Genomic DNA, 144,179 nt, shown 5'->3' on the forward strand with positions numbered 1-144,179 from the left:
TTACCAACCAGGTTACAACCCCTTGCACAATCACCCTTCTTTCATTTTATAGAAAAAACAAAACAAAACAAAGAACAACAACAAAAAACAACTCTCGCATCTACAACTTGATTTATGGTGATTAACTCCAGGTGTACCATCTCCAAGGAATATTAGAATGTGGATCAACTTTAAAAAACATTTAGTTTAGTTAAGGAAATCTGACAGAAATTACTACCCACTGTCTGATTATATTTGCATGAAATCTCCAGAAAGTGTAAATCTATTTATCCAGAAAACATAATGCTGTTTAGCTGAACCTATAGCTAGGAACACCGATTGGTGAAAAGCAGATAGGAGTAGAAATTTTGAGATTGACAAAAATGTTCTAAAAATAAATGATTAGGGCAAGTACTCTGACACCTGTGACGTTCCGGTGGGTACCAGCTCAAGTACTACCATCTTCACTTCTATTCCTACTCTGTACTAATTGCCTAAGACTACAGCAGAAGATGGTTCAAGTTCATATGCCCATAAAAACATGTGGGAGACCGACAAGAAATGCCAGTCTCTTGGCTTCACCATGGCCCAGCTATGGTTGTTGCTGCCATTTGGAGAGTGATTCAGCACACAGAAGATCTCTGCATCTTTGTATCTCTCCTTCTCTCTCCATAACTGTGCCTTTCAAAGAAACAGATAAAGTTTTCTTTTAAAACATGACATCAAGATCTTGTCGTTAGCTCTTTTTTTAAAAAAAGTAAACTGCCAAGATGTTTCACAACTTTAAAAACATACTGAATATTGTGATGTCCTACTCTGACAATGGGCAGAATTCTGATGTGTGGCTTAATCCTCTGTAAAGTTATTTGGAAAAAAACAACATGAAAGAGCAAAAACACAAAATGGACAATGTGTAGGGACAAATACAGTCGTGATCCAAGAGATTTTTATTGTTTTGCTTTCAACAAAATTTACTTGAATGATGATAGGTCAATAAAATATCATTCTTAATGATAGGTAGCTATTTAATTTGGAACAAAAATACTGAAGATAGAAAAAATTCAGTGATTTTATTATAAATAAAACCATTTGCAGACTCATCTATTGAGTGAATTTGCACTTTAGTTGGGTTTATGAAACAAGCGGTGTTTGATGATGAACTGCCTGACACCAATACATAATGTTATTATTAAAATGCACACAATAGTAATGTTTATGTTAATTTTAGCAACATACATAAGTATGCGAGCATAAAATGCTTTACATTTAATGCATTTTGAATTGCACATTTAGATTTACTATTTGATTAAATATTATGCTAATTAAATTTCTTATCTAGGAGTTCCTGATCAATGTTACATGAAGAATAATGATAACTGGACAATTTTTAACTTAGAGTTTTATAAGAATAGTTGCAGAAAATATTGATTATTTTTGCTGCACAAAAGTGCGATAGAATGGTCAACAAAAGCTTTTACACTGTACCGTACTTGTGTTTCACAAAAGTTCTGTGAGCAAAATGTTGTAGAAGTACAAAGTCTTAGGAAGAAAGACAATGAAATGAGCCTTTGTATTCACTTTGATGGATAGTAATAAGCTCCATCCCTGTATTTAGTTTGGATTTATGTATATGTAATGTGATAACTATTATCACATTAATATCACTTATTTTTGACATTTATTCACACTCTGTTTTACATGGATTTCATAAAATGACAGGAGCAATCCATTGTGCTAAAGACCAAAATGTGGTCATCTCTGGGATGTTTTCTGCATCAGAGGCATGACAGCCTTCTAGAGTATGGACATATTCTTCACAGGTGGGAACCTCAGAACTACATAAAGGTATGCATATGAAAACATTTCTTCAACTTTTCCCTTTTTAAATATTTATTTATTTATTATTTGAAAGACTTATAGAGAGGACAAAGATCTTCCATCCACTGTTTCACTTCCAAAATTGCTGCAACAACTGGAGTAGAGCGTTGCCAATGCTTGCAGGTAGAGGATTAAAATGTTGAGCCACAGCACTGGCCCCACAACTCTACATTTAACATCTCTGGACTTCATTGTGATTATTAATACCTCAACACTGCGTTTTGTACACTAACAGAAAGCTCATTAAAAAGGAATCAAATTTATGATTAAAAGGATCATCTCCAGAATCTGTCAGTGGGTGTGCAGTTTTCTGCAATTTTTTAGGAAATATGTGAGTAAAAAGTATGAGGACCATTGGTTTAGCCTTGCTGAAACTGAATTTTGTAAGCACTTACCCCACTAGGAAGGTACAGCTCCTATATTCAAAAAAAAAAAAAAATTTCCCAATTTGGTCTCTGTACCAGTTTTCACCCCTAAGCTGAGCTTGCCTAGCAGTCCCTAGGTCACTGTTGAATTTCATTCCAGAACTACATTTCCCAGTAATGCAACTTGGCTCTTGGTGGAAGTTTACATTTCTCACATTGCATTCTGGACTGTGAAGTCATAAATTCAATAGCAGGAAGGAGCAGAAAAAGAATAAGATTTAGGAGCTTTGTACTCTGGGAGTTGTAGTTTGGCTGAACAGTCATTCCTGGCAAGGAAAAAAAAAAAAAAACTATATACAGCTACATATCCGCAGGAGAAAGTAAAAGAAAAAGGGGACAAATGAACCTCTCCTTGAAGAGCGAATCAGGTAGCCGTTACTGTCATATTATGTAAATCTCAGTAAAACTAAAAATTTGCCCAAGAACTATACACGGCAACTTTCACCACAAGAAAACAGAAAAATATGTCAGTAACTATAGTGGCTTTTCTGATCATAAAGGAAATACTTAGTGGAAATACTTCCAAAACCAATCTATGAAAATAAAAATAATAAGAAATAATAGCATCTAAAGAGATACATTTGAATCATCATAGGAAGAGTATGTTTTGTCAAATTAGAACAGGTGCAATTAAACTGCATGACTATTTAAATGGAGAAGTATCTTTACTGAAAATGAGACAAAGTTGTTTGCAGATTATTTTCTTGTATATTTAGACAATGAAAGAGTATTAGCTCAGAAACAATCATATCTAACAAGTGAATTTAGTAATATGTCTACATACAAAATGCAAAAAAATAAGATAAAATAAAATAAAATAAAATAAAATAAAATAAAATAAAATAAAATAAAATAGGGCCCGGCACGGTGGCCTAGCAGCTGAAGTCCTCGTCTTGAATGAGCTGGGATCCCATATGGACACCTGTTATAATCCCGGCAGCTCTACTTCCCATCCAGCTCCTTGCTTGTGGACTGCAAAGGCAGTCTGGGAAGGCAGTCAAGAATGGCCAAAAGCCTTGGGACCCTGCACCTGTGAGGAAGACATGGAGGAGGCTCCTGGCTCCTGGCTTCGGGTCGGCACAGCACGGCCGTTGTGGTCGCTTGGGGAGTGAATCATTGGATAGAAGATCTTCTTCACTGTCTCTCCTCCTCTCTGTATATCTGACTTTGTAATAAAATAAAATAAAATGCACAAAATAAGCAAACAAATCTAGCTCTCCTTTGTGCTCTTATAGAAACTGCATAAGAAGATTCCACTTGTAAAAATCTAGAACTTAAACAACAAATATGGATGTTTTATAAGAACAACCATAGTAATTAATTGGTAGTAATTGATAGGGGTAAATTCCTGGGAATTTTGAAATGTAGGAAATGTCAGCTATTCCCAGACTATGTTTGCTTAAATATCTCTGCTATGTTTTGTCAAATTTTAGCATCAATTTAACTATCACAGCTTTTGGTGTTTGGTCCTCAATAAACATTAGTTAGTAACTTAAAAATAATATTTCTGGCAGCTAAAGTCCTTGCCTTGCATGTGCCACATCCCATATGGGTGCTGGTTCTAATCCTGGTGGGCCCACTTCCCATCCAGCTCTCTGACTGTGGCCCGGGAGAGCAGTCAAGGACTGCCCAAAGTCTTGGGACTTTGCACCCGTGTGGGAGAACCGAAAGAAACTCCTGGCTCCAGATCAGCTCAGCTATAGCCGTTGTGACCACTTGGGGAGTGAATCAATGAACGGACGATATTCTTCTCTGTCTCACCTTCTCTCTGTATATCTGACTTTCTGATAAAAATAAAATGAATCTTAAAAAAATATTATTCCTCTGTATTTCCTCATTTCTTAAGCTTTCAACCAAATATTTATTTTGCATCTACTATATGTTAGCACTATCTTAAAAAATGTATGCACTTTGCTTACTCTAATTCTGAGACCAACCCTACCGAACATAGATTCTGTTGTATAAATGAGAAATTAAGGCATTGAGACATTAAATAAAACTCATCCAAAGATTTATCACTCATAAATAGCCAAGAGCCATTTAATCCCTAGTAATAGAGGAAACTCATTTGTTCTACTCAGCCTTAATTTTTCCCAATGATACCTTTATAATACTGGATAAGTCAATTACCTTCTGTATCTAAGTTTCCTCACCATTAAAATAAAAATATTTCATTTATGCTAAAGATGAAAATACAAAATAGAAAATAAGGAAGCTAGAAATAATTTATAAATACCTATATTTGTTATACAACAATAAGTTATTTAAACACTACATAAAATTTCACCCTGTTAACATAACCCCTTTGCTAAATAGAACGAGAGCTAGAAATTCATAATTCTCTTTTATTTGTAATATAAATGTTTTTAATAATATGTATAGCTATATATAGTTGTATAACACATAAAACAAATGATAAATATTTATCACACAAAATAGGATTTTTAAAATTTTATTTTTGATGATATTTATATTGGTGATCAAGGTAAGAAGGATTGAGAATTTGGAAAATGGATGAGACCTTGTTTCCAAATATTCTTTTCTTTTTACTGTATCCTGGGGAATTGGGCAGATCAGCAGAGAAGCCATACCCAACTTCTCAACCATCTCAGTACCCAGGGATGGGGAACAGCCACAAAAAGTCATCCCAGGGCTCCCAATTGCAGCACATGCTCCTAGGGTTCTGCAAAAGTTGTTTGGGTACTTTTGAAATGCCATCAATCGTGCCAATCCAAGGATGAGGAAATCCTTCCACTGTCCATTGGCTGATATAGTCTACCTTAGAGTCTGCAATTGCCCAGATATTTGATGCCCACACTTGCCTTGGGTAGTTGTCCAATTCATTCTGCCTTCATTTCTCTACTATGGTAACTGAGGTCCTCTGAAGACCCCAATGGACTGCCATATCCTCTATGTGCATCTGGGTATGCCGTCCACTGTTCCATGTTAGTCACAATTTATTTTTTAGCCTTTAATCATGTACCACATTTATTTAAAAGTAGTGACCTTCTTTAAAAGACAGAGCAATTCAAGCAGAAGGAGAAAAACATGTAAAAGTTCTGGTTATCAATTTTCACTTGAAAGTCATGAAACTCCATTTCTTAAAGCCTAATACACTAGTAGTCACAATTTTGACATATGCAGTCCATGGTCAGACCACAGATCCCTTAATGTTCCCCATGGTTGGAGCTCTGAGTTCAGCGGTTCAGCTGGAAGAATTCCCAAAGAAATCTCATCTGAGGTGATGCCAGACCTGACTCTTAATGTGTCCTTGCCAGTACAGAGTCTGGCTCAGTCTGTCACCTACATCCCTGGTAGTTGCAACTGCTGGGTTGCTTCTGTCTCCAGTACCATCTCTTATATAAACCAATGGATGTTGCATCCCAGTCTAATTCTGCACACCACACACTTTGCATTCATGTTCACCAGCGGGGGCTGTAGCCTTGTCGGACCTAATAAGCCCCACTAAGTCTGCCTCAGCCCTGTTTCCTGTGCTTGCAAGTATGTGCAGCAGACGAGTCCAGTCTGTTGTACATCCCATTGAGCTCTCTTACACATCCATAAGCATTGAAGCTTAGCTCAACTCAAGTGACCCCACTGTCTAGTCCACACACATGCTGGCAGATGCCACTACCTGTCTAGTCAGGCCCACTCATGCTCAGCAGTGAGAGTTGCAAACCATCAGAGAAGTGCCAACAGTTTCCCTACTGGATCTAATTCCAGCCGGGATCTTACACTCTCCAGGTAGTTCTGGAGTCTAGCTTGATGAGATTCGCCCCCATTCCCAGCACGTGCTAGTTGAATCTGTGGCAAAGCCAAGCATCTTGTTCTTACTCTGTCTCATGCATGCACCAGTGGGTATATTTGATTAGCCCAGTCTGGTTTTCCGCCTAGCCTGGTTCACTTGCAGGCCAACAGGTGTTGTAGCCCTGCTTGTCTCCGTTGGTCCCCATCCCAGTTCTCATGCTCACCAATTGGGCAGCGGAGCCCCTACTGCTCCCTACCAGGCTTGTACTCACCACCCACCGTGGGTTTTACATCTACTAGTGTGTGTTGCTGCATAGTTGGGCATGGCCTACTTCACATTGGTCTTTTCCAGTGACTGCTGTAGCCTGGCCCAGTAGAGGCTGCCTCCAGTTCCAGTTCATACTGGCAGGTGCTACAGCTGAGTCCAGCCCAGCCAGTCCCATGTCCTGCGCTAATATGAACTGGCCGATATTGTTGCCTGACCCTGCCTGATCTGCACAGCATCTTGCTTCTTGAATCTGTCAGTGAGTGTTATGACCCACTCGCAAACCTGACCCACACATATGTCAGCATGTACCATAAAATGTCCTGGTCTGGGCTGCTCCCAGCTTTGGTTCTTGCACTCAAGTGCAAGGATTGTGTTCTGACAAAGTAGTTCCCCAAACTCCTCCGTCAGGTTTCCTCCCAGTGGCAGTTTTCACATACTGGTGGGCTATTAGCCCAGACTGATTTAGTTCACCTCCTGTACTGACAGAAACAGTGACCTTGGCTACAGGTCCACACACTTTCAGATTTTTACTGTTGGGTGTTACAACACAGCCACACCTGGTCCACACCTAGTCACTGCTGATGCAATTTTTTTTTTTAATATTGTTTCATTTTGTGACAGTTTCATAGGTTCTGGGATTCCCCCAAGCCCTCCACAAGTCCTCGCCCCCCTCAATATTGAATTCCTCCATGTTGTTAGAGTATTACAGCTCATATCCACTCATGATTCCTTCACTGAAGGAATGGACCATGCAGAGAGTACAGAATCATATTGTCCAGATAAATTCAACAGTTTCATTGGGAGACCACCCTTGGTCTGAAAGTAGAATATCACTCCCTCCAATGAAAGCCACTATACAACTTAAACAACAGGAATGAACATGGAAATTTACAACATCATGGAGTTAATTGACATGGTATTGAGTGACCAATATGATAGAAAATGTAAATTTTTAACTACATCCTGTAACGACTTCATTGACAATTCAATTTAAGTTTATACACAACTGGCTGCTATAAACCTTAAAATGATTATGGGGTGCTATTCAGCTGTCTCATGTCTATTTTAATTTTTTTATTTAGCAGTTTATAACATTCAAGAATGATTTTAATGAACTTTGCACATTTTAGGATAGTCCAAACAGGCTTAAAACTCTAACAAGCCATATATTAACAATTGAGGAGCAGAACAATTTTAGGAGGGGTGTGCAGAGAAATCTTCAATACCTTACTGAGGAGTAACTGATGTTTCTGTCCTACCTAGTAAGGTATATGGGAGTCAAAGCTGACTGTTTCCTGTCTGTTCTAAGCTTTTCTTATTACTCTCTGTCTGCTTATCTGATCTAATTTCCGGTTAGCTCAAAAGTGACCCTGATGTTCATTGCAAGAGAGGGTGGGGAGACAAAGTTGAAACTAAGTAAGGACCAGAGAAAGCTCCTATCCTGAGTCCCTAAGGAACTTTACTGTTCTGTTTCTGAGGACTGTTCAGTGCTCCTGGCTATTGTTCCGATGACATTAGATCCTGTGAGGAAGGATCTGGGCTTCTTTCATCCAATGTGGGAGATCTGATAGGGAATGAATGACCTCAGAGTTCTTGGCCTATGAGGGCACTCCAATTCCCTGTGGTCTCCTTTGCAGTTGAGATATAGTCCTTGGTGCCCATACTGATAGTCCTTGGTAAGGAACCGGGAGTCTCCGGGATTAGAATACAAGCCTCCTCCTGTCCTCCTGTTCCACTCTGGGGTCCCTTCCTGCTCTGTGCATATGACCTCCTGTTAAGAGGCTGTCAGGATCTCTCTTGGATCCCACTGTATGTCTTTATAGTTATTGCTAATGTCTAATGCAGGCTCGAGTCTGCTGTCTGTTAGTTACCTGATAGATATACTTAACATCTTCAGCACACACTCTAAGAAGATGGAAGATTTCTCTGCTCTCCTGACCCATTGTGGAATAACATAGGGTATTAAAAGCATATCAGGCTTTCAGTTCTTTGATATAGATCCTAAGCAGTCTGTCTCTCATTATCAGTTCATTGGTTACATCACAGTATCTTACTGCATGTGATACACTGTGTGAGGGTGTAATAATATTACAATTTACAGTTACTGTTTTTCGGTTTGACATCATTTCATCTTAAATTAAAGGCAAACATATGATATCTAACCTTTTGGGATTGGCTCATTTCCCTTAGCCTAATGGTTTCCAATTGGGACCATTTTGACTTAAGTGAAAGACAAAGTGTGGATTTTAGTGCTGAATTCCCAATTGCAGAGATTTAGCTACCCAGGTATAAGCCAGTCCTGTCATACTGATCTCACTGAAACAAACAAACAAACAAACAAACAAACATATATAATCAGATCCCAAAGAGGGTGCTTGAGGTAATTTCTAAGCCACACACATACTCAATTTCTTCCCTCAAACTGATTGACTATTCATGTAGATCACTAATACAGACTTCTTTACTTTGAAGAAAACGAAAGTTAGAAAATAAACTATCTTTAACAGTAAATTCTGCCTTTAACCTTGAGCTAAAAGGTACATAAAGCATGTGTAGTACACATTGATCACTGTTAGCCCTGCTACATTTTTTTCTACTATGAATTAGTCAACAATTCATTAATCATGACCAATTTAAATGAAATCACACAAAATGCTAGCAAAAAAATACACCCATATAATATCCTGTGTGATCTACATAAATTCATAATTCAGAGACAAAATTTATTAATAAAATCTTTCACACTTAACAACTTTTGGGATTGGCATCAATAGTAGCAGGTTAAAGTACTACCTGCAATGCCAGCATCCCATGTGGGTGCTTGATCCAACTCCAGAGCCTCCCCATCCCAATCATTACCCCTGCTAATGTCCCTGGGAAAGCACCAGAAGACGACTTAAGGACTTGGGTCCCTGTACTCATGTGCAGGAGACCTGAAGCTCTGGTCTTGAGGACTCTGCCCAGCATAGCACTGAGTGTGGAGGCCATTTGGGCAGTGATGAAACAGATGGAAGGGCTATCTCTCTTATTTTTCCTCTCTCTCCCATTCTCTCTCTTTTTCTGTACCCCTTCCCTCTATTTTTGTACACAACTCCACCATTAAAATAAATCTAAGAAAAACTTTTTAAAAGTATTGTGTTTCAAAGAATCTTAAGTATCCCTACATAATATTACAAATTTTAACAAATGGCTGAATTGAAAATAAACATTCATCCTAATAATAGCAACAATGTAAGTAAGCAATTGATAAATTAGAATCTTAAAGTGGGGAAAAGGAAAATGTAAAGTAACATGATATTTGTGTATTTTTTAGATAAAGTTGATATAGCTCTTCATTGCCATATATTGGACATAACGTTGTTTGGGGCTATCTCTCAGAATACTAGCCAATCAGCTTGCCTTTTATGATTTTTACCCTTTTCCCATCATAGGCTACATGTATACTCTTAATCCTTGATCCTTAGTTTAAAAAAATAAAGATTTATTTCTATTTATTGGAAACTCAGATTTACAGAGAGAATTAGAGACAAAGAAAGATCTTCCTTCCACTGGTTCACTCCTCAAATGGCCTCAATAACAGGGTTGAGCTGATCTGACACTGGGTGCCAGGAATTTTGTCCAGGTCTCCAACGTGGCTGCAGAGCCCAAGGCTTTGAGCCATCCTTGATTGCTTTCCAGGTCACAAACAGGGAGCTAGAAGGGAAGTGGAGCAGCCGGGATATAAGCCGGCACCCATATAGGAGCCCAGTGCATTCAAGTTCAGAGTTTTAGCAACTAGGCTGCTGTGTTGGGCCCTATTTCCTAATCCTTAGTCTTTACTTCTTACATAAATGCAGCTATCCCTTTTGAACGCACACTCATCTGTGTTACCAGCTTCAACCAGTGAAAATAGTTCCTCTGCCTAACTGTCCAACCTAGAAATCTGGATGGCATTGTATGATTGTTAATTTGGAATGCCAGCTTAATTGGACTGAAGATGCCTTAGAAATTAGTAAATATTCACTTCTGGGTATGCCTGTGGGGGCGTTTCAAGGGGGTATTGGCAGGTTGTGTTGTGAACTCAGTGGAGAAGAATCACTGTGAATATGGACAGGCACAAATCAGAACAAATGACAGCAGAGAATTCACTGGTTTCTGTGCTCAAGTTGTGTCATTTCGTCACCCTAGGACATCAGACATCAGGTTTTCTGGCTTTCGGACTGTGGGGCTTGCACCAGTATCCCTCCTAGAGTGCTCAGCACTTTGGACTTGGATAGGGGGTTGGGAAGGGAGAGTGGGGACTTGGTTGCAACATCAGCCTGTCTAGTTATGAAATCTCTATTTTCTTGGACTGAGTCATACTATTAACTTCATTGAGCTCCAGTTTTCAGATCACCACTGTGGAACGTTTCAATCTCTGTAGTCACATAAACCAATCTAATCAACATACATCATAACACACACACACACACACACACACGTCCATATATCCTACTAAATTATTTTCCTGGTGAATGTGCAATAATATATCTTGTAAATTCTATCACTTTTATTCCATGCATATTAACAACCCTCAGATTATTTCAATGCTACCTAGTTAAAATGTTTCATGGTATCTATCTTATAATCTCTGTCCTACAACTAAACTTTTTATTCCCCAAATTGTATTGTCCTATTTGATTTTCTTTGACTCAGATATCCATCTCCATTTACTATGTTGCTATAGTTCTTTTTTATTTTTCTATTCTTATTTTTAACTAGCTCATAAAGATTGTACATTTGCATAAGGAACAATGTAATGTTTCAGTATACAAGGGCAAGTCATTTGATAGAACAGTTAAGTTGGCTCTTGAGATGCCTGCATCCATGTCAGAGTTCCTGGTTGGAATATTGGCTAATCTGCTTCTAATCCAAATTTCTACTAAAGCACAACATGAGAAATAACAGGTGCTGCATCAAATACTTGAACCTCTGACATTCATGTGATAGATGCAAATCGGGTTCTAGGCTCCTGGCTTTGGTCTAGCCCAGCATTAATTGTTAAAAGGTGTTTGAGCAGTGAATCAGAACATGGAAGGTATCTGTTCAACTCTGTCTCTGAAGCTCTGCCCCTGCCTATCAATTTTTTTTAAATACATGTGTGAGTTATATAATAATCAGATCAGAGTAAGTGTATGTTTCCTTAAACCTATTGCTTTCTTCTGGATTTTAAAACATACAGTGCTTTATCAGTGTTTATAGTCGCTTTCAAACCATGTTGTGTAAGAACTTGATTCTGGGCCACTATTGTCTGTAAGACCATATAAGCAATAGGGGGCATGGATAGATGTAACTATTTGTGGATATGTTTATTGGTAGATACATCTGCTTGTGGGTGGATGTAGACATACGTACATGGCTGCATGTGGATGCGTGGTGTTATGTGCCCATGTATGGATGTTTGAAGATGTGTGAATGTGCATGTGTGTGTGTCTCCACTGTCTGCCAAAGACAGAGGTGGATATTTTCTGTGTCATCACTGCCATCAGGAGCTAGTGGCACTTCTCCCTGCCTTTCTCATATCCACTACATATAAAGGAGATACAAACGCACAAGCTGCTCTAAGTTGCTCTTTCATCTTTCAGAAGCAGAATCTGCTTGACCTGGGCCTTAAACCACAAGAATACACTAGGTTTGGTTTTTGGTTTAGAGACTTACTAACAGTTACACGGGTTAAAAGAAATGAGCTGTGTCATTTAACTAAGAGTGCATGGTAAGTATTCTAAAATTGCAAGCCACTGTTGTCAGACACTGGGCTTCAAGGTTTTCTGAGACTTTAAAGAGTTAATTGCTTTCTAAAATCGCAATATGGATTGCTTCTCTTCCCTGACCCTTAAATGCCTTTCTGAAGGAAACTAGAACAAGAAATTGTGCTGATCCTGATCCTGCATGCATGGCAGATTTCGCTTGAAAAAGAACCACAGCATGGTCTCATTAGGAATTCAAGACCATATTCGCCTACAGCCTCACACTGAGAATTCATCATTTCGAGCAATCACTTCACAAGACAACTTGAAAGGCACAAGCCCAGATATAGTTACTTGCTGTGCACTAATGGGGAAAGGGAGTGGCTATGGTTTTTGTTTGTCTATTTGTCTTCTGGGGAGAGGTGAGGAAAGAACCAAACTGCTTTTAAGAGTGCTTAGAGAAAGCATAATGCAACAATATTAAATCAAGATGTGGAGGTGGTATAGAATATATGGGAAATACACACATGCGCGCGCTCGCACACACACACACACACACACACACACAATTTCCTTTCTTCTAACGCATGCTATGTCCACACAGCAGGATTCTGTAATTCAACATCATGATTGCCTGTACAATAAACAAGCAATGGTAGCCTATGTCTCTTCTGCCAGTGTTAGTAGCCCTAAAACCCAGCTCCATCCTCTGCCTACCATTTACTGAGGAGGAAGCAGATGGAATAATTCAGGCATTTAATTGTTTTACTTGTTATATCTATTAAAATACACATTAGGGTTTCCCTCCAACTGAATTGCTGAACTCAGAACACCAATCATGGAGAGAATTGCAGGTTCCATGGTCTCACCGTGGAATGTATGTGTCTGCACTGGGCCTCATCAGTGTCTTAAACAGAGCAATAGACAGCATTTCCAGGTGCACATTGAGAATATGGCAGTACATTGGAGTTTGCAGAGGACATCTGGTACCATAACAGAGGAAAAAAACAAATTGATTAACTTCCCCCAGTGAAGTGTTGGCAGAGAATATTTGGGCAAATGGAGGCTCTAAGTTGGACTATGTCAACCAGTGGATTCTGGAGAGATTTCATCACACTTGAAGTGGCTAGATTAGCAGTAAATCAGAACTATCAAAAACCTCATAAACATGGCCCTCAGAGCATGCCCCACATTGGGGGCCCTAAGTTGTGTCAGGTCCTCCATCTCAGGGTGCAGAGATGTTTGGGAGGCTGGGTGTGGCTTCTATCCTTTTCTCTCCCCATCACACAGAGAAAGGAAGGGGAAAAAAGGAGAGAATGTGGAAATAATGATCTCACCCACCTTCCTGTAGCATTTGACCCTAATCACCCTAATCAACTATGTAAAAATCATCAAAAATAAAAATAATTCCAGGTAAAAAATCAATAAATAACATGAGCCATGTATAAACTACTTTTTTTGGCCTAAGAATGAAAATATACTCTTTGCATTGATTGTCTTCTAAGCAAGTTACCATTTTCAATAAAACAGCTCATTCTTGAACATATTATACAGTTTTATTTTTTAGATTTATTTATTTTTTCAAAATCAAAAAAAAAAATTTTGTTTTGGGATACAGTTCTGTAGGCTCTGGGGTTGCCACTGCCCTACCGAAAGTTCCCTCCATACCCAACATTGATTTCCGCTCTAGTTTTACAATGGGTGTCCTTCATGAATAGTCATAAGCCCATCACGCTGGTTTTGAAGTGTTTCCCAACAATATAGGCATGGACATTGTCAGGAAGCCCATCATCATACTGTTAGGAAATTTTCAGTTCCTTCACTGGGAGTCCATCTTTGGTCTGTATGCATAGAGATATACTGCACTTTGTCTCCATATCTGAACATGCCAGTCCCTGCCACACTTCCATAATATATTCCCTAAAATACAGAACCAGTGAGCACAGTTTCCAATGGGGTGAGAATAATAAATTTTCATCAACATGCTACAAAAATACGAATATGTCACAAGAGAGATGAAAATGGGAATGGAAAACCTTCTCGTAGGAATAGATGCTAGTGTGTGATCCTTGTGGTGCTAAAGGAATTAAGGTTATAAACTAGAGCTTTCTTATTCATGAGACAAAGCAAAACAGTGTTGAAAGGGACATTTACAATCTCAGGTGTTTACAAGCAACCTATCTCTTATAGCTGATCAATTAATGAATCACAAGAACTTATTGGGAGAGATACAAATATCTAGGAAGTGTGAAAATAAAAGATTTACAACAAAAATAATTAGATTTGGTACTACAAAACTGCAAACTCAAACATGAAAGAGTTGTTTCATAGAAGATGAGCAAAACAACCCCTTGCCATATTAACCTTGAGATTTTTCATTGAAGTTATATTAGAGCAAACATGTGGCATCTGACCTTTTGGCATTGCCTCATTTCTCTTAGCGTAATGGTCTTCAGTTCAGCCCATTTAGCTGCAAATTATTGTATTTCATTCTTTTTAACAGCTGAGTAGTATTCCATAGGATAGATGAACCACAGTTCCTTTATACAGTCTTCTTTCAATGGGTGTCTAGGTTGTTTCCAAGTCTTTGAAATTGTTGATTGTGCTGCAATGAATACAGAGTTGCACTTTGCTTTTGTATGCATCAGGTTCTTTGGGTAAATTCTCAGAAATGGAGTTGTTGTGTCATACGATAGGTGAATTTTCAGTTGCCTATTTTCCATACTAACTTCCATCGTGGCTGTTCCAGCCTGCATTCCCACCAGCAGTGGAGTTGGACTCCTTTTGTTCCGCATCCTTGCCAGCAGTTTTCTCTATGGGCAAGGGGCCGGGGGAGGGTTGGGATTCTTACTGGATTTAAGTGGAAGCTCAGCGTGTCTTGATGACTACTACCCTATAATATGTCAGAAGGTGTGGGATTGTGACCCTTCTGACATATTATAGGGTAGTAGTCATCAAGACACGCTGGTACTGGAACAGAAACAGAGGAAAACCAATGGACAGGAATAAAAACATCTGAAGGGAAGCCACACATGTACAGCCATCTACTCTTTGACAAAAGAACGGAAAACAACCCAGGGAAGAAAGAACATCTCTTCAATAAATGCTGCAGAGACAATTGGATAGTAACCTGCAGAAATATGAAATAAGATCTGAAACTTTCACCATGCACAAAGATCAAATCTAAATGGAAAGAACCTAAACCTACATCTATAAACCATTAAACTTTTGAATTTCTTTTTCAGATACACAGAAAGGAAGATCTTCAGTCCACTGATTCATTCCCCAAGTGGCCACAATGGTCAGAGCGGAATTGATCCAAAGCCAGGAGCCAGCGTCCCAAGTCTTTGGGGCATCTTCAATTGCTTTCCCAGACCACAGACATGGAACTGCTTGGGAAGCAGGGCTACTGGGACAGGAAGTAGCACCCATATGGGATCCTGCTGCAAGCAAGATGACGACTTTAACCACTAGGCTACAGTACTGGGCCTGTTTTATTTATCTTGAATTATCATCCATCATTCCCTCACATCTTTTTTTCCCCTCCTGAAATAAAGTAGTCAAAACAGTTAAGTCTTACAATTCTTGTTCTCCTATGCAATACAAGATACACAGCAGACACTTAATATTCAAAGAGCAACCTGATCCTACAGAGAAGGGGCTCTGCAGCACCTCACACTTCAGGCAATGGGTTGCCAACCACTTGGTAGGTAGCTTAATCCCATGGAATCAGTGAAATCTGCTGTCTTAATGTCACATAGAGATAGATAACAACATAGATTCAACCCAATTGTCAAGTAGTTTTCATAAATGTAGTCAGCATCATCATAAGAAACATTGTCAGTTTCCTTCAACTAGAATTTCAAAAAATTATTGTAATGGTTAACTCCACTTATTTCAAAGAAAACAGAAAAATATGTTAATACACATTGCTATATCCACCAGAGTTTGACTCATTGCAGTGTTAAATCATTAGGAATTGAACTCTGCTAATTTGATAGATAAAAATGATAATCAGGGCTATGTTCACAGGGATTCACAGTTGAATAAAGAGTCAAATGGACACAAAAGTACAATACTTGCTTGTTTATTCTCCTTGGTAACCAAAAGTGGATACTTTAGTCTAAGGATATAAAGTTGCTATGATTAGAAAGTCACTACTTTTTCAAGAAAAGAAATTGAACACACTTGAACCTAAATGTAGCCAAAAAAAATATGTGCAACTGACCATTGATGAAGCCAATTTTATCATCTTTCAAATTATAGCTCTTAGAAAGCAAGTGCTACACTAAGTCTTTTCCTTTCAGATAAACAATGCATCATATTTACTAATATTTATCAATCATGAGGTTCCATGGTGGAACCATTGTCGCGGGTTAATTGCTGCATTGCGGATCCACTAGTAAGAACCTGTATTAAAAGAATGGAGTAGAATAGCATCCATGCAAAAAAGACACTCCAATTGTAAAAACTGGCGTCCCGGGCCCAGTGTGTTAGCCTAGTGCCTAAAATCCTCACCTTGCACAAGCCACATCCAATATGGGCACTTGTTCATGTCCCGGCTGACCCACTTCTCATTCAACTCCTTGCCTGTGGCCTGGGAAAGCAATCAAGGATGGTCCAAAGCCTTGGGACTATGAACTTGTGTGAGTAACCCGCAATAAGCTCCTGGTTCCTGGCTTTGGATCAGCTCAGCTGTGGCCACTGCAGCCACTTGGGGAGTGAATCATCAGTTGGAAGATCTTCCTCTCTGTCTCTTCTCTCTGTGTATCTGACTTTGCAAGAAAAATAAATAAATCTTAAAAAAAAAACTGGCTTCCCATGTAGAGGCTTAACTTACTCTACCATAGCACTGTCCTCTGACTCCCATATTTTAAAAGAGATATCCAATATATTGCAGATGTGACCTATACTTACACTGTGTTGAAATACTGTTTAAGATGGCAGCCACTTTTTTAACAATGAATAGTCCTACCTTAACCTGTCCTACTGCCTCTAATGTATACTTGAGCATCTTACATACCTGTGAAGTGTTGTAGTAATATCCTTTATTGAGTCACATACAACACAAAAAAGCAAAAGAAGACAGAATGACAACAACAAAATCAAAAAACATGTGCCAAAGATTGTGTGAACCTGGGACCAGGCACTATTAGAAGATGAGAAAAACTTTTTTCATTTTTTTAAGAACACATTTTAATAAATTAATACAAGGCCCAGCGTGACTGTGTAGTGGTTAAAGTCCTCACCTTGCATGCACTGGGGTCCCATATGGATGCTGGTTCTAATCCTGGAAGCCCAACTTCCCATCCAGCTCCCTGCTTGTGGCCTGGGAAAGCAGTCGAGGACGGCCCAAAGCCATGGGACCCTGTAACCACGTGGGAGACCTGGAAGAGCTCCTGGCTCCTGGCTTCTGGCTCCTGGCTTCAAATTGGCTCAGCTCCAGCCATTGCAGCCACTTGGCAAGTGAACCATCGGACGAAAGACCTTCCTCTCTGTCTCTCCTCTTCTCTGTCTATCCGCCTTTCCAATAAAAATAAAATAAATTTTTAAAAAATATATAAATTAATTAATATAGCATTTTAAACAATCTGCAGATTTCGTAATATTGCATTTTATCTCTTTGTTAGATATTTCACAAATTTGATAAGATGTTTGGAATAATTTGAAGATTACTTTCCTATTTACAAAACTATTTTAATGTTCTTTTATTTAATTAAATTTACTTGACTCCCTCTGCCCATTCACATTCCCTTCTTTTTTTTTTTTTAACTTCCCACTGGAATGATACGTGTTCTAAAAAATCAGAAAGAACTGATCTATTCATCATTATTATTACTTTTATTTAATTACCTGAGAAGTGGAAACAAAGAGTGCTTCCATACACTGTTCCATTTTCCATGCACTGATTCATTCTGCAAGTGCTGCACTGGGGCTAAAACCAGACTGAAAGCTGGATTTGGGTCTCTCCTGTGGCTGACAAAAGCCCAATTACATGAGGCATCAGTACTGTCTCTCCGGTCTGTGTTAGCAGAGGACTGAGTCAGGATGTGAGGCCAGAAACCAAACTCAGGTTCTCCAAGGGATATGAGCATCTTAACCAGTAAGCCTAACACTCCTTTACAAGAAAACCTTTCCTAGCTAAAATATTTCTTTCCTTTATATTCATGTGTTCCCTGGTGATATTTTACAATATGACACACGCTTTTCTTTCTAAATTAGTTTTATCTCTGTGTACATATGTAACGTCTCTTTTAATTTGTGAGCAACTAGGGAGAACATGAAAGACACAGGAATGCAAAACTGTGGTCCCTTCTTGTTTTCTTAAATCTGCATATTAGATACACAAGAAAAATTGATATCTAAAGATCTATCCTGGAGAACGGCTCTTCTCCTTTAAGCAGGACTTACCGCATAATGCTCCACTGGACCATGTAATTGTCAAAATGTACAATATTTTGCAGGTGACACAATTTAGATAAATGTGGCATTACAAAGGAAAAGCAAATGAAGCAAAGTCAGAAATCCAAACGAGTAATGGGAAAACTGAAAAAAAATAATACATTCAAAAAATTTAAAAGAGGATCACTTCAAAGCTTCGAAAAACTGAAGTGAGAAACAGAAAGGTTAAGAAGTCTAGGGCTTTATCAGTTACGATTAACAATTAGTTTAAACTAACCTTTTATAACTTATTTTTGAACATGCTTATATTAGCTACATAACAAGCTAAATGAATTTCCTTTTTAAAATGATTACGTGGTTAAGTAAATGCTTGGCATGGATCTCAACACTCCAGGTAGCTTCATTTTAAACTATCAGACATAAAAATAGGGAAATAATTGGTAAGCTAAGCAGAACACTGATAAATAACAACTGAGCTAAGAGCTTTTTTTCTTTAATTTGCGTGACATAATGAGCAAAAGAACAAATGTCTCAGTAACCAGACATACAAAATACATCCATATAATACTAGAGTCCAACAAAGGGAAGGCATGTGTGCATGCATGTAAATATTGGCAAGGGCAAGAAGGAAACAAAGCTAAGAAAGCATGTAACTTGATGGTAAAAGGAAATGGTACAACGAAAAGCATGTTGACTGGCAAGATTCTGGGAACTGAGCTTGTACTGGATAATTCGTTCAGGTCCCCTATTTTCATCAAGATGACATCTGTGGAGAGGATCACAGAGTCGAAACATCAAAATAGAGTCAAAATAGAGTCAAAATAGAGTCCTTTCTTTGTCTAGTTATAGATGCAGTCAACACATACAGAATGTTCAGTCCTGAAGCAAATCGTAACATCAAAAATCAGAGCATGTTGAAACACATGAATCCTCTTCTCAAACAAGCAAAAATAATATTTAGAGAAGACACTTGAGTCTCTTGACCTTCATTGTTGAAATTAAGCCCCAGGCTTGCATGAAATAAATAATTTGTAAAGGACAATAAGGTGGCAACCTGGAATGTCACCAGGACCTAACTCTTTTATATCACTGCCTCTTGTGAGATACAACAACATTTCTCAATGCACTACTTAGTAAATACTTAGTGCATGCATTTACATAGTCTTAATTTAAGAAAGTAGTGGGTCCAGTGTCATAACCTAGCACCTAGTGTCCTTGCCTTGAAAGTGCCTAGATCTCAAATGGGCCCCTCTTCCCATCCAGCTCCCTGCTTGTGGCCTGGGGAAGCAGTTGAGAATGGCCCTCGATGGACCCTGCACCCACATGGGAGACATGGAGGAGGATCCTGGCTCCTGGCATTGGATTGGTGCAGCTCTAATCATTGCAGCCACTTGAGCAGTGAACTATTGGACAGGAGATCTTCCTCTCTGTATGTCTGCCTTTCTAATATAAATAAATAAGTCTTTTTAAAAAAAAAATGAAAGTAATACTGGGGCCTGGAGTGATAGCTTAGTGGCTAAAGTCCTCTTCTTGCATGCACCAAGATCCCATATGGACACCGGTTCCTCTCCCGGATGCTTCACTTCCCTTCTAGCTCCCTCCTTGTGGCCTTGGAAATCAGAAGTGGTCTGCCCAAGGCCTTGGGACCCTACATGCTTGTTGGAGACCTGATGTAAACTACTGACTCATGGCTTTGGTTCGGCTCAGCTCTGGAAGTTGCGGCCACTTGGGGAGTGAACCGGCAGATGGAAGATCTTTCTGTCTCTCCTCTCTGTAAACCTGACTTTTCAATGAAAATAAATAAATCTTGAAAAGAAGAAAAGAAAGAAAGAAAAAGAAAAAGGAAGGCAGGCAGGCAGGCAGGCAAGTAATGAATTCACACAACGTGATTTAGAAATTGCAGCTGACAGTTAATCCAATGGATAAAACCAAAGCATGGAAGAAGCAGAATTCCTGGATAGAAAACTAATGTGGAAACAGAAGAAAGAGCATATTTGAACACAGTTTCATGGACCTGTATCCATTCTCCTCTTTGAAGAGTCCAGGAGTATCCTTTAGTAAAATGCTGAAGGGTGCCAGTGCTGTGGTGCAGTGGGTAAAGTCATTACCTGTGGGCAGCATCCCATGCAGACCGGGGTTTGAGTACTTTTTGCCCAACTTTGTCATTGTCAATAGCTCCCTGCTATTGTCATTGGGAAAGCAACGGAAAATAGTTCAAGTTCTTGGGCATCTTCACCCATGTGGGAAACCTAAAAGAATCTCCTGGCTCATGGCTTTGAAAAGATGCCCTCCAGCCATTGCAGCTATTTGGGGAGTGAATCAACAGATGGAAGAACTCTCAATTTCTCTCTCTCTCTCTCTCTTTTTTTCTCTCTCTTTCTCTGTGTGTGTGTGTGTGTGTTTCTCTGTCTCTGACTTTCAAACTAACAAAATATTTTGGAACTCACTGGAATGGTGGGTGCCAGGTTAGTGAGCCATGGCAATGGGAGGGTCTGGTGGGGTCTGGGTCACCTGGCCCGGGGGGGGGGGTCCTTGGGCTTGCCTACATGGTGGGAGTGGGTTCTTGAGCCCATGGGGCAGAGGGTCCAGCAAGTTCTGAGTCTAAGACTCAGGTCCTTGGGCCAACCTGTGAGAACTGATCCTCCTCAGTGAAAAAGACTGAATAGTAGAGAGCTGGCCCATATTCACATAGAGGATATGACAGCCAATTGGGGTCTTCAGAAAACATCTGTTACCATAGCAGAGGAAGTACAGAACAGATTGGACAACCAGCCCAGCCCAACGATGACAAATTTCTGAGCCAATGGAGACTCTACAGTGGACTGTGTCAGCTAAGAGACATTCAAAGTGTTCCCTCATCTTTGGATAAGCAAGATCTACAATGTTTCAGAATTATTGAAAACACCTAGGTAGAACCCTCCAAATGTATGCCACATCAGAACCATGGGATTTTATGTTGCCAGGTGCTAGGGTGTTTGGGAGACTTGATGTGCCATTTCTCCTTGTCCCCACCACACCCTCAAATACAGGAAAAGGAAATGGAAAACTTGGAAACAATGATCACACCCACGATCCTTCCTACCCTGATCAACGATATATGCATCATCAAAAATAATAGATAAATAAATAAATAGTGCTGAAGAACAATTTGAGGGAAGCTGCTGATTTTGAATCTCCTAATCTATTTCAGACATGCATAAATACACTCACTTTGCTGTGCAGCTCATGTTTGAACCTTTTAAAATCCATTCATTTGTATGCAATGAAAACTAACATTTCCACCTCAAAGAGGAACATACAACAAGTAACTAATTTATATCCTACATATATGGAGGAAATGTGCTCTATTTTGCTTTGAACAGATATAATGTATGATATCTTGTGCAACTGCTAATTATCACGTGATACTTGAAACTGATTTTTCAAATGGCTACCAATTTGTGAAATACTAAAATCATAAAGAGAAATTATTAATTTTACAGTGGTTTCATTCTATGGTTTATGCTCATTGAGTTGTTTTCTTTGGTGCTGCTCAGACATCTCCCCTGGCTACCCTGTCTACAAAAATATCCCTGCATGTTTTTCTAAGCTGTTATCCTATTTTCTTCCTTCCCTTTGTCAAATCTGATTCTGTGTACTTTGTGTAGCTCCCAAACACATTATCACTGAATCCCCAGCAAACAGATAAGTATCTAGTGTATTGCTGGTACTAAGCTTTTCTATTAAGTCAGAGATTCTGAAGTGGCCCCTATATTAGAGCAGCAACAGCCTCTGAATCTTGTTAAAACTGCAATTATCAAGGTAACACATGCTGAAGCGCAACCATCTGTATTCAATGCTCTACAGGGAGTTCTGATCCATGCAAAAGTTCTGAAAATTACTTGGGTACAAATAAAGGAATTAGTGAATTCAAAGTCTTATTGCTTTCAATGGACACGTACCTGCACAATGACTAATTATGGCCTAATTATGTCTGTAAAGGTCTTGCAAAAAAAAAATAAATAAATAAACTAGCACTGTCTCCCTTACACTTATCTACTCCACAACTAAAGTGATTAAGTTTTCAGCTTTTAAACAAAATGTCTTATATGGCATTCAATTGCTCCAATCTTTTACTTCCAAATCATCCTTTCCCCTTGACTCCACCTTCCTTGTGAGTTCCTTAAAAATCTTGTGAAAAAATAGAATTAAATTATCAGTATACTTTGTGCAATTTTTGAAATTCATGCATCTATTTTTCATCATGCACATTTGTCATTGAATTCTTGAAATCTGCTCATGTTCATGAACTTGAACATTTTTAAACCAAAATGCTTCTTTTTAATTTCACTTTTTCACAAACTTTTTGTTTACATCAATTGAAAACTTCATTTTGTATGTGTGCTGTCTTCATTTTTACCTCCCATTCTTTCCCCAACATTCTCTTTCAAATCCACACAAATAACCTTTTGGAAATGTTGAAATAAGCCTGTTTCTATAGCAGCAGTTTTGAATAATTTTGATATTGTTCTGGTTGGAGCAGACTTTTAAGTTCACTCAGAAAAATTAACCCCTCATGAAAATACTGATGTTTCAGGAGACACATTGTTCTCGTTCTGATGAACCCCTGTTAATGAGTTACCGCTACAGGACAATAGAATAAAAGCATTTACTTAGAAAATCCATTCTTTATAAAAAGATAATAACCTGAAATTCATGAACTTCACAATTTATCGAGCTTTCGGTCTTTGCTGGAAAAAGCTATCATTTCTTTGTGGCCAATAACATTCTGTTTTTGCCTTGTATATCATGTTGCCAAATGCATAAAAGGCACCCAATAAACACTTTAAAATGCTTAGCTTTAATAATGATTACCAGAGGCTAGGAAGGGTGGGAGAAGTGGTGATAGAGTGAGGATAACGGACACCAACATAAAACGAGTAAGCTCTACTATTACACAGCACAGTAGGGAAATAGAATGAACATAATTTATCACAAACTGTATGAAGGGTTATAACAGAAGAGCAAGTAGGATCTAAACATTTCGAAGACAGCAGAAATGCTAATTTTGTCATTTGATCAGTTTATGCTGTATTCATGGATGAAATTATCCCATTATATCTTGTAATATGTACAGTATTTCTTGTTAATCAAAAAATTTAAATTGAGCAAATAACAAATCAGATCTCATAGTGCTTGCCACGATGTAGCAAACCAACTATGAATTATGATGTCCACTGATGACAGTTAATACCCATAGGAAATAATAATAGGAAAATCAACTAAATACTAGAAGGTAAAGTTACTACCTATTTTTCCACTAGTTAGGTTACCTAAAATATAATGTTAAGGTCTGACATGATTGTCTAGTGGCCAAAGTCCTTATCTTGTATGCGGCCGGGATCCCAAACAAGCACCAATTTGTGTCCCAACTGCTCCATTTCCCTTCCAGCTCCCTGCCTGTGGGCTGGGAAAGCAGTCAAGGATGGTCCACTGCACCTGCATGGGAGACCTGAAAGAAGCTCCTGACTCCTGGCTTTGAATCAGCTTAGCTATGGCAGTTGTAGTCACTTGGAGAGTGAACCAGTGGACAGATCTTTCACTCTATATCTCCTTCTGTCTGTATATTTGACTTTCAAATAATAAGTAAATAATCATACACACACACAGACACACACACACAGAGTCCCCAAAGATATCCATGCACTATTCCAGAATTATAAATATGTCATTGCATGGCAAAGTGACCATGAAAACCTTATTAAATTTATAATTGGGGGACAGATACAGTGAAAAGAAAGAGAAGCCAGAGGAATTAAAACTGTAAGAGAGCATCAACCCACTTTTGCAGAAAGGGAGTATATGGAAATCATGAAAGTGTGAGCTATAATACAGGTGTCCTCCAGGAGCAAACACTGCCTTAACTACCAGGAACGGCAGTTCAACACCAACTGTACGTGCATATGAAAATATATAAATGAACACAGTGTATTTTGACCTGGCAGCAAATTACAATAATTTTCCTTACAAACATAAATGGACTATCTTAATCTGTCTAATCATGGTCACAGGGTATATTTTTTCAACTAAAAGATGGAGAAAAGCTAAAATATGTAAATCATCAGGCTTTTGAAACTAAGAGAAATAAAGGTAAAATGATGAAAATGAAATTGTAATATGCAATGTTTATTGTATCGTATTACCATATAGCAGGTAACATAAAATGAAATTTTTAAATGTTAGAAAGGATAAAAATTATATTAATTCAATTACATGTGGTTTCATTTTAGAAATCATTAACTAAAATGCATAATGTTTTGAAAAACTCTTTGCAAATATAATTAATAATATATCCAATCATCAAGTATATTTGAATGAAATCGGCAATGCAGAAATGTCACATCTTCTGAAAAAAAATGAAATCAGTAATAGTAGAAAGAGAAATTGTTTAAAATCAAAGTTGTTTCACTCCTAAACAACTTGATCAAAAGCAAAAAAACATGGGAGGGGGTGAATTTGGGGGGGAATCCCAGCCTATACAAAATTGTACCACACAATTCAAAATTCAAAATGAAAATAAATTTTAAAAAGCAAAAAACAATGATCTAAAAAAAAGTGTTTCACATATATTTTTTTTCTTTTTATTTCATTTTATGACACAGTTTCATAGGCTCTGGGGTTCCCACAACCCCTCCCCATGCCATCCCCCCCATATTGAATTCCTCCATATGGTTACAGTAGTACAGTTTATAACCAATCATGATTCCTTCATTGAGGGCATGGACCATGCAGACAGTCAGCATCTTATTGTCCAGATAAATTCAACAGTTTCATTGGGAGACCATCCTTGGTCTGAAAGTAGAACTGACAGAATATCATCCCCTCCAATGAAAAGCCACAACATAACATCAATAACAATTTACAACATTATGGAGTTAATTGTCATAGTATTGAGTGACCAATATGTTAGAAAATGTAAGTTCTTAACCACATCCTGTGACTACTTCATTCACATTTCAATTTTAGTTTATACACAACTGGCTGCTATACACATTAAAATGGCTATAGGGTACTATTCAGCTGTCTTGTGCCTATTTTCATTTTTGTATTTAGCAGTTTATAGTGTCGAAGCATAATTTTTACTGAACTTGGCGAATTTTAGGATAGTTCAAACAAGCTTATAACTCTAACAAGGCATATTGTCAACAGCTGATGCTCAGAACAGTTTTAGGAGGGGTGTGCAAAAAAAAATCTTTAATACCTTAATGAGGAGTACTAGTCATTGTGTCCTACCTAGTAAGGTATATGTGAGTTCAAGCTGACCATGTCCTGTCTGGTTCTAAGCTTTTCTTATTGGTCTCTGTCTATCTAATCTAATCTTTTTTTGCGGGGGGGGGGTCCCTCTGGAGCGACCCTGGTGGTCATTGCAAGAGAGGGTGGGTGGGGATCCAAAGTTGGAACTAAGTAAGGACCAGAGAAAGCTCCTCTCCCTAATCCCGAAGGAAGTTTACTTTACTGTTCTTCTGCTCAGGCCTCCTGGTTGTTGTTACAATGACATTAGATCCTGTGAGGAAGGATCTGGACTTCTTCCATCCCATGTGGGAGAACTGAGATGGAGTGGATGACTATGCAGTACTTGTTATATATGACATTGTTTCAAGATCTGTGCAGGTATATTCATCCTTTTATTCTTTCCATTAGCACTATGAGATTGAGGTGTAGATAGCTAATAGTACATAATAACATTTTTTAATGGAAGACAAGCAATTATACAACCAGAGGTAAGTTATTAATAGTAGAAGCTTTAAGAAAACCAAGTTAAGGCAACTAATGACTATCTAGATAGGCATCCACAATTTGACAACTACTAAATATTATGTTGATACATAAGTTCATTACGGGAATTGTGAGTTACAAGCCCCTGAGAACAACAACAAAAGCTGGAGATGTTAGCAGTAGCTTGGATATGTTATCCTGGGCACAGAAGAGACAGATCTTAGCTGGACTTCTAGTCAATATCAGAAATGATTTACTTTGCTGTGCTGTATCAGGGTATTCATACATATGCATACTAAAATAGAATTCTGAGCTCCTTCAAGGTTTATCTATCTAAAATAGATATGATCCCTCAAGTATGGAGTAAAGAATAAAACAATAGCATATCTCTGAAGACAATAAATTTGAAGATAAATAAAAATTTTAATTGGGAAGTATTGTGCTTAAAAACATAACTGATAGACCATCTCAGTTAGAATGGGAAGGTACAGAAATCTCGAGGGGCATGCCAAATTTTGAGAATTGGAAGGGACCACAGGCAGATAAAGGCCAAATTGCATGCAAGAGAGTGGAAATGGAGAGATATGAGAATGCGATTAAAAAAAAAAGAGCAATTTCTGATTTCAAGATTTCTGTGCTTGCATTCTTCCATATATTTGCAAGTTCTAGTATACGGCCACGGGATCAAGTTACAGGAGTGAGACTATTTGGTAGAGCATAACCATAGGCATCAGAACTGAAGGTTGAATTAGTAGTTCAATCATCCGCATGACTTTGAATTTTCTGAAGATAAATTTTCTCAGAATGACCAAAGGAGAAAAGGATGGGAAAACTGAATGAGGTGTCTAATTTCTTTCTGGATTTGACCAGTGACCAAGGCATTAATTTAAATTGTTCAGTCTAGGAACAGCATGAGAAAAAAAGCTGGAGCTTTAAAAAAGAAATTACACAGAAATAAGTTCAGGAAAGTTGACCAGAACTCATCAGCTTCATTCTTCTGTCAGTGTGTATCGATGTGTTCCAACCATGCTCTGTTCTCAGAATATATATATATATATATATACACACATATATATATCCCCTGAATCTCTTTCACTGAGACAGCTTCTATTTATCCTTCACATTTCTCACCAAGTTCAAAAAAGTAGCACTAAATTTCTCCTTCTGGGTTAGGTGCCCCTACTCTAGGCCTATCAAATGATCAAATTTGATTACAATTAATAATTTGCATTATCTTTAGGATCATGTTATAATGTTCATTCTATTCCTTCTAGTTGTTAGTGTCTGACAGTTACACTACAGGAATATGTGATGAATGCATGTTTCTTGTTATGTTCAATTTTATTAATATGTTACTACAATAATTGTGATGGGAAAACTTCCATGTGAAACAATATTACTACTACTTTCCATTTTATTTCACAAATGATTTCTCATTTAGAGACTTTAAATGTTGGGACAGAATTTGCTTTGTCAAGAGTAAGGAATTTAAGGCCGATAGTTTAATTTATAAAGTCCTCCATGTATTTACAAAATCTTTTGTTTCTTTTTTACTTATTTTATCTATTTCAAAGGCAGAGAGAAAATTAGATTGAGCTTCTGTTCACCAGTTCACAAAAGAAGAGTAGTTTGAAGCCAGGAAGCAGAAACTCATTCTATGTCTCCCACAAGAATGGTAAGAATGTGAGTACTTAGTCATTGCCTGCTCCCTCCCGGTGCACACACTACCAGAAGGCTGGGATTATTGATGAATCTGGGGCTCAAGAACCCACCCACTCCAGTATGGGATGCGGCATCCCAAGCAGAGGTTTAACAACTGCACCAAAATCTGCTTTTAACAAATACCTCATGTGATTATGATACAAGTAATCACATATCAAGTCCAGATGTGAAGATACAATGCAGTATGCATCTCTAATTCCAAATCAAAGATGGATTCCCAATGAAATTGTTAAAAAATATCTTGACAACAGGATGTTGGACTCTCTGCTATTGTTCATACCTGCAATATCAGGATACACTTAAATAGCGGAAAGATGGACTCATATCAGTGGTGGGAGGAGATTTGTGAAAAGATTAAGGGAAATAGCAAAGCCTATGAAATAGTTTATATATTATTTTATTGTCATAAAATAATAGTAAAAAGAAGGAAAAAAGAAAGAAAGAATTCATGAAAGAATTCATGAAAGAAAGAAAGAAAGAAAGAAAGAAAGAAAAGAGAATTATGCTCTGTATTATATTCCCTAATCAACATCCCCTACTCACTGATAATTATCATCCTTGCATAACTGTCCACTTCTATCAGAAATGTAGCTATGGGAAAAACATATAACTATTTATGTTACTTCATTGCATCCTTGTATTCAATTTAACTTTCCTTTCTTCTGTAAATGTTACAGTCTTTTATTTTAATTCAGTTTTTAATTTTCTGATTTCACTATTATTTCTTTTTTTTAAAGATTTATTATTATTATTTTTATTGAAAAGTCAGAGTAGAGGAGAGACAGAGAGGAACATCTTCCATCCATTGATTTACTCCCCAAGCAGCCTCAACTGCTGGAGCTGTGCTGATCCGAAGCCAGGAGACAGGAGCTTCTTCTGGGCCTCCCATGTGGGTGTAGGGTCCCAAGGCTTTGGGCTGTCCCCAACTGCTTCCAAAGGCCACAAGCAGGGAGCTGGTGGAAAATGGGGCCGCCAGGATTAGAACCAGTGCCCATATAAGATCCCAGCATGTGCAAGGGAAGGACTTTAGCCACTAGGCTATGGTGCCGGGCCCTCTCTAATGTTTCTAAGGCATTTTATTATGATCCTAGTTACTCCAGTTTACTTTGACAAATTTAAGATTATCAAATTATTCCCAGTCTTCATTGCTACCATCAATTTTCTTAAGTTATTGTAAAATCTAATTTTAGTAAGACTTTTTTTTTTTTCCTGCAATTAAAACAAGCATTCAAAGTAGATAAGCATTTTTTTTTTTTTCTGTACCTAAATGTTGAGATTTTTCTTAACTTTTGTTTATGGAAACTTTTGAATTCAGATGAAAGCATCTGTGTGAGTCTGAAAACATGGTGAAACCAAACGAACAAAATACACAATTGCCATCCTGCCATGGGTTCAGAAGAGCCATAAATACATATTGAATAGCATGAATTGCTAGCATTCCGAGAGAATCACATTGGGTAGCTGTAGTTAAACCACATTAGGCAGCCAAGCTGAGCACTGGTGATGTGGCAGGCAGGATTCAGGATGTTGAAAGCAAGACAGGCAGAACTTGAGGTAGAAATGGAGAAGGACAATTAGGGTACAAGGATTTAAAGTTTCCACAGGGATAAACTGATCACCAAAGAATGGATCTCTGTAATCAATATCTATGCTGCACCTGCTACACTCTCCACCTTTTGATTTCTTTCCTGAAAGACTAACTATTATGGGTTACATCATCAGTCCCCAATGCTCTGGTTTACAGTTCAGTTTAGTTTAAACAAACAAACAAACAAACAAAAAGCTCTGAAAAAAAGAGGCAGAAATGAAAGAGAGGCCAGAGTAATTATTCTTATTATTCTTATCTTATTCCTCCTGTGAAATGAGTGCAAGCTGTTTCCCTTAATCTCTTTTGTCAGTAGAGTCAGTTTCTTTGCATAAAACACTTTTGGTTGTAGCATCAATAGTGGTTGCCTTGCAAACTGGAACTGTTTCTCTTTTCTTTTTCCAGCTGCCATAGCTGCCAAACACATAACAGAGCATAAAGAGCATAGGTGGGGTGAATTGTGAATTACAAGAATTATTATTCCTGGCATAATTGTGAATTACACCAAGGCAGTTGAAGCTTAATATGCAATTAACTGAATGCATTGCCATGAATATATTCACTTAGGATTTAGTATTTTATATGTGGCCCAAAACCTTGAGAGTAACACCAATATTTTGCTATGTTAGCCAAATGAATTTTGGATTCAGCAATGACTTACAGGTAGAAGTATAATGACATTATTTTTCCTGGAACATACTAGGACAAATAGTTCTCAAAAAGTAGCTATGAATAATTAGTCTGATCTGGAAACTTGTTATAACTTTGAATTATTAGGAACTGCTATAGAACTTAATCAGACATTCTAGGCATAGGGTTTAATTATGTGTGTTTTCAGCAAATTATTCAGGTGGTACTGATGTACATTGATGTCTGAGGAGCACCAGACTAGAAGAAAGCATCCAAAAGCCTAGGGAAACAAGAATGTTGGAATGTTGGTTAAATGATTAAATTCCTGCTGCAATCTGAACATTGCAGCCCATTGTCTCTTGATGAATGAATATTTCCCAGATACCTACACAGAGATCTGTAAAGGATTACCCTGCACCTGTATATACATAGTTATCTAATGGGGATCATAAAATCTTGTCCTGTTCAATCTTAGAACTTGATTCTTGGAATAGCTGTTGCGAAGCAACAGGTTAAGGTGGGGGATATCATTTGGAGTATCCCCATTGCATGCCAGAATCCACGGTTTGAGTCTCAGCTACTCCATGCTTCCCATACAGCTTTCTCTTCATGTGTCTTGGAGAATATAGTCGATGAAAGTGTATGTACTTGGTTTTCTGTCACCCACACTGGAGATTTGGATCCAGCTGCTGGCTCCTGGCTATTGTTTGATCTAGCCCTGGCTGTTACTAGCACCTAAGAAGTGAAAAATCTGTGTGTGTGTCGCCTCCCCTCTGTCTTTCGATAAAAATAAGTAATTTTTGAAAATAAGTGATTGTTTAAAATGTATAGCATTTATTATGAAAAATCATTGATTTTATAGAAACCATTCACATAAGATTCGGGGTTACATTTAGAAATATCTGGCTGTCAGACAGCAGCAGTCATTACTTTTTTTTTTTTTTTCATATTTTGTGGGGGAGGCAGGATTGTGCTGCAACAGGTTCTGTGATAACCCATATTGGAAAGGCAAGTCTGAGTCCTTGATGCTTGACTTCCTGCTAGTAAGCCTGGGAAGGTAGCAGATCATATCTCAAGTTCCATTTGAAGAGAGAACCAGTGGAGGACGGGAGGGCATTCTCTCTCTCTCTCTCTTTCACCCTTCCCCATCTCCCTCTCTTTGTTGTTCCATATGTTACAAATTATTAATAAAACTGCTTTATCCACATTTGGTGTATACCAATGTTTCTACGTGCACCTTCTTTATGTGCTGGAGCATTACTAGGTTGTATATAAGTCACGGATTTTGAGCACCAAATGCTCTACTGTTCATTTGTGATAGTTACAATAGGGGTTTAACTCTGCTTTTTCATTTTCTTTTATGCTTTTGCACAGGTAAAAAATAATTATCTCAATAAAAAGATTATAATAAGGAAAAATAAGTTCTGTGTATTATATCCTAAGAACACAATCCAAAGAATCTTGTGAAGATTCTGATAGGAAAAAAAAAAATAGGACGCATGTTAAAACAGATTCAGGTAAACTATATGAAAAAAAAAAAAAAACATTTAGATGTGGGAAATGGTTTGAAAAGGAGAAACTGCTAGCAGATTCAAAGCGTCTGCTTCCTTGGGATATCACTGAATAATCAGCCTCAAGAGGTAGTTGATTAAAAAAAAAATGCTTAATTTACTCTGGTTAAATAAAGGAGACAGAGGACATTTTCCTAAAGAAACTGCCTCCCTGAGAGGTGGGTTATCAGGGCTTTCATAACAAGGATTAGGGGCAGTGCCAAGTATGAAGGCAAGGGCAGCAGGAGGGTCCTTCCTATTCAGGAAAACATACATCGTCACATACTGTATGTTTAAATGCTGACTCTGCTCTCTTAGTGGCCCGGATGCCTGTATGTGCAGTGTCATACACTAAGCCTTCCTGAAAAACAAACTCCGATCAATAATGCGCTGCAGAGTGTTTGCCCCTGTTTCTGTGCCCCCTACTTGGTTGACTACTTTAAATTCTTGCTTAACATACTATGACAATCATCAAACTATTTTAGAGGAAGTGTTACTAATGAACGTTTGCATTTGCTTCTTTAAAAGGAGCAGTCATCATTGTGAAGAATAAAAAAGCGAAAAGAAAGTTTTAAGCACACATGGAATTTTATCACTTACACTTAGGTGATAGTGTACTGCAGAAAAACACATGCAAATGTAAGGCAAGAGAATATTAAGAGTGGAGGCCACACAGTTGGAGTTGAGGTACAATGAGTTAAACTGCACCTGTAATGCTAACACGTCATGTAAACTGAAAGTACATACTCAAATTTTGTGAGCATCCTCAAGAAGGAGCTACATACAACAAAATTTGGGTTCATCTATAATATGTTCTGGAGATATATGATGTACTGTTTGGGTTAGAACATTCAAAAGGAGTCAAATTTGGGGTGAAGCTTAATATACGTTTTCTTGTGATTTTCGGAAATCTCAGAAGTGTCACAGCATCAGGTGCTTGCTGAGAGTAGAAGTGTCTGCCATGGTGATTTTATTTTAATTACCTTAAATGGATCAAACCATAATGGGGAGGCAACTTGCAGCCATCCTGGTTACTTTTAGCTGGTGCCAGTAACAAGCAGTGGAACTGCAGATGCTGTTTTCCAGTGCATAGAAGGGCTCAAAGAGTTAGGGCGGTACAGTTGGGCCTGCAGTTGCAGCCCAGGTTGTGAGAAGGGACAGGTTTACAGCTCTTCTTTGCTAGCCATTTCCCTGCATCTATCAGTATGGTAACACTTCTTTAAATGTGTATGTCTTACATAATTAAAAATAAATTTAAAATCTGCAGCAAAAATCTTGTCACAAGTTTTGGAAGATAATTAAATTTTTTTTTTTTAAATTTTTGCTTTGTGTAGGACTAAATTCCCTACAATAGTCTTTCAAAGAATAGAGGTAGGTTTTGGAGCACACTCTGTATTTGAATCTATTGTGTTGATGCACTAGCATATACAGGGATTTTGTAAAATACTGTCTAGAATTTTCAAAAAAAAAATAGGGTTTCTTGTCAAAGTGTTATGTGGTTGGAGTCCTTAAGTCACAAGGAATAAAAGCTTCCAAAAGCTGTTAGCAATATTGTGTAAAATTATTTTTACATAATTTCAGAGTCTAACGCTCCCGAAGGATGTGATTCAAAGGCCATAGACATTAAATGCAGAGTCTGTAGACTTGTCACACAGCAGGATCTACAAAACAGCAGGGAGTTTTCCTTTGTAAAGCTTTTACAAGGCCAGGTTTTCAAGATTTTTTGAAAAATAAGATACATGCAACTATTTCACGGCAATAAAACGATCATAAGTGATGCAAGTGGTTATTTCACTGGTTGATAGCTTGGCTTATGATGGTATCTGATAATAAATTTCCATAGGATTACATCTTCTTAAACTATCTGTATATGGTAAACTCAGTAATATTTTCACAGTATATAAAATAACTACAAACTTAATTTCAAAACTCAATTTTAAGGAAACAAAATAAAGCATTTAATGTGCCCACAATGAGCAACAAAATGTTAACAGTAACCACCAATAACTTCTAATGACAATCTTATTGATAGTGATGATAAACAGTTTCTGGGAAAATACACCAAAACAGCATATCAAATTTTTGATAAAAATGATTAAAAGCAGTGATTTATTGAAGGGAAAGTTAGAATGTTCACTCTTACCCAAGCACACAAATATATTATTTGGGTATTCCAAGCAACTTTGATGCTTTTCACAGAGTATTTTGATTTTAATCTATAGCGTTTAGATAAAATATTCCCTTAAATTTGCATAACCTATTATCCTCTACATATTTCTATAATGTTCCTCTCTACTATAGCTGTTACATTTACATCTAAAAACTAATATTCCTCTTCTTTAAGTCTGCACAAATGCTTTTTAAATATCCTTTCCAAAGGAAATGCAGGAAAATTCACAGATGCTTCTACTAGGACAAATGTGAGCAATTCTTGATCAATGTGCAGACAACAGAAAGAAGTGATAGAAGAAAAGTGAACTATTTTGTGTTAATAATGCAACCAATATTCTGGAGTTCCGTGATATTGTTCAGATTAGGTTAGGTGGTGCTACAGAAGCAAAAAAGACCCCCAAATCTCATTGGCTTAACATACAGCAGTTTATTTCTTACTGTACAAAAATGTCCACTGCGAGTCTCATCAGCTTTTTGGGGTAAGTTCCTTCCAATTAGTGACTTAGAGTCACCTTGCGTCTCTCTTCTAGGTATGACACAAATCGTTTTTAGGTAACCTGGCAGGTAAAGTGAGAGCTAGAGAGCTAGGCAGAATTTTTCACTGTTCCGGTTTGGAACTGTTATATCATTTTTCTTCACAATCCCTCTGCAAGAAGTAGTCAGATAACATTGCCTTACCTCAGGGAGCAGGCAAGTGAACAGGAGGAAATAAACGAATGACGGACTGTAAATGCTTTTGTCATATTCTACAAATAATATAAGCTTAAAAAACATATTAATGAACCATAATTTTGAAAAGTTCTATATGGATAAAAATACCCCTTAAATGTAATCGCTTTTATCAGCATATACACATAGATGCATTTTTAAAACAGTAACCATTTATTAAGTTCCAAGTTGTTCTAATACGCCATTATTGTAATGCTCCAAGAATTTTACGAGATTTGGATATTTACACTGCAAAAATGTAAGGAGATAACATGTTTTCCACTATGTGTTTCCTATACTTATAACTTTACTTGTGATTTCAAAGTATTTCAGATGAAACCAGATTGTTAAAAAACATAGCTATCAAGCTTTTCATCATGCCAAAATAGTTTGCAACTATGACATTATAATTAGTACATCTTCTGCAATAGGTGTTTTTTTGAGACATAAATTTATAATTTGTTATTCTGATATATATAAAATGTAAAGTAAAAATAATTTTTCAAACTGCTTTACATTAGTGTTAAATATGAATCAGTAACAGACACAAGGCACCAAATCTTCGTAAAATATAGACACAGGAAGAGTAGTGATGTTATTATAACCTACAATTAACCGCTATTTCAATTCTGCATCAATGCTTAAGACAACAAATTTTAAACAGCACACTTACTAAGATTTTGGCAGTAGTTTTATAGTAACAAGACACGTAGCATACGAGACATATGGCACTCAACTTGCTTACAGTAAACCAGCTTCAATATGAAGGCATTACATAGATTTTATAAACTTTCTTTTTACATGCTAAATATTTTGGCAAGTGTGCAATTAAACACAGTAATGAAATTCCTACAGTGTGATTAAGAAACTACAAACTTGACACTTGTATCTTAAGCATAAATCATATTAAAAAGGGATTACAGGTTGTAGAGAATATCGCTGAAAAATTCAAACTATATAAAACGTGCAAAAAATCTTGAATCTTTAGTAATCAAAAATACCAAGGACTGCTTAAAATAATTCCGTCTGAAAAGGTATCAAAGTTAATTCAAATCATGTGATATTCCAATGGTAAATATTTTTCAGTACTGCAGAGAGAACAGTGCTGAAATGGAGGTAAATTTCGGAAGTGTGGGGGCTTATTCATGCTTGTAAACTGCTTTCTTTTTTCACTGGAGCAGCACACCACAACAACCCACGATTTCACTGAATAAAAAAACGGATGGCTGCTGCACTAGCAAAAATAGAATATGTAAGGATTCAAGGCACACTACTCAGCTAACCAAAGCAATTAGCAAACACTCCCTACCCCCAAGCCCTTTCCCCGTGTAAACAAAGTTTATTAAGGGTTTAAACTAAAATAAGCTGAACATCTACAACAGTACGGATTTCAACACATCGATATTAAGTCCTTGCTTCAGAAATGTCAATTGTAATTGTCTGGTTATCTGTCATTTTATACTTTAAAGATTATGTAAATTACATACATTTTACCTTAGATACTTTTTTTTACCAAAATAATCAATTATTTAAAAGATTTTACTTTAATTCAAAATTTTATCCACTAATAGAACAGTTTTCAGCTCCCAGAGGAATCAACCACTAGAAAAAAAAGACAAACAAAATCCGATATTTAAGTTGCAGGCAACAATTACGGCCCTTTCTGGCACAGTGGTATTTGACTGGCATTTGAGTCCAGGAATAACTCTACTAACACAGGGAAACTCATGCATTTTGGTAACGATGCCCTAATTTTCACAGTTTAAGTTTTCTTCTTTCTTCCTTCTTTCCTTCCTTCCGCTCTCCAGCCTTTTCTTTCTCTTTCTCCGTTTCTTTCTTTTCTTGCTTCCTTTAGGAAATCTTGTCTGATTTGTGACTTGAACCAGACTTCTTTTTCTTCTTCTTACTGTGTTTCTTGTGCTGTTTCTTCTTTTTCTTCTTTACTTTTTCCATAGCTTTTTCTTGCTCTTCATGCTTCCTCTTCTTTTTTGCTTGCACTTCCTCTTCATAATCTGATTCTGATGAAGCCTCAGATGACAGAGGTTTATCCTCAGGATGAGTCTTCTTTCTTTTTTTGCTGAAGCCTCTAATATACTTTTCTTTCTCTGCTTCATCCTTTGACTTCTTTTTCTTTTTTATAGATTCTTTGCTCTCTGATTCTGATTCAAATGTAGAGCTCTCTGATGACTTGTATGAACGGTTCTTCTTTTTCTTTCTCTTCTTTCCCTGTTTCTTTTCCTCATCTTCAGATTCTGTAGAACTGCTTGAAGAATCAGAGCTTGATGAAGAAGATGAAAACCGACAAGATTTCTTCTTTTTCTTTTTCTTTCTTTCTCTTTTTTTGGATGAACTCTCGTTTCCACTTAACAATTTCTCTCTGCTTTTTTCAAGTTCTTTCTTCCAGTTTTCGTTCATTTTTTCTTCAAATTCAGCTAATGCCTTGGAACCTTTCTTTTTATTTTCTAATTGTTTCTTTACCTCTTCCCAAGTAGGCCTTGGTCGATTCAGATAATCTTGTATTGTTGGGCCTGTGGATTGAGTTGGACCCCTCCATCTGGCCATGGCTATTGGATTCATATAGGCCACTCGGTTATCCCGCTTTCCCATGGTGTTTGATGGTTCCTAGAGTAGATTCTCGGTTGCCAAGGACAACAAGGGTAGATACTCTCCTTATGCTCTTCCTCTACTGGAATACCAAGAAGGACCCATTCTGTGAAAGAAAAAATGAAAATGATTACACGACCCATTTGATATGAGCCAAAATAAACTCATATACTCAATTATTCACTGACTATAATATGCTAAAGCAGGAATTTCCAAAATCTTAAGTCTTGGCATCATTTAATATTTGTAAACATAAACACTTAAAATTCTTCCATAGTATAGATTCTCTGGTATGAAGCTAACACTAACGATGAATCTTATGTACCTCTTGCAATGTTCTGGGACATATCTGACATATCTAATAAGTATTTATTTTTCTATCATATGACATTCGTTATTATGTTTTGTTTCATTTTCGCTTAACATGGTATATAGAAAAAGGTGTAGAGGTAAAATCTGTCCCAGGGAGACGTATTCTAGCTTGGGAAAGTACAACACAATTTACTCCTTTAGAAACAAACCTGGGGGCCCGGCACAATAGCGTAATGGTTAAGGTCCTCACCTTGAACTTGCCCGGGATCCCATAAGGGCACTGGTTCTAAACCTGACAGCCCCACTTCCCATCCAGCTCCCTGCTTGTGGCCTGGGAAAGCAGTAGAGGACGGCCTAGAACATTGGGACCCTGCACCCATGTGGGAGACCCAGAATGAAGTTCCTGGCTCCTGGCTTCGGATCAGTGCAGAACTGTCTGTTGCAGTCACTTGGGGAGTAAATCATCAGATGGAAGATCTTCCTCTCTGTTTCTCCTCCTCACTCTACATCTGCCTTTCCAATAAAAATAAATAAATCTTAAAAAAAAAAAGAAAAGAAATAAACCTGGGAATGAAAATCCAAAAATATTTCCCATTCACCTCTCATATATCTAATCTATTACTATTTCTCCCACTTACACTTTCACAAATTATTATGCATCCCTGACATTTCTCCAAATATAATATCACCAAGTTAGTCCAGGCCATAATCATCTCTCATTTGAACTATTCATCTGTAGTTGCTAAAGTATTTATTATCTGTCAGGAATCATTTAGTGCTCTACAATAGATTATTCTTGATCAATTCCTAAAAAAGCACACAAGGAGTGGCATCATTCTGCAACAGATTAAGCTATTTCTGGGGGTGATGCATCCATTTTCAGACTGTTGGCTCCAGTTTACACTAGTCTGTTTCTAGTTCATGTTCCCGTTAATGTATTTTGGGAGGCAGAAAATGATGATCCAAGTAATTGTATCTATACCACTTACGTGAGAAATCCAGGGGAAGTTCCTGGCTCCTGGCTGTGGCTAGCCCAGTCCTGCTGCAGGCATTTGAGAAACAAACCAGCGGATGGACTGTCTCTGTCTCTGCTTCTACTTGCCTTCATATTTCTTTTATTTATTTATTTTTTAAATTTTAGTGGAAAGTCAGATATACAGAGAGGAGGAGAGACAGAGAAGAAGATCTTCCATTCGTTGATTCACTCCCCAAGTAACCACAATGGCCAGAGCTGCACCAATCCAAAGCTAGCAGCCCGGAGCCTCTTCCAGTTCTCCTATGTTGGTGCAGGGTCCCAAGTCTGTGGGCTATCCTTGATAGCTTTCTCAGGCCACAAGCAGGTACCTGAATGGGAATAGGGGCTGCCAGGATTAAAACCAGTGCCCATATAAGATCTCGGTGCTTGCAAGGCAACGACCTTGGCTGCTAGGCTGCTGCACCAGGCCCAATTTGCCATAATCTTTTTCTCTTTGCGTTTTAAGTAGATGAAAACGGACTTGTGGAAAAGTTACAATATTTATTCTATTGTTGTCTCAATTTCATAGACATACTATAAGGCCTAGGAATAAAATAACGAGACAAATAAACGGCTGAACCAGGATTTAAAGCAAAGCAGCTTGATTCCAAACCCTAAATATATAAGACAAAATTAATATGTTTCCTAATTATATCAAACCCTTCATTGATAATTCTTTTCTCTTCCAGAAGTTTCTTCCATTTTTAGTTCAATGCTGCTTTACATCTGAAAGAACATTAAATCAAAAACTCCCATAATCATCCCATATGATCTGCACTTTTTCTCTCTCTTCCATATATTTATTTTTATAAGACATTTATTTTTACTTTTATTGGAAACATTTACAGAGAGGAGAGACAAATATCTTCTAATTGCTGATTCACTCCCCAAGTAGCTACCGTGGCTGGAGCAGAGCCAGTCTGAAGCCAGGAGCTTCCCCCAGGATTGTCACATGGGTACAGTTTCCCAAGGTTTCACGTTGTCCTCCACTGCCCTCCCAGACCACAAACAGGGAGCTGGAAGGGAATTGGAGCAGCCAGGACATGAATCAGAGCATATGCACACGGGGATTTAGCCACTGAGCCATTGCATCAGATCCTCTCTCTTCCATTTACAGTTGTTCATCCCTTTACTCAATTCCATCTCTTTGGCTTCTCTTGATTCCTGAAATAGGCTGAGTGCTAAGCTTAGCTAACATTATTAATCCAATATCATCCTTCAGGTCTCAACTTAAACATAAGTTCTTCAGAGGGGCTAGTATTCTGTATAAACTGGTCAACTTTTTCTGAGACAATAGTCAAACGCCAATTCTACTTGGTTCAACCTGATATTAAGGCAGGTTATTTTGGGTCTATCCCTCATCCTCATCTTTTTGCATTTCAGTTCCTAATTTCATAGCACTTATCAAATATGAGTTATTTTTCTTTGTTTATAGAGGGTGTGTGTGTGGGGGGGGGGTGTTTATCCACTGCTACCTGTAAGCTCAGCAGAGATTAAAGGGCATGTTAGACAAGACTCATTCAGCATACTGTCCTCAGTACATAACACATCTGTCCCATACTAAGCACTCAAAAAATGGTTGGTCTGTGACAAACGCACAAACAAATGAGTAGATGTCTTAGGAACTATTAAAAAAAAAAAGTATTCACAGGGAACATCAGTGTTATGATGATGTCTGTTTTAAGACCTTGAAGGATAATTAGGAATGTGTTTAGAAAATAACGACATGAAGGACTTTGCAGGCACAGGAAATAGAAGGTGAAAAAAACACACAGGAATTTGAAACAGCACCAGGTATTTAATGTTGATCAAGTTTATAGACCTAGGGTATAGGGGAAGTTGGTATGGCTCCATAGACAGAAAGAAGCCTTATTATGGATGCCCTCCTGGGCCATTTAAATTTTCAGATTTTGTCCTATTTTTAATAGGGGAGGCAATAAAATCCTTTAAATATAAGAAAAAGATATTCAGACAATCATAGATTTTTCAGTGTCTGTTTCACTGTGACCCTTTAAGTCAACATACATACCACGAAAGAGCCTAATGAAACTGACATTTCAGTGCTATAGATATTGTACTCAATGCTGGTGACAGTTTCTTGCATATGTTTTCTCTTCCTCATCTTATTCCACCTCCCTGCTGAGTTCTGTCTAGCTCTTCCTTGGGCCTTTCTGTCATTTTCATTTTTACTCCTACACAAAATATCAGTCAAATATCATCAGTTCCCTGACTTGACCATCAAAAGTAATGGAGGACTTTAGTTTATATTCAACTCCCTCCTTCTTTGCGCTACTTGACACTTAGACTAGCACAATTCATTCTAATTTTAGATTTTTAAGAGTTAGTCCTGGTATATGTTAGAAATAAAGGCAGAGGCCAGATCACAAAGGTTTTGGATACTATGATAAGTTAGATGAAATATATTCTTTGGGACTTGGAGTGAAGCTAATGGGGAGATATAATTTTAAGCAGGAAAGTGACATGGTCACATCTAAGTATGTAACAGTTGATCGTTTACATAGTGAAATGTAGACTGGAGCCAGGTAAGATGGAAAGCAAATAAGCTACTTATGCAATCATATCTTTGAGAGTGAAAAAGTCTGAACCAAAATAGCAAGATTGCGAATAACAGGGAGAAATAAATGAGACAGAGTGAAATTTCTGCTGAGACTGTTAACCATGTTAACATAAAAAATGAGAGAAAAGGGGATCTAGAGCATAGACTTTGCTTGAGACATTGGATAACTGGCAGCAACAAAGACTAGATAATATATGACGTGACATGAATTTGGAGAAAAGGTGCTGGGGCATTTTTTTTTTTTTTGGACTTGCAAAAAGGTTGAAATGCCTGTGAGATAACTGAATGAGTCTGCAAAAACTCAATAATGGATAAGTAGATGTTGGAACACTATAATGTAATCTGATGTAGATATGCTGGATTGGCAGCCACTGAGTGATGGCTGAAATGAGGAGATAAAATTGCATTATCTTGCAGGAGGAATTCAAATAAAAAAAAAAAAAACTGGGGCCCGGCGCCGTGGCGCAAGTGGTTAAAGGTCCTCGCCTTGCATGCCCGGGATCCCATATGGGCGCCGGTTCTAATCCCGGCAGCCCCGCTTCCCTTCCAGCTCCCTGCCTGTGGCCCGGGAAAGCAGTCCAGGACGGCCCAAAGCTTTGGGACCCTGCACCCGCGTGGGAGACCCGGAAGAGTCTCCTGGCTTCGGATCGGCATAGTATCGGCCGTTGTGGTCACTTGGGGAGTGAATCATGGGACGGAAGATCTTCCTCTCTGTCTCTCCTCCTCTCTGTATATCCGCCTTTCCAATGAAAAAATAATAAAAATAAATCTTTAAAAAAAAAAACTGGATCTAGTTAAACACCAAAATATAAGAGGTCTACAGTAAAAGAAATCCTATAAAGAACACTAACTAAAAAGAGTTATGGAAACTAGCCCAGAAGGATAAAATGAAATGAGAGTCACAGAAACATGGGGAGAATAAAGTTTGCAATTAACAACAAAAATTGCTATGATTCTGTAATGCCTTCATTAAAAAAAAACCCTACTATTTTACTCTTAAAATACACAAAAAATAAATGATGTCATAGGTAGAAATCTTGGAATTATGCTAAAAGAAACAAAAAAATATGAAAAGATCTATAACCCTTAGATGATGAGGAGTCACTGGAAGCATTTACTAATGCAGCTTTAATAAATTTTAAAAAGAAGCCAGATTGCTGTGGCTTGAACACTTAACAGGAAGTAAAACATGAAGGTCCAGAACACATAAACTCAATTGAGAAAGAAAGTAAAGAGATAAGAAGGAAATTAGACAGATGGATAGTAAAAAAAAAAAAAAAAAAAAAAAAAAAAAAAAAAAAAAAAAAAAAAAAAAGTTGTTTCTAGCATGGCAGATACACTTCAGCATTTCTGCAGGACACCTAGAAATAGAAAGTACAAAGAGTAAAAGTTTATAAAATATAGTTAAGGAGGAATAACTGATGTGACAGGATCACAGAGTAAACACAGGAATCAAGTCAGTTGTACAGATACAAATCACCTCTTTCCAGAGAGCAGATAAATAATACAAAATAGGATGTGACGAGAGTTATTTGGTTTCTTATTTATTTTTTGGATAGGAAATGAAATTTGCTCATAGAATATACTTTATTTTCATTCAATTATGGATTCCAAATTATCCCTTACTATTAGTACAGCACAGGAACTGTAGACTAATAAGTAAAATTTAGAATGACAGCAGAAGGGAATGGATGGGGTTGCAGACACTTGATAAAGTCAGGAGACTACCAGAACTTAGAATCTGTGTGATCCTTTCCCCCAAGATGAAGCAAGCACATTGACAACAAAGAAAAAGTAATATTAACAAAATATCTCTTTTTAAATGTTATGTATTTGTTTGAAAGTCAGTGTTACAGAATTGAAGGAAGAGGAGAGAGAAAAAGAGATCTATTTGTTGGTTCTCTCCACAAAGCTGGGTCTGTGCCAGGACCACACCAGGAACCAAGAGCCTCAGAACTCATTCTGGTCTCCCACCAGTGTGGCACAGGAACAAGCATATCCTCTGCTGCATTGCCAGCCTCATTAACAGGGAGCTGGATGTAGAGAGGAGCAGATGGGTGTCAGAAGTGGTGGCCACATGGGATGCTGAAGCCACCTGTGCCAGCTACATCACAGCACCAGCCCCAATGAAATTTTTCTTACAGGCTGTGTTGCTAGTGTTGTGCCTTGCTTTTCTATTTCTATTAAACAAGGAGAAAAGTGATTCTCTATTTCTATTAAAGAACAAGGAGGAAAGTGATTCTCCATGTCTATTCATTTTATTCATTTGCATAAAATATGCTAACATTCTGTAAAGATTAGATAAACTGTGACAGCCATGTTGGCAACCTGAGTGTTGGAATTTATTTGTTGATTCTTACAAAACTTCCCTTTTGATCATCTAATATATTCTAGACACTATATTACATGATATGGAGATTATGTTTAGTTACAGTAACGGTCATTACACAAATATAAAGCAAATACAAAATGACTATATACATAATAACAGCAGTTGAAAAGATGAAGAAAAATGACAAAAAGCTATAAAAGATATGAGTAAACAAATCCAAAGTGGAAGGTCAAATCTAACATAGAGCCGTAACCTCAGACTTTATAATAAACCATAGCAAATCAAAGAAGTTAAAAATAATAAGAATAATAAAGTGTGAGCGTTTATGTAATGATTCAAGTAGAAGGAATATCAAATGTTAAGGCCTTGCAGTGAAAAGAAAAAGATAAATAAATTACAAACTATTCACAATATTATACTGTTTAAAAAAACAGTCTTTATCTCAATTTTTCCTTCACTCAATTTTAGCCAAAATGCTGAGAGGTTATTCAGTTTCTCCTTTTTCAAAGTATTTCTGTGTATACCATTTGTCAATGAACTCTTTGGGTAAATGTAAGTATGGATTTTGGCTTATTCAAAGCATCTTTTAATGTTTCACAGTATAATTTCTAGTGCAAATTTCACAAAATCTTGTTATTTCCGAGAACTCCATTTCTCAAGTCATTTTATTGAATTTTCAGTGAGGTGTGAGATTGTTGCAGATTAATTCTCAAAGATACATGTACTCAAACTGCAAATCATTTTCAAAGGAGCTAACAATTTTTCTGAGACTTAACTTGACATACCTGTCCTCTACAATGTTGTGGACATTAACATGAGGCTTGCTTCTACTTGAAAAAAAAAAAAAAAAAAGCTTTAATGCTGTTTGTCCACAGGAACTCATGTGAATTAAGTGCCATGACATTGAAATTAGTGTCTCTCAGGAAACTATTTAGCAAATTTAAGACAGCACAGTCCACTGAGTTTTAAAATGACAATAATCTGCACATATGTATTAATATGTTTAATCACCACACAATATTTTGTCATTTCACACTCAGTGATGGCATACAGAACCACCATAGCGCAATCTAATTTAGAAGGCACGCAAAATAAGGTAAATAAATTTTCTGGACAGATTTAATGATAACTTTGCAATCACCTGAAAGTACTCAGCTTTATGTTTAAACATGTGCAGCATGACATCCTGTCTATTAAATAAAATTCAGGCATAAACACATTGTGTTCTAGTTGTTAACATGATTCTTCTGCAAGAAAAATTATTGCTTGTGAATCAGATTCACACGTTAAAAAAACCACTGTGTTAAAACCATTTGCCTCATGAATACCCTTCATCATAATTAGGTCATCTGTCATTCTAATTGAAAACTGTAGAGTTGAAAATGTCATTTTCTCTTTGCACCTAGTAAATAATTGTCAAATAACAACTGATCAGGCTCTAGGCTTTTTATGACTATACCAGAAACTATACAGTAGCAACAAATTATTGCGGATTGAAGTAATAATGTAGAAAAGAATAGCTATGTGAAGCTAGATGGTCCAAGTATAAATTTCACCAAAGGATTTTGAAGAAATGCATGCTTCCACTCCTTATTTCTCACAATACAGTAACACATTTTAGATTTTATAATAATGAAAAATAATCATTTATTCTCGCATGTTGCTAATTAAGCAAGATTTTTTAAAGCCTTTAAAATATATTTTTATAATTTTAAATAGATTGATTCATAATTGATTTATTTCAGTGATAATTTTTATGGGATATAAGGTAATATCTTTTACTAATACAATTAGAATAATTAAATAAAGCTATTTAACATATGCATCATATACAATTCTATTTCAAATTAAGCTGCTACCTGCAGCACTGGCATCTGATATGAGCACTGGTTCTAGTCCTGGCTGCTCCACTGGCAATCCAGCTCTGCCAAAATGTTTGAGAAAGCAACAGAGAATGAAGAAGTCTGTAAGAAACTTCTCAATGCTGGTTTTGGTATGGCCGGAAACATTTAAGGAGTGAATCAGCGGATGGGCAACCTCTCTCTCTCTCTCTTTCTTTCTCTGTTTCTATCTTTCTTTCAAATAAATAAAACAAATATTTAAAAATAGCTTTACATTTACAGAAAACTGTCAGGTATAGTGCAGAGAGTTCATGGATTCACTGAACTTGGATTCCCTTAGGTTTAAATTGTTACATTGATACTTAACATCTGCTACAAATAATAAAACAATATTGGCATTTTATTCTTAACTTGAGTCCATTCATTATTCAAATTTCTTTGGTTTTTAGCTAAAATGGCCCGGTTTTATCTGTCTTGTTTTGTTTTGTTTTGTTTTTCCCCCCTCAGGAAGCCGTCCAAGATACCACAATACATTCAGTCATCTTGTCTCCTACATGTCTTTAGACTGTTCAGCTTCTCAGAATTTATTTTTGACAGCCTAAATTGTTTTGAGGAGTAATATTCACATGTTCATTTTTTAAATGTTCTTCAATTTGAATTTGATTTTTTTCACACAGTTAACATTTGGCTTCTAAGCTTTTGAGAGGAAATTACCATTCTCATCATGTGATACCAAGAGCACATACTACTAAAATGACTTAACAGTAATGCTATTATTCATGATCACTTAGAATGAAATCACTATGGACAGTCCACATGTAACAAATGGGGAGTTATATTCTACCCCATTGATGGGCAAATACCAACAAAAATTATTTGTAACTCATCTATATAGGAGATGTGGCTATCTATTCCTATTAATACATTCAATAATTACTTCTATTAGTATGAATTGATGAATGGATGGTGATTTTATATCTTGGGTAATATTTTGATACTACTACCCTCTCCTGCTCAAATTTTTCTAAGTTTGCACATTGGAAGTTCTTTCACTTAATTCTCATGTCCTGGTGAAATAGATCCAGCATTTCATTTCCTGTAAATTTTCTTACATTTTGGCCTTAACAAAATACTTGGCAATCATTTTGTATAACCCCCAAACTAGCCTGACAATCAGGTATATTTACAGAATACCCCAGTTAATTTTATAATAGAATATAGAAAATGAGATTTAGATCCTAGATACTTCCAGCATTATTGCTTCTGGGCCTTTTCAGCAGAAAGTATTAACTAGTGTGTGAAATGCTTTTAATTCACATATTAATTCTAAACTAAATATCCAACACCAGGATATAGATTTAAATTGCATAGAGATTGCATATAAAAGAATCTGTATATGTGTGAAATATAATAGAACATCAACAAAATCCCTGTTATGCTTACATCTCAAGTAGTATGAATGGATCTTTCCTGCATATTTTTTTTTGTAGTTGAAAAGTATACAAGTATCATCTAAAGAAAGAACAAATGACCTCAAAATAAACATAGTTCACAAATTGTGTTGCTGTCGCATTTTATCCTAGCTCAAAAGTCATAAACAAACAAAAAAAAAAGTTTAGTTTGTGTCAGTGTCAATCTGTTTGCACATGTTCTATAGAAACCCAGTATATAAATAATACAGAATCCAACTAGGCATTTGCCAAAAGGGACATATATTGCAAGTCTATTTGATGTATTTCAGATACACCTATTAGTAACTTCAGTTTTGTTTTGTTTTGTTTTGGGAACAGACTTTTTCTTGGAAAGCTTTGTCTATAAAGTCAAGAAAATGGGAGGCGTCACTTTTATTTTGATTGCTTTACATGGTGTATATGTGCTGAAATTTTATTCTACACACCACATAAATATATACATACTATATGTTAATAAAACCTTTGAAAATACAGCAATTTAGGAAAAATATTGCCTTTAGATAAAGTGCAGCTATATATGTGAAGTAGCTTGCATCCTAGAGCACTGAAAATTCCAGCTTCTCTTTTGAAAGGGTCTTTTCACATGAAGGGAAGCTAAATGACTGCTGCTTTTTCAACAGTTTGACAAGACTATTGGTGCAAAAACATACCTCAAAAATAAAGCTTACACCCTGTGTTGTGCCTACTGTTCATTTAAAATGTGACTTATAATGATAATTTTGTGGAAATTCTTTTTTTTTTAAAGATTTATTTTATTTTTATTGGAAAGGCGGATATACAGAGAGGAGAGACAGAGAGTAAGATCTTCCGTCCCATGATTCACTCCCCAAGTGAGCTCAACCGAAGACAGCAGCCTCATCCAGGTCTCACACGCGGGTGCAGGGTCTCAAAGCTTTGGGCCGCCCTTGACTGCTTTCCCAGGCCACAAGCAGGGAGCTGGATGGGAAGCGGGGCTGCTGGGATTGGAATGGGCGTCCACATGGGATCCCGGGCATGCAAGGCGAGGACGTTAACCAGTTGCGCCATTGCGCCAGGCCCGTGGAAATTCTTAACAAGATCCCTCACATAAAATTTGTTAGATCTATGGTCAGTATTGAACAATTGAAACCAATTTGATTGATGTTTGACAGGTAAGTAAATGGAACACTACATAAACTCCCAAAGTGAGATAAAATGGCACTATCCTTTCACTGCTCAAAACTGTATATACACGTTAATGCCAAATTCAGCTGGTATGTTTTATAGTAAAAGACCATGAAATGCCTCTCAAAGCAATGCACTGCACATCCAAAGTGATCTTCTGGCCAGAGGTTTGTCAGTTTTTCACTAGGATCTTTTTGTACCAAGATACACTTGTCATCTTTTCTTTTGACATCTAAAAGATAAGGCCTTAGACTTGAGAAACAAAATACTAGGAGAGCTCCTTATTATTTTGTAGAACAGCACAGTTCAAAATACATCTATTGACAATGTCAAAGACAACTTGGTTTTACATGTGTCAGTATCTTAATCACTACCTTCTAAAATCTGGCACCCCCATGATATTTTTACCATATTTCTGAAAACTGAGAACAAGTATTACAACTATGTGAATCTACTGTAAAATAGCTAAAACTACCACAATTATTTATTGTAACTAAATGCATTTATAAGAATCACATTATCATCTCAGATTATAAATTTACACATATAGCATTTCTTTAAGATTCAAAGGCCAGAGTTTTTAGACTTGTTTGCTACAATTAAATTATGCACAGTTACTAGAAATACAAGTAGGCAGTGCATAGAAACATCACAGCTTATGTAATTTTATTAAAAATCATTATTTTTATCAAACTGGAATCACAGCTTGTCTAATTTGGAAAAACATGTGGAGATGTGATTTGTGGTTTTTTTTTTTTTGGTTTATTTTTATTATTTTTTTCATTGGAAAGGCGGATATACAGAGAGGAGAGACAGAGAGGAAGATCTTCTGTCCCATGATTCACTCCCCAAGTGAGCGCAACCGGTCGATACTACGCCGATCCGAAGCCAGGAGCCTCTTCCGGGTCTCCCGCGCGGGTGCAGGTTCCCAAAGCTTTGGGCCGTCCTGGACTGCTTTCCCAGGCCACAAGCAGGGAGCTGGAAGGGAAGCGGGGCTGCTGGGATTGGAATGGGCGCCCATATGGGATCCCGGGCGTGCAAGGCGAGGACCTTTAACCACTTGCGCCACCGCGCCGGGCCCGGAGATGTGATTTGTTATTCAACCTCACTCGGAGGGAAAAACAAAACATTCTCCATTCCAGAAAGGGGATTAAGAAAAAGTAGACTATGAGATAATAAATAAAGCATCTCCAGAAATACACTAGATAGGTTTTATTAACTTCACTGATAGAGCAAATGATCATTAGAGTCCACTATTAATTTTCCTACTAACTTACTGCATATTCTCCTGCAAATCATGTTTTTTCGGTGGCTTGATTATTTTATCTGAAAATAGGGTTCATACATAACCCCTCTTGCAATTGTATCCCATCTTCAAGTTCAAATGAAATGTTTTTCCAGGATTATTTGGGAACTGTGAAACTCTATGTAAAGGTAAAGAGCTGACATCCCTATGATTACTATCATGAATCATAAAGATACATATTCATATAAAGAGATAACATTTAACAATTCCATGAAGAAGCTATCTTTGTAAACCTTGTTTAACAGATAAGGAAACTCAGTAATTGAAAAATTAAGTACAGTGATTTAACCATGATCTCATAGTTAGTAGGTGCTAAATCCAAGATTGTATGCCTAGCAGATTGCTATGCTATTGAAGAGCAATAATCATACTATACTGTTAAATACTTCTGTAGCAGTAAAAATGGATGTAAACTTTAGCCAAGGATTACAATGAAAAGACAATGATTACTTATAATTTCATATCTACACTTCCTGTTTAAGGTGTTGGGACAAATTACCCCCTACAAGTGTAAAGTAGACTATAATGTTAGTAATACCGATATAAGCTGAAAATCAGTTTCTATAAATTGGAACAATCTAAGAGTATTCTACTAGTTTGCCAAATCAATCTAAAAATTTTCAGATATTGGGCACATAAATACCTGTTGTAGGGTTGAGGTGGAGATGGGAATCCCACTGAGTCAACGTATTCTCTATTGCCAGGTGGATGCCACTTTGACAATAATGAGGATAACTTAGAAAATGGATATATGCATAAAATTTGAAAATGTTATAAAAGTCATTTAAAATTTTTTGCTTACTTTGCCTGATTTTCAAGCTGTTAAAAGGTGAACTGATTCAGGTTTTTCGTTCTCTATCTACACCCACAGGTATGGGGATGTTCAAGGAACAGTGTCATTTATAACCAGCATAAAAGGAGATGAAAACAGCAAAAGTCATCCTGCTGTTCTTTAAACTCTACTCAGAGTTTCTTACTCTGAGATTTCAAATTCCTTACATATCATTTGTGGTTCTCTGCATGGTGGTACATGTTTTCCCCATTTATATTTTAAGATTGACTTTTGCCATTTCCTTTTTTTTTTTTTAATTGCAATGCAGATCTAAAGGATAAAGGCTTTGACACTGTGCAGGCTACCATGCACTCAAGGCTTGACAAATACTTTGAGTCACAGAATTTACTAACTTGATAACACCATATCATACAAAACTGGCTTGTCAGTTATGTTTATCTGTTTACCATATCATTATTGCCTGCTGTGCTCAATAATATAAGATAATGCCATACCAGGAAGTTACATGCTTTCACATTATTCTTTAGAATTATTTTCACACTTTGACACAGAATTAACTAACCATGTAACTGCCTCAATTAGAAATACAAAGACATCTGTGCATTTACTTGGATACTCCAGATTCAACACTCTTTCTCATCTCTAGATAAAATTATTTCTAACCTAACACTATCCATCAGTCCTGAGTATGAGCATATAGATTACTTACGAAATTCATTATATGCTCAGATAAAGAAACTTATCAAAATTTTCTATTTTGTTTGGCCCAACCACTTCCAAAATAGCTCATTAGGACATATTCAGCATAGAAAAAAAAATTGATACCTAAAAATTTAGAGACACTCAAAATGCTTATAATACAATAACACAGTATGCAAATTGTGGCTGATTCTGTCAAAAATATATGATCTGGTAGCTGGCAACGTGGAGCAACAGGTTAAACTGAAGTCTGTAATGCAAGCATTTCAAATCAGTGGGTAGGGCCCAGCACAGTAGCTTAGTGGCTAAAGATTTTGCCTTGCACACGCTTGGGATGCAGGTTCTAATCACGGCAGCCCCACTTCCCATCCAGCTCCCTGCTTCTGGCCTGGGAAAGCAGTGGAGGACGGCCCAAAGCTTTGGGACCCTGAATTGGTGTAAGAGACCCAGAAGAAGTTCCTGGCCCCTGCCTTCTGATCACTTTAGCTCCAGTGGTTGAGGCCACTTGGGAAATGAATTATTAGATGGAAGATCACCCTCTCTGTTTCTCCTCCTCCCTGTATATCTGACTTTCCAGTAAAAATAAATAAATACATAAATAAATAGACAAATCAAGGGATGGGATCCAATACCAGTTGCTCTACCAGCTGATGCTAATGCACCTGAGAAAGCAGCAGGAGATGGCCAGAATACCTGCTAGCGCTAAATCCACAAATATAAAATCTGAGGTTTCTTGATAAGACCCAGAAGCAAAGCCAATAAAGGAAGATATAGACAAATGGGATTACATCAAGAAAAAAAGTTGCTGTACAGCAAAGGTTACAGTAAAGTGGCAATTAGCAGACTGGGAGAAATTGAATGCAAATTAAGCATCTGATGAAGGATTAATATTCAGGAGCTGCCAGTACTTTCTATTAAAATTTTTTGGAAAAATATCAAATTGGTTCATTTCTATCTATTTTTCTAAAATACAAGTCATATAAACATGGATTCAGTTTGTTTAGTGTTAGTATTAGCCAATGGACCTTGGAAGGATTTCTTCATCTTTGAATTAGCAAGACTGACAATATTTCAGAACTATCACTTAGGAAGAACCCTCGGAGTCTGCTCCATATTGGGATCCTGAGATAGCACTGGGCAGCTGTTCCCCAGCCCCAGTTACTGAGATGGTTGGGAGGCTGGAGGTGGCTTCCTTCCTTATCTCTCCCTTCCCCCAAATACAGAAGGAAGAAAAATAAAATCCTTCACTCTTCCCACCCTGATCAACTACGCAAACATCATCAAAAATAACATTAAAGTCTGCTTATAAAAATGTACTTATGAAATTTGCTTAATTTGTATAAATAAAAAGGAGAAAAATCATTCTAGTTTAAAAATAGGCAGAGGATTTCAAGAGATATTTCTCCAATTATGATACATAAACATCCAATAAACACATGAAAATTGAAAAAAAAAACCAAGAAGAAAATTGAGTGAGAGGTAAAGATTCGAAAACCACATTAAATGACGAAAGGAGGTACAAACAGACAAATCTAGATTGTAGGAGACTATATAAAACAAACAACATTCTCTCCTAGGAGTCTGAGGTTGATTCCATGGCATAAAAAAGTTATTCTTCTGGCTAAGGTATGGGTATACTGTATGGGTGCTGGTTTGAATCCCAGCTGCTTCATTTCCGATCCATCTAACATGCCTGATGAAACAATGGAGGATGAGCCAAGTGCTTGGGCCCTTACACCCATACTGAAGACTCAGAAGAAGAAGCTCCTGGCTCCTAGTTTCCAGCCAGCCTAGCTCCAGACCTTGTGGTCGTTTGAGGAGTGAACCACAAATCAAAGATCTATCTCTCCTCTCTATGACTGCCTTTCAAATAAAAATAAATAAATCTTTTACAGAGAAAGTTCATTTTATGGGGAATATGTAGATTTTTTTTTTAGGAAAAAGTACATTTAGAGGAATAATTAAATGTCATATCTAAGCCTTAATCCTATCTTTTTCAATACAAAACATGCATATGCTGTTTCTTTTGGAAGTGATGAAATGTTCTAAGATAATATTGTCACCATGGCTCACAATGCTTCTAAACTTGCACCAAGTCGCTGAATTTTAAACTAAAAATGAATGATTTTCAAGTGAACGTCACACTCCAACAATGCTGGTTTAAAATTTTGGGGTGTATCTAAAGAATTAAATATTCACTGGACATTAGCTGGCATCAGGGAATTATTTTAGATAGTTTAATTATGATAGTATTGAGATTATGGAGAATACTCTTAGTTTAAGAGATATACACTGAAATGTTTATATGGAAAGTATTGTGAAGACTCTTAGTTTAAACTCATGCAGCAAAAAAGAGAAAGGATATACCAAAATCATAAAAATGAAAAATTAGAACTCAACTTTAGATTATGGGCACACAAATGTTTGCTATAATAGCTTTTCATGTTTTCTACATGTTTTAATATTGTGTAACAAAAATTCCAAGACTTTATTAATTTCAGGAGAGAAAAAACATCATTTGATGGGATTAAGATATTAAGTTGGAAATGAAATAAATTTTGTCTTTGACCACCTTAACCAACTGGGTCTTCTTATCAATATGAGTTAACCAAGTATATGGGAAAACAACACATTATTTATCTACATGCAGATTTGTCCCAGAGTCATACCTGCGGCAAGATAAATACTGACCATGCAATTAATGTTTCTATTTTGCTTTCCATCTATTCCACCTTTAATTGCATTTTTAGCTGCTTCCTTTTTATTGTTTTTAACTCGTGGATTTAAGGATATTCTGAACCAATTATTCTTGGCATAAAGTCCAAAGGCCTTAACTGAATTAATGGGCTGCCGTAACAATAATCTAGTCACCACTTACCTCTTCATCTTAACTTTGCTACACACATCCTTCACTTCTCTGCATATTAACCACAGTGTTTATAATATGCTATGTTCCCTGTAACCAAGATCTCTGCACATAGTGCTCATTATCTAAGTGCAAATTCAAATTAATTTATTTTGCAAAGGCCTCTTTAGAGATCTTGTAAATGATTTGACTGATAATTTAATTTTGGTAGAACCTTGCACTTTTCACAATTGTAGCGAGCTCTTTCTTTAATCACTTAATACCATTTACTTCACATGGAAAGGATCCATGTCTGTTGTGCTCCCCATAAAAGTGCTTAAATAAAAACTAGAAACATATAAACATGTTATTGTCTCTCTGTTTAAAAACCAAGAGAAATTGCCTCTATCAATTCCATTTCCAGACTCATATGCTCCTCCACATTCCTCTTTCCCCCTTTTGAAGCAAAATACCTGGAAACTCGTGGCTTTACAGATCTCTACTTCTTCCTTCCAACATCTCTTGAACCCATACCAACGGGGTTTTTATTTCAACCACTTCATGGGATTTTTTTTTTTTTTTACACAGAACAACAGTCCTGACATTTTAATCTTAATAAAGCACGTGACACAATAATCATCCTTCATGTTCACCTTATCAATCAGTAATATCTGATAGAATTCATTACTATCCTAATCTGAAAAACGTACCTCAGTTGGCTTCCAGAACAATACACACTTCTTGGTTTTCGTTTAACCTTTCCAGCAGCTTTCCAGCTCCTTTTCCAGGCTCTCCTACTTTAACCAGAGATACAAAAGGAGATATTGTTAAAATTTTGTGCACTAATTTGGCAGTAGATTTTAGGTTACAGAAATAAAATTTAAAGTAATGAGTAGTTTGGTTAAATATGAAGAATGACTTCAAACAGAACAAAAATCTTTTTTCTTTTTTTATCCAGGCAAACTAACCCTCTACCTTAGAAGAGTGAGTAAGACTTTAACATTAGTTATTTATTCAGATTAACTACAGAATATTCAATCTCGTTTTTTTTTCTGCTCCTAATTGTACAACTAACGGATTTTGTTCTCATTACCTATCATAATCTCCTTATTTTTAATCAAATCATTTTTGCAAAACTCATTTTTTTAAACCAAACTCTGTCCCATCATTTACTTTTTGTTCCCCATCATTTCTAGTTGCTTCCATAGTTCTTCAAAATTAACAAAGTAATGCACATAAGTGTGATTTGGGGATATTTTTTTCTACATAATGTTTCCATATTGATTCAGCAATCTATGGAATAAATTATTTTCTATGTTTTTATGTTACATAAATGTTGGTGAACAGTACTGATTAACACAGAATTTCTCACAGTAATAATAGCTATTCTTCTAAGACAATAACTCAGAGTAAAGATCCAGGACCCAGTGAGAGTCACTTAGATACTTTCAGGGTTCAGCAAAACTCTCCTTTACTAACTTCTGTGTTAGGCCTTATTTGCTTCATATAATATTTGAAACAACGCATTATCAAAACAGATTGAATGTAGAAGCAGATGGATGCAGTAGCATAGCAGCCAAGGTCCTTGCCTTGCACAAACAGGCATCCCATATGAGTGCCAGTTTTGATTGCAGGTGCCCCACTTCCCATCAAGCTCCCTGCTTGTGGCCTAGAAAATCAATGGAAGATGGCCCAAAGCCTTGGTACTCTGCACCTGCCTAGGAGACCTAGAAGAAGCTATTGGCTCCTGGCTTCAGATCGGCTCAGTTCTGGCTGTTGAGGCCACTTGGGGAGTGAATTATTTGATAGAGGATCTTCCTCTCTGTTTTCCTCCTCTCAGTATATCTGGTTTCCCATAAAAATAAAGTAAATATTTTCTTTTTAAAAAGAAGCAGATGTATAAGAATTATTGCCAGAAAATAGATTTAAAAAATACAAAACAAACTTGCTTAAATTTTGCTCTTAAAAACATAGCTATTTTAATGCTCCTTAGCTAGCATGTAATAGTTTTCTTCTTGATGTTTTCAAGTGAGTGAATAATTATTTGAAATATTTTTCACTTTTAGTTTCCAATGCCATAAATATCAACAGCTATTAGATATTCTCGTATCATTTACCACATGTACAATACTCTTATGGTTCCTTAGTAATTTGTTTTATTTACATGAAAGACAGACAGAGAGAGAGAGAGAGAGAGAAAGAGAGAGAATCACCTATCCCCTATTCACTCTTCAAATTCCAGAACTGGTAAAACTTAGCAAGTCAGAACCAGGAGCCCAGAACTAAATTTGGAAGTCCTGCATATGTAACAGATTGTAGCATTTAAGCCATCACTGGCTGCCTATTGGAGAGTACATCAGCAGGAATCTAGATTGGAGAGTGCAACTGGGATTCAAACATATGCACACACACACACACACACACACACACACACACATATATATATATATACATATCATATATATTTTTTCTAATGATGTTACTCTGGACCACATTACTTGTCGACAAATACAGATCTTGGGTTTCAAAGAAGACTTACAAACAATATTTTAGGAGACTACTCATGAATTTACATTCCTAAGATGGTCCTTAGGTGAATACTGTACACATCAGGGAAGGAAAGTCAAATTAATTGGTATTCAGACTCTGGAATCTGAAAATACTTCTGACCCTGCTCTTACTTGTCCGTCACAAAACTGCTTCCTACCTCCCCACTGTAGGTTGGCCCCAGTACTGTTCCCTCCACCATCACTATTCTTCCTGCTCCACCTGCTACCTCTCCCCGTTATTGTCCCACCAAAAGTCCTCTGTAGCAAAACCATCCCTTCACTCCTCCTTCATCCTCTTTTTCTCCTGACATACTTTTTCATCATACCTCTTCCCTATCTCCTAAACACTTCTCCAACTGTACTTGTCCAATTCAACAGCTGATCATTACTGGAGAAAGCTAAAGAATTCATAACAGAAGAGTTTAAGGACCAAAAGATGAATATTTTCACACATCTAGCCCTTATACAGTAGGAACAGCACATTTAGCTGGCTTTAATTGAAGCAGAAATGGGGAGATGTTTCTTGACAATCAATCATGCTCACAATCTATTCCAAGCCATTCCTCACCACCTACTTGTTTGTTTCTGCTACCAAAGAGAGCCTCATTAGAAACTATTATTTTCTGTTCTTCACATTGGAATACACAGTGCCTGAAGCTGGTAGCCTCTTTAGTTACACCTATTGTCATCAAACTGCCATCTGCTTCTTCAATAGTCTTTGTAATTTTAGCATGCAATTCTGATGAATCAGAGGTTTAAAACTGGTTATAGGGCCCACCGCGGTAGCCTCGTGGCTAAAGTCCTCGTACACCTGACATGCCATATGGGCAATGGTTCTGATCCATGCAGCCCTTTCAATCCAGCTCCCTGCTTGTGGCATGGAAAAGCAGTTGAGAATGATGCAAAGTCTTGGGACGCTGCACCCGGGTGGGAGACCCAGGAGAAGCTCCTGGCTCCTGGATTCAGATTGGATCAGCCACTTGGGGAGTGAATTGTGGCTGGAAGATTATCCTCTCTATATATTTGCCTTTCCAATAAAAAACAAATAGAAGTTTGCTTTTAAAGTACTGGTTATAATTTTATGCATTTTCCAGTTAACAGGGACCTAACAGAAATCCATAAAGTTTTGTCAAGCATAGAATGGATATTTTTTTACAGATTTATTTAGTTATATTCGAAGGGGCAGATTTACAGAGAGAAGGAAAGGCAGAAAGACATCTTCCATCCGCTGCTTTACTCACCAAATCGCTGCAATATACAGATCCAATTTGATCCAAAGGCAGGAGTCAAGAGCTTCTCCTGGGTTTCCCACAGGAGTGCAGAGGCCCAAAGACGTGAGCCATCCTCTCTGCTCTCCCAGGCTATAAAAGGGAATTGGATTAGGTTTGGAACAGCCAAGTCTTGAACTGGCACTGATATGGGATGTGGTGCCACAGACAGTGGACCAGCTTGCTGTGCACCTAGCTATCCTGAAGAATATATCTTTAAAAACAGTCACCAGACATGAAGGATAGCAACACCATAAATTTAATAGAAGAAAATCTCAGCAAAACTTTGCAAGACATAGATTTAGTCAAAAACTTCTGGAAAAGACACCCTAAGTGCAGACAATGAAAACAAAATAAATGAAAACAAAAATAAACAAAAGGGGATTAGGTCCAGCTAAGAAGTTTCTGAAGTGAAACAATAACAGCAACAACAACAACAACAACAAAAACCTCCACAAAGTGAAGAAGCAGCCAACAGATTAAGAGAAAATATTTGCAAATCATGCAACTGATACAGTATTAATATCCAAGATACAGAAAGAGCTCAACCAAATCAACAAAAACAAAACAAACAATGCAGTAAAGAAATGGGCAAGTTACATGAATATTTTTCAAGCTGAAACACAAATGGCCAACAGACACATTGAAAATGCATGACATCACTAACCATCAGTGGAAAAAAATAAAAAGCACATTGAGGTTTCACCACACCCCAGTTAGAAAGGCTATCATAGAAAAAAAAATAAAATAAGGGCCAGTACAGTAGCATACTGGCTAAAGTCCTTGCCTTGCATGCACTGGCATCCCATATGAGCACCGTTTTTTGGCCCGGTGGCCCGGCTTCCCTTCCAACTACCTGCTTGTAGCCTGGGAAAGCAGTCAAGGATTACCGAAAGCCTTTGGACCCTGCACCTGTGCAGGAGACCCAGAAGAAGCTCCCAGCTCCTGGCTTCAGATCTGCTTAGCTCTGGTGGTTGTGGCCACTTAAAGAGTGAACCAGCAGAAAGAAGATCTTCCTCTCTGTCTCTCCTCCTCTCTTCCTCTCTGTCTCTCCTCCTCCTCTGTCTCTCCTCTTCCTCTCCTCTCCTCCTCTTTTTATTTCCAAAAAATAAATAAATCTTTAAAAAATGAAAACATATTTTAAATTAATCAATTAATTAAATTTCTACAATAATAAAGAAATCTTGGGATTAAATGGAAAAGGTATACTAACTCACTCTTGCTGAGAATATAAACTAGTACAACCATTATGGAAGATGATATGGGGATTCCCCAGGGACGTGAAAATAGATCTTTCATGTGACCTAGCTATCCAGTCCTAGAAATTTCCCCAAATGAAATTAAATCAGCATTTAAAAGAATCAACTATACATCCATGGCATGTGTTTATTGCATCTCGATTCAAAGCATCTAAGATATAGAATCAACCTGTATATCCATCAGTGGATGACTGAGAAAATATTTTAAATAAACCATGGAATACTACTCAGCCATAGAAAAAAAAATGCAATTCTGGATTCTATAATAAAATGGATGCATCATCTGGAAGCCATTATGCTTAGTAATAAAAGCCATTCTAAAAAAGAGAAATACCAAGTTTTCTCTGATTTGTGGCACTTAATGTAAAACACATAAGAAAGTATAGAAATTAATTGGCACTTAGGGATTGCGTAGGGATTGGATTGTCATTTTAGTCCATTCCAGACAAATGAAATATTTGATGCTGTGATTTTTTTTTTTTTACTTGTTGAGGATCATGATTACTGGAAAATTCACTTTGTTTATAAAGAGTGAATCCAAATTTTACCTGCTTACATTATTGAATAAAAGGAAGAGAGGTTATGGTAAAGGGTGAGGGAAGCAGGATAATGACAAGGCTCATAGACAAAGTTGTTGTCTATGAGCTATTAGTCTATGAAGCAATGGGTTCTATTCTGCTTATAGCAATAAAAAAAATTAAAAAGAAAAGTGATGTGTGGGGCAAAGGTACTTTTCAACATGAATATGTTCATTATCTTGTCCAATCTGAATTTCCAAGATGCGTTTAAATAAGACAGGTTATTGCGTATCAATAAAACTAAAGCTATAAACCAAGACACAAAAGAAAAGAAAAGAAAAAAGAAATGAAACGAAACAAAAAGAAAAGAAAAGAAAAGAAAGAAAAGAAAAAGTAAAAAAAAGCAAACAAAGCTATCTTTATAGAGCAATGCTATTCAAGTTGCACTTCACTAACTCTCAGGAACAAAATCATATAGGGTGAATTTGTATCAGAATCTCTGGGAGTAAATCCTGAATTTTAAAATACTGTAAAATATTCTCAGGTTACTGCAGTATAAATTAAAATCTGAAAACTATCTTCATAGAAAAAAATTTGGTAAGGTACACAAGTATAGAAAAACATGCATATTTGTTATCATCCTCTTTTTCTTTTCTAGATGGAGAATGAATATGCTCTTCTATAGAGATACAATAGCTACTTCATTTTATGTAAAAACAATCTACCATGGTATCAGGGTACTGTGAAATCAGGTCACAAAATGGAGTCACTTTGGTTCAGGCCTGCTTAAGTTTGCTAACCTGCTCTTTATGCTTCTGAACAAAATGCGTTGCCAGTTTCCTGCTGTTTGGGCCAGCTCATAAGGAGAAACATACCCTTCAAGCAATCCTCGGTAACAGGAATCGGTGTTGTGTGATTTATTCATTCATTCATTGTTCTTATGATTGCTTCTGTGGCTGCTCAAGCCCACCCATTGTCACCATGGCACCCTCCTGCAAGTTGCTATAGCCTACTCATTGTCCACCCTTTGTTTCCATGGCAGCCTTCTGTGACTGCCCAACTCACCTGGTTCCTGTGGCTATTAACTCACTCTTTCTATAAAAACCCATCTAACCCTTACCTCGAGGTCACTCTCTGAAGGAAAGGAGACCTGACTCCAGCTGGTTAGTCTGTTTACCTGCCTCCTCAACAAACTTTGCTGCTTAGCAGAGTTTTCTGGGCTGCACTTATTGGGAAGAGGCTTGGGTTGGATGCAACCATACAGTGGAACCAAGATTAGTGAAGGAGCTAACTCATACTCACTAAAATCAGAAAATATCTCAGGATAAATCAGAATGTCCATCTATTTTTAAAATATTAATTAATTAATTAATTAATTAATTAATTATTGGAATGACAGATACACAGAGAAAAAGAGATACAAAGATCTTCCATTTGCCGGTTCACTCCCAAAATGGCCACAACCAAGCCCAATTGGATCCAAAGCTAAGAGCCAGGAACTTCCTTCAGGTCTCCTACATGGAGGCAGAGTCCCAAGGCCTTGAGCCATCCCACATTGTTCTCCCAGGCCACAAGCAGGGAGTTGGATGGGAAGTGGAGCAGCTGTGACATGAACCATTGTCCATCTGGGACTCTTCACACAAGGCAATGATTTTGTCACTAGGCCACTACTCCAGGATCGGCTCGTCTATTTTTATGGGGAATACACTAATCGTGAATGTTCAGTTTGTTAACTAGTATAATCTGCCTCTATTAGAGATTGCACACAGAAAACAAATTGCAATCAAAGAGCCTGGGTGAGCCTCATATTATTTTTAAGAGGAGTTAGTATACTTTGTTACAGATTATTACCTGAAAATTTAATTTAGTCTGCTTACAGATCCCCATCATGGGTTAAGAACTAGAGTCCCCAGTTTGTGAAACAGAGAACTCTTTTTGCTAGTCAGTGCCGAAGATGAACAAGTAAATCTCTGATTTTCCCTGATGTAGTAATTATTTCTAAAAATTCAGTTATCTGTTCAAATTTTGGCATTTCCACTTTATAATCACTATCAATTCATGCATCCATAAGACTCAACTGAAACTGTGGGTGCTTCCTAATAAAATTACCTGAAGTTTTAAAAAAATTGATATAATACCTATATCTATATTATAATTTTAAAAAATTATGGATGGAATATTGCATTTAAAAGATTGTGATAAGTAAATATATTCTCAAGACATTTTAACTGTGCTAAAAAACATTAAAAATTATCTAAATAAGTGGAGATATTCCACACTCTTTAAAGGTAGAAAAACATCAAGCTGTCAATCCTCAAATTAACTGATAAAATGTAACACCTCCGACAATCCCTGCTAGTTTGTTACAGAACTTAACAAATGGATTCTCAAGCTCACATAAAAATACAAAGCACTCAGAACAGAAGCCAAAATCTTCAAAAAAATTAAAAAAATAATAACTCATACTTCCAAATATAAATGTAAATAAATATAATGCCACAGTTAAAACAATGTAATATTGGTACAAAAATAGGCATTCAGAAAAGCAGAGCAAAACTGAATTTTCAGAAATAAATCCCCGTAATGGATACAGCAATTCAATGAGAAAATAAAGTTTTTTCAATGATCAGTACTAGGAAAAGTGTATATCCATGCTTTTAAAAGAAAAAAAATCAGACCAACTGCTTTACAGGAAAAAAAAAAAGAGTTAAAATTGTAACACTTGTGGGTTTAGGTGCTGTGGCACAGAAAGGAAAGCTGTTGTCTTCCGTGCTAGCATCCCAGATGGGAGCTGGTTCAAGTCCTCGCTTCTCTTCCTCTGATCAAGCTTTCTGCTGATAATATCTTGGAAAGCAGTAGAGAATGGTCCAAGTCTTGGGGCCCCTGCCCCCACTTTGGAGACCTGAATGAAACTGCTGGTTCCTGGCTTTGCTTTGTGTAGTCACTGCGGCCATCTGGCGAATGAACCAGAGGATGGAACTCCCCCCCTGTTCTGTCTCTTCTTCTCTTCCTGTAACTCTATCAATTAATTAAATAAATCTTTTAACCAAATATAATATTTTAGAAGATAATGCAATAGCAAATGTCATGAACTCAGATTGGGCAAAGCTTTATTAAATATAATATTGAAACCATGAGCCACAGAAAGAAAAAGGTATAAACTGAACTTCAACTTTTGCTCCACAAAAGTTAACCTTAAAATAAAAATCAGTGCGCAGCACGGTAGCTTAGTAACTAAAGTCCATGCTATGCTAACACACCTTACACATAATTTTGCATCTGCAGCCCTAACTGCTAAACCTTACTACAGCTCCAATTGTATATATCCAGTTCCTTCTCATACTAATCATTGTAAGGGTTAACTCCATGACCTCTTGCCACAATAATATAAGTGGTTATCTATATATTTTCTACATTCCTTGAAACTTCAGTATTTTCATACTATCGTAACCCCATACTAAATTAGAAATCAGGTCCAACCATTTTTCTCCATAACATCTTTTAAATGTGTTCTTTACATTTTCTAAGAAAGATTTTTATTTATGTCTTCCAATCCATCTCACCTTAGTTTTAGACCTTTATTTTTTCCACTGCTGAATGACTATAATGCCTTTATATGTATTTTTGTATATGTATGTCAAAAATATATGATGAAGAAATTTTAGAGATAAACCAAAGATACCATTGAGCATGTTACCTATAGGTAAGCATAACCACTAACACACTTTACTGATAATATTTACAGATATTTTAATTTAAAGATATGTTAATATATACATTATAAAACATGCATTCATGATCATATTGTGACCAGTTTCCTAAGTCAATGTTGATAGTATGCTGGTGTTCTTTTGTATAATAACTTTAGTGAAATATTGCTTCTTCCAGTAATTGAAAAAGTTTAAAATTATTAATGCTTACTATTATATAAAATCTAAATTTATAATTTTTTTTTGTTTTGAGACATACACAAAGAGAGACAGAGATGTCTAACCACCAGTTCATTCTCCAAATGTGTGGAATACCTGAGGCTGCGCCAGGTGAAAACCACGAGCTAGGCACTCAGCTTGGATTATCCACATGGATGGTGGAGATTCACCTTCTTGAGCTATCCTTCAGGGTGTGAATTTGGAAGTGGAAGTGGAGCCAAACTCAAGCACTCAGGACATGTGAGCATCCCAAACAGTGTTTTTTTTTTTTTAATTTTAGATATCTTATTTACTTACATGAAAAGCAAAGTTATAGAGAAAGGGGAAGAGCGGGGGGGTGAGGGAGAAGGAGAGATAAAAGGAGCTTCCACCAGCTGATTTATTCCTCGAAGTACTACAATGGCTAGGGTGAAAGCCAAGAGCCTGGAATTACGCCCACATGGGTGGCAGGGAAGCAAGCAACTGGGCTAGCTTCTGATGCTCTCACCAGATGCATTAGCAGGGATCCGGATAGAAAGCAAAGCTACTCTAACATGGTGCAGTCTGTAGCTTAATTCAGCGTGCCACAATGCTGTTTTGCGAAGCATTGTCTTAACAAGTGTACAAAACACCTGGTCCACATTCCATCTGAAAAATTTCCCACCTCTGATATTCTCCAATATCTTTAAAAATAATTTTCCAATTTAACAGAGAAAACAATCTGCTAATACCCCACATATATCTGGCTAATTCTTTATATCCTTATTACTGACATTAAAAATCTTCATTTGGTTGTGTCTGTGTGCGTGCGTGCATGTATGTATGTCACACACACACAGGTGCACTTTCACTGCTTTTTTCTCTCCTAGGTTATCAACTAATACTAACCCAACTTTAAAAAGTACTTTTTTTTGTCTGAGAAGCAAAGAAACTAGGAGCTCTCATCCTCTGATTACATCCTCAAAATGCCCACAATAGCAGAATCAAATTCATGCCTCCCAAGTGGATGGCAGGTACTCGACTACTTAAGCCATCAGCTGAAGCTACTCTATATATACATCAGGAGAAAACTTTAATTGGTAGCAGAGCCAGGACTGTAAATACATGCACACTAATGTGGTATGCAGACATTCCAACTAGGTTTTTAACCACTAGGCTAAGCACTTACAGCTACTTTAAAGCTTGTTTTTATTATGAATCCCCAATGTAACCACTGCAATGTTGAGTGTGTAACAGGTAGGTGATAACCGAATTTGTGTTAATTTAAAATAATGTTTCACATTCTTAAATTCATTTATCATAAGTATATTGATGCCTGCTATCTGCATAACACCGAGTGCCATCACAGAATCGTGGATCTCCTCTCAAGGAATGTATAATCTAGCTGGAAGAAATAAGGCAAATGAATGACTAGACAGCAATTTGGGACAGCCATTCAAAATACATCAACATACAAGCTCTGATTAGGAATATGAAGATAGTGAAAATCAGCGATTCGGGTTAAGGAAAACTAATGTGAGTATCAGATGAGATGTTGAAAATTAAAACGTGAGAGCATTTGAGAATATTTTAGGCATGAGGAAATGGGCTGTGTGAGAAGGGTAGATGTAGAAATTCACATTACACAAACGATTTGGGACAAAACTAAGCATAAAAAGAGGCTGAGATCAGAAAGTGGATGGCCATGAATGCTTGACAAAGCTGTCTGTAGTATTAAAGTAGCCATTTACTGAGCACCCATATGACCGGTGCTTCACATGAATACTGAGTATTTATTTTGTATAGGATTTTGGACATCCATTAGCTCTTTTTCATTGGACTGAGTGGGGCTGCAAGCATACATTTCCTATAACAAAGTGACACAGAGTTCAAAAATGACTGAAATGTCAGTTATCTCAGCTTTGACAAAGTGATTAAACTCAAGCCTACATAGCTAACAAGTGGACTCTGGAATTGCTTGATAGAGGGTACAAGGTATAATCAAAGTTTACATTTCAACATTTTCAAAATTAATGTTGTTTTCCTTACATATTTTTTAATAGGAAGTCAATACAGGTTTTCAAGAAGGGTATGGTGTGATCAAAATGATATCTTCAAAAGGTTAATTTCAGAGGACTGGTGTTGCAGCACAGCAAGCTGCAGTACCACCACAATACTCCATACCATGGCTGTTCCACCACTAACCCAGATCCTTGATGATGTGCCTGGGAAGGCAGCAAAACATAGCCACCCATGAGGGAGACTTGGATGGAGTTCTTGGCTCCTGATTTTGGTCTGGTTTTCACACCTGAGTTTGTGCCCATTTGAGTAGAAAAGCAGAGGATTGATGCTCGCTCTTTCTCTCTCTCTCTTTTGAAATAGTTTTTTTTTTCCCTTTTTTTATTGAAAGAAAGGTTAAGTTCCCAATGATACACAGTCCAGGAGAAAAGCAGAAATAACTGAGATAGGGCAATAAAGAAAGAAATTGAAGTAAATAATCCTGATGAGAGATGACTGGAGTCTGAATAATAAAATGACAGCTGGAATGAAAGACAGAAGGTAACAGTTATTAAAATGCAAGTTGTCATGGCTATTACTCTAAAACACTTATCCCATTTTTATTTTTACTGTTTTATAATAACTTTGGCCAAACGACTTCAAATTTCAGTCCAATAAGCACTAACCTTACTGAACTAAACAGAATCTCTTAGTAAGCACATTATAAATTTTTAAGCTAGCATACATCATTTGCAGCTAAATTAGGTGCACATCATTTGCAGAAAAAAGTGCGCTTTGCTTGGTGCTTTTTATGATCAGGCAACCTTTTATGGTTTGAAACTTCTTCGAATAATCACCCAAACTAGAGAAAAGTAGGAAGTCAGAAAATCCAGATAGACAGTTCTAGGAATTGGCTCAAATTTTTCCTGATAGCACACAGATGATCTTAATTTTCCAGGCAACAAAATCGCTGAAAGCAAAGATCATTTTCTCCAACAAAAATAGTTGTGCAAGTTAGGAGGGGGAAGATTAAGAATTTTTCAATAACAAGAAATGGAATTATTTTAATTAAATGAATTACTGGTATTTATAGTGTGAACATAATGAAGAGGAAAAAGATAATATTGTGAGAACTTTATAGTCATCCCAACAAGACACTATGGGTGGAAAAGAATAGTTACACAATAAAGACATCAAATATCAATCAGAATAAAGGATTAAACCCTGGGAAATGATATAATTTTGTGGCATAAAAATGTATAATGATTCAAAATAGCCTAGCCTATATGGGAGCTGGTCATGTGAAATTATGTTCTTATGACATTATAGTATGCTGGGTTCAGCTGCTTGTGATGCTGCCATCCAATCTCAATGTGCTGTTTCAAATCGTGGCAGCTCTACTTCTGATCCAGCCCCTTGCTAATGTGCCTCAGAAAGGAATGGAGAATGGCCAAGTAGTTGTGCCCTCACAATCCATGTGGGGTACCGCGATGAATTCCTGGCTTGTAGCTTCTACCTGGCCCAGTCCTGGATGTTGCAGTAATTTTCGAAATGAATTTGCAGAGATTAGATCTCTGTGTCTACCTCTCTGAAATTCTGCCTTCCCATTCAGTAAAATGGAATAAAAACAAAAGGCAAAAAGCAGAAAACGGAAAACAAGGAAACCCTCCTGTTTTGTACAAGTGTTAATTAAAGCGCTTCTTCAGTACTCTATATAAGTTAGCAATCCAAATTTTGTCCAACAAATTTTGTCTACTTAGGTTACTTTGATGCATACAATATCAGATATTGCTATGCACGTGAACACAGACATCAGACATCTGTCCACAGACATATATGTACATATCATATCTAAATACTTTATATAAAAATGAGATCATTCTAGAGATATTGTTGCAAAGTGCCCTTTTCAAATGACACACTCTATTAACAGCATCTTTTCTACGCATTGAGAACCAAAGCAGGGGTTACCAAAGCAGGGTTTACTAAAGCAGAGGTATAAAAGAGGGTACAGGGTACAGGTATATAAAGTTACCAAAGCAGGGATGCTCTCGAACTCTGGCTTATACTATTTTCCCAGCCACTTTAAATAATTCAGTAACTGTTTTGTGATTAAAAGTCATGATTTTAGAGGAAGATTTATTTAAAAATAAATTTAAAGAGCTTTCTTTCTTCTTAAAACAGTATGTTTTTTTTTCAAAGCACAGAGTTACAAAGAGAAACAGGGAGGTTTTGAAAGAGAGAATGTGATCTTCCCTCTCCTGGTTCACTTTCCAAATGGCCACAGTAACTGGAGCTGGACCAGTCTAAAGCCAGGAGTCAGGACAAATTCCATTTGGGTCTCCCAGGTAAGTAGCAATGGCTCAATCACTTGGACCATTTTCTCATCTTGATGAAATTGTTTTTAATAACTCAAAGGAAAACTACATGTGGCATGTGGATAGTACTTAATTCAAATAACAAGGTTATATTTAAAACTATATATATATATAACTATATTTATACAGTTTATAACTATGTATATATATAACTATATAACATTATATATATCAGTCCGGAGCCATGGCCTAACAGCTAAAGTCCCCGCCTTGAATGCACCAGGATCCCAAATAGGCAATGGTTCTAATCCTGGCTGCTCCACTTTCCATCCAGTTCCCTGCTTGTGGCCTGGGAAGGCAGTGGAGGACGGCCCAAATCCTTGGGACCCTGCATCCGCATGGGAGACCTGGAAGAAGTTCCTAGCTCCTGGTTTCAGATCATCACAGCACCGGCCGTTGCGGTCACTTGGGAAGATCAGATGGAAGATCTTCGTTTCTGTCTCTCCTCTGTATATCTGACTTTGCAAAGAAAATAAATGCATCTGAAAACAAACAAACAAACAAACAAACAACAACAAAAAAAAAAAAACAAGAGCAGAGTTGGGGCCAAGCCCGTAAGCTGTCAGTTGTGGCACTGGTACCACATGCCATAGTGCTCATTGAAGCCCCAGCTGCTTCACTTCCAATTCAGCTTCCCACTCGGATGGTAGCGGATTACAGCTCATCTACTACCCCTGCATGCATGTGGGAGACCCAGATGACATTAGTTTAAACCTCCTGGCTTTGCCTGGCTCAGTCTTCACAGCTGTGATCATTTGAGGAGTGAATCTGTGGATATAAAACAGATCTCTTTATCTTGCTCTCCCTTCCTGTTATTCTGCCTTTCATATAAAAGAAAATAAGTCGTTTCAAATCTGACCTTCACAGTACCCATTTTATGAGATATCCAGAGAATAATTTATTCAAAGGAGAATCCCTAGTATCTTGACATATATTTCCCTTCAAATGGCTGTTACATGCGAAACAAGTTTCATATATTTTCTAGAAATAATGTTCTCTAGAAGAAAACGCCAATGAAATAGAAAGGCAAATAAATAGACATTTTAATTTAATATTAAATGTGGGTCTTCATTAGATTCAAGGATAGTTCTTCTGAACACTCTGACAGTAACATAGCTATTAATGAAGTAAGTCTGAGGTGTCCTGTTTAGAAGTGGATGGCTAAAATACTGATTCTATAAAACGGGCAATGTAGTAAACTAATGTTTGGTACATTTGGCTATGGTTTGGTACGTGGCTGTTATTCACTGGTAAATCTGACACACTGTAAGAAGGGGAATGAGACTAGGTCATAACTAAAGGTTAAAACTGACTTTTACTTGAACAGCAAGTAAAAAGTCTTGCAGTCAGAAAAACAGTTAAATTTCTCAAGAAGTTAGTTTATTAATAGTAAACGTGTGCTCATGCAAAGCGGCATTCTGTTTTAGGATAGCAAACCATACACAAGAGCATAACTTGGTCTCTGTCACAGGAAAATTTAAAATGCTTTGAAAGAAAAATGAGTATGAGTACACACTAAAAATGACCTAGTGGCTCTGTTCTAATTCTTTCATACAACATGTATGGACTAATGCAATCTGAGTAAATAAGCCCTGAAAAAAGGGGTAAAGATACCTGAGGAAGATAAGTTTAGTAAAGAATGATTGGTCTTTCCAAATGTTACACTTGTTATTTCACATAAAGCTCACTGGGGTTCTATACGATGGGTATTGTTGTTATCTGCTTCTTACAGATGAAGAAACTGAGATATATGGAGTTCAGAAATTGCACACATAAAGACATGGCTTTCCCTTACATTCAGGTCTAAAATATGATGAAATGTTGTTATTACTGCAGCAATATAGTAACTTTTCCGGAAGTTGTTTCAGAGGACTACAAACCTGGAAATGAGAAACAAGGATGTAGCCCGGAAGCTGTAAGATGACTAGTCAAGTAATCTAACCATTTAGGTAATGCTCTTTCATTCATATTACAGAAAAGGCTAGCCATATTATCCGTTTAGATAATAAAGCAGTGTTAAGTGGAGTATCTGGTTACTTTTAAACAGGGACTACTTAGCTTTTTTCAGATACACAAGTCGCTTTCAAAGAAAACAGTCAAAACTGCTCAATGGAATAATTTTGGAATTGTGTTTACATGTTTTATGTTTGTTTCTTAAAACAACTATTTATTTGTTTATTTTAAATGGAGGAAAAGTGAGTTTGAGAGAGACTGAGAACTGAATCATCCTCAAATGGCCACAACGGTCAGAGCTTGGGTAGGCCTAAGTTAGGAACCAGAAACTCTGTCCTGGTCCGACAAATAGATAAGGCCATCTCAACTGACTTGCAAGGCACATTAGTGGGGAGTTGAATCTGAAGCAGAGCAGCTGGTACTAAACTTCAAAGGGAATGGCTTTACGTGCCGCTCCACAGTGCCAATTCATTTATGTTTATTTTGAGGAAGTCACTAAAACAATGTAATGAATTTAAGAGTTCATGGATTTATTTACTGGTTCTCTGTATGAAGTAGATACTTATGATGATAACTACAATCAACAATGAGCTCATTAGCCTTCTTGTTTGTTTACTCCTTTGTAGTCGATCTTGATACAATTGTCTTTATTTCAACTGAATAAAAATACCTATGTAGCACAATGAAAGATATAATGAAAATATACACAAAAATGTATTATTTATTGAAACTTCATGCATCTGATTCAATAGACTCACCTAAGTTCTTATATATAACAACCCTGTAAGCCAACTCCTAACATTCTCTTTATTTTAGAGATGAGGAAATTGAAGTTCAGAGACAATGTAATTTGCCCAGGGCCATACAGGAAATATGTAGCAGTATTTATATGGAGTCCCTCTGATGTCAGAGCCTGCGCAATCACCTGAAACTCACAGGAACGGGGATTATCATAGTACCTGTGCGTCTTCCTGAATGTCAGTTTTACTCTGGGACAGAAAATATTATTCAATATAAAATTAACATCAACTAAGATAGGATTCAAACATTCAAAAGGAACATACAGTTTGAACATTTAAATTATAAAGAAGTGGGCCCGCCGAGGAGGCGCAAGTGGTTAAGGTCCTCGCCTTGCACGCCCGGGATCCCATATGGGCGCCGGTTCTAATCCCAGCAGCCCCGCTTCCCTTCCAGCTCCCTGCCTGTGGCCCGGGAAAGCAGTCGAGGATGGCCCAAAGCTTTGGGACCCTGCACCCACGCGGGAGACCTGGAAGAGGCTCCTGGCTTCGGATTGGCATAGTATTGGCCTTTGCGGCTCACTTGGGGAGTGAGTCATCGGAGGGAAGATCTTCCTCTCTGTCTCTCCTCTCTGTATATCCGCCTTTCCAATAAAAAAATAATAAAAATAAATCTTTTTAAAAAATCTTAAAAAAAAAAATTATAAAGAAGTTCCATGCTTTCATTTACTTGCTTCAGGTCATACTTTCAGGTCCTTCAAATTTAAGTTCAGGTTCCTCTACTACTAGCGATACTTAAATGGAATAAGCCCTATGACATTTCTCATTTAATTACAAAGTTGAAACACTGATATTAACTTAAAATTTGAGCTCCCAATATTTGCATACTAACAAAATAAAGTCATATTAAAATTAATGAAAACTATTGGGTTTTTTTTTGTTTGTTTGTTTTGTTTTGTTTTGTTGCTAAATGAGTTTCTAGTACAACTTGTTATTTTAAAGAAAGGATGCTTATTTAAGCCAGAGGGACTTGAGGCCTGGTGTGCATATAGCAGACAGCACTACCAGAAAATTACTATTATTAGGGGAGTGAAATAATGAAAATGGTTGTCCCTTAACTCCAGTTTCAGTGTCTGTGCAGAAGTTCATTCACTTTTTCTCATTAAAGATAATACGGCAGATTGTTGTAAAGCCAAGCATATGGAGTCAGCTCACTTGGTTTCACTTATGGGATATTTCAATGATAAACTATGTGATCCTGAGCAAATTATTTACTTACATGATTATAACATCACATAAAGATGATACAGAATGGAGATGATAATAAAGACTTCAATGGGTTCGTTAAATTAAATAGTAGAAACAAAGCACTTGGTCCTAGGCTATATTGGAAATGATGAAGCTAACTGATGTTAGTGACAGCTGTGAACACATACTGAACAAGATAATCATTTATTATTAGAAGGCCTGTGAGATCTTTATCATTCCTTATTTTGTCCCTAAAACTTAACATTTAATGAAAATTATCTTGAATACTTAATAATAGATATAAAAGTGGCTTAACCTGATTCTTTTAGTGATGAATACCTAAAAAACATCTAGAACACAACATCCATAGGGAAAGTCTCAGTCGCCCCAACTTGTAAAAGTAAACTGGATCAAATGTTTCTCAAATCCTCTCTTCCAGAACAAGAACAAATTTTCACATAATTGTTACAGTTTGGGCCATCAAAAAAAAAAAAAACAGAAGAAATTTAGAATAGATAAGTATTTGAACTTAAATCAAGGCAAAGCAGTTAATTTGCTGTTTGGGATGCTGGCATCGCATTATCAGCACACCTCTGTTCAAGTCTAAGCTCCACTCCTGATTCCAGCTTATTGTTAATGTGCGCCCTGGGAAATGGCTCAAGTACAGTGCCTGGACTGACTCCATGGCTACCAGCTTCAGCTTAGACCAACCCAGACACTGTGGGCATTTGGAGAGTGAACAAGGGGACAGGAGCTCTGCGTCAGTTAGCCTCTGTCTTTCACATAAATGCAACTTGGAAAAGAAGTAAAATTCAGCTATAATCCACCAGATCATAAATGCAACCCAAATTTTTAAAGGGGAAAAAAAAAGGAAAATAAAACAAACAAACTTGAGACTATCGAGAAGATGGTTGTTGAATCTATTTTAAAGATATAGTTAATTGCATAACATATTATCCTGTTCAACCCCATAATGAACTAAATAATAATGTGATCATAAATAAGGTTTATATAGTGATAGTTGTTTAATTTAGGACTGACAGGAGTTTTAAAATTCTTGATAAACAGGACTGTATGTAATAAACTCTTTTTTTTTCTTTTTTGAAGATTAGAATGTCCAAAGGCAGATAATGCCAAATAGCAGAAATAACTAATGGACCTTTTTAACTAGAAGGAATTAACATGATAATATCAAGGATTTTCTACATCCATGAAATTTTCAACTTTATGGTAATTAGAACTAAAGGATCTCTGTTTATAGATTCCCATGCTGCTTCCAAGAGAGCAATGACAGTAAAAGCAGAAAAAATTCCGAGTGGCTTGAGAAAATATAACAAGAAAGGTGTTTTCACACAAAATTTTGGTCATATGAAAATATTAAAATAATATTGAATCTGTAAGTAACCCATTTCACAAGATAAATCATTCAATATTTAATTCAAGCCTAGGAATTTTGATTTCAGAGCCTGTGCTAAAGTCCCTCTTGTCAGAGAACCTAACAAGGAAATCAATGCTGAGACTACTGGCATTCTCTTCTTTTTAACTCAAAAGCAAGTTTTTTTGTGAATTCTATGTATGTTGTGTACAACATACAAAGATAATAACCATCTGAAGAGCTAAGGATTTCTGCTGTTCCCATCAGCAGAAATAACTTCAGATGCATAAGATTAACTTTTCCTCAGAAGAGGAACCAATGAAATTAATTAATATAATTGAGTATTCAGGATAAAATTTTCAGAAAACGTCAATTTATGTTTCTATTTTGTTGAAATAAATTACAAGACTTAGAAATGATGATTTTAGTTTTCTATCTATCTATATATATATATTCACCATTAATTATAGAAATCCTTTGATTTTTCCCTCCTATTAAATACTGTTAAAAGGTACTGCAAATTTGTGATTATAAAGGTTTGATTTGTTTTAACTTTAATATGAAAATCCTTCAGATGAGTTTTATAAGTAAGCAAAACATTTTTGAATAACCATGTAAGCGTATTCCATGTGATATAGCCTTATTTTTTTAATAAATGTGATTTTAAGGTTTAATGCTATTGTCGTCAGTAGCAAAAGCCTAAACAGAAAAACAAATGGAAGCACATCAAATTAAAAAGCTTTTAAACAGCAAAGAAAATAATTAACAGAATGAAGAGAAACCCTATGGATTGGGAGGATGTATTTCAAACCACATATCTAATAAGGTAGTATATTTGAAATATATAGGGAACTCAGGCAACTCAATGGTAAGAAAAATACTATTTTAAGAATGAGCATAGCATTAGACATCTTAAAAACCAGACACATAGACAACAAGCATATGAAAAACTGGTCCACATCATTAGTCATCAGGGCAATATGAATTAAAATCAGAATGAGATATTACCACACATTTTCTAAAATACTTACTATGAAAAACACAAAAGGCAAAAAATACTGATAAAGATGTGGAAAATGGACCTGCTTGTATACTGCTGCAGGGCATATAAATTACTACAGACACTATGGGAAAAAAAAAAAACAGTATTTATGTTCCTCAAAAAACTAAACAGAGAACTGGAATTGATTCAACAATCTGCTGAATACACATACAAATTATATGGAGTCATATGTCAAGAGAAATCTGTATTCCTGTGTTCACTTCAATATTGTTTACACTAGCTAAAATAGGTAATCTACCTAAGTGTCCACCAATACATGAATAAAGAAAAATGTTGTATATATGCATAATAAAATATGATCCACCTTTAAAACAACAAATAAATTCTGCTACCTGAAATGAAATGGATATATCTACAGTATTTTATGCCAAGCAAAAGAATCCAGACACAGAATAACTGAGCAGTGGTTTGATTGGCTAATCTTCCCCTTGCAAGTGCCATGATCACATATGGGCACCAGTATGTGTCCATGCTACTCCACTTCCTATATAGTGCCCTGATTAAGACCTGGAAAAGCAGTGCAGGATGGCTCAAAGCCTCCTGACCCCTGACTTCCAATCAGCTCAACTCTGGCTGCTGTAGTCATTGAGTAGTGAACCAAAGGATGGAGGATATTTCTCTCTGTAAATCTGCCTTTCCAATAATAGATCTGTATTAAAATTATGGCTACCAGAGACCTTTCAATTGCAAAGATGTTTGTCAAAGGGCAAAACATTTATTTTAGACTGAAAGAGTAAGTTCAAGAGATTGGCTACATAATGGTGAGTATAGTTAGTAACAATATGTTGTATTAACTAAAATTTGCTAAGAACAATTTTTAAATGTTCTCAACTAAAAAATAAATTTCCCTGTGTGAATTAATGTGTGCTTCTAAAGGCTTGATTTAGCTGTTACACATGCATGTATACATTCATATCTAAGCTACAAATACATACAATTTTTTACTTAATAATGTTAAAATTAACACTACATCAAGTATCCAGAGAATGAATTTTTGTTGTCTGTCACTACATTATATGTAACTGCTTTTAAACTGTATACAATTGATTATGTACGCAGCTACTACGACAGAAAATTATTCTGATTCTCAAGTGCATATTTTTTTAAAAAATCAAACACCATAGTTATAAATCATATTCTCTCCATTTGAGTATATCGGTATTATAAATATGGATATTACATGAAATAGTCTGTTCCTTTACAAACATAATGTAAAACAGAATTAACCAACATTTTAAAATTATTGTTTAATTTTTTTATTTGCATAAAGCTACAATCAACAGCAGGGTTAAGATTTGAACCTAGATGCTTTGATGCTAGTAGGGAGCAGGTAATGTAGCCTCTTAAGTGCTATACCAAATGCTGAATTAAAAACAACCAACATTCTATTATGATTACTTTTGAAATCATAATTTATTTGCAGATTGAAAATTCTTATATTTCCATTTATAGCAAAACATCTTGCATCATATATGATTAAAAATGAAGACATCATTCTCTTCTGAATAATATTCACTACCATTCCTATGACTGGGCTGTAGATAGTTACAGATTGGCAATTCCACAAAACATAATATATATGCTACTTGACTGTATATGTTTTCTAGATTTTACTGCTCTTATCTTTTCCTTTCTTTCAGACATATGGGAACAGAAATAAAACACAAACCATGAAAATCTAGTTGCTATAACTGTCTCCACTGTAATGAAATCAAGTTTTTCCAAAACGCAATCCTCATCTCTTCCCAGTCTTACAAATGATTATCTACTGATTGAATCATTAATATGAAGACACAACAAAACACAGTAGAGTCCAACAAAACCTCATATATATTCTAGAAATGTGTAAATGTAGTTTAATGGAGAAAGGATGGTCTTTTGGACAAATGATGCTGGAACAATTGAGTAAGTGCAAAATAAGGTTTCACTCTTTACCTTGGACCCCAGTGAATAACACATGAGATCTAAATATAAAATGTAAAAGTGTAAAGCTTCTGAAAAGAAACTCAGAAGAAATTCTCTGTGACTGAGTTAGGCAAAAATTTCTTATTAAAAAAAACCTAAATACATAGGGGAAAAAAGAAAACAAATGGCTTCATATGAGTTTTCAATTTTTAGGTATGAAAGTTACAGATGTTAGTTAAGATGACTGTGCACATATCAGAGCCCATCTCCTGGCTTTGCTTCATAGTCCAACTTGTGCTAACATAGACCTTGGGAGGCAGTGGTATGACTCTAGAAATTAGGGTCCTCTCTTTTCATTCTCTTCCCCTATCTTGGTATATTTGTGTATATATAGTCTATGAAACCCAAATAAATATCTAAAGCTTTTTTAAAAAACACAAACTTTTTCTCCTTGAAAACAGCAAAAACCAATTTTAACAGAATGCTAGAAAATCCCCATGTTGGGAAAAATAATATTTGCAAAGCTGGCATTAGTTAAAATGGAAAAAAATAAACTACTTTGGGAAGCAAGCAATTTCTTAAAATGTGAAGATACACCTACCAGTTGATCCAGCCATTCCACTCATAGGGATTTTTCTAAAAGAAATGAAAACATATGTCTGTACAAAGATTTGAATACAAATGATCAAAGCAGTTTTATCCATAGTAGTCAAAAACTCAAAACACAACATCAGTATAAATTGTGATATTTCCAAGTAATGAATAACTACTCAGCAACAAATACATCCCCACCTCAAACCATCTCATATTCCAACATAGATCTCATCTATTCCAACATAGATGACTTTTAAAATAATACTGCCAGTGAAAGAAGATGGGAAAAAGACAAGTATACTTCATGGTTTTATGCATATAAAATTCTAAAGAATGCAACCTACAGGAGCAGAAATTAGACTTACAAGATACCTATGATTGCCTGACAAAAGATAGATGAATTGAAAGGAGCAAAATGAAATATTTATGGCAGATAAAACTTTTCATTACCCTTACTACTATGATGCTTTCATAGACGTATAAATTTCCCATATCTTACAAAATGGACATAATTATGTGCAGTTCTATTGTGTCCATTAAACTTGAATAAGCTTGTTTTTAAAGAATTTGCTTATTCATATAAAATGTATCTAGATTAAATAAAAATGTAGAAAAAGAAGAAGGAAAAAGGAAGGGAGAAAGAAAGAAGAATTGAAAGAAAATGGGAAAGAAGGAAGGAAGGAAAGAGTTTAAAAATAAATGAATTTGTAATGCTACCCTTATTAGATATCTCCAATAAAAGAAAATGCTCCTTTATTTGTCACTATGTACTGAGTGTGTTCTGTGTGTGTATGTGTGGCAGAAATGGGGTAGAAACGATTGTTTATAAGTTGCAATTGAGAAGTTATAAGCAGATATAAAACAACACTATTCAAACAGTACATTCACAGATTCTGTGTTAAGCATCATTTAAACTAGGAGCAAGAATATTCAACCCTCTCCCCAAATCACATTAAATAATGTAACAGAGAATATATTATTATGCACTTAATTTACATGTTAGGATATTTCAGAAAGGTTATGCAAATAAATTAAGAGATTATTTTTGGTACAAAAAAGCTTTAAAATCTACATGTAATTTTTCCACAAACTTTTTGAAGATCCCTTTTTTAAACTTACGAAGAAAATGAACCAAATGATAAGTCAGAATTAATGTTTATAAATATATTCACAATTGGAAATGTATGGCACATTCAACAACTTAATTAGATTTTATTATAAATGCTCATGTTTAGGGATCTACCACTTAAAATTAGATAAATTAATAGATAATGAATCTACAAAAATAAAAATATGTTATAAATTACATAAAGTATTGTGTAAACAAAAGAAGTATTGTGTTTGAAAACTGGTCCCTACATTCAATTATAGCCTATATCTAGGCAATAAAATAAGTCAAATTTGAAAAAATACAATAGTTTACTACCATATTATTTTTATATGAGATTGCTACACATTTGTTTCCCTTTCTCCGAAAAGTCTCAGTATTATTGTGATTAAATATTAATCTTTGTAATCAAACAAAAATCCAAATGATAGCTATATAATAAATTCTGTAATTGAGTCACATTTTCACAACATCACGAATTGAAACAGGGAACCATATTAAAAAATTTAATGAAAAATAATCAGAGTGCAATAACATTGATTTGGGGCTCTTAAATGTAATTCAGAGGAACTTGGTAAATAGCTCTCAAACACATCCACAGGGAAATTTTTAAACTGAGGTACATCCAAAATTGAACATTTAAACTAAACTTCAGAACAAAAGGGTCTGCACAAACCTAACCAGTACATGCTGACCTTGAGAACAGGATGCAAGTACAATTTTTGTAAAGCAATTCACTAATCTTTCTAGCTGTTTGTGAGGTCATTTCCCTTTTGAGGCTATGCTTCATCCCTTTCTTGCAAACTCTTGGTACTATATCATTGATAATTATGGACACACAGGAGATGAAATTATATACCTCTTGGTAGTTTAATCTAGGGAAACCTTTTGGGGGGCACATTTTTAAGACTTTTAAATTTATGTCTCCTAGATTGAAATACTCATCAGCTGTAGTTAAAAATAATTCTATCCTATTCACTTATTCATTTCTCTGGGTCAACAAGCTACTTTGCCTTAAATTGTGGTCAAAGGGTCCACATCACTGTACCTTTAGGATTTCGCCATCTATTAATTCAGTGGGAAACAATCAAGCAACATGAATATGGACAATAAACATGAAAAGACAATCTTTTCATTAATCTAATATTTAAAAAAATGATTTGGAGTTCTTCATTTAAAAAAGTGAATAGTGAGTACTCTCTCTGGCTTTTCTCAATGAGTATATAGCATTCTCACAAAGTAAGCATTTATTTAAAAACTACCTTATAAGTTGGCATAACAATTCTGACCAATGAATTGAACAAGTGATCATTTAGCAATGGACCTAAACAATTCAGTTAATATGATTAATTTGGAATTTCAAATAAGCCTGATGTATAAAGATTCTCAAATAAACAACATTCAAAGAATTAGGTAACAAAAATCAACATAAAAAATCTAGAACCCTAACTCACTCTAAAATACTGTCTCCTTATATGGCAACATTTGATACATACAAGAAATCAATAGAAAACTCTAATGTGGATCCCCAACTTAGCACTTATTCTCTAAAACCAATTTCTGTACAATATTCAAGATATATGCAAAACTATTAACATAAGAAAATTTGCTTTTAAATATATCTGCCATTTTACATGAAAATAAGTTGCAGAACAATTTTATAATAAAATACAACAGATTTAAATTATTGTTCTATAACATATATTTTCATTGAAAATGAGAATATGAAAACACAGGCAACCAATTAGATTATGCTCACCATTGTACCATACTGCCGTGTTCTGCCACAAGAGTCTAGTGTGTGACAGGCACAAAATATCTTAGTTTAATAATTAACTAAGCTTTTCTGCACTATTGATCAGACAGTAAATGGTGGCAATCTTTCGAAAGCATTTATCAGTATATATGAAACACTAAAATGAACATGTAACTTCATTTAGTTCAGCATCCCCACTTCTAGTAATCTACCATATTAACGTTCAAAATCACGTATATCTCTAGGTGTCCAAGAACAATTTCTTTGCACAAGAAAAAAAGTTTGGACATAAGAAGAGAGTGTGAAAACAGCCACCATATAACAGGAAATGAGTTAAGTAAATTAAGAAAACTAGAATAAATTTCTATTTGAAAATAATATGTTGATCATTTTCCATGAAACAGTTCAGAAGTAACTGATAAATGAATGAGCAGATTATAAAGATAATGTAACACAGACAAAACAGAATGCATAAATATGCAGGTGTTTATGTACAAGAAAATTTTTGGAAGTAAATGCAGCAAATGCTAACAGTGGTTATTATTCTGTTGTTAAGATTTTGTTTGTTTCTATCACTGAATTTTTGTTTGCTAGAATTTTATCTTTACAATATTTATATACTTTGACAATGAATACAAAGCAATTAAATTCATTTACAAAATTTTAAAGCATTGCTCAACTTTTAAAAATGTGTGACTAAATGACAAAGCACAAATGCTACAATGAAAATATAACAGAAAGGTTAATCTCACTTTAACTTATTCACTCATTTGAAATGAATTCCTCATGTTTTATATCTTGCTACTTGTATTCTATGACCAGTTTATATAATGAATGTTGTTAGGTAGCCTTTTATTTGTTTGCTTGTTTTTGTTTCACATCAATTTGCCAAATTGCCTTTGTAGATTTTTCTACTCCCATTGTAATATCAAGACACAATTCAATTCAATGTCTAAAAGACTAGGTGGATTTTTATTCAAATACAGATAGTTTATTTTCTCATTCATAAAAATGGGCTAAATCCAATCCTTACCTTTCAGTGAAAAGTAAACACTGGTCTTTTGGGTTGAAACAAGAGAGTTGTTCTGTAGCAGAAAAGCATCCTGTAAATAAAAATAACATGAATCTGTACTTAAACTTCATTTTGCAAAAGTTTTTTTCACATATTACTGGACTTGTAAATCGTAATTTAGTATGGCTAGCATCTTACAATACTAACTGATAGCATATTACACCGTATATGCTGACAGAGGATGCACTTTCATTAGCACAAATCCCCCCTCCTCCCATCCTGCTGTTCCTGGAATTGAAACCTGCTTCATAAAAGTATAAAGGAAGCCTTCTTCTCTGTAATAACAGTAACATTTGAATACCCCTTTGTTTTATTTACAAGGCTATTGCAAGCATTGAAATGGGCTATGTGGCGCATTAGCAGCAAGGCTGTGGTATTATATCCCAGTTTAGAAAAAAGAAATAAAATAAAAATGGTGTAACTGACTCACGGTAACATGAGATCGCAAACCTTGTAGATGGATATAAACCAGGCTTGCCAAACATCACAGACAGCACTTATTAAATCTGCTACGTGGAATGCAATCTGCCTGCTCTCTAGCCCCTCCCCCTCTCCCAATAAACGATTTTGCCCACCCCCTTTTTTAATCTCACTGTGAAAATGCATGCTCATAGAATAGAGAAAATAATAATAATAAAGGCAGCGATAATCACAGTACCCATTTTCGCCATTTACAACATTTTCACCTATTTTTTTAATCGTTTTTTTGTTTGTTTGTTTTTTTGTTCAGGAGACCCATGACAAACCAAACAGGAATTCAGGATGGGCGGAAAGAAGAAAGACACTCCACTTCTCTTGTTAAGAACTATGGCTTAGCTTATATTTTTACCTAGTGTCTGCGTTTTAAAAAAAAATTATAAAACCATAAATATAATCGGGGGGAGGGTGGCTTCCGGGGGTTTGTGTCTCACCCACCGCGGAACGTCTGGAAAGATAGGCGGAGCCTTTGGGGGGGAGGCGTTGCCTTTGGTCAATCATTGGATTTGCGGTTTGTCAATCAAGATTGTCCGGCAAATGAGAAGCGAACTAAAAGAAAACTGGGCTGGAATTATCGGACTGTCTAACTGAGAGGGGAGGGGGCTGGCGATCGAAAACGAGAAGAGATCTCGGGGTCTCATACTGCGCCATTGGACTGCGGCACTCTTTTCCATCTGCCATAGCTGCTGCAGGAGACGTCTTGCCGACTCCACTCTCGCCCAGGCCTCTGCTGCCTTTACCGCCGCATCCGAGCCGCCGGAGCCCTGGTCCCCGGCCCTCTCAACCTTGCACCATTGCCGCCTTCGCCGTGGTTGTCATCTCCCAGCGCCGCCGCCGCCCCCAGCATCCGTGAGTTCTTTTCTGCCCATCTCCGGGCGCGCGATCTCCGCGGTAGTCACCACCTTCAGAGGTTTGCAGGCTTTGGGGATGGCAGAAGCAGATCCTAAAATGGTCTCGGAACCTGCCAGCGAGGGGGTTGCTGAAGAGGAGATGGCTAGCTCCGCTAGTGATTCTGGGGAAGAATCTGAGAGCAGTAGCTCCAGCAGCGGCAGCAGCAGCAGCAGTAGCAGCAGTAGCAGCAGTAGCAGCAGCAGCAGCAGCAGCCGCAGTACCAGCAGCAGCAGCAGTAGCAGCACTTGCAGCAGCCGCAGCCGCTTATATAGGAAGAGGAGGTTTCCGGAGCCTTCCAGAAGGGCGCAACGGGCTCCGTGGCGTAGAAGTTTCGTGGAGAGTCTACCTCAGGCTGTTAGAAACCGTGTGCAGGCTCTCCGAAATATTCAAAATGAATGTGACAAGGTGGATGCCATGTTCCTAAGGGCGATTCATGATCTCGAAAGAAAGTATGCGCAACTCAATAAGCCTCTATATGATAAGCGATTTCAGATCATCAATGCAGAATATGAGCCTACGGAAGAAGAATGTGAATGGAATTCCGAGGATGAGGAGTTCAGCAGTGATGAGGAGGTGCCGGATGCCAGCCCTAGTGAAATGCCTCCTTTAGAAGGCGAGGAAGATGACCCCAAAGAAAAAAGTGAGCTGAAAGCTGAAGAAAAGGAAGCGGTTGAAGACATCCCTGAGGCAAAGGCTGAAGCAAAGGAAATTCCTGAAGAAAATGCTGAGGTGAAAGCTGAAGAAAAGGAAGTTCCTGAAGAAAATGCTGAGGTGAAAGCTGAAGAAAGGGAAGTTCCTGAAGAAACCTCTGAGGAAAAGGCTGAAGACAAGGAAACTCCTGGAGAAAATCCGGAGGTAAAGGCTGACGAAACGCCAACTGTGAGAGAAGATCCCGAGGTAAAGGCCAAAGAAGAAGAAAAAGAAGATTCTGAAGATTGTATGCAGACAACACCTGCAGAAAAGGAAGACTCTAAAGAAGTCGCCCAGGGAAAGGCAGATGATACAGAAGAGCCTAAAGCAACAAAACCTAAGGTAAGGGTTGCTGTCAGAGAGGCTCACAAAAGACTTCATGAGACAAGGCCTAGAGAAAGAATGAATCTTAAAAGAGCTAGAAAGGGAAAGCCTAAAAGAGAAGATCCGAAAGGCATTCCTGATTACTGGCTAAATGTTTTGAAGAATGTTGACAGACTGGGGCCTATGATTCAGAAGTATGATGAGCCCATTCTGAGGTTCCTGTCAGATATTAGTCTGAAGTTCTCAAAACCTGGCCAGCCTATAAGTTACACTTTCGAATTTCATTTTCTACCAAATCCATACTTCAGAAATGAGCTGCTGGTGAAGACATACATAATAAAATCAAAGCCAGATCACAATGACCCCTTCTTCTCTTGGGGATGGGAGATTGAAGATTGCAAAGGCTGCAAGATAGATTGGAGAAGAGGAAAAGATGTTACTGTGACAACCACTTACAGCCGCACAACTGCTACTGGAGAAATTGAAATCCTGCCAAGAGTGGTTCCTAATGCATCATTCTTCAATTTCTTTAGCCCTCCTGAGATCCCTCATATCGGCAAGCTGGAACCACGAGAAGACGCCATTCTTGATGAGGACTTTGAAATTGGTCAAATTTTACATGATAATGTCATCCTGAAATCAATTTATTACTACACTGGTGAAGTCAACGGTGCCTGCTACCACAACGGCAAAGATTATGGAAACAGGAAGTATCGAAAGTAAAGAAAAATGCTGGCTGCAAGATTTTTCAAGGAACTTACAAGTTCCATCAGGAGTGAAGCTAGTTAATGCAGTATAGAAAGAAAAAGAAAAGAAAACCTGCCCTATAACTTGAACACTATTCCTTATTCCTTACACTCTTGTGTTCTCATATTTCCTTGGTAGTCTGTTTAAAAATTGTTCCCGAGATGTCTAAGTATCAGTTCATTCTAGCCTGTTGTATTGTGATATTTTTCAGAATATGTAAACTGCTGTCAATGATCTAAAGCATGTTTGTTTGGTGCTACAGAGTATTGATTTTTGTGAGGTCTTTTTGTCATGTTACTTTTTGATTATAGCTGTGAACAAAATGCCAGAGTTGTTAACTGAGACAAATATTTGCTTGAAAAAAAAAAAAAAAAACAAAGTTGCTGATGTACCAATGCAAGTGGTTTTTTTTTCTTTTTTTTTCCCAGCCCAGAAGACTGAAGGTTTAAATCTGCTTGCACTATATGTGCCTTTATTACTTTGCTGAGGAATATAATACTTATGCTAACTAGAAAAGTACATTGTGAAATTTGCTTGAAAAAATACTAGTATGCTTTTAAGAATGTCTGTCAAAGCCATGTTTGATTTCTGTGAATTTGTTTACTTGACATTGGTGTGTATAAATTGATTATAATGGAGTTATTATTTATACTGATGTGTTAATGTGAAATTGTATTTTTAAAAATTGTATTCATCTTGTATTATGTAATTGTAAACTAAAGATAATGCAGTTCTTTGTAACATCTTCTTTGCCTTTCACTGAAAATGATCACTTTACATCATTTGATACTTTATTGCAACCTCAAGTAAACAAGTGTTAAAATAAAATGTGCCATGCTACAAAACATTGAACACTTTTCTCTTGTAAGAATCTGATACTTAACATAGAAAGAAGTGGAACATACTGAGGCAAAGAAAAATTTAATCGAAGGTAACTGTTATTAATCTTCTGAAAATATTTCTCAGGTCTTGGCTCTTCTGATGGAGTGCACCCAAGTTACTGCTGGGAAATGGGGTGGGGGGGAGGAAGATGATGGGCAAGAAAGAGGAAGAGAAGGGCATGGAGCAATGGATTAGGGGAGGAAGAAAAGAGGTGAGGAGGTGAGAGGGAGGAATGGGGGGCCTGCGTGTGGAAGGGTTGGGGTGCGGGATGGGAAACAAGGAAAGGGGAGTGGGAATAATGTCTCACACAAAGAGACCATCTATATAAGTTGTTTTCACATTCTTCAGGGTCATTTTTCAACATGATTTGGGAGAATATCCTATTACTTCAACTTATCTTAAGAATAATATGAGCCTCAAACTGTTTCTTGACAGCATTCCACTCGTCTCAGGATAATTAGATCCTGAGATTGGAGATTAATGCAAAGAGGAGCTCCATTAAACCTATTTAATCAGCGGACTTTGCATTGAGCATAAAGGCACAAGCATGGCAGATAATCAACTGTTTTATTTCAGAAAACAAAAATAATTTGGAAGCACACTGCACTAAGCTAGGGCCCTGTTTGTGGACTGGTCTATTCTTTCCCAACCCATCTTTTGATCAGTTTTTATCACAAATTCTTTCCTCAAATAAAAAGGCAAATTTAAGGTGAAAGGAAATTGCCTCAAATCTAAAAGTTTATTAACTGTTAGCTGGAAAGGCAATTCACAGTTATCTTTAACATTTAAGTTAAAGGGTACACATGGGAACTGAAAGAAGCAAGTGCCAAGGATTTATACATCAATACAGTTTTTTTTTTTTTTTAAGATCTGTTTTATTTTTATTGGAAAGGCAGATATACAGAGAGGAGGAGAGACAGAGAGGAAGATCTTCCGTCTCATGATTCACTCCCCAAGTGAGTGCAACGGCCAGTGCTATGCCAATCCAAAGCCAGGATCCAAGAACCTCTTCCGGGTCTCCCACGTGGGTGCAGGGTCCCAAGGCTTTGGACTGTCCTCGACTGCTTTCCCAGACCACAAGCAGGGAGCTGGATGGGAAGCAGGACCGCTAGGATTAGAACTGGTGACCACATAGGATCCCAGAGCATTCAAAGTAAGGACTTTAATTGTTCTGCTTTCGCGCCAGGCCCTCAATAAAGTTTTGATTCCAGAAATGGACCTGGCCAGTCCTGGATGAACCAACCACCTCTGCAAGTTGAAGAGAAGGGTGAGTATTGCCAGAAATTGTTAGGCTGGCACACTCATTGGTATTCATACTTGATTCCTCTAGTGATTTATGATAGAAGGAGAAGCTGGCAGGGAATGAGGCTGAAGTGGAGGGGGCCTGAGAAATACTTCATAGCATCTCTTAATGTGTTTCCTTCTGGTGCTCTTTTTGCTTTTCTTAAAAAAAAAAAAAAAAAAAAAAAAGGTTTATTTATTTTTATTGGAAAGTCAGATACACAAAGAGAAAGACACACAGTTAGGCAAAACTTCCATCTCTTGATTCACAAGTGGCCGCAATAGCCAGAACTGAACCAATCCGAAGCCAGGAGCCAGGAGCTTCTTCTGGGTCTCCCATGCAGGTGCAGGGTCCCAAGGCTTTGGGCTGTCCTCCACTGTTTTCCCAGACCACTGGCAGGGAGCAGGATGGGAAGTGGAATAGTTGGGTCATGAACTGGTGCCCATATGGGAACCTGACGCATTCAAGGCAAGGAGTTTAGCCACCAGACTACCGTGCCGGGCCTGTTCTATTTGCTTTTGCAATTTGAAGTCAGATGTCCACTTTGCTGAATTCCCTTAAGAAAAAGCTCCTGCTGCTGATGTCACATTTTCCTTAATTCATTGCTGTTCAGAGTTAGGCCCTGAATACTCTCTGCTGTCAGCTGAACGTACGTTTGCTTCTTTACCTTGGCAGACTCATAAGAAAAGACTTTCTAAAGTAGCAGTACCAGAGAGTTGCTGAAAATGTAAAGAGAGAAACATGAGCCGAATGAATAAATTAGCAAAACTGTCAGATGATGCAAACAATTCATGCTGTCCCTCAGAGTTCCCCAATCCCAACTCTTCCTGGTGGGTACTGTAGCCGAACCCTACCCTGGTGATATAGCATAAGAAATATCAATATATTTGTCCCCCACAATGAAGAAACTAGCATAGCTTAATTTGCTCAAGAATTGCAAGCTATGGAAACTCCAACCTTAAGTGAAGGAGTTCTGAAAACACATTTATTTGCTTCAGTTTTCTTTTTCCAAAACAATGCATTTGTTTTATTTTTGATGATGTTAACATGATTGACAAGTTCAAATGACCACATGGGCCACTGAATAATGTGGGGGAGGTTGAAAAATAGGGGAAAAGGATGAGGCATTTGTTTCTAATCACCTCTTTGCTTCCTGCATCTGGGGGAAGTAGGGAGAGAAGGAGAGAAGGCTTCTCTCAGTATGCCAACAGCTTCAGCACTAGGAGATGGCAAACTGCCACCCGGTGGCATCCCAGCATCCCAAATGTGGAGCATGTTCTGAAGATACTGCTTAACTGGTTAGGATACTTCGGAATCACTTTTGATTCATTGCTCCAAGATTGAGGAAATCCTTCCAGGGTACATTGGCTGACATAATCCATCTTAGTGTCTCATTTTGCCCATATACTCAGTCAAAGCTTGGAGAACTGTCCAGTTATTTTCTGCCCTCCATTGTACTGAAAGTCCTCTGCAGGCCTCAACGATTTGACACAGATCCCTATGAATTTCCCTGTGGTTGGAGTTCTGAGACGAGTGATCCAGGGGGAGAATCCCAAGGAAACCTCCCCTGACTCCTGTGTGTCAACCAGTGTGGGGTCCAGGCTGAGTCTTTATCCCACCCACATCAGCCTATGCACACACCAGTTGCAGTCATTTGGTTAGTTCTATCCCCAACCCTACTTCATATACAAACCAGCGGATGCTGCAGTCTAAGCCAACTCTGCCCAAAACACCCTTGGCCCTCACGAACACCAGCAGGAACTAGAGACTTCTCAAACAAAACAAACAAAAAACAAACAAACAAAAAAACCTGATAACCCCTATTAATCCTGCCTTCAGCCTGGGCTCCTGTGTATGCCAGTATGTGCAAAAGACAGTGCAGTCTTTTCCACTTCCCATTCAGCTCTCATCCACTTAGTAAGTGTTGAAGTCTAGTTCAGCCCAGCTGAACTATCTAGCCCATGCTCATGCCAGTGGGAACTAAAACCTGCCTAGCCAGACCCACCAGCCTTGGTTCTCATGCTCACCACTAGGAGCTACAGCCATCAGATGGGTGCCCACAATTCCCCTACTGGGCCAACTCCCAGTGCCAGATCTTGCACTCTCAAGGTGGTTCTGCAATCTATCCTGACAGGACTTGCCCTTCATTCTGACACTTGCCAGCTGATGCTGCAGCAAAGCCTGAGCAGCCTGCACTTAGTCTGGCTCATGAATGCACCAGTGAATACAGTCACTTAGCCCAATCTGGCTCTCCCCCAACACAACTGACCTATAAGCCAATGGGTTTTGGAGCTCTTTCCAGCCTGGTCTGCCCCCAACTCTCAAGTTTACCAGCAGGAGCACTGGCATATCAGGAGAGCTCCCGCAGTCTCCCTACCAGCTCCATACCCAGCCCCCTAAATCTTGCTCATGCCATGGCCCAGGCTGGTAAGGCCAGCCTCATCTTGACATTTACTGGCAGTGCTACAGCCTGTCTGGGCCCGGCCTGCCCCAAGTTCCAGTTAATGTTGCCGGGTGCTGCAGCGTAGCACAGTTTGGACTGCGAGCAGTCCTGGCCCTAATATGAACTGGCTGCTGTTGTGGACCATTCCAGCTTTTCCTGTACCCATCCTGGTTCTAATACCTCCAGTGAGTGCTATAAACTATCTCAACTTGGCCTGGACCAGACCTGACCAACACAAATGCTGAGGGTTGCGGTAACTTAGCTTGATTAGGTCTACTCCCAGCCTAGATTCTTGTGCTCACCTGCAGGGACTTCATTCTAATAAAGGTGATTCCCAAGCTCCTCTCTCAGGTCACCTCCCAGTCTCAGATCTCATGCACATTGGTGGATTCTTGGTCAAGCCTGACGTGGCCCCTTCCTGTCCTGGCAGGTACAGCAGCCTTGCCCAACCAGCCCACAGCCATTCTGCCACTTACTGTTGGGTTTTACAATCCAGCACCACCTATCCCTCCCCAGACTCAGCTTTCATGAGAGTCAGTGGGTGCTGAGACCTAACCTAGAATTTCCTACACCTACCCTGGCTCTCATGAGCATGAGTGGGTGCTGGAGTCTAGCCCAGTCTGGCACATCCCAGACCCAGTCCACACTCATACTGAGGGACACTTACAGTCATGTCCAGCCCAGTTTGCTAGCCCCGTTCTGGCTCTCACACTCACTAGTGGGAACTATAACCCAGCTGCAGTGTCCCCTTAGCTCCACAACCAGGCCTGCTCCTAGCCACAGTTCTTGCATGTGTTGGTAGATGTTTTGATTCATCCTAGCATAGCCAAACCCTCTTATTGGCCTTTGCAATTAGATGCTGCAGTCTGGCCTTCAATGCCCAGTTCCCAGGCCCAACTCTTCCTGGTGGATATGATAGCATAACCCTACCCAGTCTGCCCCCATCCATGGTTTTCATAGAAATCAGGAGGTATGATAGCCTAGCTGAGCATGGCCCACACTTCATCCAGGCTTCTGCAGATAGCAGTGTTCTGTGGGTTGCTTTGACCCTGCCTGTTTTGCTTCCAGCCCCAGAGTCAAACCATACACCTGATGAATGGAGCAGCCTTGTCCAGCCTGACCAATATCTAGCCCTGACTCCTATGCTCACCAGAAGGAACTACAACCTACCAGTGGATTTCCCAAGTTCCCTCACCAGACCCACTCCCAGACTTAGATTTCATGTATGCAGTTGGGTGTTAGGCCCTTATGTGGCACAATCTGTACCCCAGTCTTGGCCTTTGCATTTGCTTGTGGATATTGTAGCCCAACCCATCCCATATCCAATTCTTGGGTCCACCTGCAGGTGCTGCAGCCTAAACCAGCCTGACCTTTCCCAAACCCAGTGCCCATAAGTATCAATGAGTTCTATGACCATGCTTAGATCATATCCCCAGCTCTTGAGCAAATCAGCTGGTATGGCAGTCCCACAGGGATGAGTCCCCAAATTCCCCCACAGGATCTACCCCAGACCTGGTTCTCCAGTGTGCTGGTTATTGTCAGGACCAATCATAAAGTGGCCCATCCTCTTCCCTGACACTATATGGCAGATCTGTGGTCAAGCCCTGCCAGGTCTACCATTGTATGTGGGTGTATTGGTATATTGATTTGGCTCTGGATTCGCTCCTCCAATCCACCCAGTCTCAGCCTTCTCATTTACCTTCCAGTGCAATAATCTGATTGGTAGAATTCTCCCATGAGTCATTCCTTATCTTTCATCCTCTTCCTCAGTAGTCCTCCCCCCACCCAACACTTCCCCATTCCCTCTTCCCTGAGAAATCCACCACTACTTCCATGCCTGTGATGGCGCAAGTGCCCAAACCCAGTCCTTCTGTGGTGTGTTGTTCTGGGGCCCCGTCTCTAGACCCTGTTTGCCAGCATGGTGGTGTCTGCCCCATGACATATCTAAAAAAAATCAACAAACTATATTTGTACCCTGTTAACACAAATTTGGTATTAACCAGGCCCAGAATGTCTGCCAGCTATTTGCTGCTTTTCTCTCAGAAGTGTAACATTTGTCTAGGTACATGGCAACCTAGGCATCCATCTACAGCTGGGGATGCTTTAGTTTTTAGTTTTCTTGAAATGACAGTGTTGGAAAGTGAAAACCCACGGGTAGGAAAGGAGAATACTTGAATTTGAAACTTAGTAATTACTGTAATTTAGCATACTTTTTCTAATTCAGTGATAAGAATTACCTTAAATATAAGTCTACAGCAAGAATCAGTGCAAACTGAACAGCTAATATTTAAATATTTATGAGATGAAAAATCAGAGTTTTCAAGGTAACAAAAACACTTTGAACATGCAAGTTTAGAAAACAATATGACAGGGATTGGCACAATAGTTCACCTGGTTGACTTTCCACCTCCAAATGCTGATGTTACATATGGGCCCCATTCATCTCCCAGCTGCTCTGCTTCTAATCTAACTACCTGTTGGTGGCCTGGGAAAGTAGCAGAGGATGCCCCAAAGCCTTAGAACCTTATACCCATGTGAGAGACCTAGGAGAAGCTCCTGACGTCCTACCATCTCAGTTCCAGCCATTGCGGCCATTTTGGGAATATTATTTGGCAAAACAGAATATATGGGCATGCAATATAATAGTTTCAGGATAATTATGCATTATTTAAAATATGTTTTATTTTTTTCAGCAATATATTTTTGAATTGCTGAAATGAAACGTTTATTTGTAAAAGCACATAGCATTTACAGATTTACGTTTCTTTAGTTGATGCAGAAAGCAGCAAATCTTTTATTCTTTGCTGTTGACTTCAGTCCTTACAATCAGCTACGTAACAATTAAATAGCAACTGAAAATAATCACAGCTCTTTTTAGATAGTATTTATTTGGAAAAAATTATATATACTCAAGGGACCAAACCGTGTTTGCGTTTTGACTCCAGAGTTTTAGTTTACTCTTTGCTGAATTAAGAGTTTTACTTTAGTTGGTACTGGACATGACTTCCTTATTTTACTATAAAAATGTGACTCATGTGTTAAACAATATCACATTACAAATTTTTTCCACTTGAATAAAGCAATATAGAACTAACAGCATTAATGAATGTCCAATATTCTTTATTATTTTGAATATTAAAGACACAAATATGTATAAATGTGATAAACAAAGCTCTTATCTCCCAAATTTTGCTTAATGAAACTTTTCAAGTATTTCCCTCATCTTTTACTCTTCTGCTATATAAATTGAAATTATTATATATTTTTTGCACTAGGTTTCCCTGAAAAATTGTATTATTGGTATTACATATGCTTCTGACTACAAAATGTTTGTTATACAAATTTTAGAAATAAATTGTAGCAATCCTGGGATCAATGATAATCACACTTTGTATGAAAAATGACTATCTGTATCTGTAATAGTTATAAGCATGATTACTATTCCATACCTTTAACCTTTCCCTTATTATGATCATTATGTTCTGTTTTGATCACCTCAATTGGTAATACCATAACATATTTCATTAGTTTTTTAGGATGACTGTTCAGACAATAGGCATCATTTTGCATTTAACCAGTCATTTTAAGTATTGCTTTAAGAAAAATTACTGTACACATCTCAAACATAAATATACATTTTTTTTCCTGCAAAAGAGTTCTAATTACAGCATAATAACATTCATGATATTTGAGTTAAAAAGATCTTTCTGCATCAAGATCTTTTTCTGTTGTAATGAAACAGAGGCCATTCATGTTTTAAAATATTTATTTTTAAATTGTTCATGTTTCTTCTAGTACTCTTCTTTATTTAAAACTTTAATCCTTCTGAAATAATTTTGTTAAAGATTTATTTTTATTATTTTTTCATTGGAAAGGCGGATATACAGAGAGGAGAGACAGAGAGGAAGATCTTCCGTCCGATGATTCACTCCCCAAGTGAGCGCAACGGGCCGATACTATGCCGATCCGAAGCCAGGAGCCTCTTCCGGGTCTCCCACGTGGGTGCAGGTTCCCAAAGCTTTGGGCTGTCCTCAACTGCCTTCCCAGGCCACAGGCAGGGAGCTGGAAGGGAAGCGGGGCTGCCGGGATTAGAACCGGCGCCCATATGGGATCCCGGGCGTGCAAGGTGAGGACCTTTAACCACTTGCGCCACCGCGCCGGGCCCTGAAATAATTTTGATATAAATATTGGAATACCTATGCTGCTTTTCTTCCAACATGACTACCCATTTGTTTAAGTGTTATTTATGGAATGTTGAATACTCAGTTTCATTAATGCCTTCCCCTTTTCTGATTTAATTTATTTTTCTCTTTAGGCATATTTGTGGACTCTTCTATTCAGTATAATTATTCTTTCTCAGGCTTAATCTTTCACTAAGACCTAAGTTTCTCACAAGCAGTTTAGTATATGGCAAAAGTTGTTCTTATAAAATCAGTTTTTAAGAGAGAGACTTTTGACTAAACAGTTAAGGCATTGCTTTGCAGGTTTACATTCCATATCAAAATACCCGGGTTCAAGTTCAGATTCCAACCCTGATCTGTGCCTCCTATTAATGCAGACCTTGGGAGACAACAGTGATAGCTCAATTAGTTGGACCCCTGTAACCTCCATTTGGGAGATAGGATTGAATTCCTGGTGTCCAGCTTTGACTAGGCAGCTGGACCAAGTTGACAGCGTAAGGAGGAGTGAATTGGTGGTTGGGAACAAACTGTCTTTCTCCCAAATTAAGATTCAGAAAATAAAAGTTTAGTTTTTAAGATTATCTTGAATGTTTTCATTTACTACTTTCTTTTTTTTTTAAAAGATTTATTTTTATTATTTTTTTTATTGGAAAGGCGGATATACAGAGAGGAGAGACAGAGAGGAAAATCCTCCGTCCGATGATTCACTCCCCAAGTGAGTGCAAAGGCCGATACTATGCCGGTCCAAAGCCAGGAGCCTCTTCCGGGTCTCCCACGCGGGTGCAGGTTTCCAAAGCTTTGGGCTGTCCTCGACTGCCTTCCCAGGCCACAGGCAGGGAGCTGGAAGGGAAGCGGGGCTGCCGGGATTAGAACCGGCGCCCATATGGGATCCTGGGCGTGCAAGGCGAGGACCTTTAACCACTTGCGCCACCGCGCCGGGCCCCATTTACTACTTTCAAATGAAGTGCTGTGTCACTTTCACCTGCACCAAAATTGACTGTGATTTTTCACAACTTTTTTCTTTTATTGAAGTGAAAGCATTGTTTTACTGAGAGTGGCTTGAATACATAAATCAATTTATAGGGAAGTAGATACTTCATACTATTCAGTTGCCTTATCTAGGGACAAGTATGACTTTCTATATAATTGAGTATTTGTTGAATCCTTCAGTAGAGTTTTAAAGTTCATTTGTTAAGTATCTTTTGAATGTTTTTGAAAAGCCTGCTTCATAATGATTTTACCTGTTGTATATCTTTTGCCTATTCTGTTTTCCTTCTTATTTTTAAGTAGCTTGTGTTTAAACATTGTTGTTGTTGTTATTCATCTTTGAATGGGGCCAAGTATTTGCTGAAGTGCAATGTGAGTCTCAGAGATTTTACTTTATTCTCTGAAAACCATTGTGTCTCCTGTTGTAGATAATTTCTCCTTCAATTTATGATGTTTTATTCTTCCTCTTTCCTCATGATTGTAAGCCTTGAAATGAGCTGTGCAACTGCATGACTCAGTTAAATACCTTGAATAACAGTGATTCTAGGGGTGATCCTATAGTTAATTTCTGCTCAACTGACTGGCCAAAATCTATAGAATCACTGCTTGTTTCTCCTCACTCTAAAGTCGACTCTGGGAGCTTTCAGAAAATGAAGCTGGTATTCTGTACTTAGCTCTCCTCTGTTTTGGAGTTTTGCTGGAGAGAGCATTTCGTGCTTCTTTCATTGTCTGCCACAGTCCTAAGTGAAATAATCAGTGCTTGAATCCTTAAAGGATCTGTGCTCTGCTTGAGGTTTAAGAAAGCAAGCCTTGACAGAATCCTGTACTTGGGCCTGGCACCATGCCCTCCCTAGTGGTTAAATCCTCACCTTGCATGCTCCAGGATCCCATATTGGTGATGCTTCTTGTCCCAGCTGCTCCACTTCCCATTCAGCCGTCTGCCTGTGAGCTGAGAAAGCACTGAAGGATGGTCCAAAATCTTGGAACCCTGCACCCGCATTAGAGATGCTGAAGAAGCTCCTGGCTCCTGGCTTTGGCTTGGCTCAGCCCCAGCCATTGCAGCCACTTGGGGAGTGAACCAGTGTATTAGAAGATCTTTCTTTCCATGTCTCCTCCTGTCTTTAACTCTGCCTTTCCAATAAAACAATAAATAAGTAACTTTAAAAAAATCCTGCACTTTATAGTCCAAATTTAGCTGGAAGCTATAGCTGGAAGCTATAGCTAGAAGCTATCCTTTTCAATGTGTGGCCTTCCCATTGTGGCTACTTATGCAATTCATTTAAGATCATCACTACTTTTATATTTTATTCAGCTGAATTTGATGCGTAGGCAGAACTGGATCATAAAATAGTCATGAGCATTTTGACAGAGGTGAAATAGATATCTAATAAGGGATATATGTAGTGATGTTTTAAATGTATTGATCTCAGACAACTTCTGCACAGACCTTAACAACTTCCGCAAGTGAATAATGTTCTAGAAATTCTAGATTGGAGAATATTAGCTTTGGTTAAATGGGTAAATTATAATCCACTTTCATTTATAGTTAAAGAATTCATTTTTCTTAACTTTTTAATTATGACACAAAAATTCATTTAACCAGCAGCCTCAATGATGATATTTTATGTATCAAAAACTGGAAGTTATCCTTGGTTTAAACTACTGGCCTTATTCTCACTTTACCAGATTATATCAACTGTCAATCTCTCTTTCTTTCTCTCCACCTACCAACCATATGTGTGTATTTCTTAACAATTTTGTCACATGTATAGACACATATAATCACCACTGCAACAGATTTACTACTGTTCCAGTATAACGAAGAAACACCCTAACTTTCTGGGAGGCACTGATTTATTTTCATATAATTATGATTAAATTGTTGTTTACTTATGTTCCCAGCCACAGATCCTGCACGTTCCAATGGAGATTACTGTTCCACAGGGGTGAGCCCACATAACCCCCCACAGATTCTGCTCTGAGACCTGGATGTCTCACTTGCTGGTTAGCGTTATGGCACAGTTCAACATTATCTGTCTCCCATTCTGATTCTCACTGGTGGATAGTGTGATCTAGCCCTGCCAGGTAGGCTCCTAGCCCTACCTTTAGTGGATGGCAGTGAGTGGTATTCAGTGGTGTTTGCTGTTCACTACCCCAGGTCAAGTCTCCCATGTGTACTACTGCTTTGGTCTGACCCATAATGGTCCTTCTGTCCCCTCCTCCAAACCTCTTGGTCTCAGCCACATCGCTTACCTGCAAGTACATTGGCCTTGTATGTGGAAATCCCTCAGTGGTCATTACTCACCCGGACATGAACCCTCAGTTCCCTGCTCTCCCCACCTGTGCCATGCCCCAGACTCCCCTGTAAGCCCTCACTCCAAGACATCAGAGTGAGCCGCCAGGTGGCCCGAGAACTTCTTCAGCAAGCATTGGCATCCTGACTGCCCAACCTGCATCCCTCCAGATCCCCTCGCCCTCAGAGCTGGCCAGTCTGGTTGCCTGTGTGCCGGTCAAAAGACCTGCAAAAGTACTTTTAAGAATTACTTGCAAAATTACAAGAAGTCAAGGTTTGAAAGGCGATAAATGGTGTATGGAAGGGTTTACTTTTAAAAATATTTGCTCAGTGAGAACTGAAATTTCGGGATAGCAAAGGTCTTACAGAATTTTATTTGAATGGTTATCATTATTTACAACTTCAAGTAAAATACCCTACTGTTACATCTGTCAAAATTGAATTCTTCAGTCTCTCTGCTTAAAAACACAATGTGCAAAAAGAATAAATAAATCAATTCTATCTATAATTATGGCTATCTTTTTTGCTTGGTTCAGAACGCAAGGAAAACATTTCAAAAAGTGTAATGTACCTTAGAGATTGAGAGAGCTGGATTTTCAGTGCATAGCTGTCAACAGGTTGCCAATTAATTGTTTGAATCTTCCATGTCAATACTACAACTATTTAATTGAGCTGAAGGGCTAAACTAGGAACATAACAACTGAAAAAATCTGAAAAGACTATGAAGCTTTAGGAAAATAGATCCTAAATGTTTCCTGTTTATAGTAAAAGAACACTCCCTTAGGGGCTGTTAAGCCACAGTAAGTTAAGCCACAGTTTGGTGTACCCATATCCTACATCAGAGTGCATGGTTTGTGTCTCAGTTACTCCATTTGTGTCCCAGTTACTCCATGATTCTGAGGCAGAAAGACCAAATGCTTGGATTCCTGACATCCACATGGGAGACTTAGATGGAGTCCCTGGTTTCCTGGCTTGGTCCTGGCCAAAACTTGCAGACATTTTAGGAATAAACTAGTGTGTGTGTGTGTGTGTGTGTGTGTGTGTGTGTGTGTGTGCACTCATTTGTGGTATGTGTGTGTTGTGTGTGTGTGAGAGAGAGAGGTTTGTCATTCCATCTCTGCCATCCTGTCTTTCAAGTAACTAAATAAATCTTTCAATCAATGGAAAGCATCAGAAAACATCTCTAGCTGATGGACATTTTTGATTGCTTTTCTCAAGGAGAGCTTGGAAATAATTCATTGACTTTTACATTTAAATTGTACATATTACTAAATAGTCTCATAATTATATAGTGAATAACTTTACAAGAGTGAACAAAGCAAATGTTATTTATTAAATTATGGGTTTGAAAAGAGTAAATCTAGAAATCTGATTTTCATTCTGGGTATATTGTAAAGGGGCAGGAATATGGGATGAGCATTATGACGATGTTATGATATGCATGTGACATATCCAACTTCCTGCAAATTTGTAATCTGAAAGGTAGGATGTAATGATTCAAGTACTCAAGTACCAGTGTCCCTACTGCCCACATGGGAGACCTGGATGAGTGTCTGTTGCGTTTGGCTTGACCCAGCCCTGGCTGTTGTGAACGTCTAGAGAATGAAACTGCAATGGAAGATCTTTCTCTGTTTCTAAACCTTTCAAATAGTTGTTTAATTTTGAAAAGATATTTGCATGGGCAAATAAGAAGCTACTGATGTTATTGACAAGCCTTAGCTATCATTTTATCTATATATGACAGGAAAAGATTTAGCTATTTTGTTTTTATTCTTTTTTTAATTTTTATTTTGAAGATTGGAACATTTATTTGGTATAACATATGGCTGAAATCTCCAAAATTGTTTTGAGACTAGCATCTTTATCCATAACAAGTGTCATTATTAGCAACTTTTCTTCCATAACAATAAAATACCAGAGACTTTAAGCATATTTTTACTCCATTTACCAAAAAATACATCAGATTTTCTTTAAATGCTAGAATTTTTGATGTTTAACAATCTTTCCTTAGCCTGTCTTGCCATCTTGCAATGTATTCAACTATCATTTTTCTGAGAATACCTGGTACCTAAATAAAAGTAGAAGAGAGAAGTCAAAGAAAAATTCCTCATCCATTTTTAGGATATGTTTTGATATTCACACTTAGGGACTATATTAATAACATTTATAAAACAATACATAAAATGAGTATTAAGTGTTAAGTAAGTATAAGTATAAGTATAAGTATTAAGTATAAGTATTAAGTTTTCTCCTAAGTGACAAACTTAGGAGAAAACTTGGTGAAGGAACCATACTCATACATTTGAAAAAACAATACATATGTAAAATTCCCACCTAGTAATAAAGGATTCTATATGAAATTAAAATCATAAAATTAAATATAATTAACAGATAGTGTACAATGTGATACTGACACATCTATTTTTTCACAAGATTAAAACAAAACAAAAAAATTGATCATTGTACCATGGTGTGAAGAAACAGCACTGTCACATGCTGGAAAAGTAGAAAATATAATATTGACCCTTTCAATCTTGCTTATAACACTGAAATATTGGAAGCAATTTAAATGTCCAACAACTGGAGGTTAAAATTTTAAGCTATCATTTATCTATAAAATTTCAAGATGTGGAGGCATTTAAAGTAATAATGTATATATATATATATATATGGACTCTGAAAAATAGAATGTTTAATGAAAAATGTCTCAAATATTGGACAGAATGCATATATGTTAAATTACACATATTACGCAAAACTGTTCATAACTGCTATGTACAGTGGGTTTCTCAGTGGTTTTTGTTCATGATTTTTGGTATTTGAAACTTTTATAAAGATCAGATTTCATTGTTAAAATTAAAAAAAAATAATGAGAAAAGCAGGAATGTGTTAGAATTATAGCAGATGTATGATACATTCAGTCCAAAAGACAATTATGAAGACTTAGTAAGATGATTTAGAATGGGGAAGATGTTATACTAGCAGAATCGGGGCTTTACAGTCTTAGAGACTTTGTAATCTTAGAGAAAATAGCATGTTGAAAGTTATATACACAGATTTTTTTCCACTCACAGGAAAGCTATCTTTTTTTTTTTCAATTCAGTGCTTCAGTTATTTAAAAAAAAAATTTTGTTAGACTATTTTTTATTGATTGCATTTCATTATGTGACACTGTTTCATAGGCTCTGAGATTCCCCCAACCCTTCCCCATACCCTTCCCCCATGGTGGATTCCTCCACCTTGTTGCAGTATTACAGTTCAAATTCAGTCAAGATTCTTTCATTGCAAACATAGAGTCCAGCATCTTATTGTCCAGATAAATTCAACGGTTTCTTGGGGAGACCATCTCTGGTCTGAAGGCAGAGCTGGCAGAATATCATCCTGATCAATTAAAAGCCACAACATCACATCGACATCAGTTTACAACATTATGGAGTTAATTGACATGGTATTGAGTAACAAATACGTTAAAAAATGCAAATTCTTAACCGCATCCTCTGACTACTTCATTGACATTTAGATTTTGGTTTGTACACAGAACCGGCTGCTACACACCTTAAAATGACTATAGGGTACTACTCAGTTGTCTTGTGACTATTTTCATTTTAGCATTCAGCGGTTTATAGTGTTGAAGCTTAATTTTGCTGAACTTACAGATTTTGGGATAGTATAAACTGACTTATAACTCTAACAAGGCATATGTCAATAGTTGAAATGCAGAGCATTTTTAGGAGGGGTGTGCAGAGAAATCTTCAATACCTTAGTGAGGAGTAACTAATCTTTGTGTCCTGCCTAGTAAGGCATGTGTGAGTCCATGCTGATCATTTCCTGTCTGGTTCCAAGCTAGGAAAGCTATCTTAAGAGCAAATAAATATACAGGTCATATTGACACTAACACAGTGTTAGAGAAGAATGGCTTTCTAATTTTGTATGTAAAAACACTTGGGTTCATTGCGTCTAAATGCAAAATCACGTAACAACATGTGGTTCACAAAATCCTGTTGCTCTCCCTTTCCACTTTTGGAATAATTCATTATTATTGTGAAGCACAATGCATCTGTTTTTTCTAACTTGCAAAAACGACTTCCCTTTACTACACAAATAACTTAATCTCAGCCTTCTTTTCCACAGGCAATGTAACTAGCCTGATCAATAACTTAACTGTAGTCAAGTTTTCATTCCAATGTTTTTCTGAGAAATAGTGGAAAATAAGAATACTTGCTTTTGAAGGGTTCCAAAAATGTGTCTGCTTGCCATTTATACATTTCTGGCTTTTCTGCTGATCGTGTTTTGTGTTCTCAAAAACACCTGTACCTAATCTATAGTACCTTAGGTAGTAGCACGTTATATTAAAAAGTAATTCTCCTAAATCAAAGTTTGTATCTCACAAACTTTTATTGATGATTTGGGGATAGCAGAAGGAAACTAAAAGGCATAAAAAGAAAACTTTAGATTTCGCCAGCAGAGTTCCTTTGTCTATGCCTTCACAAGAGTCCCTTAATGCCAGTTCTGAAGAATGTCACGCATGTTTCAAATAGCAACTTATTCCTCCCATTGAGTCCTCTTGACTCTCTCCTTATTTACCAGTACCAGGAGTTCCCACTGTTCTTGGGGATTAAAACAAAAGCAGAATGTCCCATTATGAGTCATATACCCTGAAAAATGTGTTTTTCCACCTTTCTCCTAAGAGATCTAGCCATCACGTGGCAGATAAAGCAGTTGTAGTAGCAGATTCTCACTCTACATTATTCGGACATATCTGGATTATGTTGATTTCTTTCTGTGAGTCAAGGAGAAAAAAAAAAAGAATTGGAAACCCTAAAACACTGCTTCTTCTCTCTTTCTGTTTTTTTTTTTTAAGATTTATTTTTATTTTTATTTTTATTGGAAAGGCGGATAGAGAGGAGAGACAGAGAGGAAGATCTTCCATCTGATGATTCACTCCCCAAGTGAGCACAACGGCCGATGCTATGCCCATCCGAAGCCAGGAGCCTCTTCTGGGTCTCCCACGCGGGTGCAGGGTCCCAAAGCTTTGGGCTGTCCTGGACTGCTTTCCCTGGCCACAGGCAGGGAGCTGGAAGGGAAGCAGGGCTGCCGGGATAGAACCGGCGCCCAATATGGGATCCCGGACGTGCAAGGTGAGGACCTTAACCACTGCGCCATCGCACCGGGCCCTCTTCTCTCTTTTTTTCCAAGAATCTACACCTTGGTAAGGAGATTTTCTTGTAAGCTGAATATATATAGATTAGCATCATGTCATAGAAACAATTCTTATGAAATATCATTTTAGCCTTTATGTGTTGGTATATGTGTTTCATCTAACTAGCTCTGCAATTGGTATTTAGAAAAAAAAAATACTTGTGAGGATACGTACCATGGAGGACAGAGAACTCATGAGCAAACAAGTTATCTGACAGAGCTGACAGGGTTCTGGCTTTTTTGACAGCGCAGCAGTAACTGCATACTTTTATAAGAACACACACAGATATTCTGCCAGGGTGTTCCTGGAAGTCATAATATTCCTGTAATTTCTCACAGTTACATTTCTTCTGACATTGTTGGAATTGACATCTATATATGTGATTTCTGAAGGACCACTAGAAAACCTATTTAAAGAATAAAGATTTTAAAAAGACTCTTTAAATATTAAGGGGAAATGAAGAGCATGAACGCTGATCCAGAGAGTGTGTTGATACGAGAAGTTTCTTCTTTATTCTCCTGCTGTGAATTTGTATGGTTTTGTTCATTTCAGCAGTTAACATCAATTTGAATCCCTTGATCCACAGGAAAGAATATCTGAACCGGGGGACATTTCATCCCGTCACGACTGTGTGGGCTTGGGAAGATTGTTAACCATTGAGAACAAGGGCTAATCATGTGATCTGCTTCTTGAGAATCTGTTAGGCAGATAAACTTTAGCCAAGGATATAGTCACTTGTTATTGTAGATATAAAATATACCAGTATATTGAAGTAATGCTATTAAGTGACTCTTGTTTCATAAATTTAAAATTAAATAATAAATGGTTACTTTTTCATATTTGCATAGGGAAACCATACAGTATTGGTGTCTATTTTAAATATTTATTTGGAAAATTTCTTAAATTGTTCCCTAAGAAACATGTTTGAAAATTTAAAATCACTTTTACACACTGTGCAACTGAATTCATTGTTAAACTTGTTCTAATTTTTTTTTATATTAACTCTTAAATCTATTCCTTTCTTTCAAGGTACACAAACTTTGGAGTCGACCTAACAGTTCCAGCATGGGCACCTTCTAATGGAATAACACTGGAAAAGTATTTAATCTAGCTATCACTGTTTCTTCATCTGTGAAATGAGAAGAGTGATAAGGCTTGCTTCAAGGGCGGTGGTGCTTCTGAATATTCCACAAGATACTCTCAAGATCCTCTGCACATATTTGTTCAAAGAGTTAAGTGGCTGTCACTAAAAATTGAATAAATAACATACAATTTAGTGCAATAACAAGCTTGTCTATTGATGTCATTATACACTTTTATTTTTTAGTCAGCATTAAATGTTGACTTGGTTTGTTATAATATTTTGTGTGCCTTGCAAATTGTCTTGTTTTAACAGAATAAACAGACCCATTACTTTTTGGTTACTTTTATTGAATGCTTTGTAGGCATCAAGCTCAGGGTAGGCACTGTGGGATATGGAAGAAATCTATGCTGCAGTTCTTACGTTATTTAGCTCAGTATCTAATTAGGGAGACAGAAAATAAATCACATATGGATGATAAGCTAGCCAACAATACAAAAATGTCTGAAAGGACACATAAGAAACTGTTAATAAACGAGTAAGGAAGTGGCTTTCACTCTTTGTAGATACTCTTTATTTTGCATTGATTATTGTTGTCATCACTGTTTTTGTATTGTTCTTTGTTATTTTTAAAATGTGAAAAATCCAACTCATTAGATGAGTTTGAACTATATATAAAATATGCCTTATAGTTAATTATCGCTTTTTAGACAGCACTATGTGCAAAGGCTTTGTTCAGTCATTCATAAAATATTTGTGGAGTACTTTTCTAATGCTATGAATGTGGTTAGACTTTAGAGATGAAGAGTAGACTAGCATTCTGCCTTTGTTCTAAAAAATATCTCCATTGATTCAAGAATTCAAGCCAACAAATAATAAAATCAAACAGTGATTGTAATTAGAGGATGTGCATGGTTTGCATACCAATGCACATGAGCAGAGATAAAACTTGAAAGGCCTGGTCATTAAACAAATTTAGATTCTATGCTGAGAACTGTACTAAAAAATAAAAAGTAGGACATTTTGACGTAACTTGGGAAAGTCTGGGTTGACAATCATGCTGCATTTCATCCTGACTTATCTTGTCTACAATAAAATTTGCTTTAAAAATATATCCCAGTTTCCAGTGTGCCCAGGAAGCTTTGCGATGAGTCAGTCTCTCTTTGAACAATTGGTTTACTTGATCATTAGAGGATTTTCTCTAAGTTCTACAGCTGGATTTCTCCCACGGATTACCATCTTATTTGCCAGTGGAAAAGATCAAATAGATAGATATTACAAATTTCCAAGAAAGAAACTGTCTAAGGTCAACTCTTATTCCACTATTTCTACTGCAAAAAAAAAAAATTGAAGTAAGAAAAATGTCAAATCATAACCAAGGACACATTCATTTTAATCAATAGCCGATGAAATAATTGTTGTAGTTTGTTGTCACGAAATGTTACTCATATCAATTGCTTTAAATTTTCCCTATATATTTCGTCTAAATATCCAGATATAGATACCAAAAAATTTGGGTTATTTTAGCTTTACTTTTCTACTCACAAATTAGCTTGCTTTGACCTACTTATACTTAAAACTGTAATAACCGATTTTTTTAAATAGTCATACAAAAGTTTTGTTGACATAATCAAAATTCCCAACTAAAAGTATATATAGAAATAATAACCAAATTATGATTTGACACAGTAGGAAATAGGGTAGTTAAGTTATATGGTGATTGAATATTGAATATGAAATTTTTCACAGTTGATAAAAAATAACCACAGAGTATAAAAAACATGATTCAATTTATTGTCACTTAAGGTAAATTTGTTGTTATGTGTATTCTGCACTTTTTTCTAATTAAAGCAAAGCCAGCATACAAAAGTTCAGTTTGATGAATAAAAAAGGTAAAAACTTATCCAAACTGCTTTTCAGTGTACATTGCATGACAGATAGAGCATAGCAGATTGGATATTGGGCTAGCATTGAGGTACAATGGGTTAATCTGCTATTTATAGTGCTGACATACCATATTTGAGAACAGATCCAGTTTTAAATAATTTGTTTTCAAACCATCTCTTTGGTAATATGCCTGGGAGAGCATCGGAAAATTGCCCAAATTGGAAACCTAGATGAAGTCACTGACTCCTGATTGGGTTGGCCCAACCCTGACTATTGTGACCATCTAGGGAGTAAAACAGTGGATGAAGGGTGTCATTCTGGCTTTTAAATAAATGATTCAAATATTTTTTTTTTAAGTTCTAGATGTATATTCGAACTTTGCAAGCAGAAACTTTATTGAGACATAGTAGATCCAATACATGGGACTTACCCTAAGGATGAAGAATGTGAAATTATAAAATGTAGAAAAGTTCCCCCCTGCCTGCTGATCTCTACCACCTCCCCCCCGCCATTCCTGCCCCACTGGAATAAACCTCCTAAGATAAAAAAAAAAATGTAGAGACGTTTTATCCATATTCTGTTATAACATGTTCCGATTTACTCAGGATAATGCTAATTATAATTCTACAATTATAAAACACAAATTTTACCTCTGAAAACAAATGAATTTTCTTCAACATGTAGTAATTTGAGCATTTTCTCTGCTGTTTCACATGCTTATACTTAAAACTGTAATAACCGATTTGGCTCAGTTCCAGCCGTTCCGGTCACTTGGGGAGTGAACCATCAGACAGAAGATCTTCCTCTCTCTCCTCTCTGTATATCTGGCTTTCCAATTTAAAAAAGATAAATCTTTAAAAAAATTTGCTGTCCCAAATATTAATATCCCTCAAGGTTGTCATTGGACTGCTTTTCAGAAAATTTGCTCTTAAGCAGAAAATTTCTCTCATCCCTTATTACATTTAATCTTACATAGTTCGTCCAAATACTGGGTCTTTTCCAAAAAGAATGTATATTTATGAATGTTATATAAATATTTGTCCAATTTTTCAAAATTGGAAATTCAGAACAGTGGAAAGAAAAAGTGCATTTTTAAAAATGGGGATAATTGCTGTGATTTTTTTTTGTTTGTTTTGATGTTTTAACAAACTATTGGACCTAGCACGGTAGCCTAGTGGCTAAAATCCCCCCCTTGTATGCCTGAAATCCCATATCGGTTCTGGTTCATACACTGGCTGTTCCATTTCCCATCCAGTTCCTTACTTGTATCCTGGGAAAGGAATTGAGGATGAAACAAGTCTTGGGACCTTGTACCCATGTGGAAAACCCAGAAGCAGCTCCTGGTTCCTGGCTTTGGATCAGTTCAACTCCAGTCATTTGGGCTACTTTAGAGTGAACCAGCTAATGGAAGATCTTTCTCTTCTTGAATAAAACTGCCTTGCCCTTTCCTTAAATTTCTATGGCAAGAATATATTCAAATTGACTTTACTCCAAATATAGAAGCCCATCTTTTTAAGTTTTCATTCAGGGATCACACAGGAGCTAGCAGAGTCTCCCTCTCAGTATAACTGCTGAAATTCCTCTTTAGGCCACTTTCTTCTCAATGAGTTACATTGTTCTACATGTCTACATTGCATCTCTTCTTGTACTTTTTAAACTATTTTTTTTTTCTGAAAGTGATTCTTCCAGCATCTCACCAAAGTCTGGTGAATTACTGCCTCCAGCAACCTGTTACACTTAATGTATATCATATTGTAAAACATTTTCATAAGCAATTCTTGGATTGCTTAAAAATTCTCTTTGACTACTCCATTTGTATCCCTGATTGCCTCAATGGTAAATTTTGAATATTTTGCCAAGAGTATAAAGAGTAGAAACCCATTAACAACATACCATGTCCCTAATGGTTAATAGACAAAAGGTTGCATTTTCCTTTAGTGATCTGACCACTGTCCATCACTGTCTATCTCTCCTATCACTCTCACCTGAACTCTTTTGCATTAATCAAAAACGGCTGTTTCTCACTCCTCTAATGGTTCCAGAATGCTTTTAAAATATGATTTCCTTTCTTTGAATTCTCCTAGTCATCCTGTCTGATCAATATAACTCATAAGGTCTACTAAGCAGGAATACTAACCAACTTCCGCAAACCATTTTCTATTGTTGACTGCTTGTCATACATATAATGGACTACCATGTACATGTTAAAGCATATGATTAGTCATTTATAATACTGAGAGGGAGAGGTTAACTCTATACTTAGTCTGAACAACAACAAAGTATCTATATGGAAAATTGTACCACTAATATGATCCCAGCTCTGTTAATAGGATCACAAAATGTGTATCAAAATTTTACAACAGATATTTCTGTCGGATATAACATTGAGTAATTTAATTTCTTCCACATACATTGTGCAAGTTTAAAACATGTAGCTAATGATCATGTTTTACTTTTACAATAAAGATACATCTATAATGAAAGCCTTGCACATCTCACTCGGTAGAATATTTAGAAAGCCTAGCTTACTCATCTTTATTTGTTGAGCAACAATTCAAGCGCTGGCACAAAGTAGCACCATAGGTATTAATAAGGAAGAGAATCTTCCTTACTGTTGCTCTTAATTAAGATTTGCTGTTGATTTATGACTTACGTACACATTTGAGATAATTAACTTGATGTTATGTGACCTAACTTATCTGATTGTTGAGAAAAGAAATTAGAAGGATGAGGACAATTTCAAATTGCAGAATTGGTTGGGTAGAGACAAATCATTGCATCTTAGTTCCAAATGCAGGGAGAATATGTTAAGGACAGTCACATTATGTGACTAAGATTAATTGATTTAATTGCCAAGCATATTGGTCTAGTCACTACTGATACAGTAGGCTGTAAAGCAGATGACTGTCAAAATGAAGAATCATGACAGTAGAGTCTAGTTTTAATAATATGATTGTGCTGCCTTCACTGTTTAAAGGATAATACATAAGGGATCATTTAAGATTTAAGTTTAAAGCACATCTGGAATGCTTTCATTGACAGCCTTTTGACAGTATTAAAGTTCCATGACATTAGTTGCATTTTGATTTTATTTTGAATTTTGGAAAAGAGTAATATCTTTTAATATCTGAAAGATCTTTTTAGAAAGTTTTTAATTAACTTATTCTTACTGTTAAATAGTCAAACAGCTAATGAGTCTACAGAGTAAAATATCTTTCTCTTCAAACTGTCCCAATCCCACCTGTCACCATTTTCCCAAAGCCTGTTATCTTCATCTTCTATGAGGTAGTCATTGTTAAGTTTTGTGTGTAGTCTTACAAAAACTTACCTGTATAACTATTGGAAAATATTTATGAAAACAAATAAATAAATACTATATTTATCTTATATATTAATAAATAATATTTCACAATATATCAATTTTATGTATTATTTAATACATTTAATGATATAATATATAATTATATATAATATCTATGCTTGTATATATACTCATGTATACTTATACACAAGTTTTTCCACTGTGTTTATTCTTTGGATACTTGTCCATGCATGTTGCTTAACTTTTAATATTCTGTAAATATAACACTTTTAAGGATATTAAATTTTGGTTTAAGAATGATACACACCGGGCTCGGCACACTGGCCTCATGGCTAAAGTCCTTGCCTTGAATGTGTTGGGATCCCATATGGGCAGCAGTTCTAGTCCCGACAGCTCCACTTCCCATCCAGCTCTCTTCTTGTGGTCTGAGAGAGCAGTCAAGGTTGGCCCAAAGCCTTGGGACCCTGCACCTGTGTGGGAGAACTGGAGAAAGTTCCCTGCTTCTGGCTTCAGATAGGTGCAGCACCAGCCATTGTTACATTTCTGTTACAATGTATTTGATTTATGGGGTTCCAGACCAGGGCTTCTCCATGCTTGGATCCCTGACTCCAGTCACCTCCTGCATGTGGTGAACTGTCTCCAGGCCATTTGGCGCCAGGTTCTGCCTGTTGGACGCTCAGTCCGAGATCTGAGGTTTTGGTTGTTTGATTCGCTGCTTAGGTAGCTCCACGTTGAACCCACTGTGCTTCTTTGTGAATCAATCCTAAAGATTCCCATTGACAGAGTAATTTTTCCTTTGAAAAACTTGTAATCACTGAACAATGTTGACCACCAAACACCAGTCCATGCAAAATCTAAGTCTCAGGGCTTGTCTAGCAGGATCATATCCTGTTACCTAACATGATGATGGAACAGGAGACTGGTCACATTAGGCAGGCCATGACATTAATTAGCACTCAACCATATCTGGGGATTGATTCTGTGGGGGATGAGTGAGCCAAATCCTGCGAAAATCTAGCCCCAATGGTTAGGTCTAGAGTTGGGGTGGTGATGGACCAAGCAAGTATGATCAAGGAGCCTGCCATCAATCACAGGTAAAGGAATCGACAACAGTCTGGACTGGACAACGCAACAGCACCCGAATGTGCATCCTAAATAGGGTATGGGGTGGGACTGGCTGCAATATTCACCAGTTCATACAAGGTCAAATGGAAGGCCACACTATTTCTGACAGTGGCCTACAACCCAATGGCATATATGAGAACTGGGTCTGGAAGCGGATCAAGTGGAGGAAATTGGGAAACTTCCTTGGCGAGACATAGCTCTCGCTGGTGAACACATGGTCCAGACCTGGGGGTCTGACAAGCTGGGCAAAGTAACTCCAACGGCTGTCCAATGTAGAATTGGTAATGGAACTGGGTGCACCGTGCAGGACTGAGCAAATGTTAGTCCACAAGCAAAACCAGAAACCAGGATGGAGCACAGGTCATGCTGAGCTAGGTTCTTGCACCTACTGGTCTGCATGAGCCAGGGACGTTAAGCCACAGTGTCTAGGGCAGGGGCCAGGACAGGCGAGGGGCTGTGCCAAGCTGAGGCAGAGCAACCACTGGCATGTGCATGATCTAGGGCTGGGAACAGACTCAGTTGGGGAGCTAAGGGGACACCATAGCTGGGTTGAGGTTCCCACCGAGCAACACGGGGGCTGGAGTGGGGGCTGGGGCTGAATTCTGATCAGGATGCAGTTGTACTCTCCGTTGGCACAAGTGTGGACTGGGACTGGACACACCAAGCCGGGCTAGACTCCAACACCATCTGGTGCTCTGAAGGACCAAGGTAGATGTGGGACAGACTAGGCTAAATTTCAACCCCATACTAAGCCATGTGTAAGCTGCATATGGGTATGGACGAGCTGTGGCTGGGATGAAACATCCAACAGTAAGAACCAGATTGGGTTGAAGGCCAGTTAGGAAAAGCCACTGTTCCTGCTAGAACAGGAGGTGAACTGAGTAGGGTTGTTTCATGGACCCACTGGTATGCACAAAATCTGGCATTGGGAGAGGTTCTGATGGAGGAGCCTGGGCATCTCCTCTGGCAGGACACATACGTGACAGGTAAGCTCCAGAAGCATGATAGGAAACAGCCCAGAACAGGCCATGGAAAGTTTTCCACTGGCATACATTTGGCATGGGTCGGAGGCAGACCAGGCTGAATCAGTTCACATCATCCACTGGCGAATCTGAGCACCAGAACAAAATGTGGGTCGAGCCATGTTTGGTAGCAGCAAAAACCAGTGCACAATACGGAATGCCAAGGTGAGGTTACCTGTACCAGATATTACCACTGCACCCAACAGCAATCATGAGAACCAGGAGGGGGCAGAGTCAGCAGGGAGGATATTGGAGGGTTCCCTTGCTGGACAGCTACTCCCACTGGAGAGCGTGAGCTGCGATGGGGCAGACCAGACTAAGCAGGGCAACAACACCTGTGGGTCTCATGTGGACTAGATGAGGGAAAAGCCAGGCTGGGCTGATTGTTCCTGCTGGTGTAAACAAAATTAAAGTGGGTAAGCGTTGGTTTAGCTTAGCCATAGCATCAGCTGGCAGAAGCTGGGACTAGGGGCCAGTTTTGTCAAGTTAAACCACCTATCCACATGCAGAGTGTATAATCCGGGAGTGGAAGTGCCCTGGAAGGAATATAGTGGACTCCTCCCTCTTGGGTTACCACTCCCACTGCAGGGCACAAAAACCAGGACGGGGTGGGGTGGCTAGACAGAAAGGCACCCAACAGCATGTTTGTGGGCTGGATAGTCAGGCTGGTTGGGTTGAACAAGGCTTCAATGCCCATTGACATGTTTGAGAGCTGAATGGGATGTGGGACAGACTGGACTACTGCTACACATACTGGCACACCAGGGTAGGGGGTGGGCCTGGTGGGGGTTATGGGGAGTCGCCCCAACTAGGCTGCAGCTCCCACTGGTTTATGTGAGGGCCAAGTGTGTGCTGGTCAGAATCAGGCTGGACTGCAACACCCATTGGTTCCAGTGGAAGTCAGGGCTGGAAACGGAACCAACCCAGCAATTGCAACCACCAGCTGATTGGAGAGATGGACTGTACGGGGCTCTGTACTTGCAAGTACACACAAGAATCTGGTCTGGGAACACCTCAGACGAAACTTCTTTGGGGATCTCCCCAACCGAACTGCCAGACTCAGAACCCTAGCCATGAAAAGACAGAGGGCAGAAAAAGTCAGTCAACTACCTCAGCCGTATGTTGGCAGTGAAAAACTGAGCAGAGACTCTAAGATGGACTATGTTAGTCAGCAGATTCTTCAGCGACCTCATCATGCTTGGAATGGCAAGATTGGCAGCAATTCATAGCTGTTGAACTATCAAAATGACTTAAACAAGACCCTCAGAGCATGCCCCACATCAGGGACTTGGGGTGGGTGGGAGACTGGGTGGGCCTTCTCCCTTAGTGTCCCCCTTTACCTCTGATCCATTAAGGAAACTATATGGAACTAATAGTCTTGCCCACTTTGCTGTAGCCCTTGAGGCTTTTTACTCTAACTATGTAAAGATTGTCAAAAATATAATAAAAAATAGAAAAAGTTCAAGCAAAGGAGATACAAAAACAGTGTATTTGATTTGTAACACTTCTCTGCTTGTAGTATTTATTCTTGAATTTTGTGTACATTTCTGTATTACAATCCGTAACCTGTTAATTATAGCTTTTACAAAAAAAAAAAAAAAGGTTTGATTTTCATTTAAAATCAGATATACAGATAGGAGGAGAGACAGAGAGGAAAATCTTCCTTTCAATGATTTACTCTCCAACCAGCCACAATGATTGGAGCTGATCTGATCCAAAGCCAGGTCTCCCATGTGGGTGGGTGAAGAGTTCTAAGGTTTCAGGCTGTCCTCAACTGCTTTCCCATGTCACAAGCAGGGAAGCTGCATGGGAAGCAGAGCTGCCTGGATTAGAACTGGTGCCCATATGGGATCCTGGCACATTCAATTTGAGGATTTTAGCTGCTAGGTGACAACGCCTGGCCCAATCATAGTAATTTTAATTTCCTTATCTGATAATTCCAGAATGTATGCGTGTCATGACAGATTCCAGTCTGATTATTGCTCTTTCTCCTAAAATTCTGCTACTTCTTGTCCTTTAGCATGTCTTATATATATATATATATATATATATATTTTTTTTACTGAAACCGGGGTATGATAAATCATGTAATAAAAACTGAAATAAATATATATTACAGTAAAATTTTGTTAATATGGCAAGTAGAGGGACAGCAGTTCATACAGTTGTAGATATCCAGTTTTTAAATCCCCTTAATACCTGTTTTCATCTTCCTGTTCTTTTGGAGTTCCCAAGAGCTAGTTCCCAGATCATGCCTGAGTTTATCAGCTTCGCTTCTATATCACACCTTTAATGGAATGGTCATGGATGTGGGGGAGCCATTTACCTTTTAACTTTGTTTACACACTTGTGATGTCATAGAGAATACAACACTTTCATATAGTTAAATCTTCCATTTATTTCCTTAGCGATTTCCCCACCCAAATAATTCTTGTATTATTAAGAAAAGTTCTCAAGAGTCTGGTGTTTGCTGCTGAGAGGAGTGACACCAGTAGCCTTCACAGAGACCAGAAGCCAGGAAATCCTCAGTGTACTGCCAAAAGAAAGAAGATGGTGAACCACAAATCAAATGAGATGAGCCCAGGGCGGGCAGCCTATCCTAGAGTGTCCCATCCAGTCTGGTGGCTCCGGTCTCAACTCACAGCTCAGGTGGGCACCCACTGTCACATGTCTTCTCACATCAGGCAGTGGACTACTTGGGGGCTATCAAGAAGGCAGCCTGTAGGTACACAGCTCACAAGGGGGAGGAGCTGTGCTCAATGAGTGAAAACCTTGGCATAAGGGTTGGCAATAAACACCTACATTTCCAGATTTCTTCATATTGCCAAATGCCTCTTTTCCTGCTGTTGTTCCCAACTAACTTTATCTAATATTGGTTCATCTGTGCTACATTTCATTCATGTATAGTATTACTTTTTAAAGATTTATTATTGTTTTTTAATTGGAAAGCCAGAACTACAGAGAGAGGAAAGACAAAGATTTTTCATCCACTGGTCTTCTCCCCAAATTGCCATCATGGCTGGAGTCGGATCCATCAGAACTCAGGAACCAGGAGCTTCTTTTAGATCTCCCATATAAATGTAGGTGCCTAGTGTGTGGGCTAGACTCCACTGCTTCACTGCTTTTCCAGGCACATTATTAGGTAACTGGATTGACATTGAAGTAATTGGGACTTGAACCAACACTCATATGGGATGCACTAGTGCTTCGGGGGGAGGCTTAGCAGGTTATGCTTCTGTGCAGGCCCAAGCTAGAATGTTTTAATTACTACTTTGCATCAAACCAATAAATGGCTGTTTTATTGTTTTCAAATAACAGGTTTAACAGAAAGAAGTCCATATTAAACTCCATCAAAGGTGAGGTATCCCCCAAACCCGAGAATGTCACCTGGCCAAGAAAATCACATCCTTCTTGGCAGAAATGCTGGAATCCTGGCTAGGCTGTTTGAGCATGGATAGGAGAAATAGGAATTTCACCAGATACAGAAATAAAGCCTTCTGAGGTTAGTAATTTTGTTTAGATTTCTTCTTCTTCTTCTTCTTCTTCTTCTTCTTCTTCTTCTTATTATTATTATTATTATTATTATTGGAAAGGTAAATTTACAGAGAGGAGAAACAAAAGAAAGAGCCTTCAAGGGCTGGCTCAGTTGCTTTATCCATAAGGGATTTCCAAATTAACTCAGTCCTTTTGAACCTTCCAAGTTTGCAGTTTTTGCCTTTATAAAATTTGCTATTCTCTAGTTCGAAATCAAGAGTTCTTTAGGACATGAGCCCCTCCGAATCTCTCCACAATAAAGGATTTTCAAATATTTTTTAATGATTTATTTATTTTTATTGGAAAGGCTAGATCATAGAGTAGCACCATTTCTTCAAGAAGCTTCTTGATTTTCCTTTTTTATTTCATTTCATTTTCTTCAGCGACACATTAGTCATTCAGTAGCCTGTTACTTAACTTGATGGTGTTGTTAATTTTGTTTTTTTTCTTCCTGCTGATTCTGTTTTGTGGCTTTTCCTTTAAGGGGTGTAGAGTAACTGTGAAATCATATCCATATGTGAGGATACAATGCAGTATGCATCTCTACTTCCAGACAAAGATGGACTCCCAACGAAACTGTTTACTGTGTCTTGACAATAGGATGCTGGATTCTGCCCTTGTCCATGCCCGCAACAATGGACATATGACTGTGTACGAAGAACTATACTTTAGTAATAATGTAATGTAACTCAGTGAAGAGGTAGGAGTAGGGAAGTGGATAAGGGAAATCCCAAGGCCTATGGAGCTGTATCATAAAATGATAATAAAAAGAAGTAAAAAAAAAAAAAAACATAGAAGCAGCATATGTAGCTAAAGAGAGAGAAGTTCAGTAACCTGATGATGAACATGCCTAATTGAACCAGACTATTTGCGCTTGAAAATGCACATCATTCCTTTAGGATGATTCCTTTACATTTCTAGTGTAAATACAAGAATATAAAGTCACATCCAAGAGAAACTGCATCTTAGGAACTTATGCAAGTCAACACCTGTGACCTCAGTTAGGCAGTGGAGTTTTCATTCAGCAGGCTGTGCCTCATGCTTCTTTGGCTAGCGCTATGTATATTTAATTAGTGTCCTCTCACCTTCATAGTACATGTTTTTCCACTTGACAGTTTCTGGCACTAAAAGAATGTCCTTGAGGAAAAAAAAAAAAAACAGTCAAGCCTATTGACTACTAAGCATATTATTTAACTTGGTGTTCAGCCATTCTGAAGAAAGGATTGGGAATAATGAAAGACAGTGGGGCATGCAGCCACTTTAACTGACAGTGTCAGGTCGGTCGAAGCTATTGAACAGTTCCTATTAAATTAGCTTGGCGTCATCTCAGCTAGTTAAAGCTGGCGTGCTGACAAATTAGTTTCTATCTGTATAGAGGGGGAAAAAATAAAGAAGAGCACATTCACATTTGAGGGCTTAGTGACAGTCACATCACAAGGTCAATAACAATATGTCCAACACAGAGAGATGTTTGTTCCATGTCAGTCCAGTAAATGCTTACCTTCAAAGTGTTTAGCTCTTCACTTAGGAGAGTGCATTTTTCTTAATTCTTATTAAAGGGACTTTAACTGATAAAATTTCACATGTTGGGTTGATTTTTGGAAATTTAAGTGCAAATTTTATTTGAATTTCCAGTCACAGAAATGTGACACAAGATTGTGCTCTACAGATTAAACAAAACAAAACAATATAAAACCATAAAGATGCTTTTTTTTCTTGCTAATATGTATTTGAAAGGACATCAAAAGGAATCTTGGATATACAATTTGTATAAGAGATGACAATCCATCCCATATGATTTTTTTCCATCTTGTGGGCCAGATTGTAGGCCATATGGAGTTTCAGATTTTGACCAACACAAAGGGAAATAACTGTCATGAATGGAATCTTAGTCTCTTTTAGGAATTCTTTTGGATATGGAACAAGACCCTTAAACCACTCGCTTAATTCCTTTAAAAATTGTTCTTTGTGTAAAACAGTATCATGCAGACATGAAATTGCTTCCTTCCTCATACTACTCAAAATCAGAGGAAAAACTAAGTCTGGACAAATGATGAAGCACATATCAAAATAAGCATTATTGTTCATTTCTTGACCCCCTTGTTATTATTTTCCATCATGGCAGTCACACAAATCAAATAGCTTCATGGTATCAGATTCTTTTCCCCATCTCTATATTGAGCCACATTTTGGAGTTCATTACAGTTAATATTTCATTATATTCCTTCCGCTTTTCTGATTTTAAACAAGTGATACCTACTGCAGAATAACTTAGAATGATTTATTTCTTTCATTTTAAAATGTATTTACTTATTTGCTGGGAAAAGAGAGACAAGAATACAGAGAAAGTTCGAAATACCCAGATGAACAGTTCTGAGAAGCGCCTAAATTCAGAGTAAAGAATTCCATCCTGCCCTCCCACACGTGTGTCAGGAGCCATCATCAACTCCCCAAGTCCACACTAGCAAGACACTAGAGTCATGAGCCTGAGCCAGGAACTGCAATCAATGTGAATATCTTCATTTTTTAGATATTTATTTTTATTGGAAAGTCAGATTTACAGAGTGAAGCACAGACAGAAAGAAAGATCTTCCATCCACTGGTTCACTCCCCAAGTGGCTGCAGTGCCAAGAGTCGAGCTGATCCAAAATTGGGAGTCAGGACCTTTTTCTGGGTGACCCATACGAGTACAGGCTCCCAAAACTTTGAGCCATCCTCGACTGCTTTGCTAGGCTACCAGCAGGGAACTGCGAAGCAAGTAGCGCAGCTGGGATATGAACCAGCTCCCACATTGGATGCCAGGTGCACAAGGCAAAAATTTTAGCCACTAGGCTACAGCACTGGGCCTGTGAATATCTTAATTATTAGGCTAAATTCCTGCCCCTGTACATTGTATTTTTAAAATTTATTTAAAGGAAACAAATCTCATGTATTTCTTGCATACATTTTCATTGACATAATGATACTTCTTACCCTCCTTCCTTTCTTATTTTTCTTTTACTTTTTGTGATGACATAATTTCAATTGAATTTATACCCATACACTTAATCCGCCGCTAATTACAGAATTAAACCAGGATGCGGTTGAAAGAACACAATTCCTTTGTGTTTTTGTTGCCATTGTAACTTCTAGTCTTTGTATTTCAGCCGATCACTAAGGATCTCCAGGAAGCTCTTTATGCACTCAGGGAGCCCTGGGCCGGGTTGGGGAGCTGGTACCACGTTAGTTGAGTCTAGGCCTGTGCTGCACTCTGGCTCAGGTATTGTAAGATGTCTAGTGCTTTCTGTCACATCTTTCTCTACTGTCACTTTTCTTCTTCGTACTCTTTGTTGCCTAGGATTTCCGGTTTCTCTTTATCCAGCAGTTCCGGGAACAGATCCACAAGGCCAACATTTTGGTCTCCCACCTCTGCTGTTTCAAGCTCAGGCAGCAAGTTCTGACCTCTGTGTTGAACAAGCCAAACCCTCTCCTCCTTCTCCTCTTCTCTGCCTAGGACCTGTCAGACCTTATGCAGGAAAGATCACTCTTTTCCCAGACTTGCCTGCTGTCTTTGGATGAGAAATTCATGGCAGAGTAGCCATCCATAGACTTGGTAGTGACCACCCCCCATTTTTTTTGAAGATTTAATAAATAAAATATATTAATGGCAATTGTTTTATTATTATTTTTTAATCTGAATCAATCAGAAAGAACAAATACCATATGTTTTCTCTAATATAAGGAAACTATCATGGAAAGTGTAACTTCAATAACCCGATCCATACTGATTTTTTTTTTTTTTGGCTGCATTCCATGTGTTTTGATATTTTTTATTTCAATTTCATTTATTCCAAATACTTTCTTTTCCCTTTTCAAATTCATTGCTGGCTCATGGATTACACGGTGGCATCATTTTTTCCCAAGAGACTTTGGTGTTTCCTTTTTGTCACCCATGTGTTGGTTACTCAGTGGCATGTTTTCCATGGTGCTGCAATTTGTTGTTGTTGTGGCTGTTGTTCTAATTCATTATCAGTTGTTGACCTTATTTCATGGCTTCTCATTTATGGAAATGTATACTGATGGAGTAATGGGGACTACCATATCCAGATGTGGGGGTACAATGCAACATGCATCCCTGCTTCCAAACAAAAGATGGATTCCCAAAGAAACTGTTGAACATGTGTAGACAATGGAATGCTCGACTGTCTGACATTGTCTGTACCAGCAATGTTGGGGCACACTTAAATAAGAGACTGATGCAATTATGACTCTTTATGAAAAACTATACTATGGTAACAACATGGAGAAAAATCTGTTGGGGGATGGAAATTTGTGGGGGAATCCCAGTTTATCCAAAATTGTACCACAGAATTCAAAAATTCAAAAGAAAAATATAACAACAACAACTCAAAGTTACTGACCCACTGTTCTGTTTTCCAGTCTTTTGGCTAGAAAGAACAGGCATTTCCTGAGATATATTTTTCTCTGAATCTGGTGATATTCTTGATTGCAGAATGCTCTAACAAATACCCGTGTATAAGAAAAATAAAAAACAAACTTGGGGACTTGCTGCTTGTCAGTCCCTAGTCAATATCCCTTTTCTAGTTAATCTCCCTTTGTTTCTCTACCTTTCAGTAGCCTCATCATTATTGTGTATGTCCAGCTATTGGTTCTACTTAGGAGGAAAGCAGAGATAACTGGGCCTATATAATTTTATCTAGAACCCAAAGCCTCTGTCTTATTTCTCTCTTTTAAATGTAATTGCCGTTCATTTATTTCTAAGTGTTCCCTTGCTTGGACCCCTGCCTACATCTTCAGGCATCTCCACCCTTGGTATTCCAGGTGAAAATCACTTGAGCTCTGTGCTCTAATACCAATAGACTAAGTTCATTGCCCTGGAGCTCATAGTGGGCTGTGCTGGCTTGGGAATATTGAATCTTCAGTCTCTCAAAGACCATAGCTGAAATTTTTAACTTGCAATAAGTTTGTTATATGTAGTTTTATTGAACAAGGATAGGTTATTGAGCTCATAGTAAACTTTAGCTTTTGACAATTCTTTTTGCTCTTGACACCATATTTGTTCATGGAATCTTTATTGATATTGGCTTTGTTTTTAGACTTTTGTTGTCCTGGACAGCATATGAAGTTCAGAGAACAGGGTCAGGTATTCAAAACTCAATCAAATGCAGGAAAAAAAAAAGAAAAGAAAAAATACCCTCTTCTTTATTTCTGAGCATTTTAAAATTAGTTTAAATATAGTCTGTCATTAAATTTAATATGTGTTTTTAGCCAGAAGGTTAAAATAAATTATTCGTCCTACAGTTACTGAAAATTCTTTTTCATTTGAAAAGTTAAATTTAGTCCTATTTCCAGTATGCTTGACTATTTTATTTATAGTCTCTGGGCCTTTATTCATTTTTGCAACTTGTAAATTTGTGCATTTAAAGATCCATAACCTAGTTTATTATATTTACAATTTCCAAATCATTTGCAGATTCGATTTGGTTGACTTTTTTTTACTGATCTTACTCAGGAGTTGCTGTTTTTCTGGGCGTATTTTGTGACTTCTTTTGTGTTGTGTTCTTATTTGTTGCTGCTTTAAAGGTAGGAATTATTTGATAATTGTGATGGAATGTTTTTGGAGTTTGCCTTGAATATTTTTATTTCCCATGTAGTCCTTAATAAATAAAAGATACTTTAAAAGAAATAAGTTATCCATAACTTGATTAATGTACTTAGAATGTCATATAGCTGGTAATTGAGTCTTGGCCTTTTTAAAAATTCAAACTAAATTAGAACCTGCTTAGGAAATTGACTGAGATTTAATGTGCTTTTTCCTTTTTTTTTCTTTTTTTCTGAGAACAAAATCTGTAGTTGACGCATATCTTGCTTGACTTCCTAAAAATCACTAAACTGTTAGAAGTCATTAAATCCAATCACTCTCCTGTCAGTTTATTGTGTTTTACAGCTGCTAATTGCTAAATTATGTGGAAAAAATAGTAACGGTTCCCCAAAGATGCCAGCATCCCATTTCACATAATTTGTGAATTGGTTGTTTTATTTGACAGAAAATATTTTGCCAATGTAATTGGGTTAAGGACCTTGAGTTTATTGGGTTATCCTGGATTATCTGAATGGGCTCTGAATCCTGTCATAATGAATCTTAAATAATGCAAAGCAGAGGCAAAAGAGTCAGAAGGAAGAAAATAGAAATAGAGACTGGCATGCAATTGTTAGCTTTATAGATGGAGAGGAGCCATAAGCTAAGGATCACAAAGTGGCCTGTGCAAGCGGAATAAGGAAAGAAACAGATTTCATCCCTTGATAAACCAAAAATAAACACAGCTCTGGCAATACATTGAATTTAACTCAGGTCTGGTTTCTGATCTCTGGAGCTATAATGCAATAAACTTTGCTATTTTAAGACATTATGCTTCTGTTAATTTGTTGTAGTTGACAGCAGCCATAGAAAGCTAATATTAAGAAAGCATCATTGTTTAATATTACGTATTCAATGAGAGCTATCTTATGTTGTTTTCCATAGCCATTTTACATTATTAAGGTTTTTATTTCAATAAAATGTTCAAACCACAACCATTGTGTCTATTTCAATGATAAAACTCTGAGATTCTGATTGTCTTTGTCTTTATTTTAGAGCATATACATGATTTCAAATTTTAGGTTGAAAAACAATAGCAAGGAATCCAAACTCTGGTGCTGTTCACGAGGTTCCTACTCTTCACACAGTTGTAGAGGTAAGTCAGCCCTCAAGAAATATATCCTAGATACAGTTCTTAAAGTTAAGGGAATGTGACATCTATCATTTAGCCATCAAACAATTATTAATGTCATGAGTTGCGGAGTCAAAATATCTTACATCTTCTCAAATCAACCTTTGGAATTCGGTGGAAAATACTTACACATGTATAATCATGCCACAGTAAATGACAAGGATATCTTCTGAGGGGATGATGTTGTCCTTGTATGTATCCGGTGTACTTATATCAATCTAGATGAGATAGATTAATCATTCTACTAGACCTCTCCATGCCATCAAGAGGAGTTACAAACAAGATGCATAAGGCTACTGAAAACATAAGTGGTATACCATTTCACAATAAAATTTTTGTAGTAGTATCAGTGTGCTATGAAGTAATAATAAAAACTATAATGTACTACATTAATAAAAGAACAATGTAGCTATTTAGTATAATCAAACACTATGCATTATACTTATCCACATATGCTACATTTTGTGTCACTGGAAATAGAATAGGTCTGTCTATACCAGCATGACCCAAACTATTGGCTAATTCTTTGTGCTTCAATGTTGTGATGGCTATGATATAAACAGATTATAGGAAAATTTTAGCTCCAACATAGTTCTATGAGATCACTCTTGTATATCTAATCCACTGGAGTGTTGTTACGTAACTTATAACTATAGGTCTATGTGTCTGTGTCTACCTTTAATTATTTGTGTTTGCAGACAAAAAGCTTTGCATACGAGTATACCAGTAGATGAATGGATATTTGAGTTCACTTAATCTGTGATAAAAATAATTCTAACCCAATTTTAGTCTGTTAATCTCATCTGAATCAAGACGGAATATTTTGAAATATCACACTTCATGACTGAACAGCAATGGTGAACTGAGTGGAGATTAGAAAGCAAGTGAAAAGTATAGAAATGTAAACGAATCTTCTGTCTTTCCTTCCTTCCTTTCTTCCCTCCTTTTCTCTTTTTCTTTCTTTCTGCCTCTCTTTCTTTCTGTCTTTCTTTCTTTCTTTCTTTCTTTCTTCCTTTCTTTCTTTCTTTCTTTCTTTCTTCTATTCTGAAAAGGTAGTACTCATGAGGAGATCTAAGAAACAGATTCTACAGATATACATTTGGTATTTGTATTTCCATTTTTTGAAATTCAAATCTTTTTGCTTATTTTTTTCTATTTGAAATGTAGAGAGAACAGTGGCACACACATATATGTATAGATATATATGTGTCTGTATGTGTTTACAGTCACAAATATATTTAGAGAGAGGCAGAGATCAAAAGAACTGAAGGCTTCTCTGTTGGCTCACTTCGAAAATTCCCCCACAGTAGAAGCTAGGCCAGGCCAAGGTCAAGAGACAACTCTGTCCTGCCCTGCCACATGGTAACAGTGCCCAAGTATTTGAGCCATCGTTTGCTGCTTTCCTAAAGTGCACAGAAGAAGGAAGATGGAATTGTGAGCAAAGAGGTGACTTGAACACCTGTACTATGTTGTGGGATATGGACACGCCAAAGCGGCATTTTAACTATTATGCCGATCACCAACTTCTGGCCTCTATTATTTATGAATTGTGTAGTTAGGTAAGTATTATGTACTTAGTAAACTCTTTTTGTTTTGTTTTTAATTTATGTATTTATTTATTTATTTTTAAATAATCTTAGTTGATTAGGGTACAAAGGGTCAAGGGCTACAGGAAAGTGGGTAATACCATTGTTTCTACATTAATATCAATTTTTCCCCTGCATCTTCGGTCAGGGGAGAAACAAAGGGAAAAGCCCCACCCAGCCTCCCACCCTTCCCCAATGTGAGGCATGCTCTGAGGGTCCTGCTCAAGCAGTTTTGATAATTCAACAGGTCTGAATTGCTGCCAATCTCGCCATTCCAATCATGATGAAATCTGTTCAGAATCCACTGGCTGACATAATCTCTTCATGGTTGGGGCTCTGAGATCAGCAGTTCAGTTGGAGGGATCTCCAAACAAACTTCATCTGAGGTGATCCCAAACCTGATTCTTGTGTAAGTTTGCCAGTACAAGGTCTGGCACAGTCTGTTGCCCCAATCAGGTTAAGCACAAGCCGATTGTGGCAATTGCTGGGTCGACCAGTTCTGTTTCCAGCCCTGTCTTCCACTTGAACCAATGGGTGCTGTAGTCCAGCTCGATCCTGCAGACTTCATACACGGTCCTCATGCAAACCAGTGAGAGCTGAAGCCTAGTTGGGGCGACTCCCCATAACCCCCACCTGCTCTCTACTCTGGTTCCTATGCTTGCCAGTATGTACCGCAGGCTTGTCCAGTCTGTCCCACATCCCATTTAGCTCTCGTACTTGTCAATGGGCATTGAAGCCTTGTTCAATCCAACCAACCTACTATCCAGCCCACACACATACTGGCAAGTGCCTTTCTGTCTAGCCATTCCTGCCCCTGTCCTGGTTTTCGTGCTCTCCAGAGGGAGTGGTAACCCACGAGGTAGGTGCCCACTATATCCCTACTAGGCCACTCCAACTTCCAGATTATGCATTCTCCAGGTGGTTCTGGCATTTACGTTACAGAATTAGCCCCGAGTGCCAGCCTCTGTTATCTGATGATGTGGCAAATCCCAACCAACCCTTACCCACTCTTATTTTTGCTTGTATCAGTTGGAATAGTCAGCACAATCTAGCCCTTCCCCAATTTAGCTCACATGAGGCCCACAGATGTTGTAGCCCTGCCTGGTCTAGTCTGCCCCCATTCCAACTCATGCTATCCAATGGGAGTGGTTGTACAGCAGGGGAGCCCACATTCCCCTGCCAGCTTTGGCTCCCACCCCCCTCAACCAGTTCTCATGTACTTAGTAAACTCTTAGGAAGTATAGATTTTTAAAATGTAGATAATAATATTATGCAATGTATAGACTTATGATGGACTAAATAAAATAACTGGAGAAAAATTCATCATGCTTGGAATGGCAAAATTGGCAGCAACTTAGAACTCTATCATACCAAATTCAGAAAGAAGAGGGGGATCATGATATTCCCCAAATATTTTAGACACACTATGATAAAGTAGTGCAATACAGTGCAAAGAAATCTAGTTTTGGTTCTGGTATTTCAGATTTTATTTATGACACTATTATTGCTAATTGTGTTGAAGTGAAGTAAGCATGTTTATTTTTTATTCCAATTTCTTGCCTTCACTTTAGAGAAGCATTCTAAATGCATTCACCTGTATTGCAATCTCTATAAATCTGATCTGCCTTTCCAATAAAAATAAAGCTTAAAAATTATAATGATGAAAATGAGAAAATATTATCATATAATGTTACCATGTTGTAAACATACAGAGCCTTTAGGTTGAATTTAAGTATATTGTCTCATCATTTGTTCACTCACTACTTTCTCTGAGAACTTTTAAACGCTGATTTTTCTGGGGATACAGAGCATGTTTCCTGAATACAGGAAATCAATTCATTGCTAGCCAGTAAGTACATAACTCATTAGTGATGCTTATTAAATGTTTCTAACTATTTTCTGGGCGTGGCACGATAGCATAGTGGTTAAAGTCCTTGCTTTGAAAGTGCTGGAATCCCATGTGAGTGCCAGTTCTAATCCTGGTGGCACCGCCTCCCATCCAGCTCCCTGCTTGTGGCTTGGGAAAGCAGTGGAGGATAGCCCAAAGGCTTGGGGCCCTGCACCTGCGTGGGAGACCAGGAGAAGCTCCAGGATTCTAGCTTTGGATTGGCTCAGCTCCAGCCATTGTGGCCACTTGGGGAGTCAATCATCAGATGCAAGATCTTCCTCTCTGTCTCTCCTCTTCTCTGTATATCTGCCTTTCCAATAACAATAAATAAATAAATCTTTAAAAAATGTTTCTAACTATTTTCTTCCAGATAAAGGGTAAGATTATACTTGTTCGTCCCCTTGTGATTGCGTATGCCCCGATGACCAATCTTCCCAAGATACTGTGAGGGAAAATAGTCTCCATTCTAGGCACAATATTAAATTACTGTGTGAAATCTTCTAAATGTCACTCTTCCTTCATTCATAGTGACTAGCAAAATGCAATCGACTGCTTCTCTGTAACTCCCATCCCTAACTGATTACAGTTAGAGGAACTGCCTTATATACCCAATATAAACATGTAATGTGAGGGAACAATAAACATTAGTGGTTTTAAGATGATGTTTCTACAACATAACCATCTTAATGGGAAACAGTGTAAACATTCAAGCAACTTAAAATTCAGTCTCAAAACATACTGATTCATTTGCTCATTCATCCAACACAGTTCTTTGTATCAACTGACATATATAAAGCTTTAATTTGCGATTCAAAAAGACACATTTGTTGTTCTAAATGTAATGTTTAAAAGCCACTGAGATTAAACAAAACAAGTAAATAAGACCTAACATGAAGAGAGAAAAAAAAATTATATGCAAAGTGCTTTATAAACAAAGGTTAGTTCACAAGTAAATGCCTGGGAAAAGATAAGGAAAATCTTTCTGGATAAATTTGTCTTGAAAGATGAGTAGGATTTTCTCAGGTATATACAGCTGGAATATTTCATGTGAAGGACAGGAAAGATTATGTATTTAAAAGTAATTTTCTTAATGTTTATTAGCTATTTGCCTTTAAATCTTGTGAGGAGCTTTGCTACACAATGTTAGAAGTTACATTGGTACCTTGTCTAAGTTGCAATAAAACACATGGTGACATACAATTTTTCTAAAGGTTTTAAAAATGTTTTATTGGAAAGTCAGATATACAGAGAGGAGGAGAGACAGAGAAGAAGATGTTCAGTCTGTTGATTCACTCCCCCAGTGGCCACGTTGACCAGAGCTGAGCTGATCTGAAGCCAGGAGCTTCTTGTGTCACGTGGGTGCAGGGTCCCAAAACCCTGGGCTATCCTTGACTGCTTTTCCAGGCCACAAGCGGGAAGCTGGATGGGAAGTGGGGCTGCTGGGATACAAACTGGCATCTGTATGGGATGCCGGCACATGCAAGGCGAAGACCTTAGGCACTAGGCTACTATGCTGGGCTTGGTGACATACATTTTTATGAGACATATTCTATTTATACATTAGTCTTTATGCTCATATACATATATAAGAAAGAAAGTAATTTTAAGAAGATTTTCTTACTGGCATCTGAGAGAGTTCGCAGACAGAAGGAAATATACATGCATATATGGGGAGAAAAGAAAGAGAGAGAGAATCTCTCATCCAGTGGTTCAATTCCAAAATAGCAACAATTGATGAAGCTAGGCTGATTTGAAGCTAAGACCATGGGCTTCCTCCTGGTGTCCTTGGGCACAAGGCCCAAAGGACATGAGCCATCTTCTACTGTTTTCTAAGACTATAAGCAGGAAGCTGGATTAGAAGTGGAGCAGCCAGAACATGGACCAGCACTGATATGGAAGGCTAGCACCACAGGCAGAGGCTTAGCCTGCAAACCATGAAGGCAAGGAATTTAGTCCTTTGTGACACATGCTGGCATGAAAATGTTTGATTATTCACTTTATGCTTCTCTTCCTGTGATATTGTAACCTCTGCAGGGTGATGGAAGAGTTTCCATTTGTTCATCCTATATAGATTTTCATTGCTATACATAATGTCAGACCATAGTAGACACACTTGAATGGTTGAATAAATAAGCGTTTGTGATTTTAATCAAATTGTTCAATGTCTCTGCCAGTTTATGATATCTTTGGAACACACATTAAACCTCTTACTTTAATTTATCCTTTAAGCATAACTTTTTATTTCAATTTCCTTGCCTGACCTAACCTAACCTTCCTTTCAAAATACTTCCTCAGTGAATCCTTCCAAAAATGTTTTATCTCATGTAATGCATCAGGAAATAAGGCTAGACATTTAATTCTATTAATTCATATAGTAAAAAACATTGGGTTTGGCTGGCATTGTCCCCTAGCTGGTAACACTGCAGCCTGCAACAACATCCTATATGGGCAGCAGCTCTCTCGCAGCTGCTCCTTGCTCTTAGCCCTGGAAAAACAGCACAAGATGGTTCAAGTTCTTGGGCTCTTGCCAGGCGTGTGCAAGATCCAGAAGCTGCTTCAGGCTCCTGGTTTCAGTCTAATCCAGCTCTGCTCTTACCCTTATCTGAGGAGTGAAACATAGGATTGAAGATTCTTTCTCTCTCTCTCTCTCTTTCTCTTTCTCTCTCTCTCTCTCTCTCTCTCACACACACACACACACACACACACACACACACATAGCTCTTTGGAGTAAGTAAATAGATCTTTTTATTTAAAAATATTTTCAAGCTACTCAATTTGCATAAAATTTCACAAACATGTCCTGGAGACTGAAGTTGGATTAAAAAAAGAAAGAAAGAGGGCCCGGCGCGGTGGCGCAGTGGCGCAGTGGTTAAGGTCCTCGCCTTGCACGCCCGGAATCCCATATGGGCGCCGGTTCTAATCCCAGCAGCCCCGCTTCCCTTCCAGCTCCCTGCCTGTGGCCCGGGAAAGCACTCGAGGACGGCCCAAAGCTTTGGGACCCTGCACCCGCGTGGGAGACCCAGAAGAGGCTCCTGGCTTCGGATCGGCATAGTATCGGCCCGTTGCGCTCACTTGGGGAGTGAATCATCGGATGGAAGATCTTCCTCTCTGTCTCTCCTCTCTGTATATCTGCCTTTCCGTCAAAGAAATAATAAAAAATTTTTTTTTTAAAAAAAGAAAGAAAAGCAGGTGATCCAATGTTCACAGTTCATATTTCTTATCTCCCATGATCGTCACCAAATTTTCACCAAGTTTCTCTTCTTATAAGCTCATAAAGTATGGTTTAATCACCTTTTGAAGAAGCACAAAAATGCAGCCATTCTCCTATAACACTGAATGATGCTTTTTTTTTTTAGTTTTATCTGTCCAATTGCCCATGGTGCTTAGATATTTTAAAATATTGTTCTAGTAATTTTTTAGATTAATCTTCAAATCTACATAGGTTGATTAGGGCCAATTATCCTCCTTAGCATAAGTGGAATCTATCCAATGAATCAAAGGCTTTTCTGGAACAAAGACTCCTCTCCCCAGAGCATGAAACAAAACTGTCATTGAACCCACACTGTACCATGTTCCTAGGTCTTCAGCCTGCCAATCTACTACCCTGAAGTTATTTGACTTACCAAAATTGTTCCATAAGGACAAGCAATTATTTAAACTCTTTCTTTCTGTGTACACGTGCACCTTCACACTCATGCACATCCTATCGGCCCTGTTTAGAAAACCCCAACAGAGTGCATCCCAAAAATTCAAACAGGTTTATTACAATAGCGACAAACATTTTGCGTGAGTCCACTCAGTGCAATTTGCTTATTCTCAAATGTTCCTGCTAGTCTACTTTTCCACATAAAAGAAAAACTTGTGCTTTTTCTTTTTTTAATTTTTTCTGTTTGAGATACTTTTGGATCGTCAGACTAACATCCTATTTCAGCATTCTATTTGAAAAAAATTTGAATTAACTGTTGTTTTCTTATTTTCTTTTTTTTTGTATCAAAAGGTATGAAAGGTGCTATGAGTGTAAGGGAAATAAAGGATAAATGCAAGTGAAATAATTGAAAATTATAATACAAATTAACTTATCCTGTAAATAAAAAATAAAAAGATAAATAAATTGATAATGCTTTCTTGTTAAATGTACTTCCATGGCTCCTAAATAAGCATGATATGTGTTAAGTGAGGGCTGGCCTGGAGGAACTATATGAAGGTTTTATTTAGAGAATTGTTCTTGAGACTATTAACTGAATATATTCATAGATCACTTTATAATAGAAACATATGATAATGGACTCATTAACCTACAGGTGAATAACTTAATCTTACTATGCTCTGTGGAATTCTCTTAATAATTATCACAGGACCCATTCAAGTATCTATCTTCTGAACTTAAAGTAAGAAAAATCTATACGAAATGTTATCATTCTTTTGCTTTACTCAGAGAAATTTCTTGAATGCTTTTAGAAAACAAAAAGGAATACAAAAGAATAAGAAGCACATTTTCATATATTATATCCAACTTACTATTTTTCAGATTTAAAGTAAATGAAAGAAAATAAATGATACTTGTGCAGAAGATAAATCAGATTTTCTCTTGAGTGTCTACACAGAAGGTCTTTCTAGGTCATAGCTTTTCCAAAATACATGTGCCCCATCTACCAATAGGCGCTACTCAGGTAGATATGTATGTGTCTCAGACGAAAGTCCCATGCCGAAAACTGCTCTCAAGATGTGTTATTTGAACATGTTGACAGTCTTTTCCAGGTCCATTTTAAGAAAAGTAAAGCATTAAACTCATTAATTAGTTTCCTTGTATATTTCAGTGAGAGCAAAATGTCAGACACACATAGTAATTAGAAGAGAGTTTTAATTTTTCATTAACTGTAATTAAGTTGACTCTTCATGCTGCACTAACATTACTTCTGCTGACTAGGGAATTTTATCCAAAGAATAGGAATTGCCAATTAGATTATCAGTCTACTCTAGATAATGAATTCAAGGTGTGGGGGCAGGGCGGTACTTGAAATACACCTTACTCCAAAGGGAAGTTCAATTCTCTTAGCGACATGAAAATTGCAAGGGTCAAGAAAAGACCTGGGGAACAATTGTTTACTTGTCCTCATGTTGGGAATCATTCCCTTTATTTTGTTTATCTGTTTAAATCCAGTACTTAGTGAAGTTTACACTATTAGCTTTCTAGAAAATGACAGCTTCAAGACAATGTGTTGATTTAATGGAAATTTCTGTAGTCAAAGTCTTCTTCATCAAGTATGGATGAAGTTTCAGGTGTACTTCCCTCAGATCAAAAAGGTATAAACCGACCCTTTGTTTCCCCCCAGTTCCTGCTGCATTCACAGGGGACAGCATCTTCCTTGCGATGGGTGAAGAACCGAAGCCCAAGGGAAGTAGACAAATCAGAATATGAAGAGACAAGTAATGTTTTTACTGAGCAAATACAGTTACAATTTGAAGAGCATAACAATATGTCAGGAACTGGGTTGCATGCCTCATATAAATAACTCACGTAATATTATTACATCCTATTCAGTAAGATAGATAGTATTATTATTCTGTTTGCTTCACAGATGCAAGACAAAAAGGATACATTTTTAAGTAATTCACCCAAATGTTTAAAAATATTAAATGCTGGAATTCAAATCTAGATGATTGAGATTCAAAGTTTGGGTACGTACTTGGGTTATGGAGGCACTGGCCAAATAGTGTAATCTGGTTAACACAATCTTTAGGAGAAAGTTTGTTTGAGGTAAGAGTTCAAAACATTACTGGGACAGACACAGAGATTCTGAGTGTACGGGGAAAAAGTAATAAAAAAATTGTCAACAGTTAAACATATAATGTAGCAGGATTTTTTGGAACTATGAAATTTGAAGAACTTGAATAGATTCTGATTCTACTTTTGCAGATCAAATAATCACATAATGAATACAGAGCCAGCAACTTAGCCAAAAGGCTTTCTCATACAAGAAAGGCCATACCTAAAACATTTATTGAGAAATCAGTGTAGAATCGATCCTCAATCTTACTACTTATTAGATGTATTGATTTGGGCAATGAGAACAACCATACATCATACGTAAAATGGTCGTAATGCCTGTATAGCTCACAAAGCTATCACAGAATGAGGTGTGGCGATGTTGTTGTTAACTGAGTGTTTGTTACATACGAAGCACTCCATAAGTGGCAATGATTGTAAAGGAAAATGGAGGAAGGGGAGAGAGAGAAACAAGAAGAATTTCTGCTATGAAACTTTTCTTAATTTACACTGTATCATGGATACAGATAATGGTTCCCAAGGGAAATGTGACAGTTTTAAGTTATGTTTTCCAAATGATATGATTCTATTCTTTATAATTTCCTAACTTTTGCTTATAATTTCTTTTTAGTCACCTGTTTTCAAATAAAATTAAAATGATCATCCATAAATTGAGGATTTGATCCATTTTCTACAACATATGAAACATGATTTTAGCAACCATGCTTTTTCTCTAAAATATAGTGTGACTGTTAAATGTTCACTTATACTCTCCGTTATCTCCTTATCTCTCTCTGCTTAGAAAGGACAGTAATCCAGTCATGGGGCTATATCCTATTGAATCCTAAACATCTCCCAAAATCTCCATCTCCAAACATATTATGCTTAGATTTCCACTCTCCTAATACAACATAATGATAAATTTGAACACATGAAACCTTCAGAGATATGTTCCAACTACATTCAAGTCATGCCATCATAACAATACAGTATGGCTTCAGTGAATTTTTTTTTCAAGATATACTGTTTTTTTTAAGATTTATTTTGTTTTTATTACAAAGCCAGATATACAGAGAGGAGGAGAGATAGGGAGGAAGATCTTCCTTCCGATGATTCACTCCCCAAGTGAGCGCTATGGCAGGTTCTGTGCTGATTCGAAGCCAGGAGCCAGGAACTTCCTCCAGGTCTCCCAGATGGGTGCAAGTGTCCCAAGGCTTTGGGCCATACTCGACTGCTTTCCCAGGCCACAAGCAGGGAGCTGGATGGGAATTGGGGCTGACGGGATAAGAACCGGCGCTCATATGGGATCCTGGCGCGTTCAAGGAGAGGACTTTAGCCACTAGGCCACGCTGCCAGGCCCGGCTTCAGTGAATATTAAGTGTTCTGCTCCCAAGGCTTTGAGCACGAAAATAAAATCCCAATTGTAACGTATTAAGAGGGTGAAAATGTAATGAGCCTGTAGCATTTAGAGATGGTGCCTTTGGGAAACATTTAGGAGTTGACAAGGTCTTCAGGGTATAATCCATGACTGAATTACTCTGGCTTTATATGATGATGGAAAAAGACAAAAAGACATGCAAGCGCACATCCATATTCATTGTAGACATCTGATGCCCCTCTTCATCTCAGTCCTCTGCCAGTAAGAAAGCTGTAATTAGATGTAATTCCATGGTCTTGGACTGGAACTGCGAGCTAAGATATGCCACCTTTCTTCATAACTCATTCAGCCTGTGGTATTATCAGCATTATAAAAAAAGACTAATACATAAGACAGAAGACAAAGTAATTAAATGTGACAACATGATATATGATTGAATGAAACATGAGCTTAGACCTAATATATTTAAAAGTAAGTAGCCAATGAATTAAAGAATCTTTAAGATATTTTCTCTTTTTTTTCTATTGTTATGATCCTCCCTCAGGCTGAATTGTCTATTTGCTTTCTTTATTTTTAACATTTTATTATTATTATTATCATTTTATGATACAGTTCCATAGGCTCCTGGCATTTCCCTTATCCCCTCCCCAATTCCCGCCCCCACAACTAGTTTCTCTATCTCATTACTAAAATATAGTTCTTCATACACAGTCATATGTCCATCATTGTGGGCATGGACAATGGCAAAGAGTCCAGCATCCTCTTATCAAGATATAGCACATAGTTTCATTGCCAAGTTCATCTTTGTCTGGAAGTAGAGATGCATACTACGTTGTATCGTCACATCTGGAAGTTAGTCTCCATTTTACAGCTACTGTACATCCCCTTAAATGAAAAGTCATAATACAAATTCAAAAATAGAAAGAAAAATAGAAATTTACAATGCCATGAAGTTAAGTGACATGTTACTAAATATGACAGTCTCCATTACACAGTTACTATACATCCCCTTAAATGAAAAGCCCCAAACAAAATCAACATCAGGGAGGAAAAAGAAATTAACAACACTATGAAGTTAAATAACATGCTACAAAATGCCTGACGTGTAGCTGAAGAGATTAAAATCAAGAACCTTCTTGAAGAAAATAATGCTACTGTATGATCTACGAGTCACTGAATGATTGAATCAAAAGAAAGTGTTTTGAAGAGATGAAACTAACAGAAAACAACAAAATCCATGCAATATAGTTTCCGCTGATTTTTGTTGGTGAAGTGTCTGTTCAAGACAATAAATAGATGTTGTTTTGTTTTTTAATCCAGTCTATTAATCTATGATGTTTGATTGCGCTTGAGCCATTTACATTCAGAGTTTAACATGTATGGATGGTACTTTGGTCCTGTCATTTTAGGAGTGGGTTGTTCATTGGTTTAGTCTTCTGTTGTCATTTTACTGGGATGTTATTCACATTTTCTTTGGTTTTGGTAGGTGCTATTCCTCTTCTCTGTCAAGAGAACACCTTGACATATCATTTGTAGGGCAGATTTGGAAGAGGCAAATTCTTTTAAATTTTCTTTACTGTGGAATCATTTTATTTCATTTTCAAAGACAAAAGAAAGCTTTTCTGGCTATTTTATCCTGGGCGGCTGACAATTTTTTCTTTTAGAATCTGGAATATGTCACTCCATTCTCTTCTTGCCTGTAGAGCTTTCTGTGAGAGACCTCCTGTGCGCTTAATTGGCATTCCTTTATATGTCAATTGATTTTTTTCACGTGCACATTTAAGGATCTTTTCCTTATGTTCGATTGAAGAAAGCTTGATGACCATGTGTCTTGGTGAAGATCGCTTTTGATCAAGCCTGTTGGGAGTTTTCTGCCCCTCTTAGATCTTGGTTCCCAATTATTTCTCCAGTTTAGGGAAATTTTACTTTATTATTTCATTAAATACATTTGCAAACTCAGCTTCTCTTTTTCACCTTTTTTGGCTCCCATAACTCTTATATTTGGCCTCTTAATAGTGTCTTCCAATTCTTGAATACTTTTTTTAGCCTGACCCAGCTCTGCTTCCAGCTTTTTGTTTGTTTCCCCCTGATGACGGGCAATATCTTCCAATTCTGACATTCTTTCTTCTGCTTGCTTCATTCTATTTTGGAGACTCTCCATTGTACTTTTAATTTGCTCTACTGTGTTCTTAATTTCTGATATATTAGCCTTGATTTGCTTTATTGCTTCCTTAAATTCTTTGAACTCTTGTATGTGCTTCTCATTGTTTATCAGAAGCTTTAAAATGAGTTTTATGAATTCTGTATGCCCCATTTGCTCGATGTCTTCCTCAGTTAACTCTGAGATTGGCATAGGGTTTTGCTCCTTGGCAGGGGGGGTTTCGGTATATTCATTGTGCCTTTGTCTCTTCTTTGTCATTGCACTTCTGGTTGGAAGATTTTTCTCTTTGGGGCAGGTTTCTAAGTTATGTCACCCACAGGTCTACAGTTTGATTTTACTTATTGCAGTTGGTACATAACTCTTTGCTTGCACCCACTTGTGCCACAACCTCCAGCAAGTTCCAGGTCTGAGTTCTTATGTTAGATTTCCACTGTGGTCTCCACAGCCCCAGCTCCTGGCTCACCACTCTCCTCCTCCTATGCTATCATGCTGAGGTTGCAATGTTGTCTGTACAACCTTTCTCCCACTTCTGGTTGGAGCAGGTCCCAGGATTAGAGACACCAGGTGTCCTATATAATTAGGTTGTTGGTGGCGCTGATCTTGTTGGAACCTGTTGTACGTGAGGTCTGGGTGCCACATGGACCTATTTTGACCCTTAGGATGCCACAGTCGATATTATTTTGCCATGAGACCAGTGCAATTTGCTGAACACAGCGAGTTCTCATGAGATCGGCACATGTGCAGTTCACTGTTATCCCCTGCAGTCCCAAAGCTATTGCCACAGTGTACAAAATGGCACCTGATGCACCACTGCTAGAATTCTTAATCTGCTGGCCATCAGGTCTGAGGGCTACCCAGATCTGCCCTGGGTGGAACCTGTAGAATGCCAGCTCAGCGCATGCTCAGTCCTTTCCCTTGCCCTTGCCTCTTTATGCTAAATTGCACCCAATTTGACTCTAGGGGGCTGACTGGGCTGTGAAATCCACACTTTTCTAGCACCACCCGTCTGAGATCTGCTGCTCTGTCCCTGCTCCTGGTCAAATCAAATGGACCAGCAGGATGGACAGTTCTTTGTCTGGCTTTACCTCCTAAGGTCCCAGTGAAAGTCCCTTCCCACCTGGTTGCTGGTGGAGTACTGGCTACTGGTGGCGTTCAGATCACCGTTAGCTGAATGCCGCTTGAGTATCAGTCACCGCCACACCACACTGTTTTGTCCACTGCTTTCCTGTGTCTGTCAGTCTCCAGGTATCCCTCTGCTGTTGTTCTGTCCTCTCCTATTTCCTTGAATATGTCCTCTCTGCTTCATCCTGATTAAATGTTTTTCCATCCGTTTTAACGTGTCCTTACCCTATTCTGCCCTCTTGATTCCAAGATATTTTCATTTATATTCTTTTATTCAAAGCTTTAAGAGGCAGCTCACACATTAAAATGCATGTTTGTAGCGGCTGGTACAGTGGCCTAGTGCCTTGCCTATAATAGGGTCTGTTTTTGTGGACAGTCATGCAAAGGCATGATTAGAAGACAAATTGTTATGATATAATGGGAATAAACTAGGAGGAAGGGACTTGGTAAGGCCTACTCAAATACTTCTTGTGTCTTGGTGTCTTCATTCTTTTTTTCCCAAAGTTATAGAGATCCTCTTTGGTATAAGGATCTAATAACCTACCTCAAATTATCTAGGTTTTATGGCCCATTTCCAGGAGACATAAGTCTAGTGGAATTCTATTTTCAGTATCCTGTTTCAGGAGAGAAGTCAGAGACCTTCCTTCTTCTGTAGCTTTCTCAATTTCTTCATTTTAAAGTACTTAGCATGTTAAAGAGCCATATTTTGGAGTAGTGTGCCATGTAGTTTGCCACTGTTCAATATAAAATAGTTTAACCTATTTTAGAACTTATATAAGTAAAATAAAATTTTATTATTTATTATAGATGTATTTATTTAAAAGACAGAGTTACAGATGGAAGGAGAGACATAAAGAGATAAAGATCTTCTGTTCACTGGTTCACTTCCCAAATGGCCACAACAGCTAGAGCTGAGCATACCCAAAGCCAGGAGCCAGGAGCTTTTTCCAGTTCTCCCATATGGGTACATGGTTGTAAGGACTTAAGGCATCCACTTCTGCTGTCCTGGGCCATAAGCTGAGAGTTGGATTGCAAATGAAGCCATTGGGATATGAACTGATGCCCATATGGGATGGATGGCAGCACTACAGGTGGATACTTAACCTATGTGTTATAGCTCCGACCCCAAATTCTATTTTATGTAAAGTCTTTTACTTTCTCTTTCTTTCTTCCTTTGTTTTTCCAAAATTCATCCAGGTGGCTGCAATGTATCATCAGTCTGTTTTTTTCTAATTGTATATAAAAGCAAAACTTTTATCATTTTAACCTAAATTTACAGATCAGCATTTTTTAATATATTCACATTGCTGTGCAAAAAGATCTCAAGAAAAGGGTCATCTTTCAAAACTAAACCCTGTACCCATCTGGCAATTCTCTAATTCCTCTTCCTTCAACTGTCAGTCTGCTTTCTTTTTCTATAAAATAGACTACTATACACATTTCACATACATGAATCATACAGTTTTTGTGACTGACATATTTTACTAACCTGTACTCAAGATTCATGCATGTGATAATATATGGTAATATTTCCTGTTTTTTAAATCCAAAATGTCATTTTCACATTTGATTTGTTCATTCACTCATTATCCATTGGTGTAGTACTAAGTTTGCTCATCTTGAATACTGTTTCTAATGTTGCTCTAGATATGAAAACACAAATATCATTTTGATTTCTTGATTTCAGTGCTTTTAGCTATATGCATAGAAGTAGGACTGACAGGTTATATGATAGTATAAGTGTGAAGCATTTTTTTGAGGAAACATATTGATTTCCAAAATAATTGTAACATTTTAAAGGTCCACCAAGAGTAAACAAGACTTTCGGCTTTTCAAAATATTTGTCCTTTCATTTATTCAATTTTTTGTATTAGCCATCCTGTTGTGCATGTGATAAATGTGATGATGGTTAATCAACGTTTTGACTTTCATTTGCCTCTTGACTAGTATTCTTTGTGATTTTGTCATATTCTCTTAGTTACTTGTGTATCATCTTTAGAGAGAGTCCTACTGAAGTTCTTTTACAATTTCTAAATCAGGTTATTTTACAGCTTTTTTGTTATTGAGATGTAGGAGTTCAATATATAATCTGAATAATCAGATAATGTCTTAGCCTCTTTTGCACTGTTGTTATAACAGGGTAACTCAGACCAGGTGATTTATGAAGAGTAGAAGTTAATTTCTTATTTTCTGGAAGCTGGAAAGCCCAAAGTCAGAGGTTCTCAATGTGGAAAGACCTCCTTGGTCCATTATTTCATCCAAGAGGCTGAAGGGCAACACAGCATGAAGTGGTGGTGGGGGGGGCGGTAAACTCATCTTTTTCACCAGGAACCCAGTCTTAAAATATGTAACCTACTCCCTTGGTAATGATGGCAATCCATTCTGCCGACAGAGCCTTTCTGACCTGAATACCTCTTAAAGGTCTCGCCTTAGCACTGTTACACTGGGAATTATTTCTCATATATGTGGTTTCGGGAGTCAGAGACTACCATTTCATATGCTTTGCAAATATATTCCCATTTTATAGGCTTCTTTTTTATACAGGTGGATATATCCCTTGATGCATACAAATTATTTGTTACAATTCAGCTTGTCTTTCTATTTGTTTCTTGTACTTTTGCTGTCATAGCCAATAAATAATCAAGTTATTCAGAGGCATAAAATTTTCTCTCAAATGATTCTTCTGGAAATGTTATGGTTTTAGGTTATATATTTAAGCTGTTTTCTTATCCAATCTTCTGCTGATGGGCATTTCGGTTGCTTCCATGTTTTTGCAATTACTGATTGTGCTGCTATGAACATAGGGGTGCATGTTGGTTTGTCGTGAAACAGGTGTTTTGGATCTATTCCTAGGAGTGCTATTGCTGGATCATATGGTAAGCATATTTTAAGCTGTTTAAGTGTTCTCCATACTGATTTCCATAAAGGCTGTACTAACCTGCAGCCCCATCAGCAGTGGAGTAGGGTGCCCTTTTCCCCACATCCTCGCCAACAAGTGTTGTTGGTGTTCTTTTTTATGTGGGCCAATCTTACTGGTGTTAGGTGGTACCTCATCGATGTCTTAATTTGGATTTCCCTTATTGTCAGGGAACTAGAGCATTTTTCATATGTTTGTTTGCCATCTGGGCTTGTTCCTTTGTGAAATGTTTGCCCGTTTCCCGTGCCCATTTCTTGAGTGGTTTGTTTGTTTTGGTGTTTTAGTTGTTTTGAAGTTCTTTGTATATCCTGGAGATTAGCCCCCTGTCACCTATGTAGTGTGCAAAGATCTTCTCCCACTCTGTGGGTTGCTTTTTTACTTTGCTGATTGTTTCCCTTGCTGTACAGAAGCTTCTTAGTTTGATGAGGTCCCATTTGTTTGTTCTGTTCTCAACTGCTATTGCTTTTGGTGTCCTTCTTAGAAATTCAGGACCTACTCCTAGGTCTTGCAGGGTATTTCCTACATTTTCTTGCAAGAGTTTGAAGGTTTCTGGATGTAGGTTTAGGTCTTTTATCCATGTAGATTGAATCTTAGTGTATGGTGACAGATGTGGGTCTTTTTGTTTCTGCAAGCTATCAGCCAGTTGTCCCAACAACATTTACTGAAGAGGGCTTCTACTCAGCTATTAAAAAAAAAAAAACAAAATGCAGTTCTTTGTGGCTAAATGGGCCCAACTGGAAACTATAATGCTAAGGGAAATGAGCGAATCCCAAAAGGTTAGATACCACGTTTGCCTTAATTTAACCTGTATTTTTTTTTTCATCCTGTCATTGATACTGTCTCAACACATGTGTTTCAAAAAATTGAACTTGCGTTATTTTTAACATATTGTTTACTCAATACTATGTCAATCAATTCCATAACACTATATATTGTTGCTGATGTTTTGTTGGGGCGTTTAACTGACTGGGGTTTTACTCTGTTAGCTTTGCCTTCAGACCAAGGAAGGCCTCCCCAAGAAGCCATTAAATGTTATCAGGACAATAAGATGCTGGACTCACTACTAAATATGTGCTTGCAATGAAGGAATCTCAATTGAACTTGAACGGTGGTTATGCACCATGGGGGGAGGGTTGTGGGAGGAGCAGGGGAAATCCAAGCACCTATAAAACTGTATCACATAATACAATGTTATTAACAATAAAAAAATTAAAAAATACTTAAAAAGCTGTTTTATTGATATTGAATTGTTTATAGTAAAATAAAAAAGACTTGACATCATTCTTCTGCATATGTATATCCAGTTTATTCAGCACCATTTCTTGAAGAGGCTATCCAATCCCCTCTCGAACTTCTCATCACTGTTGTGAAAGATCATTTAGACACATTTGTGAGCGTTTATTCCAAATGGGTTATCCATTTGCCTGTGAAACATTTGGTTAAGACACTTCTTTGATAATATTTATATATTTTTTACATTTAAAATATTTTATTTTATGATATAGTTGCATAGGCTCTGAGGTTGTGCATGCCCTTCCCAATGTCCCTACCTGCCCCCCCCATTGAGTTCCACTCTAGTTTTACAACGGATGTCTTTCATGAACAATCACAAGTCCACCATATGGTTATTGAAGTATTTCCCAACAATGTAGCCATGGACAATGTCAGGGAGTCCATCATCTTAATGTTAGGATGTATTCAAATCTTTCACTGGGAGTCCATATTTGGTTTGTATTCATAGAGACATACAGTACTTTGTTTCCATATCTAAACATATCAGTCCCTACTACACTTCCATTATATATCCCCTATAACAGAGAGCCAGTAAGCACAGTCCACAAAAGGGTGAAAATAATCAATTTTCATCAACATAAAATTAACAAACATTCTACAAAAATAAAAATGCATCACAAGACTGGTGAAAACAGGAATCAAAAACCTTCTTGTAGAAATAGATGCTAGTGCCTGACCTTTGTGGCGCTGAAGAAATTACAAGTAAAAACTAGACCTTCACTACTCGTGATATGTAGCAAAACAGTGTTGAAATGGAAATTTGCAATCTCAAGTGTTTACCAGAAAACCATCACTTATGAATCATTAATTAATGAGTCACAAGAACGTATTGGGATAAGAAATGATTCCCAATAAGCCTTGGAAACAAAGTATAAGACTTATAACCCTGTTTCTTGCAAGATTATTTTGGCATTTAAGATGCCTTGGATTACATATTGTTATAGTTTCAACCTTAGTTTTGCTGTTCTACAAATATACATGTATTAAAAGTTTGGTCCAAATTTTGCTATTAGATATAGTGGAGATTTTCTCCAATTCTTTTATTTTGGAGTTAGGTGTTTGGATCATTAAGGATGTGTATTCAGAAGGTATGTCTCAAAAGAATGTTGGCTATATAATTCAAACTCAGGCCCCATGGCTCACTTTCTTGATTACTGGCTCACTGTGTGAGTTCTCTTCAGCAGACACTGTAACATCTATTGGCTTCATCTGATGTCAGACCAATGGACTTGCCTAATTTGGACTGTGAAACTCCAAATTGTGAGGTGAAGTACACCTTCTTCCTTCATAAATAGCTTCTCTCGTGTATTTGCTACATTTATAAAAAGCTAACAAATTGATTAACTTTGGAATTATTACAAATTCATTCCAAAATGCCATTGAGATGTTGATAGAGATTGCATTAATTGCTTAGATTACTTTGAACAATAGCATTATTATCTCAACAATACTAACTCTTCTAATCTATGAACACAGAAATGTTTCTATTCATTTGTTTTTCTTAAAACTTTGCAGCAGTGTACTATATAACATTAATATTATAGCTCTTTCGCTTAATTTTTTTCAGTATACTTATACAGAATCCAATTGATTTTTGCATGTTGAATTTATAGTGTGATTTGATTAGTTTTTTAATACTTAAAATTAATTTTGTGGAATATTTGGAGTTTTCTGTATATGAGATCATGTCTTCTACCACCAGAAATCATTTTGCTTTTTAATTTACAACACATATGATTTTATTTTTCTCTTTCTCTGAGTAGTAGTTAAAAAACTATGTAGAATAAAAGTGATTAAATTATCCATCTGTGTATTATTTCTAATCATAGAAGAAATATGTCAGTGTTTCACCACTAACTATGATGTTACCTTTAGACATTTCGTATATAATATTTATTACACTGAGGCAATTTCCTTTTATTCCTGCTTTTTTTAAAATTATTTTTAAGTCAGAAAATGGTATTGAAAATTGTGCAATGTTTCTTACATCAGTAGTCTGTTTTTATTGCTAAATAGTATTTTATACATTACATGCATATAGCACTATCTATTTAGACATTCTCCTTTTGATGGACAGTTGTATTATTTCCAGTATTTGGCTTTCTTGAATATGCAATTATATTCCAAACCAGCCAAATTTAACCAATTCCTTATGCCCTCTATCTCCAGTTTCATTCATACTTTTATTTATTGCACTTCTTACCTACTTGTATATATTTGTTTCTCAGCGATTTATGTTCTCCCTAATTAGCATTTAAAGCCTTGCAATATGATCTTACCTAACTTGACATTCTTTTCATTCATAGTATCAATATCCTGCTTGTTATCTTGCTATCTCCTAAATATGACAAAATATTCTTATACCTTTATCCTTGCCTTCATTTGTAACAATAATAATAAATCATAGCTTATTTATTAGTTTTCAACATCTATGCTTCCTGGTAAAATTAATGGAAATTATGCTTCCCATCTTTCTAAAGAATTATTCATTTGTAACTCAATGGAGATTTGCATATGGCACACATGGGTCTCCTTGGAGTATCAGTATATGCTGGCCATTCATTTATTCTTCTGTTAATCCATTAGCACATCCACACTGGGTACCTGCCAGGCACCCCAGTACCTTAAGAAGTCAGCAAGCAATCTAAATAATTACAAATATACACCAAGGAGACACAGTCTTTTTTTAGGGAAGAGGTTCAGGATAGACCTCCCTAAAGAACGGATATTTCAGGAAAAAAGTTCAATGTTGTGTATACACTTAAAAGATGGATCATAAAAGATGTGCAGTTATGTGATCTAGGCAGAAGAAACAGTATGATCAAATGCTCTGAGATATACAAGAGCATGTGTAATGTAAGATTTGGCAGAATCTCTATGTATATGGGGAACAGAAAGTTGTACAGAAAGTAGATTTTAGGGAGGTGGCAGGGTTGTGCAAGGTCTTTAAAAGCTGAATTAAGGATTTTGATCTTCAGTCTAAGAAAAGCTGGAAGCACTCCAAGCACTTGTTTTTCTAAAGTAAATATGGGGAACGGACTGTAATGAACAAATGTGGATTTGGAAAGATGAGTTAGATGCTTTTGCGGTGTTGTTGATGAAGGATTGCCCTTTCTATTATGGTGCTAGAAGTAGAGGCAGAAAGAAATAGACGGAATCAAGAACGCTTTTCTAATGTAACATTAATGGGAATTGGCAGTGAGAGGTGACTATAGATTGCAAGGGATATTCAGGATTATTTCTAAGGTATAGGCTTACCTGGGTAGATGGTGATCCTGTCGTTTCCTTCCAAACATGGTTAATCTCGTTTGAATGGACCTGTACAGACACTTACAAATATAGTTTTTGATGCCAAGCAACTTCATACCAGATGTTTTTCATGTTTTAAAATTGTGAAATTTAAGAAGAGATACTATTAGACTCCTGGTTATATAATGTAACCAAGAGGGTGTTTTTCTCTCTAAACTTCCTTAACTCAAAGTCAGTTTAGGAAGAATTGAGAAAGAGACCCTGAAATCTGTTTTTGAGTGAATCAAACGGGAATGCACGCTAGTATTTAGAGCTTTATTCTGACACTAGAGAGCATTGAGCAGTTATGTAATGCTCTGTAGAGGTACCTGAGCAAATGGGTAGCTGTTCTACTTTAGCAGACTTTGTTATACATGAGCTGCCTCCTAGTGGTCCATTTCAGATATTGCCCAACTGTTCACAGTGAAGAGAGTTTCACCAAGTGCAAGATGCCATTCAATAATAGACAGACCGGATATGTTTGATTGCTTTGAAAGAAAGTGTTGAGTCCCAAACCGAAAGGGATGCAATGAATTACTAGGTAAGGTTTCAGAATAAGGAATCTATTTACTGTCCAGAGGCCTAAATCCTGCTCTGTCACAACAAGACTTATGCTAACCGAAAGAAGAGATATGTCAACTGGGGAAAACAAGTGAGATTTAATTATTCGAGTTTAAATCAATATGTACCTACATGATTCATTGCTAAGCCTTGTACCTGCAGAGACTTTTGGTAATGCATCAATTTCAAAAAGATGTGTCCTTTCTAATTGGAATAAAAGGTGTTTTATTTCACCGTGACTCTTGCGTTCTTCTGGATAACATTTTATCCTCTGTCTCAAGGGGAAACTTCATGAAAGGGAAGATCATGAGGTTTCTGAAAAGTACATCTGTTCCTTCCTATTTTTTTTTTCCTTTGACAACTTGGTTGCTTTCAAAGGGATACTGAAACAATGCAGGTATCCAGGTTTACCTGATTCCAGCCAGCCTCAATGTTGTCAAAAGGTCATGAGTCACAGCAGGAAATGTATTCATCTGTTAAAAACAAAGCAACAGGAACAAAAACCCACAGTGAATGCATCTGCAATTCATATCAGCACAAAAACTCCAAGTTTAAAAACAGTACTTAAAATTATTACTGTAAGACAACAGGAGTCATAATATTGAGGCAGATATATTTTGCTGGATTCCCCAAAGTCCAGTTTAGGTGTTTAAGAATTCAATTCAGGGATCCCTTAGTTGCTGCCTGTGAAGAACCTCAGTATCAAAATCCCAACTATTTATTCTTGGCTCGTTGCTACTAAAAAACTGTATGAGGTTGCAGGCCAAATGGCCATTGTGACCTTTAGCACAGATGGGCTCCAATTCTTGTGAATCAAGGCCCACCCAAGTCTGGTTACCTCACAGGTGGCTCCAAGTAATTAAGTGGTTGGTTACCTTAATTGCTGGACCAGAGAAAAGTCAGGCATGGGCTGTCCAGCTGAGAGAGGTAGGCAAAGTGTAGTATTTCCGCTCACCTTGCGGGCTATTGTGAATTGCCCCTTTTCAAGCTGTTGTGGACTGCCCCTATAAAAACCTGGTGAATGGACCCGGCGCTGTGGCGCAGTGGTTAAGGTCCTCACCTTGCACGCCCCCGGGATCCCATATGGGCGCCGGTTCTAATCCGGGCAGCCCCGCTTCCCTTCCCGCTCCCTGCCTGTGGCCCGGGAAAGCAGTTGAGGACTGCCCAAAGCTTTGGGACCCTGCACCCGCGTGGGAGACCCAGAAGAGGTTCCTGGCCTCGGATCGGCATAGCATCGGCCGTTGCGCTCAGTTGGGGAGTGAATCATTGGACGGAAGATCTTCCTCTCTGTCTCTCCTCTCTGTATATCCGCCTTTCCAATAAGAAAATAATAATAAAAATAAATCTTTAAAAAAAAAAAACCTGGTGAATGTGCTGTTCATGGCTGCACTCTGGTAAGTTGTGTTGGTCCCTGCCAGCTGGCTGGCTAGCCGGTCAGCCGGCTGCCTGCTATCAACCAAGAACCCAGGCTCATATGCGCTGACTTTGAATAAACCATCCTTGCACACTTGCATTGATTTAGACTCCTGGTGATTTCCAGGGATCTCAAAATCCGGGCACAACACCTAAATGCAGACAATACCACAGGAATGCATATAACTTCTAATCAGGCTTAAGTTAGTTCCCTTTTGGCAATGCTTCAATGGTATGGAATGGTATGAAATTTGGAAGAGCTCGTAAAAGAACAATTGTTTGTGATGGATGTAATCTCACTACACAATTACATAGTTTCTTCCAGAACTGATCTTATAATAAATTCTCAGCACAATATGTCCCCATCACCTTGAACAACTTAGCAGGAAAATTTGTTTTGGAATTACTTTTTTTTTTTTTTTTTTTTTTTTTTTGCTTTGCTAGTGGTTTTCTTTATTCACTGTAACTTCTCATTTCTGTGAAGAGTGACCTTTAAAGTATAATGTTCTTTCAACACAGAAATGTATCAGTTGTTGAAAAGGATATTCAAAAGTTGTTTTCTATGTTAACTATGGTAAAGATATATTTTTAGAATATTACAACTCTGCTCTTTGGTCAGGAAATTCATATAATCAATGAATGAAAAAAATGTTCCTTGATGTTCCTTTCAAATGAGTCACATGCAGCGTGACTGAAAGGCATTTGAGAGCTACCTTGGGTAGCAGTGTGTCCGTTTTCACATTTCCTGTAACTAGTCCCCCAAATGTGTATTGAAAAGGCACCTACATCAGCCACTACATGTAGAGCTCTAAGGAGTTTCAAACCTTAAGACACAAATGCCTCTCTCTGTTTTATGATTCACATTTTGCCCATCTTAATTAACTAACTTCCACTTTCACAGGTAAAGATTTCTTAGACTTGAAGACTCCCTGACCATATGGCCAGTCCCTCTACAGGAACTACAGAACAAAGTTGACATGTGAAATGCAGTTATTTTAATGTAGGAGTTCTATTTTTGCCTGAAGCTTGCCCTGTAGATTGTTGGAGTAGATTCGGAGATATCCTTTTTCCTGTGAATCAAAAATCTTTCATCAAGTAGACAGAATATTTAAAAAGGAGGAAAAAATTCAGGCAACAAGTTTTTTTTTTGGGGGGGGGGATCATCCTGTCTTTGATGGAGATAATATGCTTCTTACATTTAGGGATGGCTGCATTAAAGAAGTTCTTTTGATATATACATGCAAATTCATCCTCTGTTATCTACCCACTCCTCTTCAGTTTTGATGGAAATTAACTACTTTGTTGGAGAATACTCATGAGATGCCACTCAGTATGGTAGAAAACAACAACAGAACAGCTTCATCTACCATCTGTTTTATTCCCCAAGTTGATTTTCTTTGTATCCTACAGAAAAAAATCACTAGATAATGTACAACACATCAGTATATTCCATTCTTTTCTGTTCCACAACATAAACACAGAGAGTAAATCTTTAGTTACAATGCAAGTAGGATGATAGTTGCTAGGTGATAG

General features: G+C 37.4%; 2 protein-coding genes across 3 annotated transcripts; one reads left to right on the forward strand and one right to left on the reverse strand.

Annotated features, from left to right (window-relative positions):
- Positions 1 to 36,377: 36,377 nt before the first annotated feature.
- Positions 36,378 to 80,690, reverse strand: FAM133A (family with sequence similarity 133 member A). The gene is made up of 5 exons (XM_040999561.1): positions 80,585 to 80,690; positions 80,096 to 80,165; positions 76,206 to 76,240; positions 54,177 to 54,263; positions 36,378 to 37,236 (listed from the first exon to the last, which is right to left on the reverse strand). The coding sequence occupies exon 5, from the start codon at positions 37,131 to 37,133 to the stop codon at positions 36,378 to 36,380; it is 756 nt and encodes a 251-aa protein (XP_040855495.1). The 5' UTR covers positions 37,134 to 37,236; positions 54,177 to 54,263; positions 76,206 to 76,240; positions 80,096 to 80,165; positions 80,585 to 80,690.
- Positions 80,691 to 81,538: 848 nt separating this feature from the next.
- Positions 81,539 to 84,102, forward strand: NAP1L3 (nucleosome assembly protein 1 like 3). 2 transcript variants are annotated; one of them, XM_040999762.1, is made up of 3 exons: positions 81,539 to 82,273; positions 82,316 to 82,357; positions 82,406 to 84,102. In XM_040999762.1, exons 1-3 carry the CDS (start codon positions 81,539 to 81,541, stop codon positions 83,237 to 83,239), a joined length of 1,611 nt encoding a protein of 536 aa, XP_040855696.1. In that variant the 3' UTR covers positions 83,240 to 84,102. The 2 variants fall into 2 exon arrangements, with proteins under 2 accessions (XP_040855696.1, XP_040855697.1); XM_040999763.1 differs by lacking the exon at positions 82,316 to 82,357 and having other exon boundaries at positions 81,539 to 82,231.
- The last annotated feature ends 60,077 nt before the right edge of the window (positions 84,103 to 144,179 follow it).

The sequence above is a fragment of the Ochotona curzoniae genome, unplaced genomic scaffold, assembly GCF_017591425.1.
Source record: "Ochotona curzoniae isolate NIBS_2020 unplaced genomic scaffold, NIBS_Ocur_1.0 scaffold_1852, whole genome shotgun sequence".
In the NCBI taxonomy this organism is placed as follows: Eukaryota; Metazoa; Chordata; class Mammalia; order Lagomorpha; family Ochotonidae; genus Ochotona; species Ochotona curzoniae.

Coding starts and splice junctions, on each gene's coding strand:
- NAP1L3 (XM_040999762.1), top strand. CDS start 81,539: ATGGCAGAAGCAGATCCTAAAATGGTCTCGGAACCTGCCAGCGAGGGG. Junction 82,274..82,315: donor TTCCTGAAGAAAATGCTGAG/GTGAAAGCTGAA, acceptor GAAACCTCTGAG/GAAAAGGCTGAAGACAAGGA. Junction 82,358..82,405: donor CTCCTGGAGAAAATCCGGAG/GTAAAGGCTGAC, acceptor CCCGAGGTAAAG/GCCAAAGAAGAAGAAAAAGA.
- FAM133A (XM_040999561.1), bottom strand. CDS start 37,133: ATGGGAAAGCGGGATAACCGAGTGGCCTATATGAATCCAATAGCCATG.